At 37.8% G+C, this 144,179-nt stretch overlaps 1 long non-coding RNA gene and 1 pseudogene across 1 annotated transcript; both read left to right on the top strand.

Annotated features, from left to right (window-relative positions):
• Positions 1 to 38,791: 38,791 nt before the first annotated feature.
• LOC114234343 (uncharacterized) lies at positions 38,792 to 94,518 on the top strand. Its single transcript, XR_008557999.1, has 3 exons — positions 38,792 to 38,852; positions 40,192 to 40,227; positions 94,450 to 94,518. It is a non-coding gene; the product is annotated as an uncharacterized LOC114234343 (long non-coding RNA).
• Positions 94,519 to 112,105: 17,587 nt separating this feature from the next.
• Positions 112,106 to 129,872, top strand: LOC103292997 (phosphatidylinositol 3-kinase regulatory subunit beta-like; annotated as a pseudogene).
• The last annotated feature ends 14,307 nt before the right edge of the window (positions 129,873 to 144,179 follow it).

Raw genomic sequence — 144,179 nt, 5'->3', positions numbered from 1 at the left:
AGGACTTGACAGGGGACCTCAGGCCACGCTCCCCACCCAGCAGGGCTTGACAGGGCTCAAGGTGCGCTTCCTGTCCTGGTACTGGGCTAGGGGACCTCAGGCTGCTCCCCCGGCCCCAGCACCAGGCCAGGGGACCTCAGGCCGCACCCCCCACCAGGTGGAGCTTGACAGGGGACTTCAGGCCGCACCCCCCACCCCGGCACCAGGCTGGGGGAACCTCAGACCGCACCTCCCACCCAGCGGGGCTTGACAGGGGACCTCAGGCCATGCCCCCCACCCAGCGGGGCTTGATGGGGGACCTCAAGGTGCACCCCCAGTGCTGGGTCAGAGAAACTCAGGCCACGACCATGCCCAGCAGGACTTGATGGGAGACCTGAGGCTGCGCCCCCTTCCCAGTGCTGGGCCGGGGGACCTGAGGCTGTGCCCCCCTGCCTGGCAGGGCTTGATGGGGGATGTCAGGCCGTGTCCCCCACCTGGCAGGGCTTGATGGAGGACCTCAAGGCATGCCCCCCGCCCCAGACTAAGCTGGGGGACTTCAGGCCACGCCCCCCATCCTGGCACCGTGCCAGGAGACCTGAGGCTACGCCCCCTGCCCAGCAGGGCTTGACAAGGGTGGGACTGGCTGGGTCTGGATCTAGCCCAATGGGGGGGGGGAGGGTGGCCGGGTCTGGGTCTCACGCGATTTTGAGGTGCATGTGGGTGGGCGGGGAAATGACTCTGGGTCCCGTGGTGTGCCCCAGACTCTGACAGGAGGAAGGTTTTCATATACATTTTACTAATTTTCTTTCATCTCTGACACTTCTATTATAGAGAAAGGGTAAATAGCAATATTAAGTTATTTCCTCTAATTAATCCCCTTTTAATGTGCATGAATGTCGTGCACCGGGCCACTCGTAGTAGATAAAAATTAGCATGTCTTCCAAGTCTTTGGCTGGGTGTGGCTCTTTGGTTCTACTTTAGAGACACCTGACTAAAACTTATAGGCATTAAACATTAAATGGATATATACAGAGACTTAGAACCATTGGATCCCGTCCTTACTGATGCTTTTCAGAGTCACTGATTCAATAACTTTCTTGTTTGTCACCACTATTAAAATATTAGTTAATGAGGGCAAGATTTTTTTCACTGTTTTTAAGCTACTATTTCTCCTGCACTTAAAACAGTACCTGGAACATAGTGGGCTTTTAAGGAACTTGTGTTGAATGAATGAATAAACACAATGGGTAGATTTAGCTGCTGCTAGTAAAGGGGGTTTGTAGAAGTTTTATAGTCTCCTCTCTAATGCCCCGTGATTCAAAACAAATTGTTCCCAAGCCATACTTGTTTCAAAAGTATATTTCAGATAAAAATTAAATACCTAAAACATTTGGCAAAGGGATATAAGACTCTTTTACTGCAAGTATTTTTCCACACAATGATACCTCTTTATAGGTTCAACCCAATTTTATGGTGTTATGAATTTAATACTATCTATCAAAATAAGTATTTAGTAACCTAAGACAGAAAATCAAAAACCCAACACTTAAATTACACTTGCATAGACAATCACTCACAAGAACAACATATTTACTCAAAATTACTTCAAATAAAATATTTTTTGTTTAAAGCAAAGAATAATTTATTACATGGTAAGTCATTGTTAAAATGTGTTTGTAAAGCCATATATTAGATAAGTGTAATACAGCTAATGAAATTCTATAGCATGAACATTCTCTGCCTTGTAGCAATATATTATTTAAGGTCTGTGGAAACTGTTTTAATGCACATAGTGCTGTTGATCATTATAGGTTTCTGACATCTTGAAAACAGGTTGTGTTTACATCATGCAGATATGGAGATAAATAAACACCTAAAGTCTCCTCTGAAATACAAGCTTTTATTTTTTTTTTAGGTGTTTATTATGAACAGCAAGCTTTTTACAAATGATTAGACTCGGGCTGAAATGGCATTGAATAACTTTTGCTTGAGTTTACAGGGCTATTAAAATAGTTGACAGCTTTTTTTTTCTCCACTAAAAGTACAATGACATTCAAGATGACAGAATGTGTTGTCCTTTTCTATATCCATAAATTCTACTGATGACTGGGAATGTGTAAGAGCAAGGGAAGTTTGAAAAAAGTCACACTTTATTCCAAACTCCTACACCTTAATGCTTAGACAAGATTGCCAACTTTGACCTCATTACCCCATCTGGGGTAGCCCTTATCTCCATCCTCAACACAAGAGCAAACTATTGTTTCCCACTCTCTCAGTCCTATTCATTTCAGCAGCTATTTATTAAAAACTTATTATATCCAAGAAAACAATGCCAGGCACTGAGCATTAAAAAATAATCAACTCATGGCCCCTCATCTTAAGTTTCTATCTAATCCTTTGAATACACACATATATTCACAATCTTTTTGGTAAAAAAGTGAGTGGAAAAACTGGAGTATGCATAAAGCATTATAACAATGGAAAATGTTACTCCTTGGAAGAGTGAAACTGATTTTAAGACAAAGTGTTGATAACTGGTTATGAATTAATGTTTTACTCTCTTTACTCACATGTCATACAGAGACTTAGATATGTAAGCTCTTTCCACAAGGAGTGGATAATCTAAGGAATTTCACGTGGAAATTTAGGAATTTAAAGGATAAAGAGAGAAGTTTTCATGTCTATCATATTCCATCATGTAGGCTACTTGCTGTGGGTTTGGAGCAAATGATTATTTTATATAAAGTTGTTAATTTAACTTAATATTGATAAAAATTTTATTCCAGGAATAAGAAAACATTTGTTAGATATAATGAACTAGAGGAGGCAAGGTCCAACATTGGAATATCAATGATGGGTCCCGTGGTGATCCCGTTTTTACAAAGGAATAGCATATCAATCTAAGGAGGAATAAAATGTTTAACTTGTGCAGCAATATGATTTAAATATTTAGGAGTGCAAAATATTCTTTTAAATACCAGATTGCTAAAGTTTATACATGGGCTCAGTAAAGAGTAGGGTATTCTCTGGAAACACCTTCACAGTCCTCCTGAGAGACCGGATAACATACGCATAAATGGAATATAAGGCTATAATCTATAAAGAGTAACATTGATACCTTATAAATACTGAAATAATATTACAGATAAGCTTGTAGGTATACAGAAACTTTTAAAGACTCTCACCTTAGGAAAGTGACAGATCGACAAAAATGGTAGAGTAATTGAAATATCTATAGAAAGTTTGTGAGTCTGTCTTTAGTGAGGTTCTTCAATAGATACTTTGACTACAATGAAAGTAAAAGGCACAACAGAAGTTGGACATAATTATCTCATTTACTTCTTACCATAATCCTTTGACATTGGTATAATCCTCCTGTCTCTCATGGGAGGAACTGAGGCTGAGGAAACTGAAGTAATATATCCAAGATGCCAGAACTAGCAAGCAGCAGTATCCAAATTTAATGACAAAAGTCTTGCAGGTTCTGTGGTATCCTATATAATAAAAGCCTGATATGCAAATTGTCCCCTTGACTGCGAGTTTGACCGCTTGCTATGACATGCACTGACCACCAGGGGCAGCACAGAACATGGCCGGTGTTGGTGATGTGACGCTGGCAGCAGGCAGCAGTGGAGGCCCTGCTGGCCCTGATGGGCCCCGATGAGAGCGGGACTGTGGTGGGATGGTAGAGCAGGTGAGCAGGCGGCTCCAGTCCAAGGCAGGTGTGAGCAGGGCCCAATCACCCCACCGATTGCCCTGCTGATCACCCCACAGATGGCGACCAGTGGCAGCGGTGGGGGGCAAGGCCACCACCCGGCTCCCAGGCACCGAGGGAGCCAGGCAAAGGGTCCGGCCCTGATTGATCACCCGCAGGTGGGATGGTGGAGCAAGTGAGGGGGCAGTGCCAGGCCAAGGCAGGGTGCCAGGCGGAGCTGCAAGGCTGGGGGCATGAGCTGGGGCTGTGAGCCTGGGGGCATGAGCTGGGGCCCGATCCCCACAGGCCACCCCGAGGGACCCCACTGGTGCACAAATTCATGCACCAGGCCTCTAGTAGAAAAATAAAACCATACAAATAAAAAAATATATCCCAGATTTTTAAAATTATAGGAAAATATCAAGACATTTGTAAATTTATATCTGTGGAATTAGGAACCCATTCAAATGATAACTTCGTATTTTACTATATACATAATTTAGACCATATTATTTAACCTCTACTCATTAACAGATTACTTATTGAAAAAATGCACAATGAAACTGCTTTAGATAAGTTGAAAGTAGTACAATATATACTAACCATCTCTTAAAAGCTGGTAACTAATAACACTTACAACTGATCCTTGAACAACTTGGATTTGAACTGTGTGGGTCCATGTATAGCTGATTTAAAAAAAATTTTCCCAGAAATATAGCTGATCCCTGATATCCTTCAGTTCCTTTTCCCCATGGCAGATTCAAATAACCAGGGATCAAAAACAGTATTTTTGCATTTTCAACTGCAGATTCCCAAATGCAGATGGCAAATATTCTTTTGGATCATTATTGGTTGAATTCACAGATGGTGAAGGGCTGACTGTAGAATCAAGTTACAGCAGATTTTCCACTGCTCTGGAGTGGTGGGTTGGCGACCATAACCCCCAAGTAGTTCAAGGGTCAACTAGTTCCTTTTCCTTCCCTCACTTTCCAGAAGCATAGAGCCTGATAAAGAATATATAACTTGTACTCATGTAACTAATATTCAGAAGAGAATGTGCATAATGCTGTAAGAAAAGTTTTAAAACGTTTTGAAACCTGGCTTTTCTTAAGGATTATCTGGTTCCTACAACTATAGAGCATTCCTTTTTGTGTGTGTGGTTAGGTGTTTATTATATAGTCTCTGTGTTTTAACACTCACAGTTTATTTTGCCTGCTTTACATGCCTTGACTAATTTCCAAGTTTCCACTCTATAGAACTTAGGTGATTTTTAACCTTTTTCATCTCATGGCACATGTAAACTAATTACTAAAATTCTGCAGCACACCAAAAAAGGTTATAATTTTTCCTGATCTGACAAAAAAAAATAGGTATGATTTGTATTCATTCACATTGGACAGCTAGGTTGACTATTGTCATTTTTTAATTTGCAATCTAAGGCAAAAAGGACAGTACCCATGGCTAAATAGTCAGATATTGTATATTTTAAAAATTCTTGTAGCACACAAGTTTGCCGTGGCACTCCAGGTGAAAATCGCTGGTTTAATACAAGGTCTTAAATTTCCCAACCACTGAGCTTTATAATTATAGAACATTACTTCTCTTTGCCTAATTTCCTCAGATGTAAAACTGATTGAATTTTCTGCCAAACCACATTCATAGAAATTGTGAGGAAATAAGTAAATTGGTGTGAATAGGTTGCTGAAATTACATTCATAGCAATAAGGTAATTCTTTATTGAACTTTCAGCATTATTCATCTTTTTTAATTGTTAGGTTACCAAGACACTTGAGTCTAACTAAAATAATATACTCTTGCAATGTGCTCATGAAGTTTAAAAAAATTATACCCAGTAGCAAAGTATTTTGCCTTGTATTTGTATAATATGTCAGAACTTTAACTAATAAGTAACTTTACATTTAAATGAGGAAATATTTCAACACATGAAGGCAAACCTGACCTTTCAAAAGAGATTGCAGCAATAGTTAAGGTGACATGTGCTGATGTCCACAAGTTACTTTGTGATACATCAAAAAGTGAAATGGATTGATGAAAGGACAGATGGATAAGTAGATAGATAGGTCTGAGGACACCATTTGTAGTAAAGTATTAAGCATAGGATATCTATAGTGTACAATTGAGTCTTCATTTTAATTTTTAAAAAAGAATTTTGCATATGTTTAAAAATTTTCACAGATTTTGAAAAAAACAAACACACACACAAAAGCAGAGTATTTAGGTAGAAGAAAATTGTCTGTTAGAATGAGTCTCTATTCTACAACCTTTGATTACCAGTATTTATTTCTCTCAACATTTGGTATCATCCAGGGTCTATTGGCTCACCTACCACACTTCACCCACCTCACACCCATTATCCCTTCACTCCTCACTTTGCCCATGGCTTCCGGTTTTTGTAGTTTGTTTATTTTCTTGGAGCAATCTCCTATCAGAAGTTTCAGCTGCTTAATTTGTCTGGTGATATGATTTCTGTGCTTCCAGATGTGCTGCATCAATGTCTCCACCTTCCTCCCAACTTGATCCAACACAAATAATCATGAAAATAGGATCAGCAATGTAGATCCATACATCTTCATGAAAAACACCAGAGACAAAGCAGAAAAACCAAAGTGGTGTCAGTATTTGTCATTCCACAAGGGGTTAATTCCCAAGTCAAAAATATATTTTTAGACAACTGTAATGATATATGGAAACATAGTATTTCAGTAACTATTTACTAAGTGGCTGTCTTTCATGAATTATAATATTGCCACACCCTTGCACAGCTCTTTCTCTTCCTGGGCTCCCATTCATTTTAATTTTAGGGTACATGAATCAGTCAGTGGCTGATTGTTCAAATTATTGTTATTTGTTGTTCTTATTGTTGCAGTTCTTACTGTGATTAAACATTTATTAAGAATCTGCCATATGTTAGGTACCTACTCCAAATAATCAGATGTTTTGATGTATGTTTTGACAGATTTTAGTTTACTTCTTTGTTTGATGTCTTTTCTCTTTTTCATTATTTAAACATAACCCTGTATTTTTTGTGCACTTAGTTTTCTGATTGGTCTCTAAAACTAAAATCACTGGTGTGTAATCAAAATAGCTTTGGAATAGGAGCTAGAAGACAGAATTTCTAAAAAATAATTAGCCATAGACTTTTTGTTGAGCTGTACAAATAATTGAATTTTTGTCTTCATTTTTTCATTTATAAATTGAGTAGGCTAACCTGGATAATTCCTATTGTTAATTCCAGTTCTATAATTTTGTCTATTTTTATGACTAAAACCCTTTGTTGTGTGGTGCAAGCATTAAACATCTAGAGAAAAACAAAATCTAGTTATACAACAATTTTCCTATTTCTTAATTTTGATATTCTTTTAGTTTGTGTTTTAGTATTTTCTGACTGCTATTCAGTTAGTGTTACAATATAATAAACTTTTTGGGGGAATCGCTGTATTCTAAGGCATATTTATTTCCACAAATATCCACTTAAGTATAAATTTTATTTTAACAGTGTACTAGAGTAGGATGATCACCAAAAGGAATCATGTAAATCATTTATCATTCTGAAATCTAATTGAAATGATAAAAGACTCGCCTGGCCTCTTCCCATTTTGCAAAGGAAAGTAGAACACAACATGACACAGGGGACAGAGTACAGTTGATCTTCAGAGCCCAGTTAAGATACCAGGATGCTGTGCACCTTTCGGAGAGTTACAGCTCTGAACTCCATCATCATAGTAACACTGACTTAGTGTGATGGCTTAACTTTTGGAAATAATATAGTTGCAAAATTTTTGACATAGTGTTGTTTCATAAAAGAAAACATTAAAATAAACTCAGAATGTGGAGGATATCTCAAAATTAGGTAGTAATGGCCAATAGCAACAGAATATTAATGAAGTGAAGCAAAAATTGGGGACAAAACTCATTTGTGTATATGTACCTCATCTCCTTTATCCAATCATCTATCAAAGGGCAGTTTGGTTGTTTCCATGTCTTGGCCACCGTGAGTAATGCTGCAAAGAGCACAGGGGTGCGTGCATCTCTGTGAATAAATACTACTTAGGCATAAGAAAAGATAAATTTCAGCCACCTGACAACATGGATGGACCTTGAGAATATCATGCTAAGTGAAATAAATTAGTCATTAAGAGATAAAAATCACATGATTTCCCTCATATGTGTGATATAAAACTGAAACCCATATGCACATATAATAGTATGGTGGTTACTACAGGGAAGAGGGGTGTGGGGGTGGGCAGTAAAAAGTAAATGGAGCTAAATATATGGTGACAGAAGATGATTTGACTTTGGGTGGTGGACACACAATGTAATATACAGATCATGTATCATAAAATATTCACTTGAAACACATATAATCTTATTAACCAATGTCACCCCAATGAATTTAATAAAAACTAAAGAGGAATGAAAGGATAATGTCAATGCCCTTCAGTCAGGCTGCAGCAAACTTAATGAGTAAGTTGGAAAGTCATACTACCTGGAATCATTTTTTCCTTCTAAAGTATTATTTAAACACACTCTAAATAAACAACCTTGCCCTAACCGGTTTGGCTCAGTGGATAGAGCATCGGCCTGCGGACTGAAAGATCCCAGGTTTGATTCCGGTCAGGGGCATGTACCTTGGTTGCAGGCACATCCCCAGTAGGGAGTGTGCAGGAGGCAGCTGATCGATGTTTCTCTCTCATCGATGTTTCTAATTTTCTATCCCTCTCCCTTCCTCTCTGTAAAACATCAATAAAATATATTAAAATAAATAAATAAATAAATAAACAAACAAACAACTTCAAATAACTTCATTTTATTGAGTAAGCATTCTTATATTTTATAATGGGTGTGATCACTGAAAATATTCATTTAATATATTAAGTAGCCCTGACCGGTTTGCTCAGTGGATAGAGCGTCAGCCTGCAGACTGAAGGGTCTCAGGTTCGATTCCAGTCAAGGGCATGTACCTTGGTTGTGGGCACATCCCCAGTAGGGGGTGTGCAGGAGGCAGCTGATCGATGTTTCTCTCTCATTGATGTTTCTAACTCTCTATGCCTCTCCCTTCCTTTCTGTAAAAAATCAATAAAATATATATTTTTAAAAAAGAGATTGCAAAGACAGAAAGCAATTTGTGCTTTAAAAAATATATATACTAAGTAAACCTGAGAATGGTTTATATACCAGCTACTCATTTTCTTTATGACACCTTAGATGTGCTATATTTGAAGCTTCTTTAATCCTCCCCAAATATATTATATTTCCATGCATTTGATTATGCAATGTCAATCTCATCGCAATTATAGAGCATAAGACATTCACAGTCATGCCTGTTCTCCAATAGTTCTTTTATCTACTTACTATGACACATTACTTTAAAGTGTAGTAGTCCTTTTGAGTCTCTGGTCCACCCCTCCCCCCACTCTCTTTTACTGTTAGTTCATTAAACATTATATCATATCTTTCTGTATCTCTGGAAAAATTTATTTTTATTTTTTGTTAATCTTCACCCAAGGATATTTTTCCATAGGTTTTTAGAAAGAGTGGAAGGAGGGGGAGAGTCTGAGAGAAACATCAATGTAAGAGAGACATATCCCTTGGTTGCCTCCCACACGCACCCTGACCAGCGCCTGGGATGGAGCCTGAAACCAAGTGAAATAGGAATTTTAGGGGTGAAATAGGCAGGGTAAGGGAATTTTTAAAATTAAGGGGGTCGATGGAAAAAACACAGGGCTACAGAGTTGCAAAAGGCTACATTTCCATAAGACAGGGAAGTTGGTAGAGGCAGAAGTTACATTTCCATAAGACAAGGGAGTTGAGAGAGGCAACAGTTACATTTCCTTAAGATAAGGGAACTGGGCGTAGCAAAAGGTCTATATTTAACAAATAAGAAGGAGGAAGAAAGCCCAAAGGGAATAGGAGAACAATGAGGGAGGAGGGCCTCAGATGTTCCATGTGAGGTTTGACCTTTGAGCTCAGGAGTTACTATAGTGACCAAATCAAAGGGGAATAGACCAATCAGAGGGGATATCGAGGTACAAAAAAACTGCAGCCTTTATAAACCATGGAAAAAGGAACTCGGTGGGACTCTTTCCCTCTCCCCAGATGGGAGTCTGTGCTTGTTCTTCAGTAAATTTCCACCTTTGCTGTACCACTTTCTGTTCATGGTTTCATTCTTCAACTCGGACGGACAAAGAGCCCATGGAAGCCATCCTGCCCAGGGGAACACCGCGTGTTCCAGTCCAAAAAATCCCATATCACATGGTACATGCCCTTGACCAGATCTTACCAGAGACCCCTCAATCTGTGGGACAATGCTCTAACCATTGAGCAAACAGGGTAGGGCTAAAACCATTTATTTTTAACTAGAGGCCCGGTGCACAAACTCATGCATGGTTGGGGTCCCTCAGCCTGATTGGGGGAGGGACCACAGGAGGTTGGCTGGCTACAGGAGGTTGGCTGTGGGAGCACACTGACCACCAGGGGGCAGCTCCTGAATAGAGTGTCTGCTCCCTGGTTGTCAGTGCACGTCATAGCAACCAATCAACTGGTCATTTGATCATTTGGTTGCTTAGGCTTTTATGTACTAGTATATAGATGATACACAGCAAGCACTTGCTATAGGCCCGTTGAAAGCATTCTATTAAGATGATCAACTTTGGCATCCTAATATATAAAAACCCTAGGTTGTAATGACCAGTAACGACCGAGGCTCGACCAACCGAAAGTCAGTCCTGCAGTCAGCTGCAGGTGGGGTGCCCCAGCACTGACTGCTGTGGGGGCTGTGAATCAGGGCCAGAGAGAGGCCTGAAGAGAGAAGCAGGGACTGATCCGTTGCCTCTGTGGTAGATTTTGATCAGCATTTGCCTCTCTCTTTCTCTCCCAGTCTGGCCAGCAGCTGCACCTCCATTTCTCTCCAGGCCTCCAACCAGGGCTGCTGATCAGCCCCACCTTTCTGATCAGGCTTCATTGATAGGCCCAGAGATGCTGACTGGCATAGGGACCAACCAATCAGAACCAAATGTGGGTGCTGTGAAGAGCCAATGGCTGCCTAGGAGGTGGAGCTTTTGACACTGACTGCCATAGAAACCGACCAATCAGAACCAAATTGGCCAGCCAAGGAGGGCAGTTGCGGGAGAGATCAGCCCTGCAGGGAAGGGCAGTTAGGGGCGAGATCAGGCTGGAAGGCAGAGGCAATTAGGGGCAACCAGGCCAGCAGGGGAGGGCAGTTAGGGGTGATCAGGCTGGCAGGCAGAGGCAGTTAGGGGTGATCAGGCAGGCAGGCAGGTGAGCAGTTAGGAGCCAGAGGTCTCAGATTGTGAGAGGGATGTTGGACATCCACCAAGGGGTCCCCAATTGGAGAGGGTACAGGCTGGGCTGAGGGAATGCCCCCCTCACCATGCACAAATTTCATGTACCGGGCCTCTAGTTTATTAATACTTTATTAACCACAACTGCAACATTCTAGTACCAATGAAGGAAAATTTTGAGTAGAAAATATAATATGTTGACATTAGAGGAAAAAATTAGAACCTTTGTAATCTTTCCTCTGTTCATGTACATATACTAATTTATTATTATAAGAACATCAGTCATAATGGATTAGGGCCTATTCATATGACCTTAGCTTAATTTGCCTCTTTAAAGATATTATTTTCAAGTACAGTCACATTCTCATAATTTAGGGATTAGGATTTTAAAACATGACTTTTAGATAGACTCAATTCCATTTATAACTCTTAGCTGTTAATTTCTATTGAAATAAAATTCATTTGTTTAAATTATATGACAATGATATATTTATTAAAAATTTTTTATCTAATTTTGTAAATAGAATTCCAGGGAATAATAGAATAAAAGCAATGAACTGTGGATAACAAGGATGAACTCTAGTTTCAAGATTAGAGGATACATGGAGCACAGAGCCGTAAGGATATCATACAGACAAGAAAACGTTGAAATTAAAATAATAAGGGTAGCAATTTACAATAGCCAGAGTCTGAAAATAGCCCAAATGCCTATCAGTGGATGAATGGATTAAAAAGCTATGTTACATTTACACCATGGAATACTATGTAGCAGTAAAAAAAGAAGGCTCTCTTACTCTTTGGGACAGCATGGATGTACCTGGAGAGTATTATGCTAAGCGAAATAAGCCAGACAGAGAAAGACAAGTATTATATGATCTTACTCATACGTGAAATCTAAAGAACAAAATAAACTGATGGACAAAATAGATCCAGAGACACAGAAGCATGGAACAGACTGTTGAGTCTCAGAGGGAAGGTGGGGGTGGGTGAGAAGAGATTAACCAAAGAACTTACATGCATAACCCATGGACACAGACAATAGTGTGGTGAAGGCCTGGCATGGGGGAGGGGGAGAGGTGTGGGATAGAAGGGGTTAATGGGGGACAAAAGCGGACATCAGTAATACTTTTTACAATAAAGATAAATTTAAAAAATCCTATCTAATAATAGACAAATATGCAAATTGACCATACCTCTGACACACCCACAAGCCACGCCCACAATCCAATCAGAGCAAGTATGCAAATTAACCCAAACCAAGATGGCTACAGCCACAGAGAGCAAGGTTTCCTAGGTAACAGAGGAAGCCAAGCTTTCTGCCAGCCGTTGCAGGCCTAAGCCTCCACTCAAGCTACAAAGTTTCAATTATAGAAGGTAAACAAATTCAAACAAATGGCGGCAGAATGGAGCTTGAGAGAGCAGGCCAGGGTTGCCGCCGGCAACAGGGGAAGCAAAGCTTTCTGCACACCCTGGCCGGGCCCACCCCCTTAAGGCAACAAAGTTTCAATTATAACCCCAACACAAATGGCTGCCAGCCTTGGAGGGAGCCCCAGGCTTGGCTCTGCTCCAGGCTACAAAGTTTCAATTGTAGAAGGAAAATAAATTCCAGATACCAGGGCCTCCGCTTGGGTTGCCAGGGGGAGTGGCTGGCCTGCAAACCACCACAGGCCCCTCACTCAGGCCGCCCCACGCCCCAAGGGTACCCCACCCTGATCAGGGACACCCTTCAGGGCAAACCAGCTGGCCCCCACCCCTGTACCAGGCCTCTATCCTATCTAATAAAAGAGTACTATGCAGATTGATCATCACTGCAACACACAATATAGCTGCCCCCATGTGGTCAAAGATCCTGCCCCCATGTGGACACAGGATGGCCACCACAAGATGGCCAGCAGGAGAGGGCAGTTGGGAGGCACCCAGCCTGCAAGGGAGGGCAGTTGGGAGGTACCTGGCCTGCAAGGGAGGGCAGTTGGGAGGGACCAAGCCTACAAGGGAGGGCAGTTGGAGGTGATCAACCCTGCAGGAGAGGGCAGTTAGGGGTGACCAGGCCGGCAGAGGAGGGAAGTTGGGGGCAAACAGGTTGGCAGCAGAGTGGTTAGGGGGTGATCAGGCTGGCAGGCAGAAGCAGTTAGGGGCAATCAGGAAGGCAGGCAGGCAAGCAGTTGGGAGCCAGCAGTCCTGGATTGTGAGAGGGATGTCCGACTGCCCATTTAGGCCCGATCCCAGGGTTCGGGCCTAAACGGGCAGTCGGACATCCCTTGAGGGGTCCCAGATTGGAGAGGGTACAGGCTGGGCTGAGGGACAAGCCCCCTCTGTGCACGAATTTCGTGCACCGGGCCGCTAGTAAAATAATAAGGGTAGTGAATGTTCAGATGTTAACAAACAATATTAAAAAAACCATAATTAAAATAGTTCTACATTATCACAGAAATAAAAGAAAATGATGAATGGAACAGAGTAAATAATCCCAAAATAGAAATCTAATGATATATTGGTATTGAACATATATTAAATATTACCTTTCACAGATGGGAGAAAATATGGGGACTTTAAAAATTGTTGAGACAAATGATATTCATTTAGGAAAAAAATAGATGTGAGATAACCTGTTTCACAACATGACTAACATTAAATGCATTTCATTTGCATGAAGTAAATTTAAAAAATGTCCCCATAAAGATAAATCATAAAGTTAAAGTGTAACCTATACAAAAGGCTTTCAAGACTATGGACTTGTTATATACAAAAGGCCTACAGAAGGCCCTTGGAGTTTTTGTCATGATAGCAACGACGTGTGTGTGTTTGCCAAGAACTGCGGACCACTAACTGATTGTGCAGACAAGTCTTTAATCCCTCCACCTGAATGACTGCTAAGCATATAAAAGGAAGTGCCTATTTACTTTTACTGTATATACCAAAGATTGGTTGGAATATTTATTGCACTTAGCGAATACCTCATAATTAGTCTATCAATTTACCTTTCTAATTTCAATGAAAAGGACATGGTTTAAACATGTGCCCAATATTACTGTGTGTTGATAAATCTTGGCGTTTGAGTTAAGCTGGCGATTTCAAGGGTTAGCTCTTTGGCTACAAAGATGGATTTTCTTGAAAAAAGTGTACAGTTACTGTGGTTGGATAAAAACAAAATGTGGACTATTGCTTTTTTGCTGGACAAGTACCAGCCTCATATCAATGTGTAATGGCCAGAATGTGCCCGGTGTTCCAAGTGGCTGTTTGCCAATTTGAAAGATTTCTGAAAAGAAAAGGGGCTATTTTACAGTTTTCTTCTTTTTCTTTTTTTAGTCACAGAAAATTGTATGGTTTTTGGAGCAGGTCTTATAGAAAACAAAAAGAACTTTGCTGACCACCCACGGCAATTTTGTCTCCTGTAAGGTATCTTTTTCTTATTTTTCTAAACCTTTTGTCTTCTCAGTGCTATAATTCTGTGTTTGGAGGGTTGGGGTGGGGGCATAATTCTGGCTAGAAAATTAGCTCCCACTTAGGAATAGCCCACCACTATACAGTGGCTCCAAAGGCACTTGAGCAGCATTCACATTTGCAGTTAGGTAATGAAAGGGCAGACAGGGATTTGGATCAGAGCTATGGATGTAGAAAAGGCAGTTGAGATGAAGACAAAATGAAAATTGTAAAGCATCAAACAACACAAATTCCTTTTCAGGGTAAAAAACAAACAACAACAGTATAGGACAATGCTTACAGAGCTCAGACTTTGGTGTTAAAGACATGGAAGTTAAAATCCCATCATCCTGCTTTCACTTGCTCTGTGACTGAGCCACTTACTCAATCTTGGTAACTTCTGTTTCTTCATTGGTAAATGAAGGGAATCATGCCATAGTGTTTTGAAGTGGTTGATAGCATAAGACATATATATTGCCGAGCCCAACATATGGATATATTAGGCTTTAAAACACATACCAGTTGTTATTTGTCACTATTATTATCATCATTATTATTACTATTAAAAAGACACTCATAGAAATGAATACCATTCGTCATTATTTAAAATTGTCACTACACTTTTTAAGACCTTTTTGCCAGAAGATGTTTATACACGCCGAAGAAGAACCTCCATAAAATAAAATTTCTAGTGGTGTCTGAGGATAAAGTATCATTCATGTGAATTACCAAGTAGTAAACACTCAAGGATATATTATTCTGGCAAGTCATTTCCTTTCGTATAGAAACACTGCAGGATCTCAGATGCCTTGTAATCATTAAAACAACGTAAGTCCTCATTCCACTATGAAGGCGTTGAAGTACTCATTAAAAATAATTATTTTCGTAATGCTACAAATTAAAAACGTTTGCTTTCCTTAAAAGGTTTTTATTTATTTAGAAAATATATTGGAAACAAGTCTTTGTACATAAGAATACCTGAGCAAAAATAACAAAAAAATATTTTTTAAATTATAGAGAAATCACACAGCAATACACACAAACGCTCACCATGCACACACTACTCACACATACACTAGTGTGTAAGCTATGATTACAATTTTGTGTGCATTGTCATGTGCTCATGTCAAAAGATGAATCAAAAAACAACTAAGCGAGAGAGGTTAACTATTATTTTCCCAGAAATCACTGAACACATGCATCTGTAAAAATCACACCCTACTACTCTGATAAACCAGTTCTCCCAATTGAATAATAGGGATTTCTTAATACTGACATATTCTGATAATAAATGCGAATTATGTTGAACACTATTAGGTACTGAAAATATAAAATGTCATGATGTATACATTTGACACATATTCATATGTCTTCGACAAAACTTATGACTTGGCTTTTGGTAACATGTTACCATTCCATTAACTTTGTTTCAGCCTGAGTCCTTACTCTAGTTTTGGTAACTGGATTTTTGTCTTCTCTCTATTGCCTGAAAATCTGATGTGATGTGCTAACTTTTTCCCAATGTGGGAAATGTTTAAATCAATAAAATTTTCTGGTACCCAGCATATGGTTCAAATAAAATCCTCTACTGTTTAGTAGTAAGTTCCCTAGTTACCTACCTCCATAGATTCTCTGCTTTCCTCAGCTCCTGAGTTCTGCAGTCCTGTCTTTGATGCTTACAGAGATCAACTCTGTTATCTGCTGCCAATATACCCTTATCTTCACTTGCTGTCTGCCTTACTGAATTTCCACACATTTCAGACATTCCTGTGACCACGTGACACTTAACTCTAGGATTGTGAATTTCTGTTTTAATGTTCTAGATACCATTTCATGTTCAAGTTACTCTCATCATATAAAAGCCTTTCCTAACTCTGTTTTCCCGTCTAACTACTATCTATTCTCTCTCCTCTCTACATCATCCAGCCTTTCAACAAGGTAGACTACATTTTCTCATCTCTATGGTAACCATATGTCCTGGGCTGGATAAGATAGTTCTGATTATATCTGTTTGCCTGCTGCAGTTGTTGCTAGCTCTCACTGTCACTTTTAAAGTGTTCTGATTTAGATGGTCAATTTTACTCTCACCCTACTCCTCAATGCACTCCATAAACCACTGTAGTTAGGGTCCTGCCCTCAGTAGTATATGGAACTTCGATCACTAAAGTTACTAAAAATTCATATTTCCAGTGATAAACACCATTTCAGTCTTCATCCTACCGGATTCCTCTTCATTCAGCACCCCTCACCATTCCCTCCTTCACAAACCTCTGATCTCTTGGAGTCCATGACTTCACATTATCCTCACTCTTCTACCCCTCTGTTCATTTGTTCTAGTTGCCCTAGTCCACACTAATTCTTCCTCCTGTCTCTAAAGTATTAATATTGCTCGAGATTCTTTTTGTCATCCAATCATCCTTATGCATATTTTCCCAAGATGACTCCAGCACATCCCTCATTCCCCTTACCACAATATGCAGAGGATTCCCAAATTAATATCCCAACATGCTTCTCTTCCATCTTCCCCCCAACAAATTTTCTAAGACTATTTACCATACCTGTCCATGTCCTTTGAGTGATAACATTGTGCTGGGGTATTAATACAGTCTCATCACTAGTCTTCCTTTCTTCAGATTTAACACATTAAAAGTTGTCTTCTTGCTAAAATGAAAACATATCATTCCTGCTTAAAATGTTTCAGTATGTTTTAAATATATTTCTGAAACACAAATTTTTATAATGGCAAATAAGATTCTTTATTATAAAACCCTTTCTTACATTTTCAGCCTTCTCTTATCTCCCCACGTGTTTTACCTTAAATTTTGTCTGCTAATGCAGAGAACTGCTTATTTCTCACTATACACTCTGGCTTGTTACTGATCTCTATTAATTCCTGCTTTTCCTCCTTCCTGAATAGCTAGTCAAATAGCTTACACTTACTTATCCTTTAATATTAAGCCCAGACCTCACATACTGAAGAGCCATCCTGAGCTCTGCAGGATGAATTAGATGCATTTCTAAATCACCTATCCAATCAACCCACAAGGTATAATCACCCCCATGACCTTGCCCCCAAAATATTGTGTATGCATGATCATTAGCATGCTCACTATACTTTTTGTGTCTGTTTCTTTTTTTTAAATATATTTTTGTTGATTTCAGAGAAGAAGGGAGAGGGAGAGAGAGATAGAAACATCAATGATGAGAGAGAATCATTGATTGGGTGCTCCTTGCACGCCCCCTAATGGGGATTGAGCCTCCAACCTGGGCACATGCCCTTGACCGAAATCAAACTCAGAACCCTTCAGTCTGCAGGCCCAATGCTCTATCCACTGAACAAAACTGGCTAGGGCTCTGTGTCTGTTTTTGCAAAGAATATGGGAGTTCTTCCAGTGAGGTATCACATCTCTCTTTTCATTTATTTTTCTTTTCCAACACCATAGGAATTACCTTTTAATTATGAATAGAGATCAGTCCTCTATTTGGGCTAATGTATGCAATAGTGGCTCCAGCTGCAGCAGAAGCAACATAAACATAAAATATGTATTTCTTTCTTGAATATTATGAGAAATATAGAGAATCTGTAATATAAAAAATTCCCCCAAAGAAAATATTAAATTTGTTTCAGGAACTTCTAATTATATTTCAAGTTGTTTGGGTCATGTTTCATTTAAAACTAAGAACAATATGCAATTTTCATACATGACGATCTGGCATAATATCAATTATGAGCTTAGAATTTTATAAAGTGATGATGGATTTGTAAGCCAATAAAAAGGTAATTTCTCTTGATTTAGTGTAGCCTAGAATTTAAGTTTTGTTCACATCTACAATGAATTTTGTGGTAGGAATGACTTTATATTTATTTTTCATAGTGAAACTTGCTGCAAAATATTTTATAATGCATAAAAATGTTCTATACTGCAAGGACAAATATCAAATGTTTTTAAAGATACTACTTTGGGTAAGAAATTTGGAGTCTGGATAAGGATATAAAATAATACATTGAAATAATTATGGCAACTGTTATTCCCTAGAGAGTAAAATGCCCTCAATTTATCAGCTATACTTCTTATTGGTTACATTTAGTTATTTTTTCTTACAATGTTTGAAAGTAGTTTTACAATAATGATAATTTAAATTTTTTTTAAATTTAAATTTGAATCTTGTAAGAAACCTACCATTGTCTTAGACATCATATATACTATATATATATATACACATATGTGTGTGTGTGTAAAGTACACTAACTCAGTATCTATCAGATACTTTGTGAAGTCTGAATTAATATAGGAATTTTATATAATTTTCAGAGACAAACTCATTGTCTTTCCTGTTAGAAATAAGTAAAGAGTTATTTAGTTCCACATGACTGTTCACTCCAATGCCTTATTACTAGAATATGAAGAATACCTAATATTAAAGTAATGGTATACACACAGATTTTCTTGCATTGTTTTGATCAATTATTAAAATATTTGGTAAATTCATGCCTCATTGTTTTAGTAAACTATAAAATGCATATTATTTATTTAATACTAGAGGCCTGGTGCATGAAATTCATGCATGGGAGGGCAGTCCCCTCAGCCCAGCCTGCACCCTCTCCAATCCGGGACCCCTCGGGGGATGTCCGACTGCTGGTTTAGGCCCAATCCCTGGGATTGGGCCTAAACCGGCAGTCGGACATCCCTCTCACAATCTGAGACCGCTGGCTCCTAACCGCTCTCCTGCCTGCCTGCCAGATAACCCCTAACTGCTCCCCCTGCCAGCCTGATCACCCCTAACTGCCCCCGCCCCTGCCAGCCTGGTCACCCCTAATTGCCCCCCCTCCTGGCCTGGTTGCCCCATGCAGCCTGCTCTTCAGTCATTTGGTCGTCCCCTCACTAACCCCCCTGCTGGCCTGGTCGCCCCACACAGCCTGTTGTTTGGTCGTCCATCTGGTTGTTTTGGTTGTGATGGCCCCTTGCTTTTTATATATTAGGATAAGGTGGGTATTTTAGACAGACTGAAGCAAGGAGGTGGTAATTCAGCATAAAATAATCTCTTAGTAAACATTGAATAACACCTATGAATTACTTGTATCACACTGTACCAGTTTCATTTAGCAGTGTATACGTGAATAGGTACCACCAGATAAGGAGGCCTGGGTAATTTAGGCTCCTGATAAAACTTACAGATGCTGAGTGTTAGGTAAACAGTAACAAGTGAGGCTAACTGAGCGCTGGAACACTTCTGTAACCCCTTGGACGACTTTAACCCTGACACCCATAATATTTTCCCCTATAAAAAGGTTAGAATGGGAAAAGGAGAGATATTATTAATTGTTTATTCATGGACTATGCTTGCTACTCACTTTAAGGAGTAGATTATTTAGGAAGTAGATGATTTCAACTTTCAGGATTATCAGTCATATCCAATGACAACTGAATTTTTCAGTTGTTCAGGTTAAAAACCGTGGAGGCAGTCTTGATTCATTTTTCCCCCCCACAAATCACTGATCTAAAACCAACAGCTCTAGTTTCAGAATCAAATTTATAATCAAATTACTACATATCACCTCTACTGCTACCACTCAAGCCCAAACTAGCAAAAGCTCTTGCTTAGATTATTGCAATATCTTTTAAACAGTCTCACATCTCCACACTTGCCCCACCCTCTACTGTCTTTCTTCATCACCACAGCCAGTTATCCTTATAACACATAGTTCAGCTCATGACACTTCTGTGCTCGAAACCTATCTATCTTACTGATTCATACTTAGTGACATACAAATTCCTTATAATGCTCTATAAGGCCTGTATTCGTTTTCTACTGCTGCATAAAATTTAGTGGGCTTAAAATCACACAACATTTCCTTGGCCGGGTGCCTGGATACAAGCTTACTGGGTTCTTTGTTTCAGATCTCAGCAGGTTCACCTGGGCTATAGTCTCAGATGTGCTTCCAAGCTCCTTCAGGGTATTGGCAGAATTCACCTCTGGTTTGTTGCCCCTTGTGGACTGAGGTGGTTGTTTCCTCCTAGCTGTCAGAAGCGGGTCACTCTGAGTTCCCAGAGGTCATCAGCTTCATAGGCCCTCTCCCAACATGACAGCATGTTCTAAGCCAAAAATGGAGAATCTTTAGAACGTTTGTAATTTAACATCCTATCTAATAAAAGAGTAATATGCAAATTGACCATCACTCAACACACAAGATGGCTGCCCCCACAAGATGGCTGCCCCCATATGGACACAAGATGGCCAGCAGGGGAGGGCAGTTGGGAGGGACCAGGCCTGCAAGGGAGGGCAGTTGGGGGTGATCAAGCCTGCAGGAGAGGGCAGTTAGGGGTGACCAGACTGGCAGAGGAGAGAAGTTGGGGGCGACCAGGCCTGCAGGGAAGGGCAGTTGGGGGGAACCCAGGCCTGCAGGGGAGAGCAGTTGTGGGGGACCAGGCCTGCAGGGGAGGCCAGTTAGGGGTGACCAGGCCTGCAGGGGAGGGCAGTTAGGGGCAAACAGGCTGGCAGGGGAGAAGTTAGGCATCAATCAGGCTGGCAGGAGAGTGGTTAGGGGGTGATGGGGTGATCAGGCTGGCAGGCAGAAGCGGTTAGGAGCAATCAGGAAGGCAGGCGGGAGAGCAGTTGGGAGCCAGCAGTCCTGGATTGTGAGAGGGATGTCAGACTTCCCTCGAGGGGTCCCAGATTGGAGAGGGTGCAGGCTGGGCTGAGGGACACAACCCCTCCCCGTGCATGAATTTCGTGCACCGGGCCTCTAGTAAATATATAATTGCACTGACAGCCCATTATCTTTGCACTTCTATAGTGAGAAGCAAGTGACGGGTCCTGCCAACACTCAAGGAGAGAGGTTTAAGCAGGATATGAATATGGAGGCCACCACAGCTGTCCACAGCAAAGCCTGACAGGAGATCCCCACTCAGTGCTTCTCTGACTTCATCGTCCAACACCCTTCCTCCTGCCAACTATGGTCCAGGTTGTTTGGCCTCCTTGCTGCTCCTTAACTCACCAAGCAAAGTACTGCTTCAGAGCCTTCATGCCCATGCTCCTCTCTGATGGAAACGCTCTCTCTGAGGGAAGGGATACACATGATGGGCACCTGTACTGCCGTTACGTGTGTCATCAAATGTAAGCTTATCGGGAAGGACAGCCCTGACCACCCTATAAAATACAGCACCCCCGTCCTCCACTCTGTATCCCCACAATATGCTTCTTCATAATCTATGTCACCACTTGAAATTTTATTTACTTTTAACTTGTTTGTTCTCTATAAATTCAGTTCCTACTGCCAGGAACAGAGTCTGCTGTGCATTTGTGAAGGAAGATTTCAACAAATAAGTATACAATGAATAAATGGGTTATTTTCCTGAGAATAGTGTTTCAACAAATACTAGTAATCTATAATATAGACAAAACTCTTACCTTTAGTTATTTGATATTTGTTTTCATAGTATGTGAGTTTTTTTTGTTGTTGTTGCTTTTTTTAATATATATTTTTATTGACTTCAGAGAGGAAGGGAGAGAGAGTGAGAGACAGAAACATCAATGATGACAGTAAACCAATGATGACAGTGCCTCCTGCACAACCCCCACTGGGGATCAAGCCCGCATGTGGTCTGTGGTTTTGATTGATACATTTAACTTTAGCGTCTGTAAGTAGACTTATTCACTGTGCACATAAGCTGCTAGTAAGAGTCTTGCTGGAAGAAAGGCAGGAAAGCTACAGCTCTTGATGGAGACCCACTCACAAAACTTTGCAGGAGTCCTTCCACAGGTAGGGATTTAATCAATCTTCACGGAAATAAATAGGACCAAAGCTAGTCTGTTATTTGCAGCTCTGCTGTCTGCGGTCTTCAGTCAGCTGGACGTGATACAAAGTGTTCACAGGTAGCTGTGGACTATTCTTACTTTTCTAACACATTGATTATGAAACCATAATTTAGTTATTAATATAGACCACTGCTTCAAAAACACTGTTATATTATTAAAAGTGTTGCTGTATTTCTTCCATTAACTTGAATCCAATTAAAGTGGTTTTTTTAGTCTTGCAGACTTAGATGTATAGCTGTTTCATTTTCATGAAAATCTGTAGTTCCTGAGAAAACACTATCAAGTACACATATCCAAATATGCACATCCCAACAAAATGAGACTCGGGGTTCCAAAGGGAAGAAATATTATGCTAATGAGGTAAAAAAAAATCAATGTGTGCTTTGGCAATAATGAGGAATCCTGGAAGAAATAATTGGGATCAAGGATATGAATACAGAGGAGATTCAATCAAACAATAAATGCAAGATAGGTCAAGATATTAGAATATGCTGCCAAAATATATTTCCTAGAGAAAATGAAAGCCTGTGTCCATATGAAAATTACCCATACAAAGGAATATAATAATACTAAAAAGGAGACATGATTATGAATTTGATTTAATTATATCTTAGATTGGAGCCAACTTGTCATATGAGGAAAGGAAATGCATGCTACATTTTTCTTAAGATTATTAAGAAAGGGAGAAAAGCAATTAACATTACAATAATTACAGCACAGTCTTCTGATGATAGGGTTACTATAAGTAATCAACAAGACCCCTGATGTTCTGTTTAATTTAGTGTACTTCTCAAAATTGGCTTTTATGGAATAAAACCCAGTATACCATTTAAATCTGTTCTGTGTGGGGGAAAAAATAATCTAAATTTAATATTTTAAAGTTTTCACCTTGGGAAAAGGCACTGCCATATGCTGTAGAGGTTTTTAAATTGTTTCAAAAATTTGAAGAAAGATTTGACAGTGCCTATCCAAAACTTTTATGTACATACCCTCACCCCAACAATTATCAGCAAGTGTGATATACTACATTTTGTTTCTTATAGCATTGATTAACAGGAAAAAGATAAAATCAACCTAAATGACCATCAATTTGGAAGTTTAAGTAAAATGCGATACATGTAAGCTATGAAATTTTATACAATAGTTCTAGCAAGAAGGTAAAATTCAATGTGCTGATATGGAAATATATTTATTATGCAGTAAAAACAAAGCATGATGCAATATAAGTTTGTATAATACACTCAATCACACTTTTTAACTGATTGATTCTAGAGAGAGAGGAAGGGATTGAGCAGATTGAGCAAGAGAGAGGGGGGAAGAGAGAGAGAGAGAGAGAGAGAGAGAGAGAGAGAGAGAGATCTATTTGTTGTTCCACTTAGTTGTGCATTCATTTGTTGCTTTTTTGTCTGTGCCCTGACCAGAGATTAAACTGGCAATCTTGGCATATGGGAACAATGTTCTAACCAACTGAGCCAGAGCTAATTGTAGTTCTATATATTTAAATGTATGTGCATATATATTTTAAGATTTGTAAATCTTACAAATTCATAGAAAGAGCTAGAAGGGACACTCTGTGCATTGTGAAGTATTGACTTCTTTGATTCAAGTACTACTTTTGTGACTATAGAAAAGTTTCTTAATCTTTCTGTGTTTTAGGTCTCCATCTATAATATAAAATGTAAAATCTTATAACATTAAAATAACATTTACTTCAAGGTTTATTTTGAAGATTAAATAAATTAGTGCATGTAAACCTTTATTGTAATTGCTTGTAACATTAAAAGAAGGTAATAAGAACCAATCATGATTATCATCATCACCATCGTTGTATTTTTCTTATCATTTTGACAAGGGGATGTGTGTGGCCTGGCCGGTCGGTGTAGCTCAGTGGTTGAGCATCAACCTATGAACCAGGAGGTTGAGGTTCGATTCCTGGTCAGGGCATGTGCGTGTATTGTGGGCTGGATCCCCAGTAGGGGGTGTGCAGGAGGCAGCCGATCAATGATTCTCTCTCATCATTGATGTTTCTATCTCTCTCTCCCTCTCTCTTTCTCTCTGAAATAAATAAAAAAAAACTATATACATTTAAAAAAGTATGTGTGTGTGTGATATAACATTTAAAATATTAAATGGTAAACATTTTAAAACAGAATATAAACCAGGCAAAGTAAATTATTCGCTTGAAATGCACTTTGTATACTAGTATATATTAGTTTGCCAGGGCTGCTGTAGTCAGTACAAATAGTGCCGCTTAAACAACAGAAATTCATTTTCTCACCATTCTGTAGGCTCAAAGTCTAAAATCAAGTTGTTCCTGGCTTTTGTCCTGTGCTTGTAGATGGACGTCTTCTCCCTGCGTCTTCGCGTCATCTTCCTTTTGCGTGTGTCTGTCCAAATCTCCTCTCCCTATGTGGAAGTTGGCCACATTTTATAAAGGTCCACCTTAATACCTGCATTTTACTTTAATTGCCACTGTAAAGACCCTATCTCCATAAAGATCACATTCTGAAGTGGGTTAGGACTTTAACATATGAATTGCGTGCTAAACTCTTCTTGGTCATATACATTTTTTATTTTTGTAGTTTGTCTATTTTAGAAAATTGATCGCAATATGAAAGAGGAAAGTACTTTTATTTACCTTTGGAACTTCAGAACTTAGTGGGGGCGTAAGCACTCCCAACAGAGTGTGGGGGCTTAATGCATTTTTGTTTTTGTAACAGCTGGGACACGGTTTCATGTTGAAAATCCAACTTCCTGTTTTTAGGAAGGCAGCACCAGCTTCCCTTGATTGTCCTCGGGAGACTACATGTGTGAGCTGTGGCGTCTCCTCACTCTTACCAAAGAATGATGCTTAGGTCTCTGTGTTTCTAGGATTTGAAGCCACCTTATTGCTGAGTGGGACAGTGTGAGTGTGTGAGTGTGTGTGTGTGCGTGTGTGTGTGTGTGTGTGTGTGTGTGTCCAAACTATAAACAATCCGTGCAGGTGTGATGGTCATATGTCCTGTTTTATAAACAACAATACAAAATGACACCTGTTGGCCTAGAAAATGATTAATAGGATCCCTTTTCACTGTCAAAAAGTGTCTTGATTATGACAATGAATTACATGTCCACCCAAATTCACAGGCATCCAAACCCAATTGTCTTAGAAATTAAACTGAATAGTTCTTTCTGTGTCAAGGGGAGAGAAAGAAGGTGGCAAAATATGTGTTCTAAGATATTGAAGAACTGTAATTATCTCTGTTTTACACATCTTTTACAGCCTATGAACCAAATACCTTTGTGAGGAATTATTTGGATTTAATACTGGCTCCAGCAGTTAGTAATCGAGTTTAAACAAGAGGTTTAAATTCTCAGTGTCTCTGTTTCCTCTTTAGTAAAATGGGATAATTATAACATCTAAGTTAGTTATTTTATTAATTTTTGTTTCTTTGAGACACATTTTATTTGCCTCTTTTATTTATTTTAATTTTTTAAATCTTTATTGTTGAGAGTATTACAAATGTCCCTCAATTTTAAATATATATACACCATATATATATACTATATATATATACACCATATATATATATATATATATACACCATATATATATATACACACACTATATACACACACACACAAATATATATACATATATACATATACATATACATATATATATATATATATATATATATATATATATATATATATTTCAGAGAGGAAGGGAGGAGAGAGAGATAGAAACATCAATGATGAGAGAGAATCATTGTTTGGCTGTCTCCTGCATACCCCACATTGGGGATTGAACTCACAACCCAGGCATGTACCCTTGACCAGAATTAAACTTGGGACTCGTCTTTGCCTTATTCCTGGTCTAATGGGATGTATTGTGTATTTCACACTAAATGTAATACTTGTGGAATCTTCATATAGACACTACTAATTCCAATAAGGAATTTCCTTCTATTTAAAGTTGACTGAAAAATTTTATTTTAAATAGGCATTGATTTTTGACAAGTGCTTTTTTGTCATTTTTGTAATGTGTTTGTGTCTGCTATTGGTATGTATATACACACATACACATGTAATTTTTCCTTTTTCTTTTGTCATATTTTACTTTGTACATACTACTAGATTATGCTGCTAATAGTTTGCTATAAATAATTTGCATCTATATTCCTGAGGGTTATTGGTCTATAATTTTCATTTATTTTAGTGTCTCTGTCAATTTTAATACCAGGATTATATTATCACATATTGTTTACTCTGCCTCTATTATTAAAAATAATTGTTTACCTTCTTTAAATTATTGAAATAATTTATTATGAAAAGTTTTAGGACTGGAATTTTACTTGTAGAAAGTTAAATATATATGATTAAAGTTTCTTTTTCAAATTTCTTGGCATATAATTATTCACAATATTAATTATATTTTTAATGTCTATAAAATTTATTAGAAGTATTTCCACTTCTCTGTTATTGGTAAGTTATGCTTTTAATCCTTTTTCTTGTTCAGTCTTGATAAGATTTTATTCATTTTATTGATATGTCTAAAGAATGAAAGTTTAGCTTGTTTAAATTGTTTTAACTATTTTTTCTGTTTTATCTTTTTTATTTTCTTACTTCTATAGATATTATGTATAATTCACTAATATTTTTCTAACATAAGGCATAAAATTGATTCATTTATCTTAAAACTTTCTTCAAGTGTACTATAAGTAAGTAAAGCTATACATTTCCCTCTAAACACTGCTTTATATATATATCCCAAACTTTTTGATATTTCATATTTTCTTCATCATCCTGATTGAAATATAATGCACTTTAAAATTTTGACTTATTACATGACTCATGTATTTTACAAATTTTGCTTTAAAATTTTTCCAATACATGAGCATTTTAAATAGATCTTATTGTTTTACATTTATAATTTAATTCCACTTGGTGAGATTATACAATCCATAATATTACAATCTCTCTACATTATTAATACTTATTTAATGCTCCAACATATGTAGTATTTGATGAATAATATTCTAAAATAATATTTCAGCTGCTAGGTGTACTTGTCTTAAAAATTAAAATTGGGTCAATGTGTTTGATAATATTATTAAAGGTCTACATTTTTTCCTGATTTTTTCTTTAATATATCTATCAATTATTAAAGATATATGATAAATTTTCAAACTATGCTTATGGATTTCTTTGTCAATTCATTTTGTTCTGTCAATTTACATTCTGTGTTTATGATCATATGTCTTCCAATGAGTAAATTCTACTATCATTATGAGATGATCTACCTTATTTCTTGTAATAATCTTTGCCTCAGAGTATTTTTTTTAACATTATAAGCACACTAGATTTCATAGTCTTACTATTGACATGGCATATGTATTTCAACCTTATGCTTTCATCTTATCTGTGCATTTATATTTAAACTGAATTATTTAGGTAGCATACGTTGGTGCCAAGCTTTTTAATCAATTCTGACAAGCTCTACCTTTTACTTAGAGAGTTCAATTTATTGATATTTAATGTAATCAGAAACATGATTAGGTTTAGTCTAACATTTAGCTATCTCTTTACCTTCTTTGAGTTAATGTAAAATTTAAAAATAATATATATTTAGTCCCCTTCTTATCATATTTTTTGTCAGTGGTTGATCTGGAGAGGGCAATATGCACTCTAATAGAATTTGCCTTCCTAAATACCCTCTGTGTTCTGCCTGCCCCTCCCATATAACACCTGTAGTCATTGATCTTTTTAGGGTGTTTATATAGTTCTCCCTTTCCCAGAATGTCATACAGATGGATATTACAGTGTATAGGCTTTTCAGATTTGCTCAGTTCACTTAAATATATATTTATGTTTTCTCCATATCTTTTTATGGCTGGATAGCTCATTTCTTTTAGGTGCCAAACAAGATTCCCTTATCTGGCTGTATCACAGTTTATTTATCCAGTCACCCACAGAACAGCATTGTTGCTTTCAAGGTTTGGCAATTATGAATAGAGCTGCTATAATTATCTGTGTTGTTTTTGTGTGAATATAAGTTTTAAATTCATCTGGGTAAACACCAAGCAGTATAATTGCTGGATCATATAATAAAAGTACATTTAGTTTTGTAAGGACTGCCAAGCTGTTTTTCAAAGTAATTGTGCATTTGGTTTTGGATTTTGGCTATTTTAACAAATATATAGTAGTATTGCATTGTTGGTTTAATTGCAATTTTCAAGTGACATGTGATATTGAATATTCTTTCACATTGTTAGTTGTCATCTGGATGTCTTCTTTGATGGGCTGTCTATTCAGTTCTTTGTCCATTTTTTAATCAGATGGTTTATTTTTTATTGTTGAGTTTATTTTAGATAAGAATCTTTTTCTCTTTATTTTCCATTACCATTTATCTCCCCTATACCCTCTTCCACCTCCCCTCTCCCTTGGTCCCCTCACTCCCCCACCCCCCACTCATAATCACCTCACAGTTGTGCCTGTCCATGCGTTCTTTTTTGTTCTTTTTTGCTCAATACCCTGACCACTCCCCACACCCACCCACCAGAGCTGTTTACATTCTCTCTATCTACGTCTCCACTTTTCTTGTTAGTTCAGTTTGTTCATTTAAATCCACATATGAGCGAAATCATAAGTAATGAATTTTTATCAGATATGTGTTTTTTTTTTTCAAATATTTTCTCCCAATCTGTGGCTTGTCTTCTATTCTCTTCACATTGTCTTTCATAGACAGAAGTTTAAATTCTAATGTAGCCCAGCTTGTCAATTATTTCTTGTTTGAATCATGCCTTGGATGTTGTATCTAAATAGTCATTGGTATAACCAACATCATCAAGGTTTTTTTACTAAGTTGTCTTCTAGGAAATTAACAGTTTTATGACTTAAATTTAGGTCCGTGATCCACTTTGAGTTCATTTTTGTGAGTGTTGTAAGGTCAGTGTCTAGATTCATTTTTTGAATGTGAATGTTTAGTTGTTTTAGCACCATTTGTTGCAGACTATTTTTTATTTTTCTCCATTATACTGCTTTTAGTCTTTCCCAAACATCAATTGACTACATTTACATGTCTACTAGAGGCCTAGTGCACAAAATTCGTGCACTGGAGCGGGGGGCGGGGGTCCCTATCCCGGCCTGCGCCCTCTTGCAGTCCGGGACCCCTCGGAGGATGTAGCAGTGCACCAAGTAGGCAGGCAGCCAGGGAGGAGCCCAAATCGAGTCCGGGCGCCACGCTGCTCGTGCTCATCTCGGCCCCCTGTGCCTGCTGTCACAGAGTCAGGAGAGGCTCCGACCCTGGCAGCTACACTCACTAGCCTTGAGCCCGGCTTCTGGCTGAGTGGTGCTCCCCCATGGGAGCGCACTGACCACCAGGGGGCAGCTCCTGCGTTGAGCATCTGCCCCCTGGTGGTCAGTGTGCATCATAGCAACCAGTTGTTCTGGTCATTCCGTCATAAGGGTCCCTTAGGCTTTCATTATATAGATTTCTGGGCTCTCTGTTTTATTTCATTGATCTATTTAATAATATCACTAATATCACACTACCTTTTTAATTAAAAATTTTTGATAGGTGTTTTGCTTCTCCATGTAAACTTTAGAATCAGTTTGTCACTATTCAGATAATAACTTGCTTGTTTTTTTAATTGGGATTGCATTGAACCTATAGATTACATTGGAAAAAACTGACATCTTTGCAATATTATGAACATGGAATATCTCTTTATTTTTTTATATCTTTTGAGTGCTAATGTAAATGGTATTGTTTTTTATTTCAAATACACTTGTTCATTGCTAGTATAAAGGAAAACAATTTACTTTTAAATATTAAACTTGGATCCTGTAATCATGCTATAATCATTTTTTAGTTTCTGAGAGGTGTTTTTTTTTTTGTTTTTTTTTTGTCACCTCATATATTCCATACATGGATGATCATTTTCCTTCCCATTTTATTTCATTTGTCTTATTGCATTAGCTAGGATGCAATGAAACCCAGTACAATGTTAAAAAGTAGTGGTGAGAGGAGACATCTTTGCCTTGTTCCTGATCTTTGTAGAAAAGCTTTGAGTTTCTCACCATTAAGCATGATGTTAGTGGTAGGGTTTTTGTAAATGGTGTTTATCAAAATGAGGAAGTTCCCTTCTATCTCTAGTGTATGCAAAATATTTTTGCCATGATTAGGTATTAGATTTGATAATGCTTTTCCTGCATCTATTGATAAGCTTATGTGATTTTTCATGTTTAGTCAATTGATGTGATGAATTACATTAGTTGATTTTCAAATGTTGAACCAATCTTGAATACTTGGGATAAAATCCACTTGATCATGGTGTGTAATTGTTTTTACACATTATTAGATTTTATAATTTTTGGAGGATTTTAAAAAATGTATTTTTATTGATTTCAGAGAGTAAGGTAGAGGGAGGGAGAGATAGAAACATCAATGATGAGAGAGAATCATTGATTTGCTGCCTCCTGCATGCCCCATACTGGGGATCAAGCCTGCAAGTGTGACCTCCTGGTTCATAGGCCAATGCTCAACCACTGAGCCACACAAGCCAGGCTTTTGGAGGATTTTTGTATCTGTGTATTTCATCTGTGTTTCTGGTCTGTATCTGTGTGTGTGTGTATGTGTGTGTGTGTGTGTGTGTGTGTGTGGTCTTTGTCTGTTTTTGGTATTAGGGTAAGTTCAGACATATAGACTACATGAGGAAAAACTTCTATCATGTGAAAGAGATTTCAGAGAATTACTATGATTTTTTTCTCTTAAGTGTTTGATAAATTTAAGTAGTTAACCCATCTGGGCATAGTGCTTTATGTTTTACAAGATGATTAATTATTAATTCAATTTCTCTATAGATACATGCTTGTATGCAGTGTCTAATCCTGTTAGAGTTTTGGCAAACTCTCTTTTGAGGAATTGATCTATTTCCTCTATATCATAAAATTTCTGAGCATAGAGTTATTCATAATATTATTTTATTATCCTTTTAATGTCCATGGGATATCTTGTGATCTCCCCTCTTTTGTTTGTCTTCTCTCTTTAGCTCTTAGTTAGCCTTGCTAGAGACGCAATAATTTTATTTCTCTTTTCAAATAATCAATTTTGTTGATTTTCTCTATTGATTTCCTATATTCAGTTTCATTGATTTCTGCTCTAATATTTATTATTTTTTTCTTCTGCTTACTTTATATTTAATTTGCTCTTACTTTTAGTTTCCTAAGGTGGACGTTAGACTATTGATTTTCAATCTTTTATTTTCTATTCTAATATATACATTCAATACTATAAATTTCCATTAAGCACTACTTTCACTACTTCCCACAAGTTTTATGTTGTAGTTTTGTTTTCATTTATTTAAATTTATTTAAAACTAGAGGCCTGGTGCACGAAATTCATGCATGGGGGGAGGGTCCCTCAGCCTGGCTTGCACCCTCTGGCTTGCACCCTTTCGCAGTCCAGGACCCCTCACTCCTGCAGAGGTGGGAGAGGCTCCTGCCACCGCTGCTGTGCTCACCAGCCGTGAGCCCAGCTTCTGGCTGAGTGGCACTTCCCCTGTGGGAATGCACTGACCACCAGGGGACAGCTCTTGTGTTGAGCATCTGCCCCTGGTGGTCAGTGCGCATCACAGAGACTGGTTGTTCTGGTCATTCTGCTGTAATGGTCACTTAGGCTTTTATTATATAGATGTTCTCTGGAGATTTCTTCTTTGAACCATATGTTACTTAAAAGCATGTTTAATCTCAATGTATTTGGGGTTTTCCAGTTATATTTCTGATATTGGTTTCTACTTTAATTCCATTATGGTTTGAGAACAGACATTAAATTATTTTTTACTTTGTTAACATGTGTTTTATGATGCAGAATGTGGTCTATCTTGGTGAGTGTTACATGATAACTTCAGCAGACTGTGTATTCTGTTGTTGCTGAGTGAAGTAGTCTATAGATGTCAATCATATCCACTTGGTGTTGTCCAGGTAAATTATATTCTGACTGATTTTCTGCTTGTTGAAACTGTCCATTTCTGATACAAATGTGATAAACTCTACAACAATAATAGTGGATTTATCTATATCCTCTTGCAGTTCTATCAGGTTTTTTCCTCATGTATTTTGACACTGGTGTTAGGTGCATACCTATTAAAGATTGTTATCTTCTTTAAGAATCCCTTTATCATTATTTAATGCCCTGTTTATCCCTAATAACCATCCTTACACTAAAGTTTGAACTGTCTAAAGTTAGTGTAGATACTCCCACTTTCTTTTGATTACTGTCAGTGTGCTATATCTTTTCCCATCCTTTTACCTTTAATCTATATGTATCTGTATAGTTAAAGTGGGTTTATCTTTGACAACATATTATATTTGGGTCTTCTTTTCTGATCCACTCTTTTACTTAGTATATTTAAGTCATTGATGTTTAAAGTGAATATTGAGATAATTAGAAAATCAAACATATTTGTTACTGTTTTTTTATTTATCATCCTTATTCTTTGTTCTTATTTTTGTGTTCCACACTTTTTTCTTTCTTTTGTGAATTTAATTGAGGATTTTATATGATATAAATTTTCCTCCTTTCTTAGTATATCTTATTTTACTCTTTTTAGTGGTTGCCTTAGAGTTTAAAATGTACATTTATAAGCAATCCAACCACAAAACTGATTTGGGGTACCTTTTTACTTTTAAAGTTATTTTCCCTAACTGCATCAAATAGAAGGTTTAATGACTATAATTTACCTCTATAATATAAAAAAATATTTGGCTCAAAATAATATTTTCAAATTCATAAACATATTAGGGAGGTTAAGGAAAAGGCAACATGAGATGTAGGAATTTAGCAGGGAACACCTGTGAAACACCTGTATGCACTCATAATTTTGAAAAAATGATGGAATTGTTCAAGATATAATAAAATGTTGTCAAACTTGTGTCTCACTTGTTTTATAATCTTACAGAAGCAGCCAAAAAAAATATATGAACATATGGGGCTTCAAAAATGTGAGGAAGTTGGTTTATTTGCTCACTTGGCAAATGATTATTGAAAGCCTAATAGTATAAGAAGTACTTCTCTTACAGGCATTATAATTTAAGAATTTAAAGGCTTCTATAAACTCATTTATCTAAATATGTTCATTTTTTAATTTAAAAAATGGACAAGAGATGAAAGGACTGAGAGAGAGAGGGAGGAAGAGAGAGGGAGAGAGGAGAGAGAGAGAGAGAGAGAGAGAGAGAGAGAGAGAGAGAGAGAGAGAGAGAGAGAGAGAGAGAGAGAGAGAGTGTTGGGGGTGGAGGGAGGGGGAAGCATTTCTCAAAATTACAAAATAAATAAGCCACAGAAGAAGAATGAAGATAAGGGTAGAGGAGAAACTTTGAAGTTGGGGTCTAGCAATCTGTGTTGTAATTGATCCCCCATAAGATTCTCATGTATGTGAAAGTTTGAGAAAGATTGATTAAAATTAAGGGGAAAACAAAATAGATATGTTGGCAAATTTAGATGATTTCCTAACTTTGACAAAAGAACATTGAAGTAATGATTGTCTGAAGGAAAACGACAACTGGAAAAAAATGCTTCAGGTCCCTCTGTGTAAAAAAAATTAAAAATCCCTGCTTTTTGTTAAAATAAAAGAATAAGAGTGTTGCAATATATATATATATATATATATATATATATATATATATATATATATATATATTTATTAATGAAAAATTCAATGATAATAAATGATCACATAAAGAAGAGGGTAGAAAAAGAACGAACAATTTGTTAACCACATGCTATGTACCAGACATTCACATGCATTATCCCTTTAATCTTCACAACCCTGTAGTCAATGGATGAGGACAGTGATACCTGCTCACCCAAACTTATGGTACCTCCGCATACAACCTTATGGGGACTCCATATACATGAACTTTTATACCATCATTTGAATTTGTACTCATGATTATCTAATAGCTTATCTGTGGAAAGAAAATATTACAGAATGCCTTTCAAGATATCATGCTATAAATTGGGGATGTTCATTATTAATATTAAAGTGAAATCCCATATAGCATTATTTGAAATAGCCCAAATTTGGATTTAAGTGCTTAGTCATTATTTCCAGTCTGCAGCAGGTTGATATAGGTCACTTCATTAATGCATAATAATACAATTCCCACATTAGTCCCCCACTTGATTATTTTAGACTCACTTATAGTGTGATGGTGGGATTTGCTGTGCTTAAAATTTCCTTGGCAGCAAGTCATAAAAACTCAATGTAAATTAATTGAAATGAAAGGAGAATCTACTGAAAGATCAGGAACAAACCCAGACGACTCAGGTGGATGGAGAAAGCAGAAGGAAACCCTGAGCCAAGGATTTGGGTACAAGTAATTTATGGAAAAACACTTCCAAGAGAAACCAATTAGGAGGTGGGAAAAGAACAGGGAAGCAGTTCATCCAAAGTGTGATTTCATGTGAAGCCCAGACTCAGACTGGTCCTTCAGGAAGCTGTGAAGTGTAAATTCTCCCTCAGAATTTGTTCCCCATCTATGAAAAGATTTGAGCTGTTGTATCCTCACATCATTCAGGCGTTGTACCAGGTGTCATGTGCTTTAACTATGTTTTCTTCAAGCTATCCAAATGGTCAGGCGTCTCCAGAGACCAAAGATAATTCTCTGAAGAAGGGTGCAAGTGTGAGCAATTAACAGCCAAGCACAAGAAGTTGGGAGGTGAGCCAGCAGAATTGGCTACAAAAGGATCTGAGTGCAAACCAATCGTGTCTGCTAAAGTGACATGTGCATCTGAGCCTTAGGAACAACTGTCACTTGCTGGTGGATTGTTTTGAGTGTGCCTCCCATTTCTACCCTGTGTGCTGGATTCCTTATTCCCTGCTTACAGAGTATCTTTTTTCTACAGCATGGCAAACATGACCGCAGTGTTTTATATATTGCAGGTTCAGTTGATGGAGAGAGACAAACTCTATTAATCCCAAGACCAGAAATCCCAGAAGAGGATACACTGACCTTATTTTTCAGAAGCCCATCTTTGACTCACCTTGTTCAACGGAAGGTCAAGCAGCGGGGTGATGGGTAAGAATGTGCCGACTCCCTCCAGGGTGACTAGAGCACATGTGAGCAGAGGCAGTTCCCAGGAGAAAGGGTTGATGCTGAGCAGTTGGTCCTATGGTGCTAAACTCCACTACCAAGTGTAAACGATGTAGACTCCATATGCCGAGTGGGACCTCCTCCTACTTAGCTCCTTTTCGGTACTTAAATTGAAAGAGAAAACACAATTAAAATCAAAATAAAGACTTAATTTCAGACGTAATAGCATTGTAAATGTAAATAGGAGGAAAGAAGGCAGAATTTGAATCTATATAATGCTACAGAATACAGAGGATAATTACAATTTTTATTATTTCAAAATAATACATGTGTATATATACATGCCCTGTAGATATTAATATTTTCAAAAATATCCCCTCACTTGGTTTTTAAATATTCTACTTTCTGGCATGTGAAATGGCTTGTTAAATAATTATGCATGCCTGTTTGCATACTTAATTATCAATACAAAATTTTAAAAAGCTCATTTCTTATTCTCTCAGTGGAAAGCAATGGTTCAAATTGCTCTTACTATAAGAAAGTAATGAAATGTAATTTCCACTCCAATGAAAAATAAACAGTGTCTTTCAAAGGCATATATATTTTGTTACTGAAAGAATGCTGTCACATTTTTATGGTAACTTAAATTCCTCTCGTAAAGTTTTAATATTTGTAAAATTTGAAGGCTAGAACTCTTTGAAACTAAACTTGTTTATTCTGTACTATTCTAAGCAAAACCCATCATTTAAACCATGCCCAGACAGTGACTGACAATTCAAATTGCCTTTCATAACTTAGATCAGTTGCAAAATAGGAATAAAATCAGAAACATATTTTGCAAAATGAGGAATGTTTTCATTATAATGTTCTTCCCTATGGCACTTCAAAAAAGAAAACCAAGCATTTCTGCACTTTAATATGAAGCATTACAAATAATAAATGACATACAATAGCTAGTAGACTCTATTCTATATGAATATTATATGCAATGAATTAATAATTCATCACCTATATTCTATCATGAATTAAACAGAAGGAGGTAGCTCTCTATGGATACAAGTCTGTCTAAGTGCATGGTTTTGTGTGTTTCCAAAGTTTGGTCAAGTGGCCAAGTCTGCTTATGATTATGCATATTATTACTTGATTTACATAGCAAATGTCTTCTTAAGACACTTTTATGCTTCAATGTTTATAAGATATAACTTAATTATTTCTTACTAGAGGCCTGGTGCATGAAAATTTGTTCATTTGGGGGCCTAGCAGGTCCCTCAGCCCAGCCTGTGCCCTCTTGCAGTCCAGGAACCCTTGGGGGATGTCCACCTTCCAGCTTAGGCCTGCTCACTGCGGGACCGGGCCTAAGCTGGCAGTCAGACATCCTTCTGGCAGCCCAGGAGCCCTCAGAGGATGTCCACCTGCCAGCTTAGGCCTGCTCCCCGGGGGACCGGGCCTAAGCTGGCAGTCAGATATCCTTCTGGCAGCCTAGGAGCCCTTGGGGGATGTCCAACTGATGGGGAGTGGGCCTAAGCCACAGTCGGATATCATTAGTGCTGCCACAGAGGTGGGAGAGGCTCCCACCACCACCACTGCACTCGCAGCGTCAGTCTGGCTTGTGCTGAGCGGAATTCCCCCTGTGGGAGAGCACTGACCACCAGGGGGCAGCTCCTGCATTGAACATCTGCCCCCTGGTGGTCAGTGCACGTCATAGTGACCAGTCGTTCCGCCATTAGGGTCAATTTGCATATTAGTCTTTTATTATATAGGATTAGAGATAGCCTCATAACCACAAAGATGTCTTCCAACTAAAGTTCAGGAACACCAATGACCTGAGTCTGTGGATTTCTGTGAAAAGATTCAGTGAACAACCAATAGGTTTTTCTTTTCTTTTTTCAAATATATTTTTATTAATTTCAAAGAGGAAGAGATGGGGGAGAGATAGAAACATCAGTGATGAGAGAGAATCATTGATTGGCTGCCTCCTACATGCCCCACACTGGGGATCAAGCACACAACCAGAGCATGTGCCCTGACGGGGAATTGAACTGTGACCTCCTGATTCATAGGTAGATACTTAACAACTGAGCCACACTGGCTGGGCAACAGGTTTTCTTTTATATAAACTTTATTTTTTAGAACAGTTTTAGAAATACAGAAAATTGTAGAGTCTCCATATATCCTGTACCCTGGTTCCTCTATTCTTAGAATTATTACCTAAGTTTTCCAAGTAATATTCTTTTCTCAGATATAGAACTAACTTTCAATCCTGGGGGTTACAGGTCTAGGTTTTCTCTCAGCCTCTTCCTGTTTTTTTGTTTTTTTTTACATACCTCAGTGGTTGTGAATTGTTCTTCTAAGTCAACACTTAGAAACTCATGTCTAACATTTATTGAGATCCAATATACTTTATATTTAGTAATTAATTAAGAATCAAAAATCCCATTTGAGAAATTGGGGATCTGAAACACAGTAGAAATTTCTGATAAGTACAACTGGAAGAGTTTCTTTTTTTATTTATTTCACATTTATGTTCTTTCCACTACACCATGGAACTTCAGGAATTTTTATATATTCTCTGCTGTGACTCTTACTATACCATAATTGTCGCTATTGCTAGAACAAAGAAGTGCTGACATTATAAAATGGAAATGAATGTTCACTTTAGAGATACTACCTATATAACAGTACCAATCCTGGCACTGTCCCATTTAGTAATATATTTGGCTACTTATTTAACCTTTCTTATTATAAGCCTGTTTTCTTTCTTAACACCTCATTGTTTAAATGGAAGTTGAAATATTTTCATAAAGGTCAGATAAGAAATATTGTAGGCTTTTAAGGGCAGATGATCTTTCTCATAATCCCTGAACTCTGCCATATGAGCAGAAAAGCAGCCATAAAAACATGTAAACAAACAGAGGGAATTTTGTGCCAATAAAATATTTTATACTGAAATAGATTATAGGCTGAATGCGGTTCATTGGCCATAGTTTGCCTAACCCTGCATTAAACAATGGTGTTGGACTAAATGAATTTAAAAATTCCATTTTATAACCTATTCTCTTTACTCAGAAAGATATATGAATAATGGACATGATTTTAAATCAATCAAACTGCCATATTACAGCAGAGTGGATACATAGACTATATTAATATTATCTAAAATGTCACTCTACAGAGTGTAGTTAAGAGTAAGTTCTCTGGATCCGAACTGCCTGGGTTGAAATCCTAGATCCTTGATTTATGAGTCATGCAAGCATTAGAAAGTACTTTAACTCTCAGTTTTCTCAAAACCCAGTAGGGAATTAAGGCAGTGTTTGTTTGTTTGTTTGTTTGTTTGTTTTCCAAAGCCTGTAAATCCTTTGGCACTTCTTCCATTGAGAATTGTGTCTATGTCTCTTACTCTGGACTTTGACCTCCCTTTATGATGCACTTGTGTTCCATGGAATACAGCAAACATATTGCTTCATAGGCCAAGGCTGAGTCAGAAAAGGCCATAGAGTCTCTACCTGCTTTTCTCTTGTGCCCTGAGGGAAGCCAGCCCGCAGGTACAAACACCAACTACCCTGAGATCCACATTCACTCCTGTCAACAACAGCCCCAGCTGATCTCCTAGCCAACAGCCAGCATCTACTGCCAGCTGTGTTGGAAATCCAGTCAGTTCAGGGAGCAGATGACTGTAGCCATAACTGTTATCTAACTATAATGCATGCAACTCTCCAAGCAAGATTTGCTTTAGTGAGCCCTTACCATATCCCTACCCACAAAATTGTAAACAAATAAAATATTTTTTTCATGAAAGAGCAGAAACCAAAAGAGGTGTGATATAAGTAATATTCCCTCTTATGCTTCTTATACAAACTCAATGAGCAAATAAGTGTAAAAGTACTTAGAACAATACCTGAGTAAGTATTGTATGGAGTAAGCACTTGTGCAAAAAATGCTAGCCACTATTAATATACTGGTCAATTTCAGCTTCCTAATAGAATGGGAAGCAGTGAATTTTGAGGATAAAATTTAAAACAATAAAAATCACTAAAGTAATGAGAAATGTATAATGGAGTGACTTATCCATCAGGCACAGTGCCTCAAGCCCATGATACTTTTAGGGACATGCAAAAATGTTTTAATTTTAATTTCTTTTAATATCAGAAATAAAAAATTTAGTAATAGTCATTGCATGATAATCAATACAGTCTGGATTATATTATTCCTTCTACCAATGCAGTCATAACATTTAAAATATTTTTTTACAAAGGAAGGAGCCTACAAAGGCAAGAATCCCCAGAGTTCACAAAAATCATATGTCTCTGAATATGCATAGATTAATCTAAGTATACAGTGCTCCCTTAGAGTGTCTGGCCCTGATGTTACTCTGAAAATTTTTCTTATAAATGTATAATTTTTTTTGAAAACTTATCTGCCTATTTGGGTCTTTCTTCAGTACCCCATCAAGCTAACCCTTTGTTATAGTGATTCATATGTGCAAGATAAACTGAAATTCTTATTGATTAAAAGTCAAATTCTTATCAAGTGAGAAAGGATAAGAATAGACCTGAGGAGAAGCATTTAGGGTTAATAATATATGATTGTTAAAAGATGTCATATTGCCCTAACCTGTTTGGCTCAGTGGATAGAGCATCGGCCTGCAGACTGAAGGGTCCCAGGTTCGATTCCGGTCAAGGGCATGTACCTTGGTTGCGGGCACATCCCCAGTAGGGAGTGTGCAAGAGGCAGCTGAATCAATGTTTCTCTCTCATGGCTGTTTCTAACTCTATCCCTTTCCTTTCCTCTCTGTAAAAATTCAATAAAATATATTTTAAAAAAGATGTCATATTTGTTGGTGTCATAATCTAAACCTACTCTTAATTTTGTGCTCACGATCAGGTTCACTGAAAGTAGATGCCTCTCAAAAGCTACCAGGTAAGATGGTCTCTTAGAACTGTTAGAAGTTTATCTTTTCATTGGCTCAGGTATATTTGGACATGCAGAGATTTCTAATTTTGAAAATATCTTTTAATCTATTCTGTGAGAGACAATGTCAAGAAATAAGAAAACAAGTCACAGACTTATCTCACAAAACACAATATTTTCAAAAGACACATCTGATAAATGATGACTCAAAATATAAAAAACTTTTAAAAACTCAACAATAAGAAAATAGATGACCCAATGAAACAGCAAGCTAAAGGCCTTCACAGACACTTCATTTAAGCAAATAAGCATATGAAAAGTGCTCAATAGCATATGTCTCCAAGGAAATGCCAATTAAAACAACAGTGAAATAACACTACACACTTATTAAAAAATCTGGAACACTGACAACACCAAATGCTGATAAGAGTGCAGAATAACAGGAACTCTCATTCATTAGTGGTGGGGATGCATAACAGTACAGCCACTTCAGAGAACAGTTGGGCAGTTTCGTACAAAACATGTTTTTTTACCATATGAACCAGCAATTATGCTCCTTGGTGTTTACCCAAAGGAGTTGGGAATTTATGCCCATACAAAAACCTACACATGGATGTTTATAGCCACTTTCATAATTGCCAAAGCCGGGAAATAACCAAGATGTCCTTCAGTAAGTGAATAGATAAATAAACTGTGGTTACATCCAGATAATGGGATATCATTAAGTGCTAAAAAGAAAGGAGCTATGCAGCCATGAAAAGACATGAAGGAAAAGTAAATGCATGCTACTAAGTGAAAAAAAAACTAATCTGAAAAGGCTATATACTGTATGATTCTAACTACATGACATTCTGGAAGAGCAAACCTACAGAGATAAGAAAAAGATAAGTGGTTACTAGAACTGAGCAGGGGGAGATGAATAGGTGGAGCACAGAGGGTATTTAGGGCATTGAAAATACTGTATGTGAGACCATAATAAAGGACTTATGCCATTATACATTTGTCCAAACCCAATGTACAACACTGAGTGAACCATAACGCAAACTGTGCATTTTGGGTGATTTTAAAGTATCAATGTAGGTTCATTAACTGTAACAAATGTACCACTCTGATGGGGGATGTTGATTATGGGTGAGGGAATGCATGTTTGGGGGTAAGGGTGCATGGAATATGTCATAACCTTTTCCTCAATTTTGCTGTGAACCTAAAAATGTCTTAATTTAAAAAAAAAAAAACTCTTTTAAAATGGCAAAATATATTTCCACCATTTTTGGTATGTTTAGTCTGCAATTTATGTAAAAGTATATTCCTCTCTCATTTTGTTGACATTGTATGTTGCATCAGCTTTTACAAAACACCTTTAGATTGTTAAGTGAGTTCTAGGATCCCTTTAGTACAGTGGTCGGCAAACTCATTAGTCAACAGAGCCAAATATCAACAGTACAACGACTGAAATTTCTTTTGAGAGCCAAATTTTTTAAATTTAAACTTCTTCTAATGCTTTTGTTCTTAGAACTCTTATTGATATTACTGTAGAGAACAAATTGGAAGAAGCCAGCACTGCAGCACAAATACTGGTTTGGAGTCTGTTGCAATAGTCCCAGTGACAGTGTGATGGTGTACTATGGAGGAAGTGGCTATGAAAAGAAGATAATGATAAGGATTGTAGGATATCTAGGAAACACTGAATGTGGGGTATCAGCATGTATTGAGGTATTTGTGAAGGAGCCAGAGAGTTTAAGTTGCACCCCAGATTTTTAATTCAATCATTCCATATACATTGATATAAACATTTCTAGATATTCAGAATGAATGAATTGGGGTGTACCGAAATGCATTTTTAAAAATATAACTCACTCCTTTGATCTCTGATATTCAAAGCAACAACTTGTGGTGACGGAACTAGTCCACAAGGTGGTAGAAATCAGGTCTAAAATGTCCATGTGACCCCTCCGTGAAATTAAAATGTCAGGTGGCAAAAACTTGCAGTACTTGCATTGTATTCCAAAGTTTTAAAGGAGAGGATATTGGCTTAGTCAACAATTGTTATGTGAAGTTTATTGATCTAAATGGATGGTTTTGTAATAAGGCCAACCTCTGTCAAAAATAAATGCAAGCACTGCTCAAAGTAAAACTCACTGACAGGAAGAAATATGCTAAAAGGCAGATTTAGTTAAGAAAATGATGAATAGAAGCTTCAAGTTCTGGTCTGGAAAATAACTTTTCAGCTTTGCAGATAGCAATGTTAACTGTAAAAAAGAAAAGGTCTTTGCATTTAAACTTGACTTTTATGTAATATTTTATGTTTGTCCATTCAAGCAATGAATTATAGCCTTAGTAATAGAATAAAAAGACTGAAATAAAGACATACTAGCTCTGCATTGGGCTGTCCATATAATATTACTGTCAGGCAGGTCAGTGGTGATACTGACATCATAATACACAATATATGATACAATAAGCTTAACCTACCTTATCTTAAAAACATGACTGGGAGCCTAAGCTTAAAAAGTTAACTGAATTCTCAGTTCCTAAAATAATTCCAAAACTCACTTCACAGTTAAAGATTTCTAAAATTCCTTAAAATAACATTTTTTGATCCATATGTATCCCAATTACATCATTGACTGAACAGGTTATTGATCCCGGGAAAGGGAGTAACTCTGCATTGGCACTATTAAGCTCAGTAGCCTTCTTAGGACTCCATAGAACAAGAAAGGATTCTAATTCCCTTGTATTAATTAATATCCAGAAGAGCTATCTGAGTTTAACAAAATATCTGTGCTGGCATTTCAACCAAATAGAAATGAACCAATACTCTGCATGTACCAGGATATAGCTGTAGTATTATCTTTCAATGAACAAGGGAGGACACTGACTTCTTATGCCCGAGCAATTGACAAAGCTATTACATCTGTTTTTAAGTAGGAAATGGCCACTTAAAGGGTAAAATGACATGACTTAGTTAGATGAATTGGCAGTTTCCAGTCCTTGGCTCATTTTTAATTAGGTCCTTCTTCTTTTTTTGTTTCGAGTTGTGAAAGTTGCTTAAATAGTCTGGATATTAACCCCTTACCAGACATATGATTTGCAAATATTTTCTTCCATTGACCATAGATTTTTAAGCAACCCAAAGTCTGTCCTTTTTATCACATTATACATCCCCAGTGGCTATCACACATTGCACTATTTATTCCTATGATTTCAATGAATCATGTTTATATTCTTTAATTTATAAGAAATAAAATTGAAAATAAAAACACAAAATATCAATGGATTATCTCTTGGTGGAGAAAATAATAATTTATATTTGCAGCTTGTTTTTCTGTATTTTCCAAATTCTTTATATTAAAATATACATTTTTACATCAGAGAGAGGTTAACCCTCCCCATAAATACCCAGTTTAGAGAAAAAAATTGCATAAAGAAGGTATATAGATTTTGAAGTTACTGTGAGACCTCCCTGTCCAATTTGTGGAACCTCCTTAATATTCCCGAGACTTTAAGTGCCAGATATAATGCTTAGTGTTTTGCATGAATTTGTACTTTTCTTCACAACAGGCTTTGATAGCAGGTACTATTATTATAGTACTATTTTATGTGTGTAGAAACTAAGTCTTAATGAGATTAAATAGAAAACACAAATAATAATTGGAGCTAGGATCAAATGTAGAAATTCCTATTAGAGAGCTTGCCTCCTACTATCATACTAAACCTAACTATCTTAAAATAAAATTTGTTCTATTATGCTATCAGTGGTGATCATACTTTTAAAAAATGTAGTAAGAGCATTTCTGAGTCAACTTTCAGATTAAACAGTCCTCATCATAAAACAAGCAGGTTAAACAGTAAGAACTAAATGATTGTATCCTTCAAAAGACATATATAAATTACAGTTAAGCAATCCATCAATGACATGTCAACTGCAAATGCTTAAGTAAAAGAAAGCTTCCAACTGATTATCACTTATTTTAAAATAATTTCCTTTTAACTTCAAAATTAGTGGTGATTTATAATGTTTAAATAAATATTACAGACAAGTAAAAATAAGTCATTCAAATATTTAACAGAAAAGCAAATAAATACAAAGTACCAACACTTTGGTCAAGTTATAGTTTTTTGTAAACAAAAGCAGAAAGGAAATATAGAAGTATATATTGCTATCATTGTCCAAACAACAAAACATGCCAATTATTTCTGGAAGAATATTCTTTACCCTGATACCAATTCCAGCATGTATTTTTCAAACAGATTTTAATATAAGGCTCAGTAAGTAACATAATTAGCAACTGCTTCCATTTGGACTTGGCAGAGAATAAAGGATTCTTCTGATGGACAGCGTTTAAGTTGCCTTTCTGGAAAAATGGAAATGCTTATAGTTAAACCTATATACACCGACAGTAATTACACAATGGCCCTAACTGCTATAATCTAGAAAAATCCAGATGATGTGACACTAAAAACGTAGAGTTTAAATAACTCGGAAGAATGTTTGATATAAGCTGTCCATAAGTATCAATTCCTTTTGTTGTTTTTTTATTTTTTAAATTTATTTTTCAATTACAGTTCATAGTCAATATTATTCTGTGTTAGCTTCAGGAGTACATCATACTGGTTAGTGTTTTGCATATACTCCATAGAGTGTTCTAATCATATACTCCATAGAGTGTTCCCCCTTGATATTTCTAGTCAAAATGTCATTGTTAACTTTTGGAGGATTTGAAGAAATCAACTAAATATTCCAAAAACTGATTACAGTAGAAATATTCTAAAAACTTAACTTTTCATATTTAACCCTCTTAATATTTTATTTTTAACAGTTGATAAAGTATTACTATTAATGTTAAAGAAACTCATATTTTTAAAACAATATATGCAGGTAACATTTGATATCCAGTTGTAAATTTAAGACAGAAATAATTTAAAAATTAAGAGAGAAACATTTGTTTCTACACAAATATGTGTATATTGGCCACTTAAAACAATAGGTCTGAATCTGCATAAGCACATGAACAAACATTACACTGAATTCCAACAGTTATACCAAATAGGAAAGAGATGTTGTGGCCCCAAAATACGTTAGGACAGGTGTTACCAATAAGCTAGCATGACGATAAAAGACTATTACTGTGGCTTCTATAAAATATATCGATAGTATTAAATATTATAACACCATTTTTGCACATGTTGTATTAATATCTCCATATCAAATAGTAATAATATTTTAATATCATGGCTACAAAGATCATAAAATAATCCTACTTTAACTGTGAGAATTTGGTTCTGGAATCCTTCATGGTAGCAAGCTTTTCTTGTTGAAGAAATAGAAACTCCATCCTATATAATAAAAGCCTAATATGCTAAGTCACCTGTTCAACCAATCAAAACATAGTATGCTAATGATATGCTAAGGCTGCTCAACCACTCACTATGACGTGCACTGACCACCACAGGGGCAGACAGTCGACTGGTGAACCAGTCGCTATGATGTGCACTGACCACCAGGTGGCAGACACTCAGACCAGTAGGTTAGCTTGCTGCTGGGATCTGGCTGATCAGGACTGAGCAAGATGGATTGGACACACCCTGGAGGCCTCCTCCCCGCAGTCCCTCCCCAGCTGGCAACCTCTCACGTCCCTCAATTGCCCCGATTGTGCACCAGTGGGGTCCCTTGGCCTGGCCTGCGTCTCTCGCAATCCGGGACCCCTTGGGGGATGTTGGAGAGCCAGTTTTGGCCTGATCCACAGGCCAGGCCGAAAGACCCCCCCCCCTGGTGCACGAATTTGTGAACCAGGCCTCTTGTAGGAAATAAAAATTCAGTGTTAAAATGTGGCCAATAAGCCTGTGAAAGCCATTAAAAATATGTTGTTCTTGCATTTAAATAAAGCCAGTATTTGCTGATGTAGGATATTTATGGTCATCCCCAACTTATCCCCTTATGTCATTGTAGAAATACTGGCACTCTGATGTTTAAGGGACTAAATAAAGCTCCCACATAATTAATTTAAATGCAATTATGCAATGCAGTGTGTTTAATTCGGACATATGACTTTAAAAAATTACCAACTCACAGTATTTCTAGCTTTCACCTAGAATGTAGAAAACTAGAAGTCACATCATTCTTACCTCTTAAACAACACTTTCGCCCAGAAGATGCTGGACAATCAGTAAATTCACAACTCTTCTTGCACTCACCAAGGAGCTAAGATCACAGCCCAGTGAACTAACCCAATCTATGAAAAGACAGTCACCAAAGTATTTTCTTACCTGGGACAGACACTGCTAGACACAAGTACAAATTCAGCTAAACTTTTTAAACAAATTCCTTTAAGTGGAGTATGGGCTGGTGACAAAACATGAAACCTTGGGAAGGAGGATGCAGACACAAGGAAAATAAATATCACAGGTTACTCTCAGGGACCTCTTCAAGTGCTCAACAAAAACACTGGCCACAGTGCTCAGAAAGCATCCCTTGAGGTACAGGCCTAGGGGAGGTGACCAGCAGCCATTGAGGAAATGTCTCCACTATCTCTACTTTAGAATGAAAGGCTTAAGCTTCTACAGAAGGGGCACACACACACACACAAAAAATAAAAATAAAGAAAAAAGAAAAGAAAAGAAAAAAGCATTTTACTTTAAAAAATTAATTTAATTTTTCATCACCATTTATTCCTTCTATGCCCTCTTCCACCTTCCACCCCCATTTTCCCTCTCCCCGCAATCACCACACTTGTCCATGCCAATGAGTTCTCCCTCTCTCTCCTTTTTTCCTCCGCTTTTTTTTTTCTCATGAAAACCCATTAGATCTGGGAAAGGAACAGGACAAAAAACAACTCACCTCTACGCTTGGGAGAGGGGCAGTCATTTATGCTGGGGCCAAACATATAGCTGGGAGTGCTATAGGATCACAGAAATACGGAGAGGGTCTCCCAACTCCACACACATGTCCCACCCCAACACGTGCCTGCCTAGGACTCAGGCTTATTCAGAAGGGGAAAAGGCCCCAGCTGTCACTTCTTTCCACCACTGAGTCAGTAAGCACTGGGTAGCAGGTGAAAGCTCTCTACTCTGGGAGAGGGACAAGAACATGGAGAAAGACCGTCTCTAAAGAATAAGTACCAAAGTAAGACCTGAAACTGAGAGTATGGCTGACATTGAGTAAGTGTGGGGAAAACAGACCTCTATCAAACACCCCTAAGCATAGAGTGACACTAGAGAAATCTGAAATCTGTGGTACACGGACATAGTCAAACCCAGCTCAACTCTGTGCTAAGACTCAACACCGCCCTTCAACACACACAGCTGTGGCCGGAGACAAGGAAGGTTAGCAGGAGTTAAAATTCTTCTGGTAACCAGAAAGTATACAGAAGTAAAGTCTTTTACACTTGATTGTTTAGTATGAGAACCTCATAGTTGAGGTGTGGAAAAACCGCTGTGGTTTTGACAATCACCAAAGCCGGTAATACATTTTCTTAATGAATATTTATTTTTGTGTGTGTGAATTCTACTGAATAAAAAGCAGGGATTGGTTTTGGTGCCCCCCTTTTCTCCCCTACAAATATATAAAACCTCCTTAGTAAGTTTAAAATTATTAAATAATGTGTATCAGTGTGTTGACTATTTTAAAAGCTGATATATAAATTTAAAAATAAATCCCAATAACACAGGGAAGATTTATAGATACTGATCAGGATTCACTTTATTGGACAATGGTCATTCTTATAGAGAGCATCTATTTGTGCTGGCTTGACTGATGTTTCACTTATACATCAACAATCTTCTCAGGGTTTGTTGAAAGAGATTATTTTATTGTTGTTGTTGCCTTAGATACACAATCTGAAAAACATAAGAATATATATCAGCTTGCTGGCATACAGGAGAAGTGGGTGGAATACCATTATAAGTGTAAAACAACAACGAAAAAATTCTCACCGAGTGTAGACCAGTTATCATATATCATTTTAACCTTTCTTTTTATCATCAAATTAATATTTATCATCTTCCCTAGTGACCTACTTCCTACCTTGAGGAGGTCATATAGTGGGGAAACACCTCCCCCCCCCCAGAGATACAGAGATAAATACTCATCATCATACCATGTGGGAAAGCACTGAGGGAGAAATGCACAAGATGTTTTGAAATAATAAAAATCAAGGCACTGATCCACCCTGGATTGAGGATAAAATAAGAAAGTAAGTTGTTTGAGAAGATTTTCTATTCAGGATATATGTTAAGTTGTGAGTTAATCTCTGAAAAGTGCATATTCAAAAAAAGAAAAAAAGAAAAGAAAAAATACTAAATTCTTTTCACTTTTCTCAAGCAGACCCCCAAAAGAAAGGGAAAGAAAGATGTAAATTCACACGTGCTTTTCTAAGGGTGGTTCATAAGAACAGAAAAATAATATGCTTGCTCCACACTTTGGTTCACGAATTTAGATTCCAGACTGAGATGGACACTGAACTGTATTTAGGCATTAAACATACTTAAAATGGAACTAAATATATCAAATTGTTCCTCTCAGGAAAATTAAGTATATATTGATTGTGAAATCCTTTTTATTCAGTGTTCATATGTGCATGTGTGTGTGCATGTGTGTGTATGCATCCAGATATAAATATGTATTTTTTACTAGATTTTCATTTTATTAAAGAGTTTGAAAACCATTGTTCCATCCTACCTTTGCTTCAGGCTTCAGGCATTGGGGGAAATGTTTTTCCCCCCAGTAGAGGCTCTTTTTTGAATCAGATGTTTTGCACTTGCCAGCAGAGGTTAAAATCAGAGATGAGGGATTTGGCCCCACCACCTTTAGGGTCTCCTTTGCTCTGAGATTAAGTATTAGCTTTACCAAAACTAAACTAAACAAAATTCCCTAGATTTCAAGTAGCTTATTAGAAATCATCAACGAATAGTAAAGCGATCTGTTGCTTATTTTGCCTTCATATCCTATGTATATCTTTGTTTTGGCTACTTCTCCAATGGAAGACTAGCTCAGAGAAGGCAAATATCTGGTATCTGCTCTCAGTACAGCTTCATAATGTAATGGTCAAACTGAGGGCATCAAAAAAGCAATGTTTTGTATTCTCTGGTTGAGAAATTTCTTTTTTTTAAATCCTCACTTAAGGCTATGTTTTCCATTGATTCTTAAAAAAAAGGGGGGGAGTGACAGAGGGTAAGAAAGGGAGAGAGAGAGAGGGAGAAAGAGAGAGACATCAATGTGAGAAAAACAGATTGGTTGCCTCCCACACACATCCCTGACTGGGGATGGAACGTAATTATGTTCTCCGATTGGAGACCCACAACCTGTTGGGGTGATGTTCCAACCAACTGACCTACCTTGGCCAAGGCTGGTTGAGAAATTTCTTAAAACTTTCCCCTGGTATAGGCTTATGTTCACAGATAATATATACATGCATCCCCTCCCCCCCAAAAAAAATTAATATCCTCAGCAGAGAAAATAAAAACAAAAGGATAAACCAAGTTATAGTTTCTACAAAGAAAACCAAAAAGAATTTTGTTAATAGTTACTGTTTATTGACCTGAATACATATTCATATTGTGACAATAACCCTGCAATAATGGGATTATTAGTCCTGTTTAAAAGGTGAAGATAGCCAGGCTTAGAAAGTTAAGTAATCAGGACTGAGTGAACCACTTATTATGACTCAGTAAAGGATTTTTAGATTTAACTGACTCCAAATCCTTGATGGCATGTTGTCTGCCTACTGATATTTCCTTTTGTAAGCTAAATATTTAAGATGACTGTTTGTTATTAATACCAATGCCTATTAATAAATAAAGGTGTTTATGATGTCATATGAATAATTACATTTCTGTAGATATTTTTTTTTACATTAAGGGAGTACAATTAAGTCTACTCTCTATGCTTTTATTTAATCAGGAAAAAAAAGTCCTTTGATGCAGTAAGCCTTGGTTACTCTCTGAGAGACACTATACATCCCTTGCCCCAAATACCACAACGTAGACCACTACAGCCAGGCTTGGCAGCTAGTTCCAAGCTCAGGCCAGATCTCCTTGCCCACTGTTTCTGGACCCATCCTCGTTGCAGATCCCACAATTCTTGCCTCTTGGATTAGGATTAGACAAATGCTTCTCCACTGTGTTCTGTTTCCCAAAATGCAGTAAAAAAGAAAGTAATTTTTCCAATAATACAATTTAACCCCCCTCTCTTCTCATGATTGCTTTTTGCTTAACATTTATTGAAGCAAGATGTGCAACTGGAGGATGAAATGCATGCCTTCCTGGCTTTTCTGGTAAGTCTCCCAGATCCTTTTATTTATAACCTGGTAAGTGATGGAAGAGAGATTCCCTAGACTCTTCCCTTTTTATCAGCACAAGTCAATTTCACACTTAATGAAAACTGCTTACTTCCTTCTGTTTTGTAAGTAAGCACTTGCTTTATCTACCTGCCTGAAGCCTACTGCAATTACTTCTTAAATGGATGAAAACTGCTTTTGGACAATTTTAAGTATTTCCCACATAGCTTTTAAGCAATTATGCATAACTCTGCACTTTCTCACACATAACTAAAATTATACTTGTGTATGTTATATTCCACCAAGTGTGTAAATATGTATGGCACTGCCCTGAAAACACTAGTATCACTGGAAATCAATTTTAAGATTTAAAACAGGAGGAAAGTTATAGCAAATAGGCAATAAGATTAATGTCTGGATTCCTGTCTTTTCAGTGTCTTTCAATGGAGTTAGTGCCATCATTTTGGATCCTCTTTGTCACATTGAATTAGAGTGTAGCTAGAAATAAAAAATGAACTGTTAATAAAAATATTATATTTGTTTAATTTTTTTAAAAACTCAGATTCCATGTGTTCCCACTTACTAACAAAAATGGCTTAATTAATATCAATGAGCAAATAATATCTATACTACTCCATTCCACTTACTGTTGAGGATGGGAGTAAATATCAAATTTCCAAAGCCTTTGATAGATCTTTTGCATGCAGAACAGTTAGATCCCCATTGTCAATGGCTGTAGCTTTGCTATTAATTAATTATTAGATATGCAAAAGAGACGTTGTGAGCCAAGAAGAAAATAAATGCTTAAATTTTCTTTATAAGAACATGGAATTGAGTTCTTGACATAAAGGTATTATGTCAAGGAAAAGGAGGCGAGAGAGAAAAAGGTGCAAAGGAGAAAATGAGAATAAGAAATTGGAACAACATGGGAAAAAGAGAAATTTATGGTGAAGGAAACAAGAATGACCAAAGGACTTTGAAAAACAACAATGTGGATTTTTTTTAAGTTTCTGCTATATAATATTGTTTTGTAACTATTGTCTTTATAGTTTGAATAAAGTAGCCTTATATAAACCTGTATTTCTTCTTCAGAATTATTGCAGGGCAGAGAGAAGGAACCAACCACAAGAAGTGAACTATAGTAAAATTTAACAATTACTTAGTAATTTGAGAGTAGTAACTAGGAAGCATATGAGAATTCTGGGAGATATGGAGGTAGAGAGGTTATGGGATTTCCCATGTGTCCTATGTGAATTTAAGTAATTTTCACTTAAACAAAATTGAATACATAAATTCTGTGGAACTGTGCATTTACAGGCCACTCTTGGGTATGTGGATTTAACAATACTTATCACAATACCCAACAGAGTTTGTTGTGCAGTTCAAATAATATATTATGTATGAATCTATGTAGGTCATACACAAATATATTTATAAAGCCATCCAATAACATAAAGACTCATGACTATAGTGAATGCAGAAAGTAAATTAGCGAATATGGGTTTGTTTGTTTTTCACAAAACAAATTCTAATCAATAAGTTGAGTTTCTTTTTTTTCTTGTTTTGTGATGTTAATAATTTTCTAATTAACTTGGAAAAAAATGTCATATATAGTAAGAGGGAAAGTACATAGGAAATTTTACAGAGCTGGCATGAGTTCAAGGAAGCTGCAATAACCACTGTTTTATGTTTAAAATCCAAAACAATCTTTAAACATCTCTAGAATCATAGTGATAGCTAAACTAAAATAAATTCATTTTCCGTGACTTAAAACAAGATATCAATCTTTTGCAGCTGCCATTTTGATTGACTGTATGTCCGATTGGATAGACAGGGCATGTACCATGACTTGAAATACATACACCCTCTTGACAGATCAGTCATCTTTAAAAATGGATATCAAGAGATTTCAAATGGACCAAAATAATTTCAAATATATGACTTTGCTAATGCACACTTATAGACTAAGTTATATATTGATGTTATCACAATAAAAGTGGTCTTCAAAAATATAATAAGCTTTTAGAATAAAATATTTAATTTCATAAAAATGTAAGTTAAAGGAGAGACATTTTTAAATAAATGTTTTGAATTCTCAGTACTATAATTTGAGAATAAGTGTAGAAGTGAGATTTATATAAAAGAAAGATATCTAACAAGCATGATTAAGCTGGTAAAGCTTATATATTTATTAGAGTTACTAAGATTAGTAATTTTAAAAAATTGAAAAGGTTCAAATTACCCTAAAACTGATATAAATTATGATAGAACAGACTTGAACTTAGAATTTAAGTCATAGCACTATGCAGTGAAGATAAAATTATAGTTTAAGTTACATTTACACATTTGAACATTTTATGTTCAATGGACTTTCTTGGCATGCTATGAACTTACAATGGTTTTATTGGTTTGTCCTTTCAACTTGTGATAACATTTCTATATCATGTATACATACAAACAGATTCAATGCTAGATATACAAATACTCAGGATTTAAATATGAAGATTTTCAACCTCCCCATCTTGTCACCTCAGATTAATGAACAATAATAACTGTAATATAGGTATAGCATCATTGTCAAGCTTAACAAGGAAAAGCTTACTCCAGTGCTGGAAATGTTTTTAAAATGTTGTTTTTTTCTACCTTAGATCATACTTTCAATGTTTGACAATGATTTGAAGGATACCCTACTTTTTATTAGATATATACCACAAGTATAAATGAGGTTAAATGTTAAACTCTTCTGCTGATCTCTCTAATAAAAAGCATTATATATTAAGATTGAAGGATATATGGAAAAGAATCATAGTGGTTAAAGCAAGACAGCCCTTTGTAGAAAACATCAGTCTAGTGTCTACTCTTCCTTAAAGATGCTTCTGATCCAGTTCAAACAACACTACTTTCCCCAGCTCCTGCTCCACTCTTCGTATCTATGAAAGGCAGAAGAGTGCAATGTTTAATAACATGGCCTCTTGCACCAGCTAGCCTGGCTTTAAACCCTGACTCTAGCCTCGTGAATGAAGCAAGATAATGAATTGTTCTGCACTTGACATAATGTCTGAAATTACTGAATTAATTTTTATTGAACATGTATTTAGAACTAGACTTTGAGATTAGGGAATGTGCATGTTTTTGTTTTTTTTTCATTTTTAATTTTTTAAAAAAATATATATTTTATTGATTTCAGAGAGGAAGGGAGAGGGAGAGAGAAATGGAAACATCAATGATGAGAGAGAATCATTGATCAGCTGCCTCCTGCATGCCCCACACTGGGGATCGAGCCTGCAACCAGGGCATGTGCCCTGACCAGGAATAGAACCGTGACCTCCTGGTTCATAGGTCAACGCTCAACCACTGAGCCACACCAGCAGGCTGTTTTTTTTTCTTCATTTTTATGTCTTCTGCATTTAACACAATGTATAAGCTATTTTTGTTGATGGACAAAAAGAAGAGAAAGAAGAGAGAGAAAGAGGGAGAGTGGTAAAGAACAGCCAAGCTAAGTTTGTTTTAATTATAAAAAATCTTCACTCTGGGTGCTGAAGAGATGGCATAAAAATTGGGTCAGAAGATAATTCTGGGTAAATTAGAATTAATGTAAATTTATGAATATTAAGACAGAATCCATATCCTCAATTTAGGATTCACATATTGACCTCTAGAACTAACAGACAGATGAAAGAGGGTGTTTAACTGTGCCTACGACATACTCAGAGCCTCAGGTTAGAAAAAAAACCTCACAGAATTAACTTTAGAGATGAAACTGACTTCAAAGTTTTAATTTTGTCAAGAAAATAGTGTATGGAGAATTCAATGGTTTCCATAGAAAAAACACACAAATTTCCTGTCAAGTAGTTCTTGAAAAGAGAGGGTAAGAGTCCCACAGAACGAATTGCCACGTGGAGAGGGGGGAAAGGGTCCCACTGAGTTCCTTTTTCCTATGGCTTATACAGTAAAGGCTACAGATCCTTGTGTTTTGATATGCCCTCTGATTGGTCACTATTCCCTTAGACTGGTTACTATAGTAACTCCTGAGCTCAAAGGTCAAACCTCACATGGGACATGTGAGGTTCTCCCCACCTCCTTCCTTATTGTTTTCCTATTCCCTTTGGGCTTTCTTATTCTCCTTCTGGATGAATGGCTTCTTTCCCTTTATTTGGTAAACTAGTGGCCCAGTGCACGAAATTCATGGATGAAGTGGGTGTCCCTCAGCCCGGCCAGCATCCTCTCCAATCTGGAACCCCTCAGGAGATCCCTGCAGGATTAGGCCTAAACCAGCAGTCGGACATCCCTCTTGCAATCTGGGGTCACTGATTCCTAACTGCTCACCTGCCTGCCTGATCTCCCCTAACCACTCTGTCTGCCAGCCTGATCACCCCCAATGCCTCCCCTTCTTCCCTGATCACCCCTAACTGACCTGCCCCACTGGCCTGATTGTCCTCAACCGCCCCCCCACACACACCAGCTTGCTTGCCCCCAACTGACCCCTCGCCAGCTGGCTCACCCCCAACTGACCCCCCCGATGGCCTGCTCGCCCCCAACTGCCCCTCCTGCTGGCATGCTCGCCCACAACTCCCCCCCCCCATGGGCCTGATCACCCCCAACTGCCCTCCCCTTCTGGCCTGATCGCTTCTAACCACCTCTGCCTTGGCCCCGCCACCATGACTTTGTCTGGAAGGACATCTGGAAGGTCTCCCAGAAGGTCTCCTGGTCTAATTAGCATATTATGCTTTTATTAGTATAGATATAGACCTTTTGCTGTTCCCAGCTCCCTCATTCTATGGAAATATACCTGTTGCAGCTTTTCAGCTTCCTTATTCTATGGAAATACATCTTCTGCTGCTCTGCAGCCCTGTGCTTCCTCCATGGTCCCCTTAATTTCCTAAAATCTATCTTTTTCACCCCCCAAAATTCCTATTTCACCAGGAGATCCAGAGAAGGATAATTGTCTTAGCAAGTGGAATATGGTCTTAGCAAATGGAATATGGTCTCAGGAAGTGGAATGTAGTCATATCAAGTGGAATGTGGACTAAGCAAAAGGGAATGCTGGTTGTGAGGTGGTCTAAAGGTGAGTTCCCAAGGGAAGGGTATCTATTCAATTATTTGATCAGACTTAACATGCGTTAGCCCCTACCCATGATTGCTTGTCTCTTTCTTACCCATTTTCCTAATTTCTCTGATTTCTTCTGTGTACAAAGTCTAAAGTTGTCCTTCATGTATATGGTCTTATGGCTTTCAGTGTTTTCCATAGGAAGAACAAAATTATTTCTAAAACCACAAATAAATGGAGGATAGAGAGAACTTCCTGTGCCAATAGGCCACTTGTGAATTAAAATCTGCACGGGAGAGTTCGATCTTGGACTCCTAGCATTCTGGTAACTGTTTCTGTTTAATTTGTGTGTGTGTGTGTGTGTGTGTGTGTGTGTGTGTGTGTGTGTGTGTGTGTTTATTTTCTTAGATTAATGGGAGCAAAGGTTATGTCATGAGGAAGTAAAAATTAGGCTAAAGAAGCCTTCTTCTTTTCTCTAAAAAAAAATCATTTTAAAGAGGTTATGGTAATTATGGGACAGAGAAGCACTCTAGTTCTGGAAATGTGACAAAATGGACTACCTTGGATATCATTTCAGGATTAAAAATTGTCAGATTTAGTCCAAAGGGGCATATCTTCTATAAGGAGAAAGTGCAATTCATTCAAATTATATAGTGCTTTTTGAAAAAGTTGGAGCAATTTAAAATTAACATGGAAGGTTATGGATCCCTTGAATATCTACACTAATAAAAGGGAAATATCAAATTGACCTAACTTCATGACGCCCACCAGCCAATCAGGAGTGAGTATGCAAATTACCCGACAAAGATGGCGGTGGTCCTGACCCCCAGCTGCTCCGGGCCTCGGGCAGCATGCATTCAGGCATGGAGTGGCCAGGCAGGGTGGGACGCCTGCTATGAGGAGGAGTGCGGGGGGTGGAGGGAGCTATAGGAGTGGCGCTCTGGCCTGAGCAAAGACTGAAGGCTCCAGTCAGAGTGAAGACTCTGCCCAGAGCGAAGATGGAAGGCGGCGGCCAGAGTGAAGGCCTGGGTCCCGGGTGCCAGAGGAAAACCGGTGCTGGCAGCCAGGGAAAGGAAGGCCTATTGCACAAATCTTTGTGCAATGGGCCTCTAGTCAATTTATATGTTTACTAGAGGCCCAGTACACAAAATTCATGGACGAGGGTGGGGGGTGTCCCTCAGCACAGCCTGCACCCTTTCCAATCTGGGATCCCTCTCACAATCCAGGACTGCTGGCTCCCAACCGCTCGCCTGCCCACCTGCCTGATTGCCCCTAACCACTTCTGCCTGCCAGCCTGATCACCCCCTAGCCACTCCCTTGCCAGCCTGATCAATGCCTAACTGCTCCCCTGTTGGCCCAATAGCACCTAACTGCCCTCCCCTGCAGACCTGGTTGCCCCCAACTGCCCTCCCCTGCTGGCCCAGTCACCCCTAACTTCCCTCCCTTGCCAGCCTAGTCTCCCCTAACTGCCTTCCCCTGCTGGCCTGATCACCACTAACTGCCCTCCCTTGCAGGCCTAATCCCTCCTAACTGCCCTCCCCTGCTGGCCAGAGCGCCCACAACTGCCCTCCCCTGCCAGCCATCTTGTGACAGCCATATTGTGTCCACAAGGGGGTGGCCATCTTGTGTGTTGGAGTGATGGTCAATTTGCATATTACCTCATTGTAATATAGGATTTCCTGTTTTTGTTTATTCATTTCTTTTTCATTTATTCTTTTATTCATTCTTCAGAAAACATGAACTAAGCATCTGTTGTCTACAAGTTACTATTCCAAGTTCAAAAGAAATAAAGATTAGCCAAAACCGGTTTGGCTCAGTGGATAGAGCATCGGTCTGTGGACTGAAGGGTCCCAGGTTCGATTCCGGTCAAGGACATGTACATTGGTTGTGGGCACATCTCCGGTGGGGGGTGTGCAGGAGGCAGCTGGTCGATGTTTCTCTCTCATCGATGTTTCTAGCTCTCTATACCTCTCCCTTCCTCTCTGTAAAAAATCAATAAAATATGTATTTTAAAAAAATAAATAAATAAAAAATAAAGATTAGAAACTATAAACAGGTCTTCAAAGAACACTGTTTAGTCAAGTGGGAAACATCCTCTCTAATAATAGACAAATATGCAAATTGAGCATAACTCCGACACACCCACAAGCCACGCCCATCATCCAATCAGAGAGAGCATGCAAATTAACCCAAACCAAGATGGCTACAGCCACAGAGAGCAAGGTTTCCTAGGTAACAGAGGAAGCCAAGCTTTCTGCCTGCCCTTGCCAGGCCTAAGCCTCCACTCAAGCTACAAAGTTTCAATTATAGAAGGTAAACAAATTCAAACAAATGGCGACAGAATGGAGCTTGAAAGAGCAGGCCAGGGTTGCCACCGGCAACAGGGGAAGCAAAGCTTTCCGCACACCCTGGCCGGGCCCACCCGCTTAAGGCAACAAAGTTTCAATTATAACCCCAACACAAATGGCTGCCGGCCGGCCTCAGAGGGATCCCTAGGCTTGGCTCCGCTCCAGGCTACAAAGTTTCAATTGTAGAAGGAGAATAAATTCCAGATACCAGGGCCTCCACTTGGGTTGCCAGAGGGCGTGGCCGGCCTGCAAACCACCACAGGCCCCTTGCTTAGGCCGCCCCACGCCCCAAGGGAACCCCCACCTGATCCGGGACACCCTTCAGGGCAAACCAGCTGGCCCCCACCCCTGTACCAGGCCTCTATCCTATCTAATAAAAGAGTAATATACAGATTGATCATCACTGCAACACACAATATAGCTTCACCCATATGGTCAAAGATCCTGCCCCCATGTGGACACAAGATGGCCACCACAAGATGGCCAGCAGGAGAGGGCAATTGGGAGGCACCCAGCCTGCAAGGGAGGGCAGTTGAGAAGGACCAGGCCTGCAAGGGAGGGCAGTTGGAGGTGATCAACCCTGCAGGAGAGGGCAGTTAGGGGTGACCAGGCCAGCAGAGGAGGGAAGTTGGGGGCAAACAGGCTGGCAGCAGAGTGGTTAGGGGCAATCAGGAAGGCAGGCAGGTAAGCAGTTGGGAGCCAGCAGTCCTGGATTGTGAGAGGGATGTCCGACTGCCTGTTTAGGCCCAAAACAGGCAGTCGGACATCCCTTGAGGGGTCCCATATTGGAGAGGGTACAGGTTGGGCTGAGGGACAACCCCCCTCCGTGCACGAATTTTGTGCACCGGGCCTCTAGTAATTACAATAAGTAGCTGTATGAACATAAAACAGTATAATTATTCAGTAAAGGCCAAATATGGGGATTCTTAAGCTTACTTGAATGAAAAGGAGGAATTTCACAACTAGAAAAACAAATGAAATCATTTTCACCATAGGAAACAGTATATTCTTTAAAAAGGAAGTAAGAAACCACATTATGAATCATATGCTTAGTCATTCATTTTTTAAAATCTTCAATGTAACTTAAATAAATATATCTATTTCTAAAGGGAGATAAGCTTTATCCTATCTCCTAAAGTTGAGTTGCTATTAATCACTTTCATGTAGCCTGTTTTTTTGTTTGTTTTGTTTTGTTTTTCTGATGGTTCTATTTCACTCTTCTCCTTTCTCCTAAGAGGCAGTGCCAGAATTAGAGAGGGGAAATTACTTTTAAGGTATTTCTCTTCCTTAAAGTTTGTGGCCTTATGGGTTTTCAACTAGAAGCCCACACTGTAACAGTTTATCCACATCAATATGGGATAAAGCACAACCTCACTTTCTAGAAATCTGTAGATTATGAAATCTCTCTTCAGCATTTTATTCCCCAGCTGCTGTGGTTTACTGGGTAACTTAAGGCTTTATTTTTTTTTTTTCATATGTACAGCTCAGGACTAAAAAAAAACAGTGATATTTGTATATAGATTTCCACGCTTTTGCTCTATAGTCCCTTCCTCTGTGGGTTGTGTTTCTTAAATCATAGTTATTTGAAGAAATTAAATTGCCATCTCTCCCAGCAGCAGTTAAGACTTTTGCTTTTTACTTGCACTCTACTGCCTTATGCCATGATTTGGAAGTGTCATCAAAGTAATATGAAAATCGCAACATATGTTTGCTTCTGTCAAGTACTATATAGCCCCTCAAGTCTCATGTGCATTGATTAATCATTTATGCCTTCAAAATGTGGTTTTGTGTAAGTTAACTTAGGTAATTTACTTTATAAATAATTACTTTATTAAGTCTGCAAAAGAACCAATCTATTAGCATGTTGATGGGAGTTGGAAAAGGATGGGCTGTTCTTTGACCTGATTAAGCTCACTCTTAGTTGAGCAATATGAACCTGAATTAGAAGGTGTGGACTTCACAAATATTTCTGAACTCCTTCAGTCATAAAGTTGGACCTAATACTGAAACAGGAATTTTTTTGGGGTGAAAAAGACAGGTTTAGGAAATTTTAGAAATTAAGGGGACCATGGAGGAAGCACAGGGCTGCAGAGCAGCAGAAGGTCTATTTCCATAGAATAGGGGAGCTGAAAAGCTGCAACAGGTATATTTCCATAGAATGAGGGAGCTGGGAACAGCAAAAGGTCTATATTTACAAAATAAAGGGAAGGAAGCCCTTCATCCAGAAGGAGAAGAAGAAAGCCCAAAGGGAATAAGAAAACAATAAGGAAGAAGGAGGGGAGAACCTCCCATGACCCAGGAGCTCAGGAGTTACTATAGTAACCAGTCTAGGGGAATAGTGACCAATCAGAGGGGATATAAGGCACCAGTATCTGCAGCCTATATAAGCCATAGTGTGAGAATAAACAAGTCATCTTTTCTGTCAAAGAACAGTTTAGACAGCCACCATTTTGGACTGTGTGACTTAGCAGCCGCCATGTTGGCCCCATGGCTTGCAGCTCCCCTGGGGGCCACCATCTTAAAACAGCAAAGGCCAACCCCTCCCTTTGAATTAGCCAATTGTGAAAGACTATGCGCCTGAGCTCCAATCAAGAGCAAGGGACAGGTCACATGCATAAGGGATTATAAAGCCGAGCAGCCCACCTGCTCAGTGTGCTCGTGCTTCCAGACCATGTGTGCACACCCTTCTACATAGAAGTAAAGATGTTTGTCTTGCTGCCTGGCTCCCGAGTATGTGTTGTATTCTACCAGAACCCCTGACTTGGGGGGCTTTCCTTATTCCTAACAATAGAGAAAAGGAACTTAGTAAGGCCCTTTCCCCCTCCCCACATGGGAGTCTGTACTTGTTCTTTAATAAATTTCCACCTTTTCTATACCATCTTCTGTCTGTGGTTATTCTTCAACTCCTAGCGAACAAAGAATCCGGGTTCTAGTCCAGAGGGACACCGCATGTTCCAGTCCAAAAATCTCCATATCAAAACATATCCTTGTCCTTCCTCCTTTTTATTTTCCATTCCCTTCTCCCAGCAGCTCTGGGTTTCCACCTCTGTCCTCAGGGAACACTGTCAGAGTGTATCCCCTGAAGAGGAAGGCTTCTGATAATTAGGAGAGATAAGCCTAGGTAGATTTTTAGGTGTTGGGTTCCAATCCCAACCCCAGTGGCAATGGGATTTTGCCAGTACCAACAAGGCTACAGGTTTTGATGTCTTTATATCAGGAGTCTTTTTGTTTTGTGTTGGAGACAAAAAAAAAAGTGAGTTAAAGCAGATTTCAGCAATGGCTGCTGTTCCCCTCCCCCAGTCACCAAAGGAGGTGAGGAGGGGGGCTTTTTCTGGATTGCCCTGATCCACTCTGTAAGGAAACAAGGAACTTCAGGGGAATATAGGCAGGCTTAGGGAATTTTTAGAATTGAAGTCCATGGAAAAACAAAGGGCTACAGACTGGGAGAAGGTACATTTACATAACACAAGGAAGCCAGGTGCAGCTACATTTCCATAAGACAAGGGAACTGGAAGTAGCCAAGAAAGGTCTATATTTACAAAATTAAGAAGGAGGAAGAAAGCCCAGAGGGAATAGGAGGACAATGAGGGAGGAGGACCTTAGGAGTTACTATAGTAACCAATTAGAAAGAGAATATTGACCAATCAGAGGGGATATCAGGACACAGGAACTGCAGCCTTCCTGTTTAGAAACAGGAAGTTGGTGGGACCCTTTCTCTCCTCCCCACATGGGAGTCCATTCTGTGGGACTCTTTCCCTTTCCCCATGTGGGAGTCTGTACTTGTTCTTCAATAAATCTCCACCTTTGCTATACTATTCTCTGTCTGTGGATTCATTCTTTGACTCTGGCGGACAATGAATCTGGGTTCCAGTCCAAAAATTTCTTTTCAGTAAGATTCCAGGGGGTCCCCAGAGGAGGAATGTCTAAAAGAGATTGAGAACCCCTATGTTTCTGTCAGCTCCGGAGTCTTTAGACTCTCATAGTAGCTCACACTTGGTCTTGAGAAATTCATTAAATTTCTAGTTTACTCATCCTACTGCTGGTTTGGCTTTAGATAGTATTTGCCTTGGGTAATTAAATGCTCAGGTCATTTTTTTTCCCTGAGGGTATCCTTCTCTTTCCAAAATGTTGTTTGTTTGCCTTGCAACTTTAGTTCTCTGATGAATTCAAGAAAAATTGTTATTTTGCAGTTTTTCCAGATTTTTAGTAGTTGTGAGGCTCTTTTCAGTTCTCTGCTTCTTTAAGGTGCAAACCAGAACTCAGAATATATTATTATTTTTGTTGTTGTTGTTAATCCTCACCGAGGATATTTTTCCCATTGATTTTTGGAGAGAATGGAAGGGAGGGGAAGAGATAGAAAGAGAAAAACATCAATTGGTTGTCTCCTGAAAGTGCCCCAACTGGGTGCAGGTGATGGAGTCTGCAGTTGAGTTTTGTGCCCTTGACTTGAATGGAACCCTTTACTCTGTGGGCTGACACTCTAACCACTGCACCAAACTGGCTAGGGCTATATTGTTCTTGTAAGTCCCTCCTAAATTGAAGTAAAGGTAGAATGTTTTTTCTTCCCTTTCAAAATATAGTAATAAAATGTATGTAAAATAAGATTTTGAAATATTTACTTGTTAGTAAAATGCATTCACATATGCCATTGCGATATTTGAAATTATCTTTAACTTTTAATCTATTTTTAAAAAATATTCTGCCCAAAATAAGCAATATTGATTTTTGGCTCACTTCAACCTTACTTACTGGAACACTTTATCCACCTTCCTTGACCCTAGTTTATTCGGACTATTGGGTTTGAAACTAAATAACACTATGCCTGGTTAGAGAGATATGGAATATTACGGATTGTAAGTTTCTTAGACAAAGATCAGAAGATCTTAAACAGGACAGAAATTAATTGCAAAATCATGTCTCTAGATATTTCTGAAATATTCTAAGAAATAACTTACCTTATTTTATTAAATTTATAAAGGTACTATTGGCCTAGGATTATGAAATTCCAGTTATGAAGCTCTATATGATATATTCCGTATTCTTGGAGAGATATATTCTGCTGCTCACCATTTTAATTCCTATACCTAACCTTTAGAACTCAGAATATCTTTTATATCCTTTAGAAATAATCCAAAGACAATAAAACATAGGGAAACAGGACTTTCTTTACCTGAAGTGCGTGTTAATACCAAAGTCCTCGGTATCTCCCTCAAAGAAAAGAATTGACCTCTCATGCTCCATCTCCTGGCTGTAGCTTTGATGGACCCTGGTAATGGCTTCTTAATAATAGCACATTAAATCAGCACTATTAATAATAATGATACATTTATGGAAGGTATTTGAGATAAATACCTTCCCTCAAGTCAAAGTTATATAATTGTGAGTACCTAATACTTATTCATCTTTTTATTTTATTAATATGATAAATAGCTGTATTATGGAGAAGCTTTTCAGTGCTTCTCAAGTGGCTATTTTAAGAGGACTTTTTGGCATTACAGAAAAATATTTAATAATATTAAAAATTAATAAATACTTGAAGCATTTGTTAGGAAGTATTGTTGGCTACACAATTTTTAAAAGAACCAGGAAATATGAATTAAGCATGCTAATGATAGTAAATATATATTGAAAAGTGCAAAAAAAAAAAACACCCACAAACCAACAATAACTCAAGGACAAGGACAACAGTGTATTGATTGCTGGAGGGGTAGGTGGTGAGGAGAGGTAGAAGAAGGTATCGAGGGGATAAATGGTATAGAGATTTGACTTGGGCAGTAAATGCATAATACAGTGTACAGATGATGTGTTGTAGAATTGTGCACCTGAAACCTGTATAATTTTATAACCAGTGTCACTCCAATAAATTAAATAAAAAAGGGAAGAAAAAGGAAAAGAAAACTGCAAATAGAAATAAGTTCTAAAATAAGGCTCTGAATTTAAAACATATAAAAATATTAAGTATGTACAAATTACAAAGAATATAATTATGATTAACTCATATAACTGGAAGAAATATCTACACTAATAAAAGCCTAGGTGGCCCTCACATGCAACATTGTCACAAGATGGCCACCACAAGATGGCCGCCACAAGATGGCTGCGCGCACAGCTGAGGTGGGGCCCTGTGGCTGCTCCATGCGGTGAGGCCTGGGGGTCCCACGGCTATGTGCTGTGGGGAGGAGGCATGTCCCAGAGGAAGAGGTGGGTCGCGGCAGTTGTGGATGATCAGGCCGGCAGGGGAGGGCAGTTGGGGGCAATTGGGCCGGCAGGGGAGGGCAGTTGGGGGCGATCAGGCCAGTAGGGGAGCAGTTAGGGGGATCGGGCCTAAACCGGCAGTCGGACATCCCCCGAAGAGTCCCAGATTGGAGAGGGTGCAGGGTGGGCTGAGGGACATCCCCCTCCCCGTGCACGAATTTTGTGCACTGGGCCTCTAGTACTAATATAAAATGTAACTTTCAATGAAGCTCAGCTACCTGGACTCAGATAGAATAAATGATTTTATTTTCAAAATTACTCTGTCCTCATTTGTTCATTCCTACACACACATTAAATTGTCCGATCCTATTGAGTTATGTAGCTATTTTAACCCTATTACCAAACCCAGTATATGGCATAAAATTGGTCCTTAATTTATACTTAGTCAATAGTTGGATGAATAATATCATACTGATATGGCTGAACTATCATTTGTACGGAAATGTGTCTTCTTAATAAGATTGAATAAATTATGTTTACTTATACAGTTGTGATCTGTAAGGCTTCTCTGTGCTACTAAAACTTAAATTTCTTCTATTTCATTTTCTCATTAGCTTTATTTTAGAAAAAAGGTCAATTAATTCAATACAAGATAGCAATGGTTGATTTTCATACCAATTTTTCAAGAGTACAGAAACCATAATTTACAGATCCTTGTTTCCCTAAAGAAATTTGGCTAAGAGTGGGAAATGGGGTGGGATGAAGTAGAAGGTTGACTTTCTAGTTCTGTGGACTATAGTGTATGAGTTATTGGTTGCATTCTATTTCACAACGTTGTCTGTTTATAGTTCCATTTTTGTCAAAGTTGAGATTGGTTGGTTTTCAACATGAATCTTACCTAATAATAGACAAACATGTAAATTGACCATACCTCCGCTACACTCACAGCCAATCAGTGCAGTATGCAAATTATAAGGCCAAAGATGGTGGCCGCCTGCAATGTGAGGGAGGGTGGAGGGCGAAGGGATCTACAGGAGTGGAGTGCCACAGAGAAGACGAGACTGCAGACTCCAGAGTCTGCAGCAAAGACGAAGATGGCAGTCTGCAGCTAAGATGGCAGACTCCGGCTGGAGTTTGCAGTGAAGACGAAGATGGCAGACTCTGGCTGGAGTGAAGGCCTGGGTCCCGGGTGCCAGAGGAAAACCAGTGCTGGAAGCCAAGGGAAGGAAGGCCTATTGCACGAATCTCTTTGTGCATCGAGCCTCTAGTATTTTTATAAAATTAGGGACTTTCTTATTTTATCCAATTGTTTAATTTTAAATGTTTAATTTTAAAACTTTTAAAGTTTATTTTAAACTAGAAGTCCATTTTAACATGGAATTTTCATTTTTGTTTTTTTTTTAATCCTTACCCAAGGATATTTTTCCATTGATTTTTAAAGAGAGTAGAAGAGAGAAAGACAGAGGGAAATATTGATGTGAGAGAAACACACTGATTGTTTGCCTCCTGCACTTGCCCCAACCAGGGCCCAGGCCAGAAAGGAGCCTGCAACCGAGATACATGCCCTTGACAAGGATATAACCTGGGACTCTATCCACTGAGCCAAACCAGCTAGTGCAGAATATTTTAATATTATGTATTCTGTATTCCATAATTAGAATAATTTACAATTGATTGCTGTTTCTTTTTAATCCTCACCAAAGGATATGTTGTTTTTAAAACTTATTTCTGATTTTTTAGAGAGAGAGAGAGTGAAAGAAACATTGATGTAGAGAGAAACATGGATGGGTTGCCTCCTGTAATTGCCAACTAGGGGATCAAACCCACAATCCAGATATGTGCCCTGACTGGGAATCAAACCTGAAAACTTCTGGAGTACAGGACAGTGCTCCAACCAACTGAGCCACCTGGTGAGGGCTACAATTTACTCTTGATTTATGTAGAAATTGTGTTCTCAAAAGTAATCCAATATTCTTGAGTTTCTTCAATTAATATTGTAATGCTATTTTTGTAATGAAGTTTTTACAATGTGCCAAATAATTTTCTATAATTAAGCATTTAAGAATTGGGTCATGGTGGCCATGGCCAGAGAGCTCAGTTGGTTAGAGCATCCTCCCCATACACAATGTTGGGGATTTGATCCCTGGTCAGGACACATACAAGAATCAACCAATGAATGCATACATAAGTGGAACAAAAATAAATGTTTTTATTTCTCTCTGTCTCTCTAAAATCAATTTTAAAAATTGGGCCATGTCTTCAATTTGTTAATTTTAATTCTTTTTCATCAAAGATGATAATATACTCACTTACATACTCTGGAAAATAATATTATATACTGATAAAAAACTCTTCAAGAAAAAATAAAATTAAATGTATCTAAATGATATTTTAAAAATTCTCACTGGAGGATATATTTTTTTATTAATTTTTAGAGAGAGAGAAAGAAACATCAATAGGTTGCCTCAAGTATGCACCCGGACTGAGGATCAAACCTGCAACCTTTTTGTGCACTGGACAAGGCTCCAGCCAACTGAGCCACGTGGCCAGGGCTGTATCTAAAGGATTTTAAATGTTCGTAGCTATTTAACTTATCAAGATTTACAGGTTCTGAGAATTCTCATTCTATAATTGAACAATTTTAAAAAACAGGAAATAATTATTTGAGAGTTATGAAAGCACTCAAGAAACAAGCTATGAAATTAAATATAAGTGGGAAATAATCCTCAGATAAATTATAATTTCCTTGAAGGTGTCTTCTACCTTTTCTTACAACTCAGAATAGTGGCACAGAACAGGTTGCTAATAAATCATTAAATAAATCATTATGTGGCAATTAAAGGTGACTATCTTAACTACTCATGCTCATAATAATTAAAAGTGAAATAAATCAAATAGAAGAGAGGTTAAAAGCCTTTTGATATACAAAATATATTTATTAACACAGCTCTATAAATCTCCTCTCACTGCTCCTCTGACAAAAAAATAAACTATCTAATTAAAATAAATTCATTATCATACTCTAAGTTACCTTAACCCAACTGTATAAATTCAATTTTGGAGGAAATTGTTACACATTTATTAATGGAAATGATTAGACACACATACACATGCCCTGATAATAGCTTATAAATATGTTCCAGACATTTTCTTAAGTATTCTATATATATCTACAGATTTAATTCTCACTATAAACTTACTAGAAGCCTGGTGCATGAATTCGTATACCAGTGGGGTCCCTTGGCCTGGCCTGCAGGATCGGGCTGAAACTGGCTCTCCAACATCCCCTGAGGAGTCCCGGGTTGTGAGAGGGCACAGGCCAGGCCGACGGACCCCACTGGTGCACTATCAGGGCTGGGGAAGGACATGGGTGGTTGGCCAGCCAAGGATGGACTGCAGAAGGGCTCCAGGGCATGTCCAGCCTGTCTTGCTCAGTCCCAAATGGCCAGACCTCAGCAGCAAGCTAACCTACCAGTTGGAGCATCTGCCCCCTAGTGGTCAGTGCATGTCATAGCCACTGGTCGACCGGCCGACTGTCTGCCCTCTGGTGGTCAGTGCACGTCATAGCGAGTGGTTGAGCAGTTTTAGCATATCATTAGCATATTACGCTTTGATTGGTTGAATGGCCGCGGATGACCAGAAACTTAACATATTAGACTTTTGTTGTATAGGAGGATAATTCTATATATTCTTATATCCCCCTTTTTCACATGAAGAAACTGAGATACAGGAGGGTTTTTTAACGTAGTTTACACAGCTAAAATTAAATCATAATTTTTTTTTTAAAAAAGGTTTGAATATACCAATCTGGTCCTGGAGTTTGAGTTCTAAATTACTTTTAATCCCATCTTGGATACCAAAGGAAACTCCGTAGGGAATCTTTGTGTCTCCATAACTTCTTCACATTACATAGGAAACACAATATAAACTAATTTGAACCAGAATTTTACTAGTTCTGGTAAGTCAAAATGTTTTACATGAATAAGTTCTTTAGTAACTAAAGGATTATGCTTCTAAATTAGGTTTTATATGGCAATCATAGACTTTTTACTCTATTTTTTTCAGTTCATTTCTTAGTTGCATGGTGGACTTAGGTAAATAAACCTTCAATTACTTCCCTAAGGGAAGATTAAGAAGCACTTCCAAGTAAAATTGTTAAACTCAATCAAAGTTTTAAAAAAAAATTTAAAAATATATTTTTATTTGTATTGATGCATGATATTGCTCTTGGTTTTCTGCTAACAAAAGACATACCTAGTCCTCTCTCCAGCTTACTGTTTGGGATGTAAAATTTAAGCTATAATAGTAGTAGTAATACAAACAATTACATAGTAATTTGGCAACACTATAATTGATACGATGTTAGTAACTACAGCAGATAATGATGGTGTCTAATAAATCTCTTTGCATTTATCACTTAAATGCACACAGTCCAAAATGCTTTCACTAGGACATGTATTTTTTTGCCTAAAGTCTTTTCCTATCCACTGAAATATACTTTTCCTTCTAGTGCTTCAGGCCAGAGAGTTGGGGACTCAATGCCACCTGAGAGAGGCCTCACCCAAATGATGGAAGTTGTACAAATCCCAATTATCTCAGTTTCTAGGAAGGACAGCTCTCAAGTGTATGTCCTACGCAAGTAGTTATTCTGCACATAGTAATAATTAGCTCAATAAGGAACTCATTGTTCTCCTCTCTCCTATTTGTCCAACTTCCTCACTCCCTATCCTCTATCTTTCACCTTCCAAATTAATTGCTTGCACTCAAATACTTGTCTCAGAGACTACTTCTAAAAGGACCTCTATTATCATCTTTGGGTTAGTCTGACAAACTTCACAACATTCAGCTTAGACTTGGGTTATTAAAGTTACACAAATAGTATGTCCCATTTGCTTCTAACAGCTTTGGCAGATCTGTAAATGTATAGGTATGATGTATTTTAATATACAAAATGTCTCAATTCAAAGCCTTACTCTGACATTTTAAGAATGACAATTTCCATGATAACGTATTAAAATAAATTAGTTTTCTTTCTTTCTTTTAAGTAGTAAGTTTAGAAATACTCATTGTCCTTAATTAAAAATTTGCCATCTTGCTTATACTCCTGTTTTAAAACTTTTTTGTGAGGAACTCAATAATGTGTCTAGTGATATTTCATCCAATTTTTTGGTTTGTTGTTTTTTTAATCTATGGAATCTTATTTATTCATTATAAATGGCAAAAATATGCCTTATTGGTCATCAGAGAAGGCCCTGGTACCCAATATTCTTACTTTTAATTCATCACAATACCAATAGACAAGACAGGAATTGAGATTACCTAGAAAATTTAACAAAAACAGGATGCAATTACTGCTTTGTTATAGGTATACTAGTACAATTGTTCAAGTAATCAAATCTTATCCAAGATAGTGACACTAATGATACATATTTGAACTCATAAAAATAAAATTACTTTAGTGATAAGATAAAAATGTTAGGCATTTAGCAGAAATATAAAATACATATTGAAACATGCACACATACACACATATGGCATATTTTTTCTTTGTATTGTGTATTTGTTGGTTTTTAGAGAAATGTTAGATATACTTAAAAGTTGTTCTGAAATTACAGCGTTTCCATCTTTTTGCACTCCACATATAGTTTCTCTTATAATTAACATCTTGCATTTATGTGATATATTTGTTATAACGAACCAATATTGATTGATACATTATGACTAACTAAAACGAGTACTTTACATTAAGATTTACTTTTTGTGTTGTACATTTCTGTGGGTTTTGACAAGTACATATGTCATGTATCCACCATTACAGTATCATACAGAATAGTTTTACTGCCCTAAATATGCCCTGGCTCCATCAATTCATTCATTTTTTTTTAACAAAGAAATTCAAGTTTTCTGTGTCCAAGGAGTTTTGTTAGTGACAATAAATAGTGAGAGCAGTTCAAGTGATCTGACAGTAGAAAAGCACAATTTTATTATTGTAGGACATGGTATCATCAAATTAACCCCAGGATTTCTCTGAAAGGACAGAGATGAAACTGTGCTCCATTTCATGGGACCAATGTTGATAAAATATTTGAAATAACTTCTTGAAATATTCTTTGGGAAATAATTTCCTAAAGACAGTATGCAGGACCTTCCAAATATACAAAAATTCAGCCACGGTTAAAAGGGAAAATCCTCAGTGAATTTACACCTGGATGAAGCATTTCAAAGTATGTCTGTCTACAAAATTAGATTATATGGCCAAATACTCAAATACATACTACTCTGAAAAAAAAGTTATACAGGTTTATTTATTACTGGTCTTTCACAAGCTTTAAAAAATGATTTTCACCATCAATGCTGAACAAATGAATATAATATGCAGCAATTCCCAACCAAGTTTCTCCTACTGGTCTTTGCTGCTTAACCATTTTTCTTGGTATTAGTGTTCCACGGGACACATTTTGAAAACATTACATAAAGACATTGTAAGTGCTGATATGCATTTCTATGACCCCTGCCCTTCTTATATGACTCAAGGATTGCCATAAAACAAATAGCTACTCTGCGACAGGCTAGATGGATTATATACATAATCTATTGAATCCTTATACAGCCCTACAAAAGAAGCATTTCCTTCTATTTTATAGACTAGGATATTGAGGCTAAACCCATGTTTAACTTGTCCAAGATACACACACACACACACAATCACACACAGTGTGTTATATTGTGGTAAAATCGATCTAACACAAAATTTAGCCTTTTAACCATTTTTCAATGTATAATTCAATTGTATTGGTACAGTTACAATGTTGTGTAAACATCACCACTACTTCCAGAAATTTTTCTTCATCCCAAACCAAAGCACTTACCTATTAAACAATAATACCACATTTCTCCTTTCCCCCAAAAACCCTAGTTAATAAATGTTAGCTGCTATTAGTAGCAATAATATGTCAAATTACCGGCATAAATGTTGGAACGGAATTTTTGGACTGGAACACGCGGTGTTCCCCTGGGCAGACTGGTTCCTGGGCTCTTTGTCCGCCGGAGTCAAAGAATGAATCCATGGATGGAAGATGGTATAGCCAAGGTGGAAATTTATTGAAGAACAAGTACAGACTCCCACGTGGGGAGGGGGAAAGAGTCCCACTGAGTCCCTGTTTCCATGGCTTATAAAAGCTGTAGATCTTTGTGCCTTGATATCCCCTCTGATTGGTCCCTATCCCCTTGGACATTTTACTATAGTAACTTCTGAGCTCAAAGGTCAAACCTCACATGGGACATATGAGGTTTTCCTCCCCTCTTTCCTTTTATTTTATAAATATAGGCCTTCTGCTGTCCCCAGCTCCCTCATTCTATGGAAATGTACCTGTTGCAGCTTTTCAGCTCCCCTATTCTATGGAAATACACCTTCTGCTGCTCTGCAGCCCTGTGCTTCCTCCATGGTCCCCTTAATTTCTAAGTTTTCCTAAACCTATCTTTTTCACCCCTAAAAGTTCCTGTTTCAAAGTCATTTCACAATATAGCAAAGAGATTAAATATTTAAACTCTAGACATGAATAGGCCTGAATCAAAATATTTATTGAGTCACTCCAAGCAGACATATTACGTAACCATTTTCCTGACATAAAATGTACAAATCACAGTCTGTTGGGAGTGCTTAAGAAGAAGGCCAATGTAAAGACTTAGCACAATGCCAAGTATGTGATAGACGTTGAATAAAGGTTAGTAGTTATTAGTATGTGATGTAATTAATAGGACTGCTAAGATTACCATGATTTACTAACACGATCTTTGTAATGCACCATATAAATTTAAACAGAGGTGATGCTTAATGTCTCAGCGCTTTTCCTGGATTTAGAGATGTGTTGTTCGAGAAACTTCCTATTTCTCAGCAACTCCATGTCTCAATTCTCTTTTAACTTGGGACTTTTTTAGATGTGATGCTATATCTTTCTGAACTTCTGGATCAGTGCATAAAATACAGGTAACAGAGAGTTAATATATAACAACTAGATTCAACAATATATTACTTCTTTGACTTAACATGCATAAAAGACAAGGTTGCTTATCATGCTAAAGTTAATACTGCGTGTGTCTGAAAGTAGAGGCTCAAACACTCAGCATTACCCAGAAGTATATCCCGGGGCTTATAAGCTAATTAAAATTCTGCCTAAACTTATATTTCAAATTACTATACTTAAACTATATTCATTTGAAAGGAAGAGGCATAATTCATTGTTTAACTAAAGCTCACTCTTGCATTTTCTCAAAGAAAAATCCATAATATAGTGTCCTTTAAAACAAATCCCTGGGTTTTACTACAGTGGTAAAGAAAGAAACACACACACACACACACACACACAAAAAAAAAACCCCAATATATGTGACAGTGGATTTTCTAAGAGAAAGGGTTTTTTCTCTCTCTCATGTGCTAATAAAAAATGAGGCATACAGCCGAAACCGGTTTGGCTCAATGGATAGAGCGTCGGTCTGCGGACTGAAAGGTCCCAGGTTCGATTCCGGTCAAGGGCATGTACATTGGCTGCGGGCACATCCCTGGTAGGGGGTGTGCAGGAGGCAGCTGGTCGATGATTCTCTCTCATCGATGTTTCTAGCTCTCTATCCCTCTCCCTTCCTCTCTGTAAAAAATCAATAAAATATATATAAAAAAAAAATGAGGCATACATATTTCTTGAAAGAGTTTGTGTTAAAGAAAAAAAAATCCCAACTCCTACAGTATATCTTATTTATACAGCTGCCAAATCTTTCCACCAGCTTTCTGTCTGACGGAAATGCTATGCCTGAATAAGGTTGGTTTTTAATTAAACATTCCATGTCTTTCAGCAAGTGAAAAATGAGCTAAGTATAACATACTCATATAAGAACATCACAGTTTTATTTCTAAAATCTGCTACTGATGATGGATTATTTGTGCTAATCATGTCCACAAAGGTTAAGAAAACGGATATTACAATTTACTTAGGTACATATATTCTATATTAATAATGGTTTTCAAAAACACACAGGACATTAAAAAATGTTATAGTCAAGCTAGAAGTTCAAGCATAGATTTCCAAGTCCCTGCCTATTAATTTTACTTTGATTTAACCCTATTAAAAGACAAATACAGAATGAAGAAGCACTTCCTTATTTTAGGAGATATACAGCATGTATGCCATGATCTTTTCTTAATGAATCCCTTGAGAATGCATCTATTTTTAAAAACATGCAGCCTGTCTATTAATCATAGTTTTACCATGTTCATAAAAGAAATATACAAAACACTTTTTGCTCTTGCTATAATAATACCCAATGAGAATTATATTTTTTGTTAACAATATAGCCTAAAATATTTTAAAAATTCAACTCATTACCACAAAAAGCATCTTTATTTCTTATTTCATTAAAATCATAATGCTTACAACTAACTTTAATGAATAAATCTGGAAGTTTAATAAACATACAAGAAATATTCCTGTGCATAAGTGAAACTCATCTCTACACTACATGATTTGTCCCTCACTGTCTTGTGCCTTATTTACTGCTTACAGGATATTAAGTAAGTGATCATATCTAAGGCCAAAATTTTCTATTTTTATGGCTCAGAGCTTCTCTTTTAGGAGAAAAATAGGTTATTCCCATTCCATCCCAATTCACAAGTTTATGCCAGGTATCTAAATATTACCTCATCTAACTTCTATAAAAGCAAGCCCAGAATACCCTTGCCTCTTTTCCTCCCTCTTTTCCTATTCCCCTTCTCCCTCTCTCCTTCCGTCCCTCCCTCCCTTCTTTCCTCCCTTCCTTCACCCCCACCCCCATCATTTCTATGATTCCATAGAATTTAAGAATGTCTTGCAGGGTGTGTCAAAAGTAGACTTAATTCATTTTGCAGTTACCATAAGGGAAAGCCCTACCAAACAGATACTCTACTGACTAGTTTGTATAAGTCAAATCAGAAGCTTACACATTGGACAAAGATCCAGTGGATTAAGTAGCTGCTTTGAAGGCAATCTTTGAGACAGACATATAATTAATAGTAATTTTAGTGCCTTATTCTTGGGGTAGTGCCATATTCTATTCAGCAGTAGTATTATTTGAAAAAAAAAAAAAAGTACTAATTTCAAAGCACCTCCCCTCCCCCCAATAATTTCTGTTTTCCATTCTCCTCTGGGGTTATGGGCAAGTGTCTCCTTCTGAATTCCCTTTTTTTGGCGACAATGTTATCTGTCAAGCCTTCTAAAGGATGCTAATCTCAACTCAAGAGGGAGTTATTTTTAGAAACTCAAGAGTTGATTTAAACCTTTATAGGACTTTTTATCAAGTTATTCCAATGGAATCTCCTTACCAAGGCATTAGATGTAATGTTTCCAAAGTGACTTTCTGGCATCTGCCTTTCAAAGAATAATCAAAAATCCAACCTGGCATCTCACTGCACACACATTCTCACCCTTCTCTTCATTACTCAACTACTTATTTATGTTGCTTTTTAAAAAATTGTATTGTCCAATTACAGTTTACATTTAATACTATTTTTATTAGTTTAAGCTGTATAGCATAGTGGTTAGACAATCAAATACTTTACAAATTGTTCCCCCTGATATTTCCAGTACCCACCTGACACCATACACAGTTATCACAATATTGACTATATCCCCTACTAGAGGTCTGGTACACAAAAATTCATGCACTGGAGGTGTTCTCTCAGCCCAGCCTGCCCCCTCTCACAGCCTGGAAGCGCTCAGGGGATGTCCTATTGATGGCTTAGGCCCGCTCCCCACGAAGAGCGGGCCTAAGCCGCAGTCTGGCCTCCCTTTGTGAGAGGCGACCAGGCTGATCAGGGGAAGGTGCCGCCCCATCACCCTGCTGCTGCTGCCACTGCCGGCCGCAGCAGCTGCAAGGCCTGAGCTCTGGGCCTTGCAGCCACCAGGGCTCAAGGCTGCCTGAGCCCAAGGCTGTCTGAGCCCTGGGCCTTGCAGCCACGATAGCTTTGTTCAGATGGACGTCTAGAAGATGTCCGCCCTAATTAGCATATTACCCTTTTATTGGTATAGATGCTGTACTTTACATTCCTGTGACTATTTTCTAACTACTAATTACTCTTCAACACAAAATTTTGGCATTTGCTTTTTGATGAGACATGGCACTAATAATTTCTGTATATCTGAACAAATATTTATGAAATAGGTACGTTGGGCTACTTACTAATAAAAAATCTCAGCACTCCTTGATGGTTTGACATTAATAATGTAGTACCTCCTTTTTAAAATTATTTTGAATATTGAGACAAAGAACATATGGTGGGCACAAATACACCTGCATATGTTTGGATTTACATGGGTGCATTATAAGACAGCTTAACAAAAATAAAAATAAAAACAAGCAGAAGTTTGCATACTTCTACTTCAAGTGGAAAAGATAAGACAAGGCACCCAATCTGCAGCAATGTAATTTGCAAAAGCAGGTTTTTAAAATATATATTTTTTATTTATTTCAGAGAGGAAAGGAAAGCGAGAGAGAGAAAGAAACATCAATGATGAGAGAGAATCATTTATTGGCTGCCTCCTGCATGTGCCCTGACAGGGAATGGGACTGTGACCGCCTGGTTCATAGTTCAACATCCAACCACTGAGCTACACTGGCAAGATTTGATATTTTAATATAATTTCTACTTGCAAAACAAAAAAGGGAGTTTCATTATATAAAATATTGAAAGTAAAATACTTTAAAATTACCTTGATAAATGAGGACAAATGGAGTGTAATGATTTACGATGCTATAAGTGGTCGGATGTTGTTTCATTTCTACAAAACATGGATACATGTTCTTATATTCTGAGGCTTTATCTGTCTTTTAATAGTCCTCTCCAGCTTCCTATCCAGCCATTAGTGCTCTGCCTATGTATGTATGTGTGTATGTATGTATGTATGTGTGTACCTTCCAACTGACTGACTCCCAGTCATCAGAAAGCTACTCCACCTACACAGACACCACTGGCAAGGAGAGATGTAAGGAAGAACATAGGGGTTATCTTTCCTCATCCTAGCTGAGCTGTCACATGGAAAAGGAGAATCAAGACTAAGGTATAGCCAAAACCGGTTTGGCTCAGTGGATAGAGTGTCAGCCTGCGGACTGAAAGGTCCCAGGTTCGATTCCGGTCAAGGGCATGTACCTTGGTTGCGGGCACATCCCCAGTAGGGGGTGTGCAGAAGGCAGATGATGGATGTTTCTCTCTCATCGATGTCTCTAACTATCTATCTCTCTCCCTTCCTTCTCTGTGGAAAATCAATAAAATATATTTTTAAAAAAAGACTAAGGTATATTTAGAGTTATAGTTAGGAAAATTGATCTCTCATTCAAAGCCTGGTGACAAAAGAGGCTATTTCAGAGGAGAGATTGCTTGATATTTTCATTGCCTGATCACGCCTGTACTAATTGATTCCTATTTGAGAATGTGTTGCTTCTTGTGGGCATCTCTTTAATTTGTCAGTCATACATAATCTGACACCATAGTTTGAAGACTTCCTCACAGATATAGCTTCATATTTTTCCAAACTCTACTTTCTTGCTTATTATTTATGCAGAATAGAAAACAAAATCAAAGTGTATCATGGGCTGCTGAAGGGAAATATTATGTCTATAAACTCTTAAGAGGATGCACATTTAATTAAATATGTTAAGTGACTAAAGTAACATGAAATAAAATTTTAGACTCTAAGAATCTATGCTCATATTATCCAGAGGATTATTGCCATCCAATTAAGGCTATTTAACATTCATATTGAAATGTTGGTGTTATGTTAGAAATGCATTTTGGAAATATTGGTCATATGTGTCATGAATAAAATTTTTAGGAGTAGTGTAACGTATCAAATACCCTAGAAATGTAACATCAAAAGTGAATTTATGAAAGAAAAAGATATTCCATAAAAATGCGCCAGTCATTTCCTCTTCTAAATGAGTAGCATTTCAGGAGGCTAGAGAGCAGATTAACTGATTATCTACCTTTATCCTCAGCTAAGCTGTGTGGTGTTCATCTCTAGGAGTAACAAGTATTCTCTGGATATCCTAGAAAAGGACAAATATTTGTTTACTTAATTGCAGATTTAGAATGTTCTTTCCATCTCCAAAACCTGAAATATGTAGGCTTAAAAAAACATGAAATCATGTTCTTACTAATTAGAAGAGATATACGGACCCCTATGTTCATAGTAGTACTATTTACAAGAGCCAAGATTTGTAAGTAACCTAAGTGTCCAAAAGAATATGTCTCTCTCTCTCTCTCTCTCTCTCTCTCTCACACACACACACACACACACACACACACACACACACACAAATATTATTCAGTCATAAATAAATAAAGAAATCTTGTCATTTGTTCATTTGTAACAACATGGGTGAACCTAGAGGGTATTATGCCAAGAGAAATAAGTCAGACAGAGAAAAACACATATCATATGATTTCACTTATATGTGGAATCTAAAAAACAAAACAAATGAACAAACCAACAAAACAGAAACAGACTCATAGACATACGAAACCAACTGGTGGCTACCAGATGAGGGAGGGGTCGAGGGCAGAAAAACAGGTGAAGGGGATTAAGAAGTACAAACTTCCTGTTATAAAATAAATAAGTCATGGGGCTGTAGTGTACAGCATAAAAATCTAGTTAATTACAGTATATTGTCATGACTATGTGGTGACAGATGGTAACTAGACTTACTGTGGTAATCATTTTGTAATGTATATAAATGTTGAATCACAATGATGTATGCCTGAAACTAATATGATATTGCATGCCATATACATCAATTAAAAAATCATATCCTTCGGATTAGGGAAATGCTGTTAAGGTTAAAAGATATATACCTCAAAGTTTTTTTAAATTAAAATAATAAACGTTTATTAACTCACTTTTTGAGGATCAAGATTCTGGGAGTGGCTTAGTTGGGTGGTGCTGGTCCATGGAGTTTTATGAGGTTGCAGTCAAATTGCGGGTCTAGACAGCAGACTTTTTATTTGAAGCTTGTTGGATCTGCTTCTGAGTTCATTAATGTGGCCAGAAGTTTTGTTCTTTTAGCACATAGCAACCAGGGCTTCTCAACAGGGATACTGAAGATACGGAATTTCCCCACTGAGAGACAGATTTCTTAAAAATACATTTTTGTTGATTTTAGAGCAGAAGGGAAAGGGAGAGAGAGATAGAAACATTAATGATGAGAGAGAATCATTGGCTGGCTGCCTCCTGTACACCCCACACTGGGGACTGAGCTCACAACCCAGCAATGGAACCTGGGACCCTTCAGTCTGCAGGCTGACACTCTAGCCACTGAGCCAAAACGGCCAGGAATGAGAGACAGATTTTCAAAAAAGATAAAGAACCCCCAAGATGTGAAGCCACAATATTTCTATAACCTAAGCTTGGAGTGACATGTTTTTTTTTTTCATTTCTACTACATTTATTTTATCTATTAGAAATGAACAATTATGTGCTGTACATACTTAAGGGAAGGAAAATTAAGCTCCACCTCTTTAAATGAGAAGTGTTGAAGAACTTTTGGATATATATTAAAAACCACCACAGCCGGGGCTTAGTTTAAATTCTATAGGAATGAAATTTGAGTCACCCTACCAGCTAGGCCTCATAACTAGCCTAGATATATGCTGAGAAAAAAAAGGGGTATAAAATAAAGAAAAATACGTATACTTTTATAAATACTAGTTATGATCCCATAATCGAAATTGCACAAACACAGATTGTATTTGTTATGAGTATTTCTTTCTTATTTTGATGTGAATGTATTTGGTAAGCATTGACCACTTATTTTTCTTTTTCTGCCCTCTCTCATCCCCTTACTGTATAACATAAGTTGTATTAATGTTTAACTTAATATCTCAGTAGATAAATTGTAAGATTTCAGAGAGGGATATGATTGGCCTAGAAGAGGAAAGATATTACTCAAAAAATAGATGAAATGATATTTAGATCTTTCTTTGTCCTTTGGGGAAAGCGACAGTATGTCTTAAATTGTACGAGGTGATACTTGCTTTACATAACATGAAACATAGTTTACTGTTATCTTTATTAGGAATTTAAATATAGTTTAAGAAATTATGTATGGATTCCAGGTTGACAAGAGATGGAAGGTGGTGATTTTGTAACATTCCTTAACTAAGTCGGAACAAAGTGTTCCAGCATTGCTTGTTAAGGATCAGGTTGATCACAAATAAAATAGCAAATAATTTTTAAGGTGTAAGTGAAGTGGTAGCCATTATGCTTCTGCACCAGAAGTCACAGTCATTGATCAGCTGACTCAACTTATTGGTGCCTGACTGAATCCAGGCCTGAAGGTCCTTCACTTCCCATTGGATTTTCCTCCTCATGTTCTCCAAGTCCTGGGCCAGGTGCAAGTGTAATTCAGTAAAAAAAAAAAAAAGAAAGAAAGAAAAAGAAAAAAGCACTAGCTTATTCTATAGTTTACCTGTGTTAAGGAGTGAGACGCTGTCACACATCCAATTTATCCTCACTCTCTCCTGCTGCACACCAACATTTTCTTCTTACTTGTTGATCCTGATGACCCCTGATGATCTATTGCAATTCCAGACTCATCACCTGATACACAGGTAGCATATTTTCACAGATTTCTTTACCAGCTCCCACAATTATGTTAGGTCTAATTCTTACAAAAGTTCCTTCTATGTATACCATGTTAGGAATTCTACTTTCCAAATAAAGCCAACATGACAGAGAAGATCAGTCTTACAGTCTTTTTACTAAAAAAAATATATGTCAAGATATTTTCTGGACATATAAATGCCATGCAGTTCTTATAAATGAAGAAAATGCTATTAATCCTCCAGACATAGGGTTGCAAATTTGAATCACTTGCATTCTCTTGTCTCTTCTGGTTCAAGAGCAACAATTTGAAAAAACATCAATGAATTAAACTATCTGGTTTAGTCACTTCCCATTTAAAAGAAAATCTCATGTCTTCTAAATTAACTTCAAAGTACAATCTAAATGATAAACCAAAAAGACTCATCTGTCACCAGTAACTGCCACGTGTGTATATTTATACTCACCCAAACCACTCACTTTCATTTCTTCAGAGACATCATGTTTGTTAAGGCACACTGTCCTTATATATGTTTTTTTCTCTGCCTGAAATTACGATTGATTGGTCTTTTCCTAGCTAATATTTTAGAATATATCAAGAATCTATGTATATAAAAGCCTAATATGCAAAGTGTCCCCTCGGGAGTTTGACTGACTGCAAGTTTGATTGCTTGCTATGGCATGGGCTGACCACCAGGGGCGGCGCGGAACAAAGGAAGGTCCCAGCTGGCAGCTGGCAACCGCTAGGGACCCTACCTGTGCATGAATTTCATGCACTGGGCCTCTAATAATTTAATAAAGCCTTAATTACCTGTTATTCTCTCTCCCTTCTTACCATAGTATTTAGTTTTGTTTTATTGATTTGAGAAAGATGGAGAAAGAGAGAAACATCAATTTGTTGTTACACTTATGTATGCATTCATTGGTTGATTCTTATATGTACCCTCCAGGGATCAAACCTGCAACCTTGGCATATGAGGAAGATGCACTAACCAAGTAAGCTACCCAACCAGGGCCCACATAGTATTTACTGCTTGCATTTTACTTCTCTGTCTTCCTTATTATATTCTGCATAGAGGCTTGGTGCACAAATTTGTGCACCAGTGGGGTCCATCAGCCTGGCCTGTGGGATCAGGCTGAAACTGGCTCTCTGATATCGCCCAAAAGGGCACAGGCCAGGCCCAGGGACCCCACCAGTGCACAATCAGGGCCGGGGAGGGACATGGGAGGTTAGCCAACCGTGGAGGGGCACCAGGGCGTGTCTGGCCCATCTCACTCAGTCCCAATCAGCAGGACCCCAGCATCAAGCTAATCTACCAGTCAGAGCATCTGCCCCCTGGTGGTCAGTGCATGTCATAGTGACTGGTCAACCGGTCAACTGTCTGCCTCCTGGTGGTCAGTGCATGTCATAGCGAGCAGTTGAGCAGCCTTAGCATATCATTAGCATATTACGCTTTGATTGGTTGAACGGCTGACTGGACAACCGGATACTTAGCATATTAGGCTTTTATTATATAGGATTGCTAAATGAATAAATTAGTGGAATTAATTTATGTGGAATTATCTATAAAGATAAAATATTAGTTGACAAATAAGACCTTGGCAGCTTAGACACCATAACTTACATAGTCAGAGACGATGGTCTTCATGCACTGCCTTCCTAAGAGAGGTAGCACTCTACCTTTAGCAATTGAGCATTGTATGGATTTGCCCTAATACTTAGAATGTTGCAGGCATTCAGTAAATATAAAAAACAAGTTACGATTTTGTCATCAACAACAATGAGAATGAACATTTAGACAATAAAATTACCCTATAGCACTGAAAATGAAACTAAGAAAAGTAAAATGCTTAGGACATGCAATGTAACAATTTTCTTTATTATCTGAAATGTGTCGGGAAGGCTATTGATATTTTGGTTTTGGTAAAATAGAAAGGCAGAGAAAGACATTAAAACAAAAGAAATGACGAAATGTGTTTGCTGCAAATACTTAATAATGATTATGTGCAATTCTCTTTGTAATGCCAGACATTTTGTGATTTACAGTCTATGAGTAAGCACATAATATGGATTCTTCTCTCACAAAGCTATACCTTTGAGAAGGTATAGACAGACATAACTCAGTGTGTGCTTTTGGTGCATTAAAAGGTTTTATTTTCTCAGACATATACCATCACCATCACTAATAGAAACATCCTAATTAGATGCATCCTAATGAGGCAGCTGGTATGGAGGATTTGGAAAAACTTAAGCTTAATTTTCCATACCCATTATTTGTTACAGAGGTTATGAGTAGAATGATTGAAACAGTAATTGCATTTAGTATAATTACATTTAGTATAAAGGTTAGAATAAGTAAGAGTTTTGTTTACTTAAGTACATGCTTATACTAGCAATGTTACAGTCATGCTAAAACTACCTTTACAACTATATTCAAGTGATATTTTGAGGATAGTAGAAAGCCTCTAATCCCCCAAGTATTTTATCATATGCTCACTGATTGATGAATCAAAAAATTTATACAAAATTATCCTATTAAAATATATATAATGCTATCATCTACTTCATAAAGTTATTGTGAGGAATAAAAACATAAAGTATATGAAGTGCTAGGTAATTCTACCTAATAATATACTTCAGGTACTATATCCTCTTTTATATCAGATTATTCTAGAAAATAAGTTTGAACTAGATTGAAGGGGAGTGAAAATTGAGAACTTTGAAAAGGTAGAAGAGAGGGGTAGGTAATGCATAGATAGAGTCACATTAAGAGTTGAATAAAAGAAGCCTCGCACTGAGACAAAGTTTGAAACCATCAAAGTTGGCTTGGAACTGCTAGGACCTCAAGTGATTTTGCTTGTTACACAGTTTTATTCTGGTGAGTTCATTAAGCACTTAGAAATATCAATTTTATCATTTGTACAATGGAATAACATATATTTCACTGAACTGATACAGCCTGTCCCAACGCCTCCATCAAAAAATTATAGTTTATTGAGTTTCTTTCATAATGAAGGTAAAATTCTTATCAAAGAATCAGGTTCACTACTCCAAGCCAATTCTTCAATCACCATTTATTTCACCCATACCCTATTCTACTTCCTTGCACCCCCCTTTTCTTCTGGTAATCACCATGCTGTTGTCTGTGTCTGTGAGTTCTCCTCCTCCTCCTCCTTCTTTTTTGCTTAATCCCTTTACCTTTTTCACCTAGCCCAGCAACCCTTCCCCTCTCTGAAAGCTGTCAGTCTGTACTCTATCTATATTTGTTTCTATTTTGTTTGTTAGTTTATTTTGTTCATTATGTTCCGCATATGAGTGAGATCATATGGTACATTCTCTGATTGGCTTATTTCACTTAGCATAATGTTTTCCACGTCCATCCATGCTGTTGCAAAGGGTAAGATTTCCTTATTTTTTAAGGCCAAATAATATTTCATTATATAAATGCACTACAGCTTTTTTTATCCATACAGATAATGTATTGCAGAATTGTACACCTGAAACCTGTGTAATTTTATTAACCAATGGCACCCCAATAAATTCCATAAAAAAGAATCAGGGTCATAACTAAAGAAAAGATTAACAGATAAATTATAATGCAAGTAAGCTTTAGCAACATCCTGTTCAAGACGAAGAAACTTGTTCAGAAAGTTGATATGCTGACAGTATATTGTCATTTTAAGGCAGAAATAATTCTCAGCCAGTTCTTTTATACCCTTATTTTCTAAGATTGTGAGTGGCACCTGGATGGGGGGTCTGTAACTACTGAATGATTTTATGAATAAATAAATGCTTTACACATGGTCAAGTGGAAATTGAGTTGCTAAGCAACTATTCATACCCATGATCCTGTGGCATCAGTCCACCCTCACTGGGTTTTTAATTATTCCTACCCTCCACTTTTTTCTCTCTAATTTCCTTATATCCTCCCATTCTCTAACCACCACCTCTCTCCTATGATAATATGAGTAGAAAATTGATCAGAAAAGTTAAGAAGAAAAAATACGACTAGAGGAAAAGACCAAACAAAGCAGACTGAGTGGAGGGCTACTGACATCCAGGTGGTAATACAGAATGTGGGTTTCAGTGAAAAATCAAAGAGGTGGCCTGTTCACCAATATGTGCCTCCCTAACTTTAAGTCTATCCTTGAGTAGAACGTGGAATCATAACACAGTAAAAATGTCTTAAATAAAAGGTAAGGACCAGTGCTTTTAAAGTATAAAAAGAAGCTAAAATAAATACTTTTAGTAAATATCTAATAGAATAGAATAACAAATTCAGAAGTTCCATTTAGCAAATATATCCTACTTCAGCAACGTTCCATGCCTATTTATGACCACTTTTTATTCATCTAAGGAGTACTTTCTCCAAATGTCTATGTTTCTTTCTATATTTTGAAAAATCAATTTTTTAAAATCTAACATTTCCCAGGAAATACTCTAGTTGTTTATAGAAGTTAGCACATTTATCTTTAGAACCTGGTAAAATTAACTATGAACTACCCATAACCTTTATGGATTTTATGACTCTATTCTGAACAGAATATCAAGCATGTTGTAATTTCCTACCCAGAAAGTGAAATATGAAAAGAATGCTTAATTAATCTGACACAATTCTAAAGTAACCTGGAATGAATGTATACATGTTTTACTAATGCCCTCCGTAGCAAGTAACGGTAATTCTGCTTTGACTCAAAGGTTTGAAATGCTCTTAAAGACTTTCGGAGAGATGACCTTTGGGTACCCAGGATGTAATCAACCATCGACAAGCAAATGCATATTTTTAATAGTGCTATCCATTCTACATTTTACTTCACATTTCTAGACTTCATATTACCATTACATGAACAATAAAGACAACATAATTTGTCTAGGTCTTCCCTAAATTTGTCCATGATTTGATCTGAATTTAATATCTTTTTCTTCCTTAGTTTAACTACTTGTTTTGATAAAATACATGCTCAAAAAAAATCCTAAAATTATTTTATCAGAGACAAACCTTGAGTCCTTAAAAATAAAAATAGTTTCATATTGCCCTCACATTTTTGATACTTTAATTAAATATATAAATTATAGGTAGGAAATTATGTTTCTCTTGAACGTTGAAGACCTTCTATGCTGTCTTACTAGCTATGTCTTGCTTTATTCTTAATTTTAAAATCTCATTAACATTTGTTTGCTTATTTGGGATATTTCTTGACTTTCTCATCAAACTATTTTCTTGCTCACTTTTTGACTCTCAGCATGTAATAGTCTTTGGGCTAAGTATGCTCTGAACTAATATTTATTGATCTTTTACTAACTGGATTTTATGTGTTTTAAATATATCCTCATTATTTTAATACTTTATTCTGCAAAATAATTTTTTTTTTAATTAGAGAAAAGCAGTATCCTTATGTAATTACTAAGTTATCTGTATTTTCTTCCATTTTGCTTATTTTCTTAATTCATTAGGACATCCATTTGGAGCTACTCTCCTTACAACAACATCTTGTTTGACCACACCACTCTGAGAAGATTCTTTTTAGAGTTTTAGTTAATTTAATTCCTCATTTTTAGCTTTTGTGATTACTCTGATCAATACCTAACAACACAGGCTTATAGTCAAAGGCTATATTTTGTAGAACATAATATACTATAATAAACTGGTTTTTTTTATTTTCCTTAGTATGATATCATTAGGTAAAAAGTGTGTTTTAAATAAATTTAAAAAGTCTAAATTCTACATGTATAATCTCAACAAATAGATACAAATAATGTATTTACTCATTCACTCAATAAATATTTAATAGTGCACAATCCACATAATATATAGGCACCAGGGGTACAAAGATGAATAAGATATAACTATTAGTTATATTGTATTACTACCTACAGGTATAATCATATTAAGTTATAGAAGTACAGATAGATATACAAGGTGTCCCAAAAATGCACTGAGTGGCCAGATTATTATGACCACCCCATCAGTACTTCGTTGGGCCACCTTTTGCCTTCAATACTGTGGAAATTCTTCTTGGCATTGACTCCACGAGATGTTGAAAGGTGATGCAAGGAGTCTAACACCATGCCTGATGAATAGCACTGTCCAGTTCTGTGAGATTTGATGGTTGTGGAACCAGCTGCCTGATGGCTCTTTTAACTTCGTCCCACAAAGGCTCAATTGGATTGAGATCTGGTGATTGTGGGGCCACCTAAGCAAGATAAAGTCTCCCTTATGTTCTTGAAACCACTCCTGCACAATATGAGACCGTGGCATGGCGCATTGTCTTGTTGGAAGAAGCCATCTCCATTGGGATACGCCATCAACAGGATAGAATGAACTTAATCAACAACGGTACTTAGGTATGTTGTACTATTCAGACGTTGTTCCACACGAATTAAAAGGCCCAAATCATGCCAGGAAAACATGCCCCAAACCATAACACTGCCCCCACCAGCTTGAAGGGTTGTACTCATGCATGCGGGGTGCATGCTTTCATGCTGTTTCCGCGAAATTCTCCCTCTGCCATCTGCATGATGCAACTGGAAACGTGATTCATCGGACCACATGACTTTTTTCCAATGCTCGACTGTCAAATCCTTGTGTTCCTGTGCGAATTGGAGACGTTTTATCTTGGTAACTGCAGACAGCAAAGGTGTTCGAACAGCCCTTCAGCTTCCATATCCCATACGATGCAGTGTATGGCTAATTTGCCTACAAACATCAGGTGGTCATAATAATCTGGCCACTCAGTGTATATAAACACCTATTATAGGTTAGTAATTGCAGTGGGTTAAATATGAAAAGAAAGAAACATCAATTGAGTGATCAGCTCTTAAGAGTGTATATACATTTTTTGGAACACCCTGTGAATAAGTTTACATAACTTATATTAACACATATATTATTAGGTTTTAGTACAGCAAAAATATTTAATTTAAACATGGTCATTGTAATTTTCTCAAAGAAGGAAACTTCAATGACTTCTAAAGCCCTTTACCAAAACAAAAAGTTTGATGGTTAGAATGGCAGAAGCATAAAAGTTGAAATAGTGTATCACATTATTTGAGTAGCCAATTTAAAGTATTATACCATTAGAATTCATCATGCAAGGTGGTAAAAGTGTTCAGAGAGCAAACCATTTAAATTCCATTACTTCAGATAAGACTTGGAATTGCAGATTCAGCCTTATGTCTTTTTTATGACTATAATTTATAACCAAATAAAATTTGAACAAAAGAAAAACCCTCTTGCCTATAAATATATTGTTATTTAAGTAGATGCTGCACACGTAGTAGGCGCTCTCTAAATAGCCAATGAATTATTAAATTAAGAAGTTAGATACAAAAGAAATTTAGTTGCATAGAAAAGATGCCTGGGGAATTAAAAGTAATCGACATACATAAAAATACATATTAAGTATTTGTAAATCAAATTCAGATATTCAACAGCAAATTAAATTTCTTGTCACTGACCAGAAATGTTTTACTCTATGTGTGTGGTTATACAGAATACTAAAATAGTTTTTTAGATAATTACCTATTATTAAAAATAATGTTTATTTGTAATTAAGGCATTTCCTAGAACATTTAGTGATGGTAATAAAAATCTACTCTCATTCAATACTCAGGTGAAGTAGAGTTTATGGAAGAAAAATAACTCAGCTTATGAACTTATTTTCTAATGTGTTATGTATTATACAGCTCTATCACAACATATTGGATTATTAAATGTCAGTTTTATTTTTAGTGATGTATTAGAAAATATTTTATAATAGTAATAAAAACTACTCTTTTAACCTTTTGCACTCGGATGTCGAGTGTGACTCAACATGGTTAGCATTAGAATAAAGGAATCGAGAAAAAAGCAAGGGAGTGCAAAGGGTTAAATGTATGTATAAAGTTGTATCATCCCATTTTTTCCCCTGAAAACTAAGATTAAAATAACCTGATTACAGTTACGATAGTATGTTTACAGTTATGGAGGTAGTATAATAACACGCCCACTAAAATCAAGTTAAAAGGCTGAAAATTTAAAAAGAAATAATCTAGTGAAACCTGTGGAATAAAGTTAAAGCAACCAAAACAGAGACAAATTCCCAGAAAAAGGAGAAACGCTCAAAAAGATAAGCTGAAATTATGCAGCCACTGTTTCCTTCAGGGCTTTTGTCAATTCTGGACAACGGTAAAGAAGTTGAGGTTCTGGAAAAGGGCCCAGGCATGAGCTGCCACTAAGAAGCAGGAAAATCAACAGAAATATGATACTCTCCCTAGAAAGAAGACAGCTAAAGACAAGGGATTGCTAGGATTCCAGGGAGAAGTCTGGCTGAGAAACTGAGTTCACTACACCTAAGGTTTTCATACGAAGGCATTCACTTAATGCCGTGCTGGAGGCAGAAAGGGACAGGAAGGCTGATTAATAGAAGAAGGTATTCATACTGAAGCTCACAGAGAAATAATGGTCAAGATTATAAAAAGATCATAAGTAATGTATGCAACAAAGTGAATATGTCTAACTTATTTTTAGAGTTAAAGGAGTCCAGAAGGAGATAAAATAGAGCAAAGAAACATTTGAAGAAATATTGGCTGAGAATTTTCTAAAACCAAAAACTAACACAAGCCACACAGGCAATAAAGTCTGTGTACTCCAAGCAGGATGAATGCAAAGAAATCTACATCTTGGCACATCATAGAAAAGCAAGCTAAAACCAAAGATAAAGAGAAAACTTCAATAGCAGCTATAAAAAGTGACATAACTTTGCAGAAGCAGAAATATCACTGATGGCTGAATGTTCATAGATATATAGAAACCAGAAAACAATAAAAATATTACCAAATGCAGAGAAAACACATTTCTGAGAGTTCTATATTCAGCAAAAATATAACTATAAATGGAAAAATTATAAAGATGATTTCAGAAAGGAAAAACTAAGAAATATATTATTATATCTAAGGTTAAAGAAATACAAAAGAGTTTTATTCAGACATAAAGATAATCATTCTATATGGAAGTACAAGAAGCAGGAAGGAGGGCAAGAAGAAAAGACTGTAGCCGCAAGGATAAGTATACTGGATACTGGCTATAAAAGTAAAAATTATAATGTAAAATTAAATATATGTAGACTAAAAATGCACAGAAACAGAAAGTTGGGAAGATTTTACATCACTGAGCACTGCTTAAAGAAATTATTTATATTAGATAAAATAAGTCCATCTCAATGTTAATTTTCTATTGCAACCACTTAGTAAAACAATCCTTTATAATAGTTAATATGCAAATTGACCCTCAAGTTCTTGCACAAGATGGCCGCCCCCATGTGGTCAAAGATGGCCACCACAAGATGGCCAACAGGGGAGGGTAGTTATGGGCGATCAGGCCAGCAGGGGAGGGGATTTAGGGGTGACTGGGCTGGCAGGGGAGGGCAGTTGGGGATGACCAGGCCAGCAGGGAAGAGCAGTTGGGGGGGACCAGGCCTGCAGGGGAGGGCAGTTGAGGGGACCAGGCCAGTAGGGGAGGAAAGTTGGGGGGGACTCGGCCTGCAGGGGAGGGCAGTTGGGGGTGACCAGGCCTGAAAAGGGGGCCAGTTACGGGGCACCAGTTAGGGGCAACCAGGCTGGCAGGGGAGGGCAGTTGGGGGCAATCGGGCCAGCAGGGGAGGGCAGCTGGGGGCAATCGGACTGGCAGGGGAGCAGTTAGGCGTTGATCAGGCTGGCAGGGGAGTGATTAGGGGGTGATCAGGCTGGCAGATAGGCGAGTGGTTGGGAGCCAGCAGTCCCGGATTGTGAGAGGGATATCAGACTGCCCCTGAGGAGTCCCAGATTGGAGAGGGTGCAGGCTGGGCTGAGGGACACCCCCCAGCAAGTGCACGAATTTTGTGCACTGGGCCTCTAGTGTACATATAATAAGTTTATCAAATATTTTAAAAAGTAATTCATAGGAAGGCAAGAAAACAGAGTATTTACCAAAACAAATAATAAGATGGTAGATAAAAGCCTTATATATATTATGAGAAGTTGACATATGTGAAGACATTTTAAAATAGCGGTAGGGCAGCCATTCCAGAGGAAATAGCTTGCAAATCTTACTCCTCAAACCTTTGGAATGTTGAACTGGAAAAAAAAAAAAAAAAAACAATTTTGGATTGGGCCAAACAAACCGGTATTTCAAACAACTACTCTGTAGAAAGCTAACAGGAAAGAAGGCATCCTGACTACTGGACTGAACATTAAGGAGAGTTTTCAGAATCAGCACCACCATGTACAGCTAAAGGATAAGTTTGTTTACACCTATAGAAATTCCTTCCTTGACTTAACATGAGTAGAAATTCCTTCTTTCTATTAATGTAATTTATTCCTTTCCCTTTGTTATAAAAACCCCTTGCCTTTACACCCAATCTGTACACTATTTGGGTTTCTGCTTGACTCAGTGATTCCGAAATAGTATTTTTTTTTTTTAATCTCAAATAAATGCTTGTTGCCTCACTTTGGCATTTTATTTTTTGGTTAACAATATACATACAGGGATTGGCAAAAGTAGGTTTATAGTTGTGAGTACATGAAATGCAGTTTATTCTTGTATTATTATTAATTATTGTAACTGTAAACATATTTTTTGCCAACCCATATGTATTAAGTATTAAATGTCAAAAAACTAAATACTAAATAAAGGCTAAGACTGTGAGACCAGCATTTTAAAGAGGACTATATATTCCTTACTAGAAACAGGAGGTTCGCAGAGGGAAGGGGGTGTGGGGTAGTATAGGGTAAAGGGAGGCAAATATATGGTGACAGAAGATTATTTGACTTTGGGTGGTGTGCACACAATAAAATATACAGATCATTTATCATAGAAATGTGCACTTGAAACCTATATGATCCCATTTCTTTTGTAAGATATGCAAATATTCTAAACCAATATTACTCAGTAGAATATGGCAATATGTTAAAAAGGATAATGCCTCATAACGAAGCAGAGTTAATACTGGAATAAAAATTTGGTATAAAGGTCATAGGTCAGGCAATATAACTGGCTAAATTAGTAGAGCAAATAAAAAAGAGGAGAAAAATTACATGATTATGCTAATACAGGAAGGCGTTGAGAAAATTTAACATCCATTTAAGTTAAAACCATTCAGCAAACTGGTAATGGAAAGAACATCTGAATCTGATAAAGAGTTTTGTGTTCGTCTGCTTCTAAAATAGCCGCCAATGATCTCTGCAGACTGCTATTCATGGCCGTGTGTAACCTTTCCCTGGTGTGACAGCCTGAACTAGTACTTTCTAGGTAACAGGACATGGTAAATTCGAGGGAATGCTACTTCCAAGATTAAGCTTTATGGCACTGTGACATGACGTCCATCTTTCTCACTCCGAGTCATTTTGCTTTCTCACTTTGATGAAGCCCCTCACCATTTTGTGAGTTGCCGTGTAAAGAGGTCCAAGTGTTGAAGAAAGGTGTGCCCTCCAGCCGACATCCGAGGAGGAACTGAAGTCCTCAGTCCAACACCCAATGAAGAACTGGAGTCTGCCAACAACACGGAGTGAGCTTGGAAGTGGAGCCTGCCTAGGCTGACATTTTGAGTGCAGACTGGAGATGCCTGAGCCAGAGGATCTAGCTAAACCACACCCAGATTCCCGACACCAGAAACTGAGAAGAAATCATGTTTTAAAGCCATTAAGTTATGAACATAATTCTTAAATGACAATACTAATTCAAGGTTCTAAAAACTGTCTACAGCAACTTCAATAATTAGTTAAGTTTTATCTCTAAGGCTGAGAAAAAGTGATCTCTAAAAGAATACTTGTTATGACTACTTCTTTTAGAGATCACTTTTACTGGAGATTCTAGGTACATAATAAACTATTTTAAAAGTTAATATTTATACCAGTTTCAAAAACATCAAGATCTTAATAATGAATACAATAAAAGGTGTTCAAAATCTCTACTGTGACAATTACAAAACATTGTTGAAAGGAATTAAAATGCTAAAGAAATGATAGGATAGACATTGCTCATAGATTTTAAGAATCAATCTTTTAAGAATAATAATTCTTCCTAAGTTGAACTATAAATTCATTGAAATAACAATCAAAGGTCCAGGTGGACTTTTGAGACACTGACATGCCACATTTTTTTTAATATATTTTTATTGATTCCAGAGAGGAAGGGAGAGATAGAAACATCAATGATCAGAGAGAATCATAGACTGGCTGCCTCCTGCACGCCCCCTACTGGGAATGGAGCCTGCAACCCAAGCATGTGCCCTTGACTGGAATTGAACCTGGGACCTTCCAGTCCACAGTCCAATGCTCTATCCACTGAGCCAAACAAGCTAGGGCCATGCCAGATATTCTTGTCATCTTACAAAAGCCCTCTCAGCTCATGTTCTTTTATTTTCCTTTGTCTTTTTTTTTAGGAAGGCCTTCTGCAGAGGCCTGTGCTGCCCCAACAATTTCTTAAGATCACCCACAGTGATTACTGCTTCAACTGGCACTCATTCTTAAATGCTCTCAAGCTTCCCCACTGTGTGAAAGCCACCACGCTGTGACAAGCCAACCATGCCTGACTCTCCTCCGATGTACGAGGGTCCAGGGGATGTCAGTGCTCCTGTCATTTTTACAGATACCCAGTCTGGATCTGTACCATGATTCAGAAACTTACCATTTAGATTTATGGCAAATATTTAAAATGTACATGGACAGAAATCTCGAGATTTAAAAATACTACTTCAAAACCAAAAATAAGCAACAATAACAAGGCAAAACAAAAAATACCTCCAGCACATACAGTCATCCCTTGGTATTCATGGAGAATTGGTTCCAAGATCCCAAATATACCAAAATCCAGGACTGCTCAAGTCCTTTATTTAAAACTAGAGGCCCGGTGCATAAAATTCGTGCATGGGGGGGGGGGTGTCCCTCAGCCCAGCCTGCACCCTCTCCAATCTGGGACCCCTCGAGGGATGTCCAACTGCCCGTTTAGGCCCGATCCTGGTGGGGATGCAAGGGGTGGGGATGCAGCCTTCTGATCGGTCATTACGTGATGGTGTACCGACCAATTTGCATATTATCCTATTATTAGATAGATGGTATTATATTTGCATGTAACCTGTGCATATATTTCTATATATTTTAAATCATCTCTAGATTACTTATAATACCTAACACAATGTGAATAGTATGTAAACAGTTGTTATACTGTATTGTTTAGGTCCATGGTCAGCAAACTGCGGCTCGTGAGCCACATGCAGCTCTTTGGCCCTTGAGTGTGGCTCTTCCACAAAATACCATGGCCTGGGTGAGTCTATTTTGAAGAAGTGGCATTAGAAGAAGTTTAAGTTTAAAAAATTTGGCTCTCAAAAGAAATTTCAATCGTTGTTCTGTTGATATTTGGCTCTGTTGACTAATGAGTTTGCCGATCACTGGTTTAGGGAATAATGACAAGAAAAGAAAATCTGTACATGTTCAGTATAGATTTAACCATGACATCATAGTACACCTCAACCACAATGTAACTATTTTTTCATAAAAGATAGCTTGCGCCATCTTTTACATGAACAACATAAAGGGACAAACAAAAATAGAAACAGAGATAGAGAAGCCTGAAAGAGACTTTCAAACTTCAGAGGGAAGGCTGGGGAGGGCAGGGGGCGGGGAGGTAAGAGATCAACCAAAGGACTTGTATGTATGCATGTAAGCAAAACCAATGAACACAGACACTAGGGGTGAGGGAATATGCTGGGGAGTGCGGGTGGCTGGGGAGAGGTCAATGGGGGAAAAAGAGACATATGTAATATTACATGTAATACTTTAAACAATAAAGAATTTTAAAAACTGTGGAAGGAATCACAGTAAGTAAAACTTTTGGAGGATATTTCATTGGCAATACAAACTCTCATTATTTAATTCTGAGTAAATCCAGCCATTCCAGGAAATTCAACAACTAAGATGACTTCAGAGCTAGAAGACGGTCAGAAGTTGCTTCACTGAGGGTGACTCATGAGGAGAGTGAATTTGAGCTGAAATTAAGCTTTTCACACCTCCCACATAGCTACATTGACAGGGGTAGGCATGCTTCCACAGGAAAGTGGAATTAGCTCCAAGGTACAGAGTAGGGGTGGCTCTGGGGATATGGGGTGTCTGTGTATGCGATGAATAATTAGGGATAAATTTAATAAATTGCAAGGTCTACTTCAAATATCTACCATATACATAAAAAAGTAATAAAGAGCCTGGCTTGAGTGGCTCAGTAGTTGAGCATCAACCTGTGAACCAGGAATTCACAGTTCCTTTCCATCAGGGCACATGCCCAGGTTGCGGGCTCTGTCCCTATGTAGGGGGAATGCAGAAGGCAGCCTATCAATGATTCTCTCTCATAATTGATGTTTCTATCTCTCCCTCTTCCCTCCTCTCTCTGGAATCAATAAAAACATTTTTTAAAAAGTAGTAAAGAATATATTAGTATCTACTAAACTAGGAAAAAAAAATACCTTGATGATTTTCACTTCTAAGAGACAGAAGGGTAAATATTTCATCAAATGATAATTCACAGAGTTGTATATTTCAGTTAACTTCCCATTCTCTCCCAAGCCTCATTCTGACACCTGCAAAGGTTACAAATGACATTATCTTAATAAAAACATTCCGTATTGTCCAACAAATTGCAAACTTAACCTCTGTCTTCTGTTTTCAAGATGAACATATATGAATTATTATTCAAATTGTTTTTATAACAAAAGCAATCTGCTCTGTGCCATGTTTATAGGAGCAGAAGAAATTCAGTTGTGATACCTGCATCCACATTTTTATATCCTGAAAAGATGTTCAGAAGCCTTTCACTACTGAAGTCTTCATGAAGGTCTCTGGTCTTCTATCTGCAATGTTTATACCGATACATTCACTGTCCATGCTACCGGGACTTCAGAAGGCATAGTCAGATCTATAGCTGTCTGGCAATGTAAATCTTGGCCAAGTCAAGGGTTCCTTTTCCATATAGTCATTCTCCTCTGAAGTCCTACCATATCATTGAGGACCTCCAAAGTTATGGGACACTTTAACTTCTCACGTTTCCAGACCAGGGAATGCATTTCTTCCCTAAGTACAATGGCTGCTGTCTTTGTGGCCCCAAATACTTATTCCTCCGCCTTTCCCCTCTGAAAACAAGTTGTGCTTAATCTTCCCAGTGCAGAGTCGAGAAAACAAATACTAAAAGGAAACTTCATCTTCAGGAAGATTCATTTTTCAAAAGGATGCAAATGTGTCCTAAATCAAAGGAAAAGACATAACTTGCTATATTCTCTCAATCAGGTGGGCGCATAATAAAACGAACTAAGAACACAAAACAGCATTTTAATAAATTATCTTGTCATTTCCTACAGTAAACTTTAATGCAAAGACAATTTATCATTCTGAGAGTCTTCTGTAGTTCTTTGCTTTTTTTTTTTTTTAAGAGCAGGAAATAAGGTAGATTTCCTGGGTCAATACCAGTTATAGTTTTTAACCACTTCAGTGTTGTTTTCATCTGTTTTCCTTATTTCATTGAGTATAAGCCTCCAACAGCAAGCAGTGATATTTGGTCTGTAACCCCAATGCCTCCAACCAATTCCTTCCTTAGAGTCACAGAACTCTTCTTAGTGTTGAGCCTACAAATTGGAGGATTGTGTGTTATTTAAATTTGAGATTCTTTTTTCTAATCCTTCCATGTAGACCACCCTATTGTTAGAATGCAGAGCAAGTAAGTCCTGCCATAATCATGATTAGGATTTCCCAACAGTAGCATTCACCATTCAGTGAGTGACTCACCATTTCTCTCTCCCCTCTGAGGACTGACATTGATGAATTAGGAACTCCACAACAGTGATGGCACCTTGACCCTTCTTTTGATGTCTGACGAGGCTGCCCCTTATTGTAGACCTGTTGTAGAGGTTAGTGAATACATGATTGGATGGTTGGTTGTGTGGATGGCCCAGGATTTTAAAATATGCTGGTTACTTACTGTAAAGAGACTAAGCAATCATTCTCATCAGCATGAATGTGCCAAAAAATGTACCAACATTCTAGAGAGAAAATAACTCAAACCCAAGACTCCACAGGCAAAACCTTTCATTAGAGTTATGTACCAAGCATATGTAAAGCACAACTGGCATGTGATTTATTGCTGAAGGATGGATTATGCCACTTTATTTATATTATTTTTCAGATGTAATATAACAAATTAAGAGAGAGGCTTTCTTGAAACTCCCCTTATTTGCCTGAAGACAGATCCTCCAAAAGGTGTTCAGTTGTCACAAATCTCTTACTGGTGTTTCATTAACCAGAAAGATTAATGAGAACACTGGCAGTTGATGCCACACCTAGACACACTGTCATGAACTATCATACCTTCCATCTATTCTTATAAAAGTTCATTCAGTTTTCCTAAAATTAACTTAGTCTCCCTTAGATACCTGCATTCTCCCTTCCCTTTTCCTATTAAGATGGCGTTGAATCCTGAATTCTAACATCATCTATTTATCATTTTTCCTGAGTATCTCCAAAGCATACATGAGGTATACATGTTAATAACCTTTGCTTTGTTTTCTCTTGTGAATCTATTATTCCAGGAGTCTCAGCTGAAAACTCAAATGGGCATAGAAAAATTTTCCTCCCTCTCCTGTTTTAAATTCATCCAGAGTAAATTGGTGTCTGTTTAGCATCAATTAAGCATCTACCTTTTCTTGCTAGAAATTTATTTAGCTACCCAAGTGGCTCAAATTGGAAGGCGTGGAGGAAAGACTATTCCAGGAAGTGACCACTGCCAGACCCACCTTCTATATCCAGTTAGATTCAAGGCAAAAGAGAGATTGGTTCACAAAAATCCCCTCAGAGACTGTCTCATTGACACCTCCCCTGTGCCTCACATCGTGGTGGTCTGGTTCCTGAGCAGGCAAGCATGATAGGCACTTTCCCCTCATCTGGTGTAGATGCCCTGTCTTTTATAACCCTTTAGCACCTGCCCCATGGCACAGATGATATTCATGGTGTCTTGCAGCAAGCCTGGGACACGCCTCGATCCATGGGTCAGCTGCCAGGATCAGGCCTGCAACCTGGGCATGTGCCCTGACTGAGAATTGAACTGTTGACCTTTTGGTGCAAGGGGCAATGCTCTACTAACTGAGCCATACCAGCCAGGGCTACATAAAACATCTTTATAACAAAAAAAAAATAAAAATGCTTGGGTATGTAAGAAAGGGCAAAGAAAAAGCCTTCATAATTATTAAACTTGTGAATCAATTTATAAAATAACAGCAACTTGTTATTATTTATATCATTACTAGAGGCTCGATGCACGAAATTCATGCAAGGGGCTCGGCCCTCACAGCCCCGGCTGCCTTGGCCCTAGCATCCCCGTCTTTGGAAGGTCACCTGGACAGTGGTTTTGCCGTTCGGTCTAATTAGCATATTAGCTCATTATATAAGATATATAATGAAATGTTATACACACATGTGAAGAAACAAAGCAAAAAATGTAAAATAAAGTAGTAAATATGTATATCGTATCTGATTCAATTTAAGCGTACAGCAAGAAAAAAGATAGGACACGAATTATGGATAGAAATGATAAATACCAGCATTATAAATGATATATTATGATGGTGTGATGGGTTGTTTGTTTTATTTTTATTTGTCTATGTGGGAAGCAATAGGCTGCCACCATTCAGAGAAAAGTTTTCAAAACCATTCAGACATGATTTACAATTCATTTTCTGCCACTTGGAACTCTATGGCTTTGGGCATGTTATTTGAAATCCTTGTGCCTTAGGGCACTTAATTATACAATGGGTATCATAATACTCTCCATTTCATATCTTTGTGAGGATTAAAAGATGCAATTGTTTGGACTATAGTATACAGTCAACAAATAACTGTGGATAATAATACAATAAAATAATAATAATAAAAATAGAGCACAGTGAATTTCAAGCTAATAAGTAGGAAGAAAAATATAGACATTTAAGTATTTATAACTTTAAGCACTATAAGTAAAAGTTTATTGTCCCGGGCGTTCTAAAAAGCAAAGACTCAGAGTTTAGTAAGTTCAATTAAAGAAGAGCAATAACTATCATAATAAAACAGTTGGATAGAGGTAGCATTATTAAAATGCCTATGCTGATATTAATAGAACAGTCATAAGTATAAGTTGACCAACATTAATGCATTTGCACTGTTTTTACATATCTTAACATTATTGAGACTTTAGAACTCTTTTTGAGACTACCTTTTCACTCCCTTCCATTTCAAATATGTTATTTAAAAAATGAAAAACACTGCTTCCTAAGGAATAAAAACCTAAACATTAAAAACCATGATTTCAGTAAAATAGTACCTTTTGGTATATTTTCTATCTTTAACCTTGACAATAATTAATGCCTCTGTCGGGAATAGAAAAAGTTACTTTCAGTGGAACCATTATTGATTTTCCTAGAAGATTCAGAATGTTATTTTCAAGGGCTCAATTGTCTTTTTTCCAAAAATTACATTGAGGTATAGTTTAAATTGATGCTCCTTAGCTTTCTGTTTCTCTTTTGCTGTTTAGTGCCTGATTGATAACTAAGAGTGGACTTTGTTTCAGTAAGAAAACTGTTCCTCAGATTTTCATCGAAGCTACTTCTAAAAATGTGTGACTATGGTTTCCCGTCTTATGTTTAAGTCCTTTATCCATTTTGAGTTTATTTTTGTGTATGGTGTAAGATAGTGGTCTAGTTTCATTTTTTTGCATGTATCCGTCCAATTCTCCCCAACACCATTTATTGAAGAGACTGTCTTGACTCCATTGTACGTTCTTGCCTCCTTTGTCAAATATTAATTGAGCATAGTGGTGTGGGTCAATTTCTGGGTTCTCTATTCTGTTCCATTGGTCTATATGTCTGTTCTTGTGCCAGTATCAGGCAGTTTTGAGAATAGTGGCTTTGTAATATAGCTTGAAATCTGGTATTGTGATCCCTCCTATTTTGTTCTTTCTCAGAATCACTGCAGCTATTCGGGATCTTTTTTTATTTCAGATGAATTTTTGGAGAGTTCTTTCTAGGTCTGTGAAATATGCTGTTGGTATTTTAATTGGGAGTGCATTGAATCTATAGATTGCTTTGGGTAGTATGGACATTTTAATGATGTTGATTCTATCAATCCATGAACACGGTATGTTCTTCCATCTGTTTGGTGTGATGGTAAATGGGATTTTTTAAAACTCTTTCTGTAAGTTCACTATTGGTGTATAAAAATGCCATAGATTTCTTGGCGTTAATTTTGTACCATAAAATATATTAATATTTTAATATTAGAGGGATCCACAGGCATCAAAATCTCATTGATACAGCTCCTATGGCAATGGAAACTAAAGAGAAAATAAACAAATGGGAATACATAAAAATAAAAAGGTTCTGCACAGCAAAAGAAACCATCAACAAAACAACAAGAAAGCCCACTGCATAGGAGAACATATTTGCCAATGTTGTCACCAATATGGGTTTAATCTCCAACATTTATAGGGAACTCATACAATTTAGCAAAAGAAAGATAAACAACCCAATCAAAAAATGGGCAACAGACCTAAATAGATACTTTTCGAAAGAAGACAGAAGGAAGGCCAAGAGACATATGAAAACATGCTCAAAGTCACTAATTATCCGAGAGATGCAAATCAAAACGACAATGCAGTACCATCTCACACCTGTCAGAATGGCTATCATCAACAAATCAAAAAATGACAAGTGCTGGCGAGGATGTGGAGAAAAAGGAACCCTTGTGCACTGCTGGTGGGAATGCAGACTGGTGCAGCCACTGTGGAGAACAGTATTGAGTTTCCTCAAAAAACTAAAAATGGAACTCCCATTTGACCCAGCGATCCCACTTCTAGGAATATATCCCAAGAAACTAGGAACACCAATCAGAAAGGATATATGCACCCCTATGTTCACAGAGGCACAATTTACCATAGCTAAGATTTGGAAACAACCTAAGTGCCCATCAGCAGATGAGTGGATTAAAAACTGTGGTACATCTACACAATGAAATACTACACTGCTGTAAAAAAGAAGGAATTCTTACTATTTGCAACAGCATGGATGGAACTGGAGAGCATTATGCTAAGTGAAGTAAGCTAGTCGGAGAAAGATAAATATCACATGATCTCACCATTTGTGGAATATAATGATCAACATAAACTAATGAACAAAAATAGAACCAGAGACAGAGAAGCATTGAACAGACTGTCCAACCTATGAAGGAAGATAGGGAAGGTGGGGGTAAAGGGGAGAGATCAACCAAAGGACTTGTATGTATGCATATAAGCCTAACCAATGGACACAGACACCAGGGGGATGAGGGCATGAGTGGGTGGGGGGGCGGTCAATGGGGGATAAGGATGCATTAGTAATACCTTAATCAATAAAGAAAAAAAAAGTGTGACTACAGGGTGGTATCAAAGGTACGTAACACTTATTTGCTCTTAGAATAGTTTAATATACTACAAAAATATTGCTATATTGAAAGAGAACCGCACATTGGCATTTTAATTGTTAAAGAATATTCAGATCCTGGCTGGTTTGGCTCAGTGGATAGAGTATCGACCTGGGGACTGAAGGGTCCCAGGTTCGATTCTGGTCAAGGGCACATGCGCGGCTTGTGTGCTTGATCCCCAGAGGGCGGCGTTCAGGAGGCAGCCAATCGGTGATTTTCTCTCATCACTGATGTTTCTATCTCTCTCTCCCTCTCGCTTTCTCTCTAAAATATATAAAAAATAAAAAAAATATATTAAAAAAAAAGAATATTCAGAATTATGGTCAATGTTTTAAACTGAGCTGGTTGTCTTTCAATTCTTCATTTAAACATAAAAATTGAAAAAAAATACAGTAAACACTAATTTAAAATAAGAATTAAGAGAAAATACCAAGAAGGAACTATCTCAGGTTCCAACCATGGAGAGGAACAATTTTGTTACCACCAACCAAACTATCAATATTTAATAATTCATATCAAACGGCAGGTAATAAACAAGCCAGACTGGGAAGGAGATGCATTGCTCTTCTGCAATATAGATTTGGAATAGAATCCTATAAATCTAGAAGTTAGAAAAGGCTGTACCATTGTCAAATAGAGCTTAAAAGTAAATGGCACATTAGCTCAGGGATATTAAATACACATAGGCCACTGATCTAGGATTATAAATGAATAAGAGGCATCTGAAAGCAGAGTCCCTAGTCCCAATTCCCATGCGATGCAAAATATCCAAGCAAACAAATTACCACAAAACTGGTCTAAAACATACACAATATAAAGCTGAAAAATTACATATTTAGTACTCCACATTACATACTGAAAGGTGAATGTTTCTTCATTCATGGATATACTGTATATTTCTTTACATTAAAAAATGACACAACAAAAAACTGATATTATGTTAGAAGCCTGCACACTTGTAGCATGAGACATATATGAGAATGTTTATAGTAGCATTTTTATTAATAGAAAAAAACTAGATACAATTCAAAAGTAATCAAAAGTAGAATACATAAATTATGATCTTCATAGAAGAGATTATTTATAGAAACAAAAAAATATAAGCAACAACTTCAAGTAAAAACAGATTTACAAAACAATTTTGAAGAAATAAATTTATAATATTGAGGAAAGTCTGTATATTGCATGAATCTAATTGTATACATTTAAAAAAATTATCTTTATTGTTGAAAGTATTACAAATATCCACCTTTCCCCCCATTGACTGTCCCCCATGCCTTCAATGCACCATTGTCTGTGTCCATGGGTTATGCATATATGCATGTAAATTCTTTGTTTAATCTCTCTATCCCCACCCCACCCCTGCCTTCCCTCTGAGATTCATCAGTGGCAAAGCTAAACAATAAATTTTAGAGAGGCAGAGTTATGAGGTAAATATTAAAGAAAATAAATAAGATTGTTACCATACATGTGGTATCTCAGAAGAAACGGATATGGATATTGTGATTGGGTTGCAATAAATTTAAATGATAGTAAGCTAGAGCTTTTAAAGGCAGTGATAAAAACTCTCATTACTGGGAGGATGAAGCAGGCATACCCTTCCCTATTTCTCTTGCTAAGTACCACTGAAAGCCCTGACCATTACATATACAACAAACATAAGGATAATCTTGAAAGATGGAAAAAAGAAGGCATATTGTTAGTGACATGGGCACAGGAGGAAAAAAAAGTTAACTCCCTGTATTTTCATGTTTCATGTATTCTGGACGTGCAGTTAAGAAGCCTGCAGCCTGCAAATACCAATAGACACAGACAAAAAAGTTGTCCAGCAAGAAGTACTCTCTCTAACCAAAGGAGCAAGATAGGACAAACGTAGCAAGACAGGACACTTTTAGATAATAACCACTCTACTCCAGTCTCATGCCATAGGAAAAACTCTGGCCCTATTCCCACTTAATATGACAAAGGCCAAGTGGGGTATCTTCTGTAATAATCACCTCAATGTCTGTGGTGATGATAGAGGTCAAATTTGGGGCTGTGAATTTCTTCCCTGCCAGCTGATAACAAGCCCTACTATCCATCCATCCTATGGTGCCATTGAAACTGAAATGCGGTGGCTGGGTACCAGTTCTTTGTCTTGAGAAACCAAAGAATGGATTCAAGGACAAAAATGGTTGGTAGAAACAAAGTATTGGGGGACAGACAGACAGGACAGACAGACATCCCGCCGCAAGAGGGCAGCAGGAAGGGAGCACAAAGAGGGTTACCTCTTAAGCTCTTTGTTTAGGGATATTCACATACCCTTCTGGTTTCTGACCGGTCCCTTCAAAGAATTCTGGCAATATCCAATTATTTCAAAGCTCAAGTTCCCTCCTGTAGAGGGACCTGATCGAGGACTGCTGCTTCAGGTCTGAGGTGATGTTACTCTTCCCACCTAATAGGGTCAGGTTTTCCCCTCTCATCCTGGTTCCCTCCTAGCTGGGTCTAGTTCTAGGTCCTTTGTCTCCATGTCTGCAGAGCTCTACTTCCCTGCCTCCCAACCTTACACCCCCGTGGTCCCTGTCCCTGACTGACTTTCTGACCCTCTTTTTCTATCTCCTGATCATGAAAATCATATAGGGAACCTAGATTTCACTCCCAGCAGTCTTGAGGAGTGATCTGCCTTAGGCATCAAGAGAAGGTGAATGGAGAACCTGAACTTCTGTCTCTGTCGGGTGGTTTCTCCTATTCTTTCATCAGAGCATTGTCAGAGAAAGCCAGTTTTAAAAGAAAGGCTCAATAAGTTAAAATATCTAAAAACATAATGTGAATGTCCAAGTTTTAATTGAAAATCATTCATCATACCAAGAACCAGAAAGATCTAAAACTGAATAAAGAAGTACAATAAATAGAAGCCAACATTGATATAATGGAGATGTTAGAATTACAAAGACTTTAAAGCAGCAAGGATTGCAATGCTTCAGTAAGCTTTTATGAAGATGCTTGAAACCAATGAAAAAATAAAAGGACTCAGAAAATACAGAAAAGATCTCAGCTATAAATAGAAGATATGAAGAAGAATTGAATAAAATTTTTAAAATTAAAAAAATAGAGAAATTAGAATATACAGTTGAGAGGATTAGAGAAATGGGATACAAAAAAATAGAAAGTAACTAATCTTAACAAGAGAGAAACCAGACTCAAAAAAACAAACAAAAAACAGGTACTCCCAGGACTAAGGACTTTCTTGTGAGTTCAGTAACTTAAGAAGATATAAGAAAATATACAAAAATCCATTGTATTTCTAAATATTAGCAATAAGTACATGGACACCGACATTAAAAGTAAAGTGGAATTTGTAACTGTTACATCAGAAGAAGAGTTCAAAATATAATTTAAAAAATTGAAGCGTAAGAGCAAAATAAGTACAAAGGTAACCAGGGGGAAAAAAATCACACATGTATAAAGAGGTATTGTGGAGAAAAGTTTCAAACTTTCTTTTTTTTTTTTTTCCTACCTTTGGCCCCTTTCAGCCTTTTTTTTTTTTTTTTTTTATTGTTTGAAGTATTACAAATAGTAGTACTTATGTCTCCTTTTTTCCCCCCATTAACCTCCCCAGGCATCCCCTACCCCCCAGTACATGCCCTCACCTGCCCTCCCCCCAGTGTCTTGTTTCCATTGGTTATGCTTATATGCATGCGTACAAGTCCTTTGGTTGATCTCTTACAGCTCCCCGCCCCCCCCCAACTACCCCTACCTTCCCGCTCTAGTTTGACAGTCTGTTCAATACTTCTTTGCCTCTGTATCTATTTTTTTCCCATTTCTTTCCTTTAAAAAAATCTTGCCTCTGCAGACTAGAAATAAACATATAATAACAAAAAATGTTTGAGTCCCAATTTCAATGTCCAACAGTTCTGAGTCCCCGTTTCAATGACAAACAGATCCTTAGTGTATATGTCAGCCATGATATCTGGATGGTGGGCACATGGTGGCAATGCAGGTCCGACCCTCTCTGGTTTGGTCCTAGACAACCTGCAGCGACGCACAGCTGCTGACTGCTAGCGTGGCAAGGCGTTGTCAACGTCTTCCATATCTGGACTGTTTCTCCTCTTGTCTTCGTGGTTGGAGCAGACCTGTCAATTCCTCTCTGTTGCAGGAATCCACATGGTCTTGGAGTTGTTTTCTGAAAATATACAAACATATTCTCAACCAAAAGTTAATAAAGGGATCTTTTCTATATAATTGATTTGGGATCCTTTTTATTTTTGCCCAAACGATTTTCCTTTGTCTTATTTAGACACCATGTGTGTTTTTCATGGGTGTCTTGTTGTTAGCATTACAAATGCTAGGCTGGATTTAGATATAGGGCAGCTGCTGTCGGCCAAGTCTCTGTCTGTTACCTGGGTCACGATCTGAGCTGGGCCAAGTTTCTGTCTATCACCTGTGTCCCGATCTGAGCTGGGCGTGGGAAGTGAAGCAGCCATGGGGGCAAGAGACCTCCCTCAGAAGGGGTGAGGGTTCAGGCCCATGTAAGGTTGGGGGGTGAGGGTCTGTGCCCCACCTCTGTTGACCCCCAAGTTCTCTCCTGAGGGCCCCTCTGCGACTGTGCCTGTCTTAAGTTGTTCCTTCCCTGAGGAATCTTAACCGTCTCTGGCTAACCAGTCACCCTCCGGGGCCAAGCAGGGTGATGTGAGGTTCAGTTGTTCAGTTCTGTCTCCTTGGTAGCCTATGCCCCCATGGCCTCCACACCCAGCACTTGTCTTGGGATTCCCTGGCCTGCTGGTGGGGCCCCAGCACTGATCACATATCTTGTGGAACTCAGGTTTCTTCTCCAGGGAGGGCCCAGTTCACACGATTGTGCGAGAGAGAGATCCATGGTACCAGCCACCATGAGGCTTCAAGCTCAGCATGAACAGAAAGCTCAGGCAACAGCTGAGGGCAATTGGATTGTGAGAAGAGGGTCCCTCTTGGCACAAAAGGCAAGAGGGGCCAATATAGAATGCTCAAGTGCCTTCCCAGTGCCTTAATTCCTTCTGAAAGGGATTAAATCCTTTCATGTCCTTTTTTAAATTGCTGCCAAACATTCAAAGAATTAATTTGTAAGTTTGTTTGGGATAATTGTACAATATGCTATTGTAAAATATCTAAAATTATAATGACATTGTAGAATAATATCATGTAAGGATATTCTTTGCTCTAGGCCATGGCAATTCAATTTCAAACTGGCTGTCAATTTCTTTTTGTAACTTTATATAAACTTTGTCAGGGAGGCAAAAACACAAATTACTTACTTTAGTTCAAGAGGCCAAATCAAACTTTCTTATCATCAAAACCACCATAAGGTGTTTCCTGGAACTTGATCTATATAATAAAGAGGTAATATGCTAATTGGTCCTAACGGTGTCACAGTCATGACCATTCAATAGGCTGCGCGTGCACAGGAGTTGGTGGGCGGAGACTTACGCCACTGGGCAGAGGTGTGCGCAGGCCTGCGGCGCTGCCCCAGTGGAGGGGGCATCAGGACGGGCTGCAGAGGCCCCCCTGCCCCTGGCAGAAGTGTGCGCTGGCCTGTGGCACCGCCCGGCACGGGGGGGGGGGGGTGTCAGGGTGGGGGTGGGGCCTCAGCGGGAAGCTCTCAGCACTCCTGCACCGGGGTGTGAAGGCATGGAGAGGAAGGGGCACATAGGCAGTTAGGGGGATCAGGCCAGTAGGGGAGAGCAGTTAGGGCCATCAGGCCAGCAGGGGAGCAGTTAGGGGCATCAGGAAGGCAGGCAGGTGAGTGCTTAGGAGCCAGTGGTTCTGGATTGTGAGAGGGATCCCAGATTGGAGAGGGTGCATGCCAGGGTGCGGGACCCCCCCCCTCCCCCCCCGCCCCGTGCACAAATTTCGGGCACTGGGCCACTAGTATTAATATAAAGTGTATAAGAATTACAGGGAGTATGAGTGAAATAAAAAACAAATCTAAAAAGTACAAATGAAAAATAAGGAAGACACTTCTGATAAAGAAAATTAACATGTAAATATTTGTCTATTGGATATCAAAGTGTTTTATAAAGTTTTAATAATTAAGATAATGTGGTATTGGCTGAAAAAATTGCCAAATGATTAGCAGAATAGAATAGAGAGCCCAGAAATAGTCACAGGTGTCCATACTTGGTATATGTGAGAAATTGTATTACTTACAGAGCAATTGTATTGATGAGCTTCTCAAAACATTTAGAGTGGTAAAACTAATCCTCTACATGAAAAAAAAAATGGGTAAAATACAGACCTAAATGTGAAAAACAGACCAAAACAATAACCCACAAACAAATAAAACCCACAATGATTTATAGGACAACATGAAAAGTCTATTACAATGTTTCAGTATAAGAATCACTTGTCAATGAATAAATTTTAAAATGTTAGCATTAACAGAAAGTCATGAAAAATTCAATTACAGTAAACTGCATTTATCAAATAATACTATAGAGAGGAAATGGGGGGGTAAATTTTCTGAGGGAAGGTATTTGCAACATATGTAAGTTCATAAATAATCTAGGTCTAAAAAATGTAAGGACTGTCTATACTGGGCAAGCCTATAAAAATAGACAAACATGAATTGGCTTCCTCTATAGTGAGATATTATTTCATACCTGATAGATTGATAGAAACAAAGAAGTATGACTCTGCCATGTCCAGCAAAAATGAGCAACAAGGAATCACTTGTACCACAGACATTCCAAGAGGCACCATTCATTCGGTCTAGCAGGGGGTAGAGTGCTTCTCTGAATGCAAAGAAGTAGGACTGGTAGAGAGAGGTGGTGGCCAAATCATGGGTAGCTCTGAATTACACTGAATTGTACCCAAAGGCAATGAGGGGTATTTTAAGAAAAGTGACTTATCAGTTTTATGTTTAAAAAAACAGGAGGTGGCTTAAAGGTTAAATTAAAGAAGGGCAAGAAAAGAGGAAATAGTGAGCATTCCAGTAATAGTGGATGTTTAAAATTGAATAACAGTGTTAGTATAAAAACATTGTTTTCTAATCTTAAAGTTTTGACATAGTTGCAAGTATTTTAGTACTAATTATGAACTTATATTATTATGTAACAGGAGTAAAGAAAAACTCGTGAAGCAGCTTTTAATCATGTCCTTGTTTTCCAAAAATAAATTATTTGATTAGAGCTTTGCTACTAACTTAAGAATTTTTAATTGATGACTTATGGCCTAAAGGAAAATTTACCCAGCTACACAGTAAAACAATTGTGTAATTAGTAATAATTTAATAATTGAAGTAACAATTTTCCAATTATATTTAAAAGGTTTCTTAGATTAAGTTTATTATATTTTAAATAATTTAAAAATTTTCTTAACTATAAAAGCTTTATAATATATAGGAAACAATATAATTGCCTCCTTTTCATTAGTCATAAAATTCAGTAGTTATTTTCTCTAATTAGTATTCATGTACTTTTATATTTCATATAAATACCATTTAAATATAACATTTTGGCAATATATTAGAGACTGTATAAAAAGATAACTGAATACAGAAAAAATGCAAATTGTTAGAAAATCTTATCTCCATATTTCTGTTCTCTATTGCACCATGTTAAGGCATTTCACCCTCTTAGGCATTTTGGTTTTGTCCTTTTGCTTATTGTTTGATAGGTGGAAGATGACTGTCATAGATAGAGCGATCATGTTTTCAACGACTGTCCTAACTTTGGGGAATGGTGAGGAGACACAAAATGACATTCTCCTCATGCCACTCTTGCCTGTATCAGGAAGGGAAATCTTTTCAAACTTCTGTAGCAGACTTTATTTACATCCTTACCCACCTCTGACCAATCTCTGGCACAGAAATAGGGTCACAATGATTGGCTCAGGCAAATCATGACATGTTCCTTGGAGCTGGACACACTATTTCTCAAACAAAATTAACAGTGTGAAAGAATAATGTTATCTGCAATAGAAATGGTGCTGGCCTATGGAAGAGAGGATAACTAACATTTCTTGAAGGTGCATTCATACTGCTATACATTTTGCTTTTTCTATTCCTTTAAATGTTAACACCTTTAAAAGTTTTAATATATTTAAATGCTGAAATGTTAATTCATTTAAAATTGGAATTCAATAAAAAATTTTGTCAGAAGTTCGTTGAAAGAACAGAAGGTATAGGCAGCAATTTAGAAGCTTTTGGATTTAAAAATGATTCGATTGTCATTTTAGTTTGCAGAGTATGGCTGCAGGTACAAATTAAAAGTTTCAAGAAATATACATGAGAGGTGTACATCTTTTGAGGGAACAATTTCAAAATACAACTTTCAGTACAAACAAAAAGAATAATAAAAAATAAATTTGGAAATAGTAGTGTGAACTTAGATAAAACAAACACTGATTAAATAATTTTTCATTGTATTTATTGTTTCCTTTCTGATCTTTAGATGCAGAGTTTATACTCCTTTGTACTCCTCAGCTTACTGCACACTACATTTATATATTCATTCAAAGCTATGCCTTTTGTATTTAACTTACTTTGTTTTATATTATTTAATTACATTTAATTTTATGTTATTTACCATTTTATTCTGGTCTGCTACCCTGAACACTTCCATTCCCTATGTACCTACTCTCTTTATTTAATATACTCTGAAATACACATGAAACCTTATCAAATACGGAGTGCTGCTGAGTGCATATGTTGTAATATACAGATATATTTACTTGAGTTATATTACTTTACTCCTCTTTCATTCTCAACACTAACGTTTTGAGATATACCCATGCTTCTTTGTGTGTTTCTATGTTTTTGCTTCTTACTGCTCAAAAGCAGTCCACATACATATATTACTTATTAGTGGCCCAGTACACAGATTCATGCACATTGAAAATAAATTAATTAGAAGAAATATTTTAATATCACTATTCGCCCTTTCTCTATAATACAAGTGTCAACCAAATTCATGATCAACAATGAAAGATCAAAACACACGTGTGTGATTGGCGTCAGAAAGAGCTTTATATGTACCGCGGATGCATGAGTCAACTTAGCCTTTAATATATACATAGAATAAACTTGCTTAATTAGACCTGCTTTCTGATTTAGCTGAACTTTTTCCAGCTCAGTAAGCACCCCAACTTCTCTTTCAGGTAATTGTCAGCAACACAGCAGTAAATATCAACATGAAGATTATTATTGTAGATCACGCAGGGAGAACAAAGGGTGAAATATTTAACTGCTGCAGTATTTCACTATATTCTGCACAATGAGAGAACCTGAAATCATTTTCAAGGTCTACCACTTCTTACTTCTTTTCAGTCAGGTCAAGTTTCTAAATCTCCATTTTCTGGCTAATGAAGAGAAAATAGGATTCCACTGAGTCTCCTATCTACCTACTCCAGGACTTCTGTGAGGATCAAATGAGATGAGGCACGGGAAAACACTTCACAGACATTTTGTTAAAGAGTAAAATGTTTCCACCTGGCAATAAAGCAAGTTGTGTTCCTGGGCTGAAGAAACTGCAAGGAGGCTAGTTGCTAGGGAGAGGAAGCTGGGCGTTGCTACGTGACGTCATTACCCGGTGCCCACAGCGACCGTTTCTGGGCTGGGCTGAGCTGGGCTGTGGACTGCATTTTATGCCATGAGGTCTTCGGCAGTGTTGGCTGCGATTTGGTGGGTGTCGCTCTGGGGTGGTGGCAGGGCCTGTGTCCCACTTTGGAGAAGCTGAGTGTTGCTTTTTGGGCACCAGGTCCGCGATGCCATTTCTCTGTAAATGGCCAATGCGCATCATGGCAGCTCCTGTGTTGAGCGCCTGCCCCTGGTGGTCATAGCGACAGGACGGACACTTAGCATATTAGCCTTTTATATATATAGATGCATTCTCCTTGTAATGCTAACTTTTGAAGCCTCTAACTACCCATTGTTATTAAGAATGATGAAGTAATTACCCTTACACAAGGGTGAAGTTTCAGTTGTTGTTGTTTTTGTTTAAGTGGGATAATTTACTGATGCGTGGGATTAGTTTTGTATCAGTCAGTATAGGGTGAGACACCACTATGTGAATTTAGAAGATGGTTTCTAATACAGAGAATTAGGTTAACAAAACCCTTCAGGGCTTGATATATAATATCAGGAAAGACTGATGTTAGCTCTCCTATGCCCTCCTAGCTTCCATGGCATCAGAAATGGAAGGAGCTGAAAGAAACCACCTCCAGTGTTCCTGGAAGACATCGCAAGGCTGTTGGAAAAACTTCACATCTGCTGGGTTCCATACCTTTGTCTTTGGCAGTCACAACAGCCCCTTCTACCTTCAAAATTACATGTCACTTCTCCTTGTTGAAGAAATCTAAACAACAAATAAGATAGAAATGAAATTTGAAAAAAATATTCCCATATTCCATCTTCTGTGATATAGGGGAGAATACAGAAGAGAATGAAGATTACAATGTATTTCCAAAACACAATATTAGGCTTAAGCATTCATAATTTAATAAATATTCTTTTATTGAAATCTACAAGTGGCTGGCCATTTTAGATATTCTTGGTAAAGCCTAAAATTTACTTTCCCGTGACCTTGCCATTTACTGGAAATGAAAGCTATTTTTGCCATTCAAGGTAGATGAAAAGTAGGATATAACAATTTTATGTTATCTCTGTTTCTCTAATTTCTTGCTATCGTATCAATTCAAATGCTTGTTAGATATTGAAGCTTATATTTCTAACTGATCATTCATATGTATTCATTCAAGATTCTCTTCTATTGGTCTTCCTAATTATTTTTAATAGATGATTAAGTTTTAGATATTAATGTCTTGGCCATTTTAGATGTCATAAATATCTTCCCCAGTCACATTTGTCTCTTAACATCAATTAACACCTATTTAATAGAAATCATTATTAATCATAAGGTTTGTAACTTTTGTGTCCTTTTAAAAAATTACTTCTCTAGCCTTTGATATATAGTCTCCCACATTTTCTTCCATTAGCCTCTGATGCTTGTCTTTTAGGAGCTTCCATTAATGTGTTGCTTGATATTTTGAATTAGAAAAAAATGCAAATGAAATTGGCCCCTTACTCTGCCCAGCAATAATGTGACCATCTATTTTATGTAACTGAATTTGTAGACATCATTAACAGCATGTCGGTAGAATTTTACTGTACTTTCTGATCTCTGCTTATCAATTTATTTAAAGTTTGTTATGGCATCTGCTTATTAATCTGGAAATGGATCTGCTATGCTACAAACTGATCGAGTGAGTGTACTCCTCTCAAAACGGAGGGTCCTTTCTCTGCATTCTGCATGTCCTTTCCTTTCTTAGTCCACAAAGGAGGGAAACACCCATCAAACTTCTTTTGGCTGGAGGACAGTAACTTTATGAGGGAGGTATGAGCTAAAAATAAACTTTCCCCAAGTGGAAAGAAATATAGATGCCCTGTCATGCCTTGGTTGTACCAAGAAAACACTCCTCCACTCCCCACTCCTTCATAAATACAGAATCTTGGGGTGGGGCGAGGATTCAGTTACTGTTTAAAGTACCTGCATTCTCAGTTACACACTGATCAGTCTTTCAGAATGGCTATGAATCTAGAAATAAAATAAAAATAATTACTCTAAGAAGAGTCAAAACCACAATCATGTATTATATTCCACGGACAGACATTTGAAATAACATCTTTTATTTTGTATTTTGGAATGTATTATTTTGCATTTGTAAAAAGAACAAAAACTGTATTTATTCACAGCCTCTTCCCTACCTCCCACACTCACTACAGAGTTTGTCTAGCTTGCTCAGCGCCTTGGCATTTGCTGTCCCCATCTTTAGTAATGAGAGGGAAGTAGAACCAGAGATAGGAGGTCTACGATGAGTCATACGGTGAAGGCAGAATTGCTGCAAGAAGAGTAATTAAGAGAATGATGGGAAGGTGGAAAAAAAAGAGTAATCAAGCTAAAACAAACAGGAACATGTGTGATCGAGACTGGGAGTATTTGGGAAACCAGCGCTATGGAAGGTGCCTGTTGGGTTTTGGAACTACTGGCAGAGGACCTGTGGGAAGGTAATGGGAGAGAACTGGAAAGAGTCAATATTAAAAATGTCTGTGTCTAAGGAGGATATTTGCTCCTTTAATGTCTTACAGAAGCTTAAATAATACAGTGCCTTTCAATATTCTAACTGAGTCTGGTGATTATTTTTCATGGCTGGTAGAATTAACATCATTAAAATGTCCATACTCCCCAAGGCAATCTACAGATTCAATGCAATCCCTATTAAAATACCAACAAGCATCTTTCACAAATCTAGTACAAAATCTCCAATAATTTATATGGAATCAAAAAAGACCCCGAACAACTACAGCAATCTTGAGAAAGAACGAAGTTAGAGAAATCACAATAACAGATACCAAGTTATATTAATGTGACCAGCAATAATGTGATCACTGTAATGAAAACAGCCTGGAACTGGCACAAGAACAGGCATATAGATCAATGGAACAGAACAAAGACCCCAGAAATTGACCCAAGCTATTACGTTCAATTAATATTTGACAAAGGAGGCAAGAGCATACAATGGAATCAAGACAGTCTCTTCAATAAATGGTGTTGGGAAAATTGGACAGATACATACAAAAAAAGGAAGATAGACCACCAACATACAGCATACACGAGAATAGACTCAAAATAGATAAAAAACTTAAACGTAAGTCGGGAAACCATAAAAACCCCAGAAGAAACCATAGGCAGTGAAATCTCAGACATCTCTCAAAGCAATATGTTTACGGATACATCTCCTAGGGAAAAGGAAACTAAGGAGAAAATAGAACAAATGGGACTATCCTAATATATAAAGAGCCAGGGGCCGTCACGTCCTAAATGACTGGACGGACGACTAAACACCAGGCTAGGGTCCCACGGCCCCATCCCTCCCCATGAGGTGGCATTGACTGGCGAGCGGGATGAAATGCTGACCTCTTGGTCCCTCCCCCTCCCGCCTCCCATAGTCTCTGATCACAGCATGGTGAATGGGGAACCTCATCGAACAAAGCAGAAGGGCGGGACTGGCAAGTGGGCGGAACCATGACCCTTGCCTGGCCCCAGGCTGGCCCCACCCCCCAGGGAGCGGTTAGGGGCACCCCTAGACAATGTGATAGGGGGAAAGTCAAAGAAATAGGGGGAAGGTCTTAAAGGTCTGTGGGGTTGGAGTGGTCAGCCCGGGGTAGGTTTGGAGTGTGCTGGGGAAGGAAGAGGAAGGTCAAATTGGAAAATGGCTCAGCACAGTACCTTTCTCATTGCAAACCAGGACGGTGCCAGCAGTGGACTGAATGGGCGGTTGTTTCATGAGTTCGCTTGGGACCAGCATGTTCATGGCAGCAGCAGTACTCCCGAAACTTCACTGATTCCAATAGTTCCAACGTCAAAGAACAGAAAAATCCTTTCCAACTAGAGGCCTTGGACGTTGCAACGCGAATGAAAGAAACACCACTTAAGGAGGAGCTAGAAAAACCGGAAGTTTGCGACCAGAGGACTGTGGGATTGTGGAGGATGCCTGGGCGCCTAGGGCTAGAACGTGAGCCTGTTACTGTGCATGTACATAGTCAGCCCTATAGTCCACAGTCTCACAGTATATGCACGTGACTTCTGGCGAGAAATTATTTGTTTGTTACCTTGGTTTGAAGACGAGGACAAGAGCCACCAGTACGACCAGGTCTACGAGGAGTACACACACACCTCCCAGGAATTGCAGATGAAGCTCACCGCAATTGAAGCCTTCAATGAAACCATCAAGATCTTCGAAGAGCAGGGCCAGACTCAAGAGAAGTGCAGCAAGGAGTATCTGGAGCGCTTCCGGCGTGAGGGCGATGAAAACGAGATGCAGAGGTTCCTGCTGAACTCAGAACAGCTCAAGTCTCGCATCGCTGAGATCCACGAGAGCTGCATGAAGCTGGAACTGGAGCTGCGGACACAGGCCTTGGATAACCAAGATCAGCGCATGAATAGCCTGAAGCCAGACCTCATGCAGCTGCACAAGATCCGGGACCAGTACCTGGTATGGCTCACCCAGAAAGGCGCCCGGCAGAAGAAAATCAATAAGGGGTTGGGAATCAAAAAGGAGACTGAAGACCAGTATGCACTGCTGGAGGATGAGGATGACCTCCCTGACAATGAGGAATGAACCTGGTATGTGGGCAAGATCACCGCATGCAGGCTGAGGAAAGGCTGAACGACAAGCGGGATGGTACCTTCCTCATCCGTGAGAGCAGCCAGCGGGGCTGCTATGCCTGCTCTGAGGTGGTGGATGGCGATACCAAGCACTGTGTCATCTACCGCATGGCCACTGGCTTGGGTTTTGCAGTGCCCTACAACCTGTGCGGGTCTCTGAAGGAGCTGTGCTGCATTACCAGCACATCTCCCTCGTGCAACACAACGATGCACTTAGCATCACACTGGCACATCCCATGCAAACCAGGCCCCCCTCTCCACCCCCGCACCCCCTGCAGCCGGCTGACTCATACAGAGCAGGACTCCATCTTTCTGTCTGTCTTCTTTGTGAATCTTTCTCTGTCTCAATCTCTCTCTTGCTTTCTCTGAGTCTCTCGCTTCCTGTCACTCTTTCTATCCCCATCTCTGTCCTCTCTGTCTCTCTTAAGTCTCTGTACCTCTAAGTCTCTGTTAGAGGAGCATACCTCCTCTACCCCATGCCCCCTTTCCCCATGGGCACTGCCCTCCCCTGGCTCTGGCTGCCCCTACCAGTTCCTACAGTTCCCCCAAACTCCCCCTGTCTGTACCTGCCATGTTTACAAAGGCCCCTGGGGTGCTCAGACCCATCCTGGTGCCCTGATTTTTAAGCCATAGACCTGGAGTCAGGAAAGGAACTTTGCTGGGCCACTTCCAAGAACCTCAGCTGTGACATGTGGGGCCGGGCGGGTCCTGCCCCACAGACCCAACTTCCCCTCCAAACCCTGAAGTGAAACCCGCACCAGTTACCCCCACATGGAGGTGCTGCCCAGAAGCCCTCCTCCCACAAAAGCAAAATTATTAAAAACTAGAGGCCCGGTGCACGAAATTCGTGCACGGAGGGGGGTTGTCCCTCAGCCCAGCCTATACCCTCTCCAATATGGGACCCCTCAAGGGATGTCCTCAAGGGATGTCCTATTGCCCATTTAGGCCCGATCCCACCGGTGGGATTGGGCCTAAACGGGCAGTCCGACATCCCTCTCACAATCCAGGACTGCTGGCTCCCAACTGCTTGCCTGCCTGCCTTCCTGATGTCCCCTAACCACTTCTGCCTGCCAGCCTGATCACCCCCTAACCACTCTGCTGCCAGCCTATTTGCCCACAACTTCCCTCCTCTGCCGGCCTGGTCACCCCTAACTGCCCTCTCCTGCTGGCCATCTTTGGTGGCCATCTTGTGTCCACATGGGGGCAGGATCTTTGACCACATGGGGACAGCTATATTGTGTGTTGCAGTGATGATCAATCTGCATAGTACTCTTTTATTAGATAGGATAGAGGCCTGGTACAGGGGTGGGGGCCAGCTGGTTTGCCCTGAAGGGTGTCCCGGATCAGGTGGGGGTTCCCTTGGGGCGTGGAGTGGCCTGATCGAGGGGCCTGTGGTGGTTTGCAGGCCAGCCACACCCCCTGGCAACTCAAGCAGAGGCCCTGGTATCTGGAATTTATTTTCCTTCTACAATTGAAACTTTGCAGCCTGGAGCAGAGCCAAGCCTGGGGCTCCCTTCGAGGCCAGCAGCCATTTGTGTTGGGGTTATAATTGAAACTTTGTTGCCTTAAGCGGGTGGGCCCGGCCAGGGTGTTCGGAAAGCTTTGCTTCCCCTGTTGCTGGCGGCAACCCTGGCCTGCTCTCTCAAGCTCCATTCTGCCGCCATTTGTTTGAATTTGTTTATCTTCTATAATTGAAACTTTGTAGCTTGAGTGGAGGCTTAAGCCTGGCAAGGGCAGGCGGAAAGCTTGGCTTCCTCTGTTACCTAGGAAACCTTGCTCTCTGTGGCTGTAGCCATCTTGGTTTGGGTTAATTTGCATGCTCCCTCTGATTGGATGATGGGCGTGGCTTGTGGGTGTGTCGGAGGTATGGTCAATTTGCATATTTGTCTATTATTAGGTAGGATAACCTCAAGAGCCGGGCCCTATCTGAACCCAGGATTCCCAGGAACCGAGGCTGTTACAGGTACTGCTGGGCCAGCCGAGATGCACTGCTGCCCACAGCACCTCCACTCGATGCAGTTTCAAGGCTTCTCCTTGACCATGTTGGGTTATGATTTTGTTTCCTTGACTGTAAACCCATTTTCTCCTCTTTTGGGACAAGAACCCCGGTTTTCTATGCTGCCATGGACCCACCTTCTGCATGCTCAGCTAGACTGGCAGGTGGGTTTTTTATGGTACGTTGATACTAATGTGGATATAAAACATTGAACTAAAAAAAAAAAAAAAGAAAGGAAAATGGGATAGTGATGAATAAGAAACTTTGGGGACAGTGAAGGGCAGTTTATCCAGACTGTTGAGAGCTAAGAATTAGAGTTTAATTGGGATAGACATCCTGCTAATAGCACCTGATGCCTGAAATCTGAGCACTCTACTTTTAGGTTTTCCAATTCAAGTTTCTGGAGACTGCCTATTAAAACATTCCTGGTTGGAAAGTGTTTGTATAGAATCCCATAAGTATTAAATATTTGCTGTGTTTACCATGCTTAGCTCTCTGTAAAGAATATGGAATAACGTTAAATGCCTCATGTTCTCAAGAAGCTTGACTTAAAAAAACACAGAAGAAATATAAATATTAAAAATAAAAAAAGAAGAAGCTTGAGTTTTAGGGGCAATCAGGCAGGCAGGCGAGCAGTTAGGAGCCAGTGGTCCCGGATTGCGAGAGGGATGTCTGACTGCTGGTTTAGGCCCGATCTATGGGATCGGGCCTAAATCAGCAGTCAGACATCCCCCAAAAGATCCCGGATTGCAAGAGGGTGCAGGCCAGGCAGATGGATCCCTCCCCCCCCACCCATGCACAAATTTCATGCACTGGGCCTCTAGTATCAAAATAAAAAGCTTCTGCAAAAGAAACCATCAAAAAAACGAAAAGGAAGCCCAGTGTATGGGAGAACATATTTGGCAATGATACATCTGATAAAGGGTTAATATCCAAAATATATAAGGAACTCATACAATTTAACAAAAGGAAGACATAAAATACAATTAACAAATGGGCAAAGGACCTAAATAGGCACTTCTCCAAAGAGGACATACAAATGGCCAAGAGACATATGAATAAATGCTCAAATCACTGATCATCAGAGAGATGCAAATTAAAACAACAATGAGGTATCACCCCACACCTTTCAGAATGGCTACATCAACAAATCAACAAATGACTACTATGCAGCAGTAAAAAGAAGAATATTTTACCCTTTGAGACAGCATGGAGGAACCTGGAGAGTATCATGCTAAGTGACATAAGTCAGTCAGAGAAACACAAGTATCACATTATCTCACTCATATTTGGAATCTAATTAACAAAATAAACTGATGAACTGAGTGGATGCAGAGACATGGAAGCATGGAACAGAGTGCAGCATCTCAGAGGGAAGGCAGGGGAGGGTGGGGGGGGTGGGTGGGAGATAATCAACCAAAGATCTTGTATGCATATATGCATAACCCATGGACACAGACAATAGGGTAGTGAGGGTCTGGAGCAGGTGGGGGCAGGCTGGAGGGGGTCAATAGGGGAAAAAAGGAGGACATAGGTTAAAAAAAATAGCCTGGTGATGATCTATACTAATAAAAGAGAAACATGCAAATTGACCATAACTCCTCTACACCCACCAGCCAATCAGGACCAAGTATGCAAATTAACCCAACAAAGATGGCAGCGGCCACGGAGCTGGAGCAAGCAGGAGGCTTGGGTTGCCCCTGGTGATGGAGGAAGCCAAGCTTCCCGCCCACCCTGGTCGGCCCTGGCCTCTGCTCAAGGCTACAAAGTTTCAATTATAGAAGATAAATAAATCCCAGGTACCTGCTTCCAGCCAGCCCTGGCCTCTGCTCAAGGAGATGCTGAAAAAAAGAAAAAAAAAGAAAAAAAAAGGAGAGCCTGGGAGGTTGGGTCACCGGGGGGTGTGGCCAGCCTGCAAACAGCCCTCAGCCCCTCACCCAGGCTTGCCAGGCACCCCATCGGGACCCCCACCCTGCAGGGGCTGTGGCCATCCTACAAACAGCCATCAGCCACCCCTCACCTAGGCTGGCCAGGCACCCCTGCAGGGACCCCCACCCTGAAGGGGGTGTGGCCAGCCTGAAAATAGCCCTCAGCCCCTCACCCAGGCTGGCCACATCCCAATGGCCTGATCCCTGTAAATGGGCAGTCGAACATCCCTCGAGGGGTCCCAGATTGAAGAGGGTGCAGGCTGGGCTGAGGGATACGCCCCCATGCACAAATTTCGTGCACCGGGCCCCTAGTCTATATCATAAAAGGCCTGTGGTCATGATGCCGTAATGGCATTACGAGCAAATGAGCAGCTGCTCTTGCAGAGGGTGGGGCATGAACTACTTGCGATAGAGAGCTACCAGCGGCGATGGGCAGGGCGGCCAGCTGAGGCAAGTGGAAGCGAGCTACTTGCGCACAATTTCGTGCATGCTAGGCCTCTAGTTTAATTATAACTGTGCTCAGACTAGTTCAAGGTACCTCAAATTTATATGGCTTTAATTGATTCATTTAACCCTTAAAAGAAAAATTTCTGATGTTAATGTCATTAGGTTATATTCCCTTGACTTATTAAGACTGTATGTGTGCATGGGTGTGTGTTATTTTAGAAGACTTTAAATTCTAATGATAATTCCCCTATTGATTGTATAGAATTCTGTATTAAACTGCTGAACCATATGCTTGATAAGTCATGGAAAAGGTCCTTCTAGAAAATGCTAGAGCAAAAAGGTTACCACTAGAGTCTGTGTTCCTACAATGTAGGTAGCTAAAGGTTTTCTATACAATGAATTGTTATTAGGTATTTAAATGGATATAAGTGAAGAATCCAATGTAGATTGTAAATATACGGAGATAGTAATGTTTTAATCATATCAGCACAATTAGCTAAATCATTCTAATTTATAAAAATGACATTGCCACAAAATAGCAGTTTCTAAAAAGTGGGACCAAAACACCCTTTCATTAGGTACATAAAATCAAACTATATTAATAAAAATGCTAAAATGATATTTGCTTTTTTAACTTTCTTTCTCTTGCATGTATATAGTGGAGTTTTTTCAGCAGCTACATCCCATGTGAAACTGCAATGGATTAAATACAGAAGCTGACATGAGAATTTGTCTTCTGTTAAGGAAGATATGTACAATGTTTTGACAAACATAAAATGATCCTAATCCCACTATTTCTGTTTTAAGAATGTAATTTTTCATAAGATAGCTTATTTATCCTAGCTTAGGGTTTTTTTTATTTCCAGTTTTAAATGAATTATAAATGACTGTTTTTAAGTTTCTCATTTTAAATTTCTTATATGGTGAATGTCAATAGATATAATCAACAACCACCATCAAAACACTTTTGGACCTTAAAGGGGAGAGAAAAAAAGAACACACTGCAAACAGAACTGAAGAAAGTGTGAGGCTTATAACACCCTGCTTATATGTCAAATAGACAACACTGACTCTTCCATAGAAATAAACAAACCACAGGAAAGATCAGAAGTCCAATGCCTCTACCCTCAAAACCACATTCCTGTTCAACCCATTGGACAATACTATATAATAAAAGGCTAATATGCAAATTGACCATCACTCCAACACACAAGATGGCTGCCCCATGTGGTCAAAGATGGCCAATCCCATGTGGACACAAGATGGCCAGCAGGGGAGGCAGTTGTGGGAGGGACCAGGCCTGCAGGGGAGGGCAGTTATTGGGCGATCAGGCCAGCAGGGGAGGGCAGTTGGGAGGGACCAGGCCTGCAAGGGAGGGCAGTTGAGGGTGATCAGGCCTGGAGGGGAGGGCAGTTGGGAGGAACCAGGCCTGAAGGAAAGGGCAGTAAGGTGCGACCAGGCCTGCAGGGGAGGGCAGTTAGGGGTGACCAGGCTGGCAGGGGAGGGTAGTTAGGAGCAATCGGGCTGGCAGGGGAGAGAGTTAGGCATCGATCAGGTGGGCAGGGGAGTGGTTAGGGGGTGATTAGGCTGGCAGGCAGAAGCGGTTAGGGGCAATCAGGCAGGCAGGCAGGCAGGCAGGCTAGCGGTTGGGAGCCAGCAGTCCTGTATTATGAGAGGGATGTCTGACTGTCCCTAGTCAGACATCCCTTGAGGGGTCTCAGATTGGAGCGGGTGCAGGCTGGGCTGAGGGACAACGCCCCCACCCCCCGTGCATGAATTTCGTGCACCGGGCCTCTAGTATGAAGTATAAAAAGTAAAATAATAGACCTTTAAGGTAAAAAAGTAATAATTAGTACTAAATGTTCTCCATTTTTGGAGTCTTTAGGGCATAGCACCTTTATTTCATGACAGTTTCAAGAGCTTTATTAATAAAAAAATTAACGGAATAAGATAATTGATTAAAACTCTTAAAAGTTATTGAGTAATTTTAAGAGTGTGACATACAGGCCTCGTACCTATGGCAGAATAAGCATGATTTATCTTTCAAAGACATGGAAAGCTAAATGTCGTTGTGAAACCAAATTTCCCCAGTGTATACATAAGTCATGAAAAAAGTTAATAAGCTCATCACTGTGCCAATCTGATACCAAATCAGTAAGTCTATTTAGTGCTTATAATATAGTGTTACATAGATTTAATGAAGCTATTAGTGATATTTGCCGTGATTGGACTGGCATAAACAATTAGTATTTAGGATACTGTTTCTCGGTAGAAAAACACCTAATTCCACTAATTGCCTCTAGTTCTGCTTCTATTAACTGCACACTTTGTACATGCTAATAATCTTATTATCAGCTGTTGCCGAGTTAATTAAAATTCATGCCTGCAAGCATAAGCCAAAATAAAAATATGTATTTCCTTGGCTTTTTGTATAATAGATTATATAATAAAAATTTTTGAGAGACCAAATTTAAACACTCATCTCCAGAAAATGCAAGAGAATTAAAAAGATGCATATACCAAATTAACTTATGACAAACTCAAAAAAAGTTGTAAAAATAATTCTGTATTCTGCTTATAAGATAATAGTGAATAATTATGCCAGTCCATTTGTTAGTATGGAAAATACCTGCTATATTTTCAGAAAAAAATTCATTCTTTGAGTAAATAAATGTATCCTAAAAGACAGTTTTGATTTGCTTTTCTTTTTCTGAAAATAGCAAAGATATATAGTTTGTTCTGCAGGTTCCAAAATCAACTTGAAATATATTTTCTTTTTGTTGGTATTTTACTATTTCAGATTGTACTAAATCACTTCTAAGTGAATGGCACAGATTGCATGGAGAGCTCTTCTGCTTCTTTTTTGTTGTTGTTAGAGGGAAATTATACATGATAACCCTATTTTATTTCATAAAAGAGGCTTGAGTTTTAAAATTGTATTATTTATAATTCACCATTAATGACAGTGAGCATATATTGGACAGTATTTTACAATTAAGAATGTCACAGCATATTTTAGTTTTATTCTCTTGTGTTATTGATAAAGAGAGATATTAGTTATGAATAATCTTAACTGGCTTTTATTCAAGGAGAATCACTCTAATCGGAACCAATCTAAATGAGTAAGTTTCCTATGCCTAGATTCTCTCAACTCTGAATGGCGAGTGTTGTGTTAATAAAAAAATGATACACATGCTGCATTAAGGGCTCTATGTTACAGTGTGCTTTTTGTTTTAGTAACAAATGATTTTCAAAATGTGAGCGTAAAATGATATGGAGATATCCTATATAACAAAAAACTAATATGTAAATTGTCCCCTCAGGAGTTCGACCAACCAGAAGTTTGATCGCTCTCTATGAAGTGCGCTGACCACCAGGGGGTGGCTTAGAATGAAGGAAGGCCTTGGCCAGCAGCTAGGGGAAGATAGGCCCTGGCCTCAAGCTGGGGAAGGAAGGCCCCAGTTGGCCCTGATCGCTGGCCAGGCCTACGGACCCTACCCATACGGGCATGAATTTTGTGCACTAGGCCTCTAGTTTTATATATATATATATATACACACACACACACACACACATATATATATATATATATAGAATATACAATCTATATATGTTTTGTATATGAATTAGTCTCCAGAAACCAAATTCCTAAGATCTAATCTTCTTTTTAACAACAACAGTAACAATAATAGGAATGATAAGATGATATATGTTTGAAAATTCTCTCTTCAGGAAAAAAAGTATTAGTACTATTGACCCCAAGTTAAATTCAGCCAAATAAAGTTACACCGAATGAAACTTTTTAAATCTTTCCTTAATGCTCTATTTCATTAAAACAAATATATTAGAATTTTGAAGATCTTTTTGTGTTATCCATTGCTTTGGGGGAAATTTTCATAACTGCAACACACCTGTGTATACTCCTAAAGACAAATCAAAACTCAGTTTTGCATTCTGATCTTCTTTTTCTTCTTTGAAGGATGCATATACACCTGTCCCTTTTCTTAAAATCACCAGTTTTAGCTTCCTTGACATCTTCTTTACATGATTCTCCTCCTACATATTCAACATTCCCTCTCCAGTGTCTAGCATTGGTTCTTATTTCTCTATGACTCTAAACTGTTGTGTTCCCCAAGGTTTCATCGTTGTCCCTGACCTCTTCTCATGTCATTATTTGCAATAATAGCACATTGATTTAGTCTACGAATTGGCTACCAACTGTAACTGCTTACCTTCAAAACAGTTTTTTTTTTTAAAGCAAGCAGATAAAAATGTATATATGACCTCTACATATAGGTAGTCAGTATTATTCAGCACAACTTCCTTAAGTATTACACAATTGAATCTTGTCACCATCTCCAAAACTAAACTCATATGTGTCCCTAAATATATTCTGCATTTCAGTTATACCCACTAATTTTGAGCAACTAGAGTTTCCCGTTTATTATGCTCAGCATAATAGGTTCAGTGTAATGTTTTGTTTACTTGTTTATATCTACCAATAAAATCTAAATTCTGGGAGGGTGAAGTCCATTTCTAGTCTATTTTGTTCACCAAGGTCTGTCTAGATCTGCTCCCCTAGAAGCAGTGAGTTAACGCGGAGGGAATCTTCTCTGTTGCCTGCCTGCATGCCCAGTCAGTCCACAAGTTCTCCCAATTCCTCATCCGTAAGTGTCTGGAATCCACTGACCTGCCACAATCTTACTTTCTTTCTTTATGATTTATGGCTATAAATATTATAAACCCTCTGATTTATCTGCTTCAAGACTATTCATCTACAGAATTATCTCCTCCTGATTAAAACTTTGCAATAAATTCAAGTTCCTTAAGATGATTATGTCTTTTCTTAATTGAGCTGCTATCTACTCCAATATCACCTTCTCTCACCTCTCAGCATCTACCCATACATAGACATTTTTATCACCTCTGGCCAGTTCTTCTACTCATTCTTCTGAGCCAGTTAAAGGGCATGTCTTTGGTGAAGAACGCCCTTCAAAGCTCAAGAGGTGTTCTCCCCATCTTCCCACATGCTAGGAATATCTCAATTAAAACACTTTGGACATTCTATAAGCTCCTTGAGAGTGGAGATGATATACCATGGTGTATGATGCAGTGTCACATAATTGATAACACAAACATTTGTTAAAGAAATGTGTGAATTAAAAATGACAATATGTATTAATTATCATATTAATCTATCATATGAAGAGACAGAAATCTAATTTTAAATATATCTATCCAAGCAGCAGTAGAACAAAGAACCTCAATTTAGGAATGCTGCAAACAAAAATTTATTTCAGAACTCTTTTTTTAAAAATCTAAGGCCAATCCAGGGGAGGGAGGGGATTAGAGATCAACCAAAGGATTTGTATACATGCATATAAGCATAACCAATGGACAGATACTAGGGGGATAAGGGCATGTGCAGGGGATGGGGGTGGCTGGGGAGAGGTCAATGGAGGAAAAAGGAGACCTATGTAATACTATATGTAATACTTTAAGTAATAAAGAATTAAAAAATATAGATGTATAAGGCCAATCAATAATACTTAACCTAAGAAAAATATATCCCGATAGGAAGTAGAAGAAATAAATATTTACTTATGCTATTTTACTTAGCCTATTCATCTATAGAATTATCCCCAGATAGGAAATCTTAAATAGTAAGTATCCTATATAATAAAAGCCTAATATGCAAATTGACCGAACGGCAGAATGACCGGTCGCTATGACGCACACTGACCACCAATGGGCAGACGCTCAATGCAGGAGCTATCCCCTGGTGGTCAGTGCCGCTCAGCCAGAAGCTGGGCTTACGGCTGGTGAGTGCAGAGGCAGTGGTGGGAGCCTCTCCCGCCTCCACTGCAGGCGGGCGGTAAGGTGAGAGGGGTCCTGGACTCTGAAAGCCCTGGACTGCGAGAGGGATTGGGCCTAAGCTGGCAGGCGGACATCCTCTGAAGGCACAGGCCAGGCTGAGGGACCCTCCCTCCCCACTCCCCCCAGTGCATGAATCTCGTGCACCAGGCCTCTAGTATTATAGGTTAAGAAGGCTTTATGGTCAAGAATTAGATTTCTGTTAAAATCCAAATTGCTCAGAGATTTTAACAATAAACTGTTTTCAGTTTGTACTTTTGATTAAGAGTTGGAGATACTTATTTGGAAACTTATTTTCACAGTTTTTGACTGAAGCAAAGAATGTAACCTCAAATTTAATTATGTAGGGAAAGACCAGCTTAACGTACTTGGCTATTTCTCCTATATTCATCTCTGTCCTCAATGAGCAAGGCAGTTACCCCACTAAGAATACAAGTCCAACTGAGATATCAGAAAGAACGCCTCCTAACTTTTTAATGGCATGTTAACTTTTTTTAACATTAAAAAATATTTTCTGCGCTTTCATTAAAAACAAACAAAAAACTGTGAGCACAATATGCAGTCAAGAGTTAATGAAAAATGAGGCACAAATGTGTATTACTCAATATCAAAAATATACCAAAGTCAATAATTTAGACTTTAAAATGAAAATAAGTGTATTTCCCATCTCTTCAGAGAGAGTATATTTTCATTTTGAAGTAACTAACACAATTTAAAACAAATCAGGATAAAACTGAGTTTCTATAAAAGCGAATCAGAGAAGTTGGAACTCTAATTCAGGTCATATGGAAACAGAGGTAAAGAAAATGAAAGGGAAGGGGGAAACATGCAATCCTGCTTTGGGTGTGCAGAAGACAGGATAGCTGTAGTTTGCTCAGCTTAAATCCAGGGTGGTCACGTGTGTCTTCTGCTTTGCCTGGAGAACACATGCAAAGGGTGACCAACAGGCAAAGCTGACCTGGGAAACAGATGGTGGCCTGGAGTGGAACATGGCTAGAGAAGCTCAATCCTCCCACGTAGTTTTCTCTGAATCTAGAAATTGGGTTTTTTCCCTCATTAAAAGAGTAATTCTTTAGTCAGAAAACTGAAAAAAATTCCCATTATTTATCTAATATGGAAAAAGTTCTAATTTAATAACTTTGCTAGTGAAGTTATTTTCAACTTCTAGTCAAACATGCTGTTTTTACCAAACACGCTAATAGCTCATTACACATCGATTGTGCTGATCCACCCGGTAAAACCACCATACCCCCTCCCCTGTAGGGCTTGTCACTGCTGGTTCCATTGTCCTTAAGACTCACTACGAGTGTAGAACACCTATTGCTGTCATTTTTTCAGCAACCATTGTCTTTTTTTATTTTTTTTTCTTGCCTCATATTGTTCTTCAGTGGGCCTTGATATTTCTTTTGCTGCTGGGTTCTTACCTGCTCCCTCATTAGCGACCATCCTTTTGCATAAGCCTGAGCCAACGTGATGTCATCTTGTTCAGTCCTTTGGCTTCCCTCATTCCCTCAGGACTATCCAACACAGACTCCTTTCTTTTCCCTACAACAAGACGGTCAGCCCTTTGTGAGCTAATAACTAATAATCAATTAATGTTTGATAGTACAGTTGCATTATATTGTGCTTTGGCACCTGAAGTAATTTATTTTCATCTCATTAGGAACACTTCTTCACCAGTTGCCACTGAAAGCGGGTTTACAATGTATGAGTCCTTCATTTCACACACAGTTTGTGTCTGCACACAGACGACGTGGCCCAGGAAGTAATGAGCGGTGTATGAAAGTGATGTCATGTAGCTCTGCTATACTGATTAATTTTGTTGCCAAATTAAATGGGCTTGGGATCCTTACAAGAAATGTGCTATTGAAGCATAAAACATTGGTGTTGTATCTGTACTGGCACAGCTTATAAATTATATCTCAAAACTTCCCAGACACAAAGCATGTTTCTACCACTGTCAGCAAGCAAAGCCACTAGCACTATTCCAGAGGGGGGCCTCCTCCGTTATCGAAACAGTTGTCAGTGTTGTCCCGCTCCCTTCATTGTTACCAGGTGCCAGGAGCAATGGTTGGCGGTGGGTCAGGTAGAAAGAACACAGCCCAGTTTCCATGTGCCAGGCAAACCTGGCATGGAGGCAGGACAATGATTTTTTTTTTAATTTATAAATAAAGCAAATCAGATATAAGTAGGATTGATGGCAAAGAAATTTAAAACACCAATATGTAATCTATTCCGAACAATTATTGCTAAGCTATGTATTTTTCTCAGAAATGGTGGGCTATATGGGTCAATTAGCATGTTGAATCAAGGTATTCAGGCAAAACAGTACAATGAGAGAGTATATAGTATTCCCTTTAAAGTATGTGAAAAAAAGTTTGGCTAAAACCTCACATTTAAATTCATTTAACTCTGTACAGTGCTTAGAGTAGTAAGTTCCTAATGAATGAAACATGTCCCTGAGAATATACAAAAATGTCATAAACTGCCAACTAATAGGTTTAATGTGGCATTTTATCTTGTTGTGTACTCGTGCTAAAATTATTTTCCATTCATCGGATTCTCTATATATGAGGTCTGTTCTCTGCCTGTGCTATCAACAACTTGTTTTGTGGTGATTTGATTAATTTACTCTAATCAAAATAGGGAGTGGTTCCGTGAATGGTTAAGAACACGCCGTGGAAGCCAACTGTTGAGTTAGACTTCCAACTGGACACTTAGGGTAAAACGGAACAGTTCATATAAAGCATACCTACTTTAATGCCTAGTGTACAGTTAGCCCTCAACAAATGTTAACAGCTTTTATTTTGCCTCCAAGTACAAGATCACCTATTAAGCATTTTGCCACTTTATAACTTGATGTGTTTTTTAGATATTTTATGTTAAATTATATGTATAACTCTTCTTTATAGTTCTAGTTGCTAATTCGGGGGTTCCTCTAAATTCCCTAAAAAAAAAAAAAAAAAAAAAGTCAGAAAATCCCTAGGAAACAGCTAAATGACATTCCTAATTAGAACACGTATGCCATCTAGTGGTCACAATGGCTAACTATGGGCTTACTGGTGAACAGAAAAGTAGATGGTGAAAATGTTCTGCTTTTGCTTCCTAATGCAGTCTCCTGGAGTGAATCTCAGACAAACAAGTGAGGCTTCCTACGTGCACAATACTCACCCAATAAAAATGTCTGAACACAAAATTTCATCAGAGTGCGGGGAAAATTTAATTTCTGGGATGCATATAGTCTCCTTTTAAATACCCATGTAAAATACTTAAACTGGATTATAAATATGAATTAAAAAAAAGAAGATTCCAAATATAAATGAAACTAGGGAAGGCTGAAACAGAAAGATGGATATGGTATTTAATAGTAAACATTTTTGAAGGAAGATCATTCTGATTTAGTGCAAAAAACCAAAGAAATGTCAAGTTAATGGGAGAAAGGAGATGGGAAATAATCAAGATGCAACTCACATATGGAAATCCTCTGGAATAAGGCATTAACTTCGACATAAGAAGCTACTAGAGATTTTTATTCTCAGATTTAGAAGAGTGGTGTGTAAACAGGGACTCTTTGGAGACATATCTAGTCATGAAAAATTGAATCGTAGATTTTGTTCTTTATGGAAATAATTTTATATTAGTTGATCTTGGATAGAGATTACTATACAAATGAAAATTAGACATCTACAAAAGTAAGTGTATTAAAATTGATAGGCATCCTCAGACTGAGGCTATATCTAAGAAAATATGCAAGTGCTTATCTAACAAAGGCCACTGCATGGAAATTAATAAGTACATTTTACTTCTAGATTAAGAAGATTGCAAATTTTACTCCTGTTGTTTCCTACAATCTTAGCTTAACTGGCAGTGTGTTTTTTTTTTTTTTCCTTTTCATTTTTTCCTAAGGAGTAAAATTTATGTGAGACCAAGATGTCAAGAGGATCAGCGTAAGGAACGCTTCGATGTTAGTCATGTCTGTAGCCACTGCAAACAGAGTGGGCACTGTGGGCACCAAAACAGGTGACTGTGAGTGCTTCTTTCAGACCTCTTAAAGGTTTTGGTTGCAGATGTCATCAAGACATCTGGAAATTAGGCTACGTTCTTTAGTGTTGGTTACTGAAACAGCTGTTCAATTAATTACGTCAGTATATTTCTCCAGTCTGAACTGATTAAAGATATGTTTATTTTTGCTTTCATAAAACAGCTGTGATATAAGTACTAAAACTGATGTTCTCAGAAACACAAAATATAATTAAAATCATCATATGTTGTCCAGTCCAAGTAAAAGTTTACTTTTGGGTCTTTGTGTTTTATTTATATTTATAGGGAATACCAGTATATATATCCAGAATGCAAGATTTTTTCCCCTTAATTCTCTTTCTAAGTACTTTCACATTCGCCATTCTTTTTTTTACCACTTAACACAGAGGATTAAAACATCAAAACAGAAAGTGCAAATGTTGAAATTGGGTCCAATAAGCAAAGCAGGTGACCCAAGAAAAAAAGGCTTTACCTTGATGTGAATTACATAGTGTTCTCTGTTCCCGACATTTTATGGTAAAATGTGTTGGGCTATAACAGTAGTTATGGTCTGTTAGCTAGAACCTAGAACCTTATGTCAATCAAATAAAAGGAGGGCATGATTTAAAGGAAAAATCTGTAACACAAATAAGACAGAAGCTTAGAGGCAACTCAACTGCTGCAGATGTGCTACATCTGCTCACTTGCCCACTGGGGACCAGGAGATAAAGAGATTAAGACATTTACACGAAGATGGTTAGACAGCAGATCAGATAAGCAATCAGATAGCAAGTTCCAGGTACTCCAACTACAGCATGGAGAAAATGACCCATTAAGCCCCTTAATCCATTTACAAACAATAGTTTTAATTCATTTAAGATTCAAATGACAATAAGCTGGTTAATGTTAAAATGCCACTAACATTCTGAAATAGAGAGAAACAAGTGATCTTTTAATAATCACTAATCCTAGGTAAACAGCATTGGGGTTTTATATTGGGGGCACCAATACTCTGATGTCTTTTAAAGACAATTCTAAGTCAGGACAATGTTTTCAAATCTCATTTTCACATGATAATAATAGAACCTTTTAGTTATGATGCATGTGAAAAGACTTGATGGGTACTAGGAACATTTGAAGTAGTTTGTTTCTTCTTGGTAGACATCCTACAAGAAAATATTTTCTGCTTATTACTTTATGCACTGCTTTTTTTTTTTCTAATTCCAGATGTGGACATGCTTATACCTGAACCCTGTGTTTATAATAGGATACAGAGGTGTACATGATCTATAGATCTCTCACTTTCCGAACACAACAATTAAAAAATATGCAGCACAAAAATAAACTCCGTAATATCGAAATTTTCAGAAAGATGTAGAAGTGAGAAATACTAATATTATTTATAGTACATACATAGATGGTAACTTTAAATACATATAATATTAATATAGAATATATAATTGTATATTATAAAATGGAACATTATAAGTTATAAAAGAAATAAAAATATAGTCATTCATTCTGTGTCTTTTAGAAATACGGCCCTGTAACCTAGTCATCCCCAAATTATGACTTGAAGCTAACACTCTAAACTTGAACTGACAGAAATAGACTTTACTATTCTTGATTAACCAGATTCAACATCTCCTTTCTCTCCCTCTAAATTATCAGATAACCTTGAAAGGAAGAATGTTATTACCTCATCTACTTGTTGCAAAAGTAAGTTCATGCTCAATAGCAGTAATACTATTATTTCCTTTATAAAAATTCAAAACATTGTAAGCATTTAGATTCTTTTATTAAAAAAGGAGCAATATTTAATCCACCTATATCATTCAAAACATAAATTTCCTTGTGAGGTTAATTGTGGTAGGATACCATGAATCATGTGGCTGATACAGTGTTTCTTTCTTTATACTGGCTACTAACTCTCTTAATGGTAAACTTGGGGCCATCTCTGACAAAATATAAATGAATCTTTCTCTCTAAACCCCATTCCTGGCTTCCTATCTCTTCGATTATCACTTTACCCTATGTCTTGGTTTGACTGACCTATATTTTGTATTGATTTTTAATTAAATACATTTCAGTAAGCCAACGTAAGTCCTTTCTGAAATGCCAGTTGAAAGAAAATATATGAAATAGCTGAGATACTGACGTAAATGCCAATATTCTTAAGTCACATACTATAAAGGTGCCTTAGGGAGTGAAGAAAACTATAAGCAAGCTCACCCTCTAAGTCCCCCATTAGGGCTGAATGTGCTCAATTATAATAAATGTTTAAAGGCAAAATGATTGCACAATAGAAAAAAAAAAAAAACATGCTCTAAGCTCTCAGACTTTGGATCTGTTCTGTGATACAGCTGAAGAGGTTATAAAAGTCCTGGTGCTTCTCTCTGTGAACCAATAGCCTGATGCAGGAGTGGAGCCAGTGAAAGGGAGAAAAAGCCCAGAGAAGTCGAATCTCAGCAACAATCCCTCAGTTCACACATCAAGAAAATAACCTAATTACTGGAAAGCGCGGGGGGTGGGGGGGGGGGGGGGGGGGAGAAAAAGGAAATAAAAAGTATGGAAGGGTAGAGAAGCATTCAATGCGAACACACCCAATTTGTCTTGCCTGTGGAACGAGAAGTCAGCCTGGATCCTGAGGGTAGCCATTAAGACTGGATGTTTGTATAACGTGTGGATGAATGAGAAGCAGCCAGGAAACAGGAAAAAAAAAGACTGATTTTAATTACTAGGAAAGCCGCACGAGAAAGCACGCCGAGCTGGTGGCAAGCAGGCTTCCAGCTGCAGGCTGCGGGTCACTGGGCTCTCCCTGCCAATTAGAGCCCGTCAGACCCCAAGGTCGGGGGGACAGGGGGTGGACAGGGGTGCAGGGAGCAGAGGACTCGGCGTGGGCGCGGGGTCGGGCTGGACTCGGACCCGCACCAAGGACGGACACCGCCCGCAGCGCTGCGACCTGAGGCTTCTCTGAGCGGTGCCCCCCGGTGCAGACGGACAGGCACGCAACACAGTGCGCGGGGTCTCCTCGGCACAGCGCACAGGTGCTCACCGCGTGCTCCACGGACACCCAGGGCCACAGACGTGTCCGATCCTGCCTTTCCCACACCCGCACTCCATTCAGGCCAGACGAGTCCAGAGAATCCGAGAAGGACCGGGGAGACGGAGACGGGAAAAGTAGAGGGGAGGCCCGGCGGAACAATGGCACGAACGCTGCCACCCCGCGGACTGACTACCTGAGTTATGTCCCCCATCACACCCATCGCGCGGCTGGACAATGTCGGGGGGGAGGGGGGGGCGGCTGGCCGGACGGAGCCAACTCTTCCCTCCGCTCGCTTAGAAGTGACGCGGGGAAGGAGGGGGGAGGGAGGACGACCCCGGGGCCGTAAAGCCAGCGAGCCCGCGAGTCCGAACCTAAAACTCGCCAAGTGTCCAAACAAAGCGCAGCGCTGCCCACTCAGGGCCGGAGGAGGTTCTCCAAAGTGAGAAAGTCCCCCCCGCACCCGGAGCCCACCCGAGCCGGGACTCAGGGGCAGCCGCCCGCGGGGACCGGAGGGACTGGGTCCGAGCTCTCCCTCCCGGGGCGCGCGCGCCGCCGTGGGCGACGGGTGCCCCGGCTGCGGGGCGGGGGAGGGCGCCCCCCGCACGCCGGAGCGGAGCGCAGCGCAGGGAAATACCGTTGCCTGGACGCGCAGAGAAACCAGGAAAACCCTCCTGGAAGCAGAGCCTCCGGCCGGGGGGACGCGCTCAGGGAACCTTTTTCCACGCGGGGCGCTGGCGCGGGCGCGGCGGCGGCGCGGCGAGCGGGCGGGCGGGCGGGGCGGGGCGGGCGCCGGGAGCCCAGCCAGTCAGAGGCGCGCGGCGCGGGGCGCGCGGACGCATTGGAGGAGCCCGCGCGAGCCCCACGCACCAGCCCGAGGAGGCTCCGCACCTGCTCCCCCAATATAACCAAGTGCGGAGCGCGGGAGCGCGGAGCGCCGGCGGGCAGCGGCCAAAGTGCCGTCAAAGCTCGGGGCGGCCCGGAGGCGTTGCCCGGGTTCCTGTTTGGGGGAGAAGCCGGGCCAGCTGGGGCACCCCCCCTCCCTGGATGATTAAAAACTCCGCAGTTGTCCTCTGCCACAGGCTGCGGGCGAGGACCCCGGCCCCTGCAGCCTTTGAACCGCGCCGTCGGCAGGAGGATGGGAGCCGGGCGGTGAGAGCCGCCGGGAAGGACGGTCGGCGTCTCCTCGGTGAGTGGCTGACACCCGTTCCTCGCCGCCGCCGCCGCCGCCGCCGCTGTCGGTGACGGTGCACTTCAGCTCCCGGGCGCTGGCGAGGTTTGACACCCTGGCTGCCGCGGAGCCACCCTTCCTAGCCGTGTTGCCAGAATCTAAAAACTGTGCGATCAAGCAGCTGCTGCTCCTTGTTTCACATGCTGGGTTTTTTGTTTGTTTGTTTTTCTCAGCTGGGATTTTATGTCAGAAAAGTTAGGGCAAGAGCACATGCAACCTATTTGTGTATCTCCTAATGCCATCCCAAATAAGAGCAAACAGTTCCCACAACTAAACCGAAAAGGGGAGGAATGCAAGGATAGGGTAGGAGTTTTTTTTTTTTCTGCAAGAAGACACTCGGTGTTCAGAAGAGAGGATGCGTTTGTAGGTGCTGAGTGTGTGTCTGATGACAGAGCAACGTGTTTGGGAGAACAGAGCTCCCAGAACTGAGCGTCTGGCAGGGCAGTGACTTGTTAAATTCAGCAGGATGCTCTGTAAGCGAAGTTCTGCGAAGTTCCACAGACTAAAACAACAGTGTCTTGAATTGTGCGGAGGTGTTTTCTAGATGTTGTGCAGGAATGTGATAGATTGGGACAAGGAATAAGAAAATATGTTTAGACAGTTTATTGAGGGTTGTTTTTTTTTTAATTGGAAAGTGGGAATGTTAATTTGCATATACATGGATATGGTGTACAATCAGCTGAGAAAAATATTCTGACTACCTTATAAAAATTTAAGTTGTTTTAACTAATTTTATTTGGGAAAGTCAAGAATCCACTAAATATTTTAGAATTATTTAATTTTTAAATTTTATCAGCTTTCTAGCATGAAAAATACTATTCATTGTGGTAACGTAAATTCAGGTTTGGGAGCAAAAAAACTTTTTAACTGTTGTATGTGAAATGCCTTACCTACATTCATCTACTTTTTTTTTTAATTTAAAAGATAAAATCACTTAGAGATGCCATGCTTATACCTTGATTCTGAATTTTAACTGTGGAAATAAGGATATGAGAAGCAGATGTTTATTAGGACACTAGCCTTAAAAAATACAGACAAATAAGTAGTGGGTTAAATTTAAAATTAGTGGAGGCATACTGGAGTACTATTGAATTGCAACAGAACTACAGCAATAAGCCTAGAAGAGTTCATCATTATTAACATTATGACCTTAAACATAAAATAATTAGTAATGATTAGGTCATTATTTTTTTTCTAAGTGACTGTTGTCAATTTTAAGAAACTCAGAAATGTTTCTTTGCATATTTTCCTACATCATACTCAAATTATTATAAATCCAACGTGGACCAGTTTGTTGAGTCTCAAAGGTATATGTTTCCTTGATTAAAATGGGGAAGACAATATGACTATATAATAATATGTCACATAAAACAAATTAATAAAGTTAAGAGATATTACAAAGACCAACTAGGTTTAGTGAAGGAAACAAAGCACAAAATTTAAAGTTAAAAGTTAAAAAGGGAAAATGTGCTTTAAAAAATAAAATTGAATTTGAAAACTTAGCTGGAGTGTGGTGAGATGGTATAAATACACATTTGAAAACAGAAAATCAGTACAATGTTTACAATGTAAATGCCAATGTGTTGTGTAGGGCTTGGTGGAGTCTTTTAATTGTTCATATTTAAAACTTTTGAAAACCGAAAGTTAAAGAGAAAAACTGCTACTTTTAATTTCTGGTTGATATCATACACAACTGAATAGAAAGTTAGACTTCTTGGAAGTTAATAAAAATAACATTACCCGGATGGATGAACTAGATGCCAGACGTTGTCTATAACTTTTGAGGCACCTGCATATAAGGATGTATTTGGAAATAGATCTGTGAAGCAGCAGTTGTGGAATTTTGAAATGATCCCTGAGAGACCCTGTTTCCTTAGGTGAGCAGTACTTCACCTATGAGGTGGTCCTCCATTTTTTCTTAATTCGGGAGATGAACCAAAATCACACCATGATGAACACATAGACTGTGTTTATTTAAGACGAATTAAAAGTTAGTTGCTGGTGACCCACTTTATGTGCCCAATTAAGTTTAAAAATGGATCGGGTTTGACTGATATATACTTCCTTAAATGTCTTTTTCACTTAACAGTTTAGAAAACCATTGCCACCTTCAGGGTAGAGGTTAGGGTGTGGTTTAGTGGCAAACCCGATCGAGTAATGAGGACCAGAGGGCGGCAATAAAGGGTAGAGGGCTCTCCAGATGAAGGAAGTAAGGGGATGCTGTGCTGGCCAAGTTATTTTGGAGTTTGTCTTATTTCTAGATAAAACAAGAGGTATGTTTTTGTGTGTTGTGGGAGGGAAACTATGAAAACTTGTCTAGATGGCTATAATAGTGTAAAGATGATTTGACTCTTAAGTTCCATCGGCTAAAACAGAGTTTTATAGTAGAGTTTAGTGTCAAAAATTAATTTAGCATTTATGAGTCCAATATTCTTAAAGTGTTGGATTTACTGAATGCCTCCTACCACACATATTTTGATAACTCATAGTCTTTGAATTGCCTCTCTTTCAAAATATGTTCTTTAAAAATTTACTAAGAGGTTGGAAATTTCTCTTAATTTAAATAGGTCCATAGACTTTGCTCAAATTCCGACTTCAGGAGCTCAGATTTATTCATCTCTTTCTTATTCCTGAAGATACAAATATAAAAAGAGGTGTGCATTTCAGATAAGATTTTTTTTTAGATTAGTGTTGTAAGGTTGTGCTGATATGTTTCATGAACTTCTTAGCACTTTATAGCAGGAAGAGGCTGGTCGGAAGCTCAAAGCAGTAGAATCTCTGCAGAGGTCTATTTTCTGAGCACTTGTGATCAATAACTCTACATTAGAGACTGGTACATTTTAAAAAGTAATGAAGTATATAAAACTCATTAACACTTAAGCTTTAGGATTAAAAACTATTATGAACAATGTCTCATCTCTGTACCTATACCCTTTTGATTAATGTCTCCTAGTATGCAATATTTAGAAGGGTTCTGGATAAATGGGATAATATCAGATACTTGAACAGTTTTTTGGTTAATTATTTTTATTAAAATAAGTAGAACAAATTCAGCAGTGCTTCATTGATAAAGTTGATATGAAAGGAATTTTTAAATGGTTTTATTATATATTTATTTTTTAAGGAAAATACTTTTACAATTAATATTTTTATCAAAGTATTCATTATATCCCATGAACCTGATATGTGACTATGTATTTAACTTTATGTTTTACTTACGATAAATGTGTGCATAAGCTAAATGTAAAGCATTTTCGTGCCTATTAAGCCCTTAAGTTAAAACACACGTCTTTAATTTCATATGCCAGAATAGTGTATGCTGTATTTTTGACATTATAGTGGTCTTAAATATTGGCTCATAAGACTTAAAAGCCAGGCAAAATATGGAAGCTCTTCTTTTCTTTGGTACAGGGGAATGGAACTATAGAAATTGACCATAAAGTAACTCCAAAAAATAAATCAACTTGATCTTTTTCTGGAAATAAAAAAAAAAAACCCAATGAATCCATCATTTCTTTAATATAAAATAGTGTTAAATGTTTTATTCATGATAAATTTTAGTAAGTATAGTCATGTTCTTTTCTCATGTGTTTCTTAAGTTGGATCTTGTGATCACTGTCATTTTTTGTACATTTCCAAAACTATTTCATTGGATGCATTGACAACATAGGGGAAATATTGATTTTTTTCCCCCGGTTTTTTCAGTGGTCCCTTAAAAATCCATAATGACCTAATAACCTGCCTCCTTGTGGTTACCACTTTTTAAATTTATTTTTAACAAGTGGATTTCTTTTAAAAGATTTGGCAGGACTTGCACATTTCCTATTATGCTAGTCATGGTTTCAGATACTTCCTATACTCACTTGTATACACCAAAAAAGTTGAGACCTTAACAGAAAGCATGGTATTAATGTATTTGTTTGTGCTTTCCTGCAAACACACCTTTATAGTTTGTGTCTTTACCCTAAGTATGGACCTGCTTAAGGATTAAAGTCACTGATATGAATGTTATAGAAATTTTAAGTAATTGTATACTAGTATATATCAGGCAAGGAGGGAGATGAAAGTATTTTCTCTTTTGTGACCATTCACTGGAAAAGTATAATTATATACATAACATTCTATGAGGGAGATAGGATTCTGCTCCCTAGCATTTCTATAGCTATTAATACTTAAGAAGGAGAACATCTCATCTTCTGTTATGATCTAGTATGGAGTTTAGGAAAAGAAATTTTGCTGATCACTTATGTGATAAAAGGTGGATTGAATTTTCTCCCACTTGATAGTAGTAATGTTGGCACAAACATTCATTATGAGGATAAAAATTAAGGAGTTTTAATGGAAAGATATATTATAATAGAGTAATTATATTTATAGTTATAATGTGTCTGGAGCTGCAAACAGATCTTTAATTGTATTTTCACAAATATTTTACTAGTTGCTGGTAGCTAGTAGATAACCAGTGGAGAAATGGTATATTTAGTAAAAAATTTACTTTTAAGTGTATAAAGTTTAAACTTCATTGTTTTCAAATATTTATTTTTATATTTAAAATTATTAAATAACTTTTCAGAAACAAAACCAAATATAAAGGTAGGGAGAGTTCGGATAAAGTATTTTAAATCTTCTAAGTTCTCCCATTTTGGCTTTATATACAAATTTACTTTTCAATAATGTAATATTTGCTAAGATACTATAAAGTTTATAGTCTCTAAAATGACTGAATTAGATGAAATCCCAAGTGTTTAACAGGAACATTAATTTGAAGGTACAGGTGAGTGAGAGTAGGAATTTAAAAAAAATAATTTTTGCTTTCTAGAAATAAATTTTTATTTAATTCAAATTTTATTATTATTAAATATAAAATTGTTTCCTGGGCAGCTAAACAAATTTTAAGTGCTCACAAATATTTCTGAAAACATTATAAAAAGTTTCATAATTAATTTTAGATTTTGTGTTGGCCACATATTATTATTTGAAAACTTTCCTGTTCATATTCTTTTATAAAAGATATAGAGTAGCTTAATTTCATCTCTCATATTAAAAAATTAATAAAACAACTTGTGATCATTAACTTTTCTAATTTTGAGAATAGTTGATGACAGGAACTTCAAAACACTGTCCTCTTTCAGTACCATTATTCTAATAGAAATGTGTTAGCTAATGCTAAAATAACCATCTCATTAAAAACAAGTACATATCGCATGAGTTATTATCAATAAATTATGAGGTAATTTAGGAGAAAAGATGAGAATAATATTTCGTGTTGGAAGGAGCTCGTGTTTTTACATATTTATCACAAAGAATAATAAGCCAAGATATTAAGATGTTAAGTGATGTGTTTAACATTACATTTAATGGAAAAGATGGAATTAGAACCCAGTTCTCTTAAATTTCTAGGTCAGAGCTTTTCACAGTTTATACTTTTTGCTATACAAATTTTAATTATTTTTATATCTATTCAAATTAAGATTACTACATAAGTATACATAATTTCCTTGTTGTCATTTCTTATCAGTAAAATATTGCCTTTTAAGATTAAAAAATTTAAAATCCAATTATATTAACTTAGAGGAAACAGCTATGCCACATTGTTTTGTTAACCAGTACTTGATTATCTAGACTGCTTAATTTCTAGATATGAACTTTTTCACAATTCACCAGCTAAATAAAATAAGAGAACCTTTTTTACAGTTTCAGTTAAGAAAACTGGGAACTCAAGTAGGAAAAGGAATGTAGTTTTTTCCAGTGAATATTTATAAAGGGCAATCCTTGTTTTGTTGTTAATTTCTTTTCTGGATTGGCAGTGTTTTTTACCCCCAGTGATAAATGTTCAATGGGATATTAAATGAAATAGAAAACTCATGAGAAATGTGTGTGAGAAAATATTTCTTTATATTGGCAAATTTGGATGCAATTTAAATAATGAGGTTTTTTAGGGTAATAATGATTTTAGAGCATTTAATAAAATGCAAAGTAGAAAATGAGTGTCTTAAAAATAGGCACTATTCTGAGTTTTAGAATACAAATATTAACTTGCATATAAATTCTAATTTTACTGGTATACTAAAGGAGTTAAAACAGATAAATTTTGAGTCTGTAAAAGTATTTAGTTATCATTGTATTTGAATCAAAGTTTATGCTTAATTTTAATAATGTGATATAAATGATTTTAAACTGAATCTATATGCTGACATTTTTCATCAGTATGACTGAACATGTAAACTGTAAAATCAGCACAGGGCAACATAGTGGAAAGGTAGTTGTATATTCCTTGGTTTCTGATGTAATAATATTTTTGTAGATCCTTTCTCTCCATCCTTGCATTGTCAAATTATGACAAGAAATTTGTCTATGTCCATATGGGGTGACTTCATATTATAAGACTCTCTCTTCCTTTAATACTGAATATTTAAAGGTGACAAATACAATAAGATGAGGTAAAAGACTGTGGCTAAAACATTTAATGTTTAATATGAGGTCTTTTCTACCCAATGCAGATAGCCAAACTTTGGAAGCAACTCTAGTAAAAAATATAAAATTTATTCTCCAAGCCCAGTGGACAAATGGTGCTTAAAATTCTTTGAATTTTTACTTTTTCTTGATATTTATTTACCTACAACTTACTTTTAATTCTTCAGTATTTTCAAATAACAATAAACTTAGTAGGAAAGAGAGGTTACTTGAGATTTAAGTTAAATGATCCAGAGTTGATTTTATGAAAATTTACCATATTAATTATGTTTTAAAATGTGTGACTATATTTGCTTGTTTCTCATTCTGTAATGTGGTCTTGTTAATATATACCCTGGTGAGTAAAATAAACAAAAAGTAATTCCTTTCTCATTTAAAGCGATTTCTACATTATTTCAGTCACTCAAATGGCCTTCTGTGGACAGTTGTAGTAATGAGTAAGAATATAAAGGGGAATAAGTAGTTGAGGGACTGATACAGGAAATAAGCACATAGAGTGAATGTAATTCAATGTGAAATGTTCAGTGATAGAGTTATATATAGCAAAATGCAAATTTTCAGTATTTCTCCTTTTAGAGACAGCTGTTAGTTTTCTCCTAGTAAGACTTTCCAGCTTGGACTATTTAATGCTAACATTGGTTCCATAATTGCTGCATTTACTTCCCAGATCCTACATTATTTTGAAGTAACTCTGGTTCCAAGATTCACCTAATTTAAATGAATGCTGTGTTTTTCTACATCTCATTATCGTGCTAACTTTAGTAATGTAGAACCATCTAGTCTTTGATGATACAGACAAATCTGAGGTAAAATGAATGTGGCTTAGATGCTATGAAAATATGCAATTTTTATATGTTGTTATAAATAAGTTTGATTTATTTCACTTATTAAATATGGAATATTAATGGTGCTGGTGATAATTTTACAGGTGTGGGTTAACCATGAAGCTAATGAAGCTTTGCTTACAAAGGCCATTCCAGATAATTGTAGTAATAGTAGCAGCAGAGTAGTCATAAACATTATTTTGGTATTTTTAACAGTATATCTAATATAGGGAGGCAGTATGAATTAGGGGACTTGGTATTTGAATTTTGGGGTTTAGAGTTGGCTATACAACTTATTGTATAATTTTAGAAAAATTACTTATTTACTTGTAAAATTAGGATAATAACTGTCATGAAGTTGTGATAATATATAAGGAAAATATCTACTTTTTAATACAAAATAAATGACAGTATTAGAAACATTAAAAAAATAAGTCTGGGAAAATATTTTGGTTACACTCCAATTTCTTTTCTAACATATAAGTTTTAAATTATCTAGCTACCAAAATATTTTATTTTTGTGTGCTCTTCTAACTGTGGAAATTGATATTGAGATCTATTGACCATGAGTATTTAAAGATTATTCTTTGTACCTTATCTTTGATTCAAGTAAATTAGCATTAACAGTACCCTTAACAGTTTGAGATGCAAAGGAAGTGAGAGGTTTGATCCCTGACAATGGAAAGCTGGAAAATTGTCAGCCAGGACACAACATGATAAGGATGTTAAGAAAATGTACCAGAAACATAATTATCAAGATATGAGTCACGCATTCTGAGAACCTTGGAGGACCAGGAATGGTCACTGTGGGGATGGATTAAACCCCCCCAAAATGAGAAGCAATAGAACTTGAAGGGACTTTCAATTATGGATTGGCAAAGACTGTTTTTCAGTTGGTGGAAAGAGAAGCAAAATGAATCAGATATGTAGAAGAAAGTAGGAAAGGTAATGTACAGAAAGAACTCTTTGTTGTGTGAAGAGAAAATTTAAAAACCATCAGATGAGGAAATATAAAGGATTCTGAAAGGCATTTGAAGAATTGAGATTTTGTTAAAAAAGAAGAGGATAATACTCAAGATTAGATGGTATTGAAGATGAGGTTCAGCCCCAGTTTTGCCTCTTACTTTGACTTGGAAAAGTCACTTTCTCAGTCTATTAATCTCTCCAGGAAGAGAGTTAAAATCAATAAATGTAAAGGATTTTTTCTTTTAAAGTTTTGATCCCCTGTAATTCAATGGCTGTGTACTTTATGAGGTTTTGATGAAGAAGCAGATGTGTAGGTGTTGACAGTTGAGTTTAGGAGAGATTCCCTAAAACAGAAATAACTTTCATGGCATATGGAGAGGCCATGGAAAAAGCACGAACTTGTTACACACAAGTTTAATCCTGACTCAACAGCTTCCCTATATGCTTACCTGAGCAATACAATAACTTTTCTAAGCTTCCATTTCTTTTCCTGTAAAAGGATGATATTAACTACTACTACACAGTTTTTTGTTTTGTTTTGTTTTGTAGGAAGAAAATGCAATTGTGTAGATTCAGGAGTTAAATTTAGGAGAAAATTCTTCATGTCTTTAGGTATAGTTGCTTACAAAAGTATCTCTTTGTGCTTAAGTTCAAGAAATATTTGAAGGCAGAAAATTCATTGGAATATTAATAGTATATAATGGGTCAATCACTTCAGTTTTCCAAATATGAGGAAAATCACTTATTTTCTTGGCACAACCCTGTACATTTGCTGATAGGCAGATGACTTATTTTCATGGTCTTAATTGTATTTGACAATATTTAAAGAGATTTTATGTTTTTTCATATATTTTTAAAATTTTGATTGTGTTTTACTGTACCTGAAAAAAAAAGTTTGCAATGCCCATTCAGTTGTAAAGAGAATATATTTTATTTTGGTAGGAGAGAAAGCTTTTCCAAATACTGTTTTTGAACCCCATAAGATTGCAAAATGATATAGAATATATTCATTTAAAAATAATTTCCCCAATTATTTTCTTCTTTCATTTTGATCATATATATACATATATACATATACATATACACATATATACATATATATGTACACACATATATATGTATATATATGATTGATTTCAAAGAGAGGAAGGGAGAGGGAGAGAGAGAGAGAGAGAGAGAGAGAGAGAAATATCAATGATGAGACAGAATCATTGATCAGCTGCCTCTGGCATGGACCACACTGAGGATTGAGCCCATAACCCTGGTGTGTGCTGGAGCCCGGAATCGGACCATGACCTCCTGGTTCTTAGGTCAGTGCTCAACCACTGAGCCATGCTGGCTGGGTGATCATATCTTTTGTTATTTAAATAATTTTATGAAAGTATCTCATGCTGGAAAATTGTATTCATACTAATTTATTAAAACAAATAGAAACTGAAATCTTTTAAATTGTGAATTGTTAGTACATTTTAGATAAAAAATAAAAAAGATTTCACTTCAATTTGCAAACATTTTATAGTTAAGCTTTTCTATAAGTGATATTTAGATATATTGTTCTTTTTTGTCTTGGCTACCGTGATAATAAAAGTTATTAAAATTGAAATAAATTTTATCAATAATATGGTATTTGCCACTTTAAATATGTATATGCTCTGTATCTTTCTCACTTCCTCAGATATTTACTGATTATTTTACTTTTGTAGAAGATTCAATACAGTAGAAAGAAATGAAAGAAAGAAATCTCACAAAAATAGTTCTTTCAAAAAAGTATAATAATACTATACTAGGTCCATAGATACTAGATACAGAGGAAAAAGAAAGATGAATAAAGCCACAAAGCCGACAGGAGAGGGAGCTGATAGAAAGCAATTTTAAACTGTTCAATGAAGAAGTGATTAAATAAGAATTCATATCATGAAATACTTTTAAAAAAATACCTGGACTTGATATTTTGCCTGAAACAAACTTTTCTGTTTATCTTTCTTGCATGTATTTGTGTTATAAGATAATAGGCTTTAGATATAAATATGTGGTTGATTTTTCCTAGATTGAATATTGAAATGCCATCTAGATATCATATAGTTGCTTTGATAAATATTAAGAAGAAAGAAATGACTTAGTGTTCTCATTTTCATTCTTATTTCTCTTCTTTAGATGTTCTGCATGATCAGATATCTCCTACATATTAGAACTTAAAAGATGTTTTAAAGTTGACAATGTGTCTTGAGTTATTTTCAAATCAACTACTTTTTTAATATGTTAATCTCTATTTGGTTAGAGTTTGTCTTTAGCTAATATTTGGATAGATCGTCTATCAGAGATCAACTTCTTTTTCTTCTGAAGAAATTACTATATTATTAGTTTCTTTTTTCTTTTCATTTAAAACAATTAGGGTAATTTAAGTTTTCTCATGAGGGAAATATAACCTCAAATATAAATTATTATTTTATTAATTATTAATCTCTTATCCCAAGTTAAAAATAATACAGACATCATTTTAAGGATTAATTTAAAAGTCATTGTTTTGTAGAAGAATTACTTTCCAGTAACAAAAGATAACTATTACTTTTTTCCTAACTAGTGGAATGCTATTTAAGAATGACTTTAAAATTGATGCTGAAATACTTTGTTAGATTACAAATGATATGTTCCATTGGGTGTGTTAGCCTGAGGACCACATGATAAAGCAAGTCTTAGATGTCAGAATCTTGATTGAATGAACACTTTTGTCATCATCCCTTTTTTATTGTAACATCACAGAAATGATGATGAGCAGCATAAAAAGCATATGATGAAAGCTGAATCTTTGCCTAAAGAAGTCCTCTAGTTCTCTCCCTCAGAAGTAGCCGTAAAACAGGTTTCTGTATGACTTCCTTCCAACAAATGTTTGTTTGTTTGTTTCTTAGAATAAATTTGGGTGTCTACATATCAGAAGAAAAGGTATATCGTTTTTGAACACTGCAGACTATTCATGATAGAAGTATCATGAGTTTATCTAAATCATAATTTATCTAAATT

The sequence above is a fragment of the Eptesicus fuscus genome, chromosome 13 (genome assembly GCF_027574615.1).
Source record: "Eptesicus fuscus isolate TK198812 chromosome 13, DD_ASM_mEF_20220401, whole genome shotgun sequence".
In the NCBI taxonomy this organism is placed as follows: Eukaryota; Metazoa; Chordata; class Mammalia; order Chiroptera; family Vespertilionidae; genus Eptesicus; species Eptesicus fuscus.
Note: the sequence above shows the minus strand (reverse complement) of the source record. Positions and strands in the feature narration are given on the sequence as shown.